The 120,925-nt window shown below is 39.4% G+C and overlaps 2 protein-coding genes across 6 annotated transcripts; one reads left to right on the plus strand and one right to left on the minus strand.

Moving 5' to 3' along the window:
- The first annotated feature begins 9,312 nt into the window (after positions 1–9,312).
- Positions 9,313–38,124, plus strand: SERPINE3 (serpin family E member 3). The gene is made up of 8 exons (XM_061133451.1): positions 9,313–9,568; positions 15,205–15,438; positions 17,353–17,556; positions 20,384–20,582; positions 25,170–25,270; positions 34,954–35,040; positions 35,538–35,621; positions 38,081–38,124. The coding sequence occupies exons 1-8, from the start codon at positions 9,313–9,315 to the stop codon at positions 38,122–38,124; spliced, it is 1,209 nt and encodes a 402-aa protein (XP_060989434.1).
- INTS6 (integrator complex subunit 6) lies at positions 24,348–117,975 on the minus strand. 5 transcript variants are annotated; one of them, XM_061133448.1, is made up of 19 exons: positions 117,339–117,975; positions 116,827–116,904; positions 115,842–115,991; positions 97,238–97,327; positions 64,439–64,622; positions 59,074–59,199; positions 57,536–57,690; positions 53,436–53,588; positions 52,463–52,595; positions 51,472–51,566; positions 49,660–49,770; positions 48,467–48,682; positions 46,311–46,437; positions 45,373–45,515; positions 44,935–45,166; positions 42,562–42,933; positions 41,372–41,465; positions 39,573–39,715; positions 24,348–24,493 (listed from the first exon to the last, which is right to left on the minus strand). In XM_061133448.1, the coding sequence occupies exons 1-18, from the start codon at positions 117,447–117,449 to the stop codon at positions 39,622–39,624; spliced, it is 2,664 nt and encodes an 887-aa protein (XP_060989431.1). In that variant the 5' UTR covers positions 117,450–117,975; the 3' UTR covers positions 24,348–24,493; positions 39,573–39,621. The 5 variants fall into 5 exon arrangements, with proteins under 5 accessions (XP_060989431.1, XP_060989430.1, XP_060989429.1 ...); XM_061133447.1 differs by lacking the exon at positions 24,348–24,493 and adding an exon at positions 35,419–35,602; XM_061133446.1 differs by lacking the exon at positions 24,348–24,493 and having other exon boundaries at positions 39,563–39,715.
- Positions 117,976–120,925: the final 2,950 nt, after the last annotated feature.

Here is a 120,925-nt window from a genome sequence, read left to right on the forward strand (position 1 = left end):
TACGTCTGAGTCCAGGCTCTGCTGACTCTCTGTTAAGAGGCTTTTTTTTTTTTTTTTTTTTTTTAATGTGGACCATTTTTAAAGTCTTTATTGAATTATTACAATATTGCTTCTGTTTTATTATGGTTTAGTTCTTTGGCCCTGAGACATGTAGGATCTTAGCTCCCCCAACCAGGGACCAAACCCGCAACCCCCTGCACAGGAAGGTGAACTCTTAACCACGAGGCTTATATCAGCAAAGTCCCTCCCTCTTAACTCTTGAGTCTAGAAATCAGACATCCATCCCTGGTCAACACGAGCCCCTCCCCCTTGACAGAATCAGTTAAGCTACAGGCCTGGTGGGTGCACGAAGGAGGCTGACTTCCCCCAAAATGACAGGCGGGACGCAGAGACCCAGGGCTGGGACAGGAAGCTGTTTCTGGCAGGCAGGCACCAGTTCACAGCTTCCCCACCTGCCACGTGGTCTAGTCGCCTGGTGCCCAGGATGAGAAGAGACCCCACTTTACTCAGGATCCACCTGGGAAACCAAGGGCAAAGCTGCTGAAGTATTTCTTTTTTCCTATTTATATAATGGCTCAAATACTACTCTTTCTCATCTCATCTGGAAGAAGTTCTGAGTGAAAAATAAGATCTGTATAGTATTTTGAATTCTTTGTTTTTTGGGGGGAATGTTAAAAGAGTCATTTTCCCTTTCATTCATTCATTCATTCACTCAGCCAACAAATGTGTATTAAGCTCCTTTTACATGCCAGACTCTGTTCTCAGGATTGGAAATACAGCTGTGAGCAAGAAAGAACATCTCCTAACCTCATGGAGCACAATGTCCAGAAAATCCAGACCCAAAGCGCCAGTACGCAATACATCATCTCACCATTATTCTCCTAGGTATTTTGGGTAGCACTTTTTCAATGAACTGCTCCCAATGAATGCAGCACTACTCTGCTTCCAGGATGAGAAACCAGGTGTACTAGAAAATGCAAACAAATCTAAATATATATTGAGGCAAACAATAGGTGGTAAAGATAATACACTGTCCAGTCTGAGGTATGTGAAATGACTTTTTGTAAATGATGCCTCATCCTATATTTTAACCGGCATGAATGAACACCCATATGCTGTGTTTAAAACTGATAAGCTTTTCGACCAAAACCATTCCTTTGCTTGTAAACATGTTTTCCTCAAAAATCACTTGGAATTGTAAACATGCTTATCCCATTACCAATAAATACATGACTACCTCTTCTAAAGGAGATAAACATCTGCTGTATGCCAAAGTCATAAACGTGTTTTGGACAGTACAGAAAAAATAAGGAACACATTGGTAAGTTGTGGCAACTTGCAAAGAATTTACATGGACAATCATGTAATGTCTCACATGGAATCAACATGGTGGATACACCTGTAAACCCATGGACCTTTTGTGAAGGGAGGCCAGGTTGCCCAGGCTCCCCAGCTGGCATCCAGTCCCAACTGCCAGACCACATGAGTGCTGACAACATCTCCCCGATGTGGCCTCAGCAGGATACAGTCTGCCGTGTCTGACCATAAGGGGCTCCTGCCTTTGAGGAAGGTGGAAAACAAGATCTCTGCCAAAGGATACCACTGGACACGCTGGCTGAGACTTGAGTGGCGGCCACAGCAGTGAGGGAGAGCTGGTCCCAGACAGGTGGGCGTGCCTTCCACCCCCACCTCTGTGCTGGCCCAAAGGGACCCCCGAGTTCAGTGAAGGAAATAAAGGCCTGAACCTCATTTAGGGTGAGTGGCGTTTGTGCCTGATGGTCCCAACTCCTTGACATCCTATACCAGAGTCTCTGTTTTGACTTGAGGTGTAATTCCTCGGGACAAATTCCCATCACATCATTACAGGCAGTGCCAAGCCGAAAAAAGCAATTGCGGGGAGCCACCACATGTGAGAGTCCCCATTTCTTCTTCAACAATCAGGTTGGGGTGCTACTGGTGTGAGGATGCTCCTGGGGATGAGGCAGGGGGCCTTTAAAGCGCAGCACTGGACTTCCCTGGTGGTCCAGTGGTTAAGAATCCACCTGCCAAAGCAGGGGACATGGGTTCGATCCCTGGTCTGGGAAGATACCACCTGCCAAGGGGCAACTAAGCCCATGCGTTGGAACCACTGAAGCCCACGCGCCCTAGAGCCGGCGCTCTGCAACAAGAGAAGCCACTGCCACAAGAAGCCCACACACCACAGCTAGAGAATAGCCCCATGCTCGCTGCAACTAGAGAAAGCCTGTGCCCAGCAACAAAGACCCAGGGCAGCCAAAAACACATTTTTTAAAAAACAGTAATTTTAAGGTGCAACATTACTCTCAAGGGGCACAACCTCGTGACAGACCCTGCCTTGTCCATGGAGACCTCCACCCCTCACAGCCTCGGCTAAAGAGCCGGCAGTACTGACGGGCCTTCATCACCCAAGAAATCAGCCCACCTGGCTCCATCAGGGGCCTCCCTGGGCTCGGCCTTGTGTCTGCCACCCAGCACCCACACTCTCTTTCCCACTTGGCTGGTTGGGCTCAGAGGATTGAGGGCCGGATCTGTGCTTGTCACTGCTATTCCTACGGGATATTGTGTCTCTGGCTTATGCATCCAGGAACATTCCAGAACTGTACCGACATCTGAGGTTTCTTTGCTGGGCCCCCTTTCCCAGCATCACTGACCCCACTGCCAATCAAACCACATCACTCTTAACCACTGTCACTAGTGTGTTGAAAAGAGAAATAATGTTTTAAACCTCACTCCCACCCACCCTCCACCTCCTCATCTCCAGTACGGGTGTGATAACAAAATGTGTGTGCTGGGAATGCTGCTTCAGCTGTTGTTTAATTTTTGGCCACTCTTCAGAGCATGTGGGATCTTAGTTCCCAGACCAGGGATTGAACCCATGCTCTGCTACAATGGAAGTGTGGATTCTCAAGCACTGGCCCTTCAGGGAAGTTCTGCCTATGTTTTTAAAATCACCTCCTCACACTGTCACTTCCCTCACTGCAATGTCTCAGCAGCAGATCAGATGGTGGGGGCACAGCTTTCCGGGGCTGCTCTGACAGCTCGGGCCCCCAAGGGCAGCACATGAACCCCGTGAAGCACTGTGCCCAGGAACACTTGCAAAGTTAGAGCGTTCCCAAAATGCCTTTAACGGTTTACTTGTTGCTATCTCCATCCCCGCCTCCAAAAACCGAGATCATTTGCTTTAATGTGCAGTGTGAACATAGAAGAACTGATTGTGTGGATGTATCCACATGCCTTCCTGCTCCCAGGCTCTTCCCTGGAGTCTTCAGGGTCTGCCCAGGGACCACAAGGCCCTTCCTTCCATCCTAACCCCTCCCTCGGGCAGAATGTGTTTAAAGCCACAACTTAAACACTCACCGGATTCCCCAGCCTTGCTGACTATGCTCCCATTCATAGCCCCCTGCACAGGTGCCTAGCGGCTCATGATTTTTTTCCCCAGACTGTGGCTTCCATGTGGCCAGCAGCAGATGTTTCTGAAGTGGCTGGCTCGGGCTACAGGGACAGTGTGTCGGAAGTGAACATCTGCACAGCCCTCACAGTGACCGCAGGAGCCAGCCCAGCCCACAAGGAGCTCCCTCTCCTGGCCTCGGTTTCAGGGCCTCCTAAGTGGGCTTGTGATCTGCCCAAGTCTCTTCTTGTGTATTCGCTGTATTTCGGCAGCTTTGCCCACACGCCTGTCCAGCCACGTTGTCCTGCAAAAGCAGGGTCCTGACTTGTTGGGTTCACAGGAGGTCACTGGAGTTTTCAGAGCTGAGTCCAGCCAGAGGTGCCTCTTGAGGCAGTTCAGGGACGACAAATACATTTCTTTGCATGGTCGATGGGGGACTGAATGTTTATCCCTCACTGCCACAAATTCATATTTTGAATTCCAAATCCTCACTGTGATGGTAATAGGAGGTGGGGCCTTTGGGAGGTAACTAGGTCACAAGGGTGGGGCCCTCATGAATGGAATGGTGCCCTTATGAGAAGAAACATTAGAGAGCTGACCTCTCTCTCTGTCTGCCACGTGAGAATACAAGGAGAAGGCAGCTGGCTGTCTGCTGACCAGGGAGCAGGCCTCCATCAGACACAGAATCTGCTTGATCTTGGACTTCCCAGGCAGAATTGTGAAAATAAATCTCTGTTGTTTAAGCCACCCAGTCTGGGTTATTCTGTCATACCAGGCTGAGTTGGCCAGGACATGAACCAACTACGATAAATCAGAAGTGGTTCCCTTGAGAATTCCCTGGTGTTCCAGTGGTTAGGACTCCATGTTCTCACTCCCAAGGGTCTAGGTTCAATCCCTGGTTGGGGAACTAAGATCCCCTAAGCCACACAGCAGCCCCCCACCAAATGTGGCTCCTACAAACCCCACTCAGAGAAGCCTTGGAGGTCAAGGCCAGGTTCTCAGGAAATACTGTTGTAATAGATCACTGATGCCCACAGTTCTGCAGTGAGAGAGAAGAGGCCCATGTCCTGGGTTGCAGCCCTTGGGTAGATTTTTCACACTGATTTTTTCCTGCCAATCCCTGACACTGGCTTAGTGAGGATTGGCCTTTCCTGTCTAGTTACCCCTGACTGAAGGCTAGAGAGTATAACATGGCATGGTCTCAAGTCTTCTTGTTTTATTATCACTTTTAAAATCCAACTGATAAAAACGGCCAAAATGCTAATCACACTGAAATGTATGAGAAAGTAACACCGAAAACAAGCTCTTCAGAACCAGAATATCCAAACACAGTTTAATGCCTTTTTTCTGCTTCCAACCTTAGTTCCTCTCTGCCTAATTTTCTCTGTTTCCAGATTATTTGGAGCCAGCTCTGAGGCCGAGTTGCTCTTCACGGTGGTTCCAGACTGCAGAGCAGCGGGGCTGAGCACCAGAGCTCATCAATGTGAATAAGCCCACGACCCACACTGCACCAAGCTTGACCTCTAACTGTACGAACCTGGGCAAGTACCTAGAGCTCTTCAAGTCTGTTTCATCATCTCCAAAACAGGGATAATAATACATTCCTCATATGACTGTTGGGAGGAATCACTACAATAGTGAATGGAAAGGATGTAACACCGTATCTGGAACATAGTAAGTGCTCAATAATGGTCACTGTTTTTGTTGCTATAATTACAGTAAATATCCTCACAAATGGAGGCTCCCTGAGCAGTGTAAACCAATATGCCAGCAAGGTCAAAACAAGCTTGATTATCTTTGCTTAAATGGTTGGAGAACACAGAGGCTTATACAGGTTCACCTCTGAGCACACTAAAGAAAAACTGCTGCCCATCTTTCATTCATTCACACCTTGAGGTATTTAACCTACACAGGAAATATTTTCTGTATGTTCAGCTCCCCAGTATTTTCTTTTAGTTTATTTTTAACTGGAAGATAATTGCTTTACAATGCTGTGTTGGTTTCTGCTCTACAACATCGAGAATCATATCACCTCCCTCCTGAGGCTCCCTCCCACCTGACTCCCAATCCTGACCCTCTAGGTCATCACAGAGCACCGGGCTGGGCTCGCTGTGTTACACGGCAAATTCCCACTAGTTATTTCACACATGGTAGCCTACATATAGGGCTTCCCACTCAGTCATTTTTTCTAGAGGATATAAAAGCACTCTAAAGTGATACATTCTTAGAGTCAGGTAGGAAGAAATGCTTGCAGAAGTCACACAGCCAACCTTCTCAAATTTGGGAAACCTTTTTATAAGCATCTTCCCAGCTCCACCATGGGCAGAGAGTGAAATAATTATTTCAGCTTCTGCTGAAATAATTGCAACCACGGGGAACTCAGCATTGGGAGACAGCCCTTGTAAGCTACCACGGTCCTCCTCGTGGAGGGCTCTTTTTCTTAACCACATCAGCATCAACATCAAAAGTCTGCACTCAGGGAACAAGACTCGAGGCCCCTGAGAGCTGGCTGAGCCTGGGTGGCTGGTCCACTGCCACCTCCACCAGATCTGGCACGGCACCTCAGGACCCGGCAGGCGAGCAAGAGCTGCTGGACGGACGGGTGGGTGGGTGGGTGGAGGGATGGATGGACGGACAGACGGGTGGGTGGACGGGTGGGTGGACGGATGGATGGATGGACGGATGGGTGGGTGGGTGGAGGGATGGATGGACGGGTGGGTGGGTGGAGGGATGGATGGACAGGTGGGTGGGTCGATGGATGGATGGGTGGATGGACGATGGATGGATGGGTGGGAGGGTGGATGGATGGGTGGGTGGGTAGGAGGGTGGGTGGATGGACGGACAGATGGACGGACGGGTGGATGGATGGGTGGGTGGGTGGACGGGTGGGTGGACGGGTGGACAGGTGGGTGGGGGGGGTGGGTGGACGGGTGGACGGGTGGGTGGATAGATGGGTGGATGGATGGATGGACGGGTGGATGGGTGGGTGGGTGGACAGACGGACGGATGGACAGACGGGTGGGTGGGTGGGTGGGTGGATGGATGGGTGGACGGGTGGGTGGATAGATGGGTGGGTGGGTGGGAGGGAGGGTGGATGGACGGGTGGGTGGGTGGATGGGAGGGTGGATGGGGGGATGGATGGATGGATAGATGGATGGGTGGGTGGGTGGACGGACGGACGGATGGATGGACGGACAGACGGGTGGGTGGGTGGACGGGTGGGTGGATGGGTGGATGGATGGATGGGTGGGTGGATGGGTGGATGGATGGGTGGATGGGATGCCTACTCTGGATGCTATAGAATAAGTTATACATATTTATTCCCCCATCATACTACAATTTAGAGTTCAAGGCATGCAAAAAATGCACAATCTCCACATTGAAGATCTGGGGAAATTTCATGTGAAATAATTCTAGAGTTGTAACTCTCCTAAGAGCTACAAACTACTCCAGGCTTGAGTGTCAGCAATTAACTCCACTTGAAAGTGAAACACCTGCTGATTATAGGGGTGTGAGAGGTGGTCAGATGAAAAAGAGTCTCATTCTTTTTCAAATATTAACTCTAACAGATGCCTGAGAGAAAATTACTGAGAACTGCATTCATTTCCAACTGTCTTCTTCTTTTCTTTAATCTCTAACGACATGTAACCTACCATGTATTTTGTACTTAATACAACACCTGCGAACCTCATAGAAATGTCTGCAACTCTGAATTAGGTCACAAGGACAGACTTTGGACAGAATCTGCTTATTCTTCCCCAAAATGTGCCTTCACTTAACTGACAACACAGTCTCTTTCTCATATTGAGTCACCAGATTTATTAACTGCTATGTCTCGAGAACAAGATTGCTTAGAGTACTTATAATATTTATTGTATTACATATAATAAATAAATGCATTCACTTTTATTAATAATAAATAAGGCAAGGCACCTTGTTCCAAACTGATTGTGCTATATTTTGCTTCTTTCCCCCCCCCTTTTTTGCAGAATGTCATTTGCTAAAAGTTTCAAGTCATGCCCAATGACTAATGTATTGTTCTCTTCCCAGGAGGGGGGGAGAAGCATGAGGTACCTGGTACCCAGCAAAAGCCCTAACGGCAGAGTTATCAGTGAAATTCCTCCAAGTGACAAAGGGCTACAAGAGGGGTTCCTCGCTGGTACAACCAGGTCACAAGCCTAAGAAGGCTTGACGGGTGTGGCTGGCTCCCTCCCCAGGGCCCGCTCTGTTTCCGATCTGGGCTTTGCTGGCCAGGCTAGGCTCCTGCCCCTGGCTCTCTGTGGGACCTCAGGCTCCAGGAATTTGGACCGAGTGGTAGAGACATCGCCGACAGAGAGGGCAACTGCCAGCTTCCTCCCTATGCTGTCTTGTGATTCAAAGCAGATTCTGCTCCACTTTTTTAAAAGGGGGAGCACGTTAACACCGGAGACCCACAAGAACAGGAGTCAGCAAGGAAACTCGGCCAGTCCCATCCAAGAGAAGGTGAGTGAACAGCTCGTCTGCAGTGAATCATGGCAGGGACGTGGTCACGGGGAGCCTAAGGGCATGAAGGGTTGATTCCTGCATCCCTGGGGGAAATGATAGGAGCATCAAGACCACTGGGACTTGGTCATTTCCAAAAGACCCTGGACTGGGGCTTCCAAACACACACAGAGAAAGACCCCCACACCTGTGCACACCCCCACCCCATGATGCCTTTGTGCTCGGCTGCAGAAGGAAAGAGCTGAGAAAAAGAGGATGCTTTTCCATGTAGGGCCTTTATCTGAAATAAACACCGTTGAGCCCAGTGGCTTTACATGCGAACTTCTCATCATCCTCAGATGACTTCTTTGGGCTGGGACCCTCTCTCACCAATCCTGCCTGATATCAAAGTCAGACAACTGAACAGAAGTTGCCACAGGCTGTCCGTGTGGCACAGTCACTGAGACCACCTTGTGTCTGCTTTTCTCTTCTTTGCATTAATTTCCAGCAAACGCACTCTCTTCCTTGAAGGGGTACATCTCTGTAGCAGTTCTATCTGTAGCATTCTACTCCCTGTGAAAGTGTCCTTTTTATGAAAATAATTCACATCACAAGCATTCTGATATCCTAGGCACAGTTAGCTCATGGATCAATATTTTAATGTGCATTTATAAGCCCAATCTTTCATGGATCACCCAGAGGAGACCAGGACTAGAGTCCCAGACCTGTTTCCATCCCCATGTTTTCTTAAATGACCCACTGAAGTCTCTAAACCTCATCATCTCTATATTTGCAATATAATAACAGCTACCTTATAAGACTGTTGTAAAGATTAACTGAGAAAATACAAAGTCCTTTTTAACAGAGTATATTATTTGTTATTACTATTATTATTACTGATAGACTTGGCCCAGCTCTGAGCTAACTAAGTACCGAGAAAAATGATTAGACGTACTTTTCATGTTTCTGAGCCAACATAATGCTTCTGGTCTGACCAGAGCTTCACCCAAGGTCATGCATGTAGTAAGTGACAGTTGCTCAGTCACCCAGTCATGTCCGACTCTTTGCAACCCCATGGACCACCAGGCTTCCCTGTCCTTCACATCTCCTGGATTTTGCTCAAACTCATGTCCATTGAGTCAGTGATACCATCCAACCATCTCATCCTCTGTTGTCCCCTTCTCCTCCTGCCTTCAATCTTTCCCAGTATCAGGGTCTTTTCCAATGCTTAGACAGAGCAGGCCTAAAATCCAGGTCTTCCAACTCACAGTTTGATTTCCAGCGAGTGTTTCTAAGGCCGATACAGAGACGCATTCCGCTGCGGGCAGAAGGGTGATGGGTAACAAGCCTGCGAAGTGATCCTCACTGACAGCCCCAGGCCCACTTCTCTGCAGGATGGAGTGGCTCCTGCCTCACTTGCATCTCTTCCCTCCCCTGCAGGAGCCATGCAGTCTCTCCTGCTGGCCCTCTTCCTCCTTCACGCCTGCCCCTCCGGAGGAGCCAGCAACCTCCATGAGGACCTGACGCTGCTGAGGACGGACCTGGCGCTTCGCCTGTACCGGAGCGTGGCCACGGCCGGCAACCAAACCAACCTGGTCCTCTCCCCCGCCGGCGCCTTCATCCCCCTGGAGCTCCTGCAGTTTGGAGCCCGGGGGAACACCGGCCGGCAGCTGGCCCAGGCCCTGGGCTACACCGTCCACGGTAAGTGGGCCGCTGCTCCTCCCACTCTGCTGCTCACGCCCACTGCCCTGCTCACACTCACGGCCCTGCTGACACTCACACCTGACCTCACGCTCAGACTGCCTTGGGTGGCAAGCAGAGAAGGCTGCCCACTGGCAAGTGTGCAATAGAAGGCGTTGACACTCTACGTCGTGGTGGTGGTTGTTTAGTCCCTCAGTCTTGTGCATGGACAGTAGCCCACCAGACTCCTCTGTCCGTGGGATTCTCCAGGCTGGAATACTAGAGTGGGTCATCATTTCCTTCTCCAGAGGATCTTCTCCACCCAGGGATCGAACCCACATCCCCTACATTGCAAGGCGAACTCCCCACCACTGAGCCACCAGGGAAGCCCACATCGTGGTTACTCTTGATAAAATTTCTAAGGTTCCCTTCTACCCTTGGGTTTGGCGGCAATTTCTCAATTGCATTTTACAAGCCCTTTTAGAATGCTTACTAGATGCCAGAAACTGCTAGAAGCACCTTACCAATACAATCTAATTCACTGTAGCAACAACCCTATTGAGGTAGGTAATTATCTCATCATCCCTATTCTAGAGATAAGTCAATTCAGGCACAGAGCGTGTAAGCAAGTTGTCCAAGGTCACACAGCTAGCAAGTGGTCAGGCTGGAACTCAAGCCCAGGCTGTCTGGTTCCAGAGCCCATCCCACTGTCACAAATGTGTGGCTTCTAGGCAGAGTCATAATTACCAACATAATTCAATATTTATGAGTTTAAGCTGGAACTCAAGCCCAGGCTGTCTGGTTCCAGAGCCCACCCCGCTTTCATAAATGTGTGACTTCTAAGCAGTCATATTTACCAACATAATTCAGAACACCTCTGCCAGTGGGGGCAAGAGTCTTGTGATGCCAGGCCAGCCACACCTGGCCCCACTTGGGACCTCTGGCATGGCCTGGCCCTGGTCCCAACCTCCCAACTCCATCCGAACACAAACACTATACACAAACCTTTTTTTCTCAATCTAAGAATAAGATGCCAGTGAAAAAGGATGAGAATTAAAATTATATAAATTAATCCTTTTTTAGAGCACCCAGAAACTAATACCGAGACAGTCATAGCAAGAGCTCCCTTGGAGTTGACATCTTGAGTTGGCAAGGTGAACACTCCAGACCGCAGGCCACAAGGCACTACCTGTGTGTCCTGTCCCCACCCCACCCCCATCCATACCCTGTCCTCTGCCAAAATAATTCTTGTGAGACTGCTGGCCGACCTGCAAATGTTTTCTCTTAGGATAAGTGAAGACAAACATAAGTTATCAAGTTGAATTTTGCCCGGCAAGTATATTATGGAAATGCACGTATCCGTGGAGTTACTCTCCAGCCACATTAGATTCAGTGCAGAGCCATCCATCAAGGATTTCTGAGCTCCTGCTTTGTGGGCTGGTGCCACGCCAGGAATTGAGCAGCCAGGTATATGAGGAACCCTTTGGACACAAGACTCTCAGTCTCGTAGGAACAATGCTCACAGAAACACATTTTTAATAAGGGGCAGTAAGTGTACTTCTGTGAAATACATTCGTACCGCGGAGGGAATGATTTATTCTACTAGCAGATCAGGAAGGCTCCCCAGATAACAAGACACCTGAGCTGGGTTATGAAGAACAAATAGGAATATGAAAGAGGGGCAGGCATTTCAGCCTTGAAACATTTTCTCACAGAAGTCAGGATTAGGGGGAAAGTGAGAAATGCAAATGGAGTTACCCTGCAGAGACAGGGAACTGATGACAGTGCCTTGCTCTCAGGTAAAGTCAGGGTACCTGCTTAAGCAAAGTATGGCGATTAACAGGGTTCCCATAGAGCCCATTCAAAAATTACCAAACATCCAGAATGCTTAATGGTCAGACTCTGGGGAACATAATCCCACTTTTTTTTTCTTACTTATAAATGGCTTCATTATCTCATGGATCCACGGTTAATTATTACAAACAGGAATGTGCTGCTTGCAGAGTTCTAGTTAATGGAATACCCCTGCCTTTGTTTGCCCCCAAATGGCTCAGAGAATCACATGGGTGCTGATTAAGTCAACCTGCTCCTGCCCACCACCTGCCCTGTCCCAGTCTTTCTTTTACAAAGGAGCACAGACCAGGAAGGTGAACCCACAGCCCAGGGGCTTGGGGCATTGGTCCCATCTGATCAACAGAGCTCTATCCACATTTGCAAGGAGACAATGGGCGCTTGTCTTCTCACTGACATCCGGCCAATAGGTGACCACCAACAGCTTGTTTTCTTTTTTTTGTTTTGTTTTTTAATATTTATTTGGCTGTACTGGATCTTAGTTGTGGCACATGGGATCTTTGATCTTTGTTTTGGCATGCAGGATCTTCTTTTTCAGCTAGGCGTGTGAGATCTAGTTCCCGGACCAGGGATTGAACCCAGGCCCCCTGCACTGGGAGCAAGGAGGCTTAGCCAGTGGACCACCAGGGAAGTGCCCAACCACCAGCAGCTTTGCCAGTATCCCCACCAGCTGGTCCTAAAGCTGGGCATGAGTTTCAGAGCAGGCACCAGTGATATCCCCAAAATATCTTTGTTTTCACCACATGAAAATATGATTTCCCAATCGTCCAAGTTCAAGGGATTTCCAATGCTTTTCCAAATCAATTAATAAAGAACACGTCTCAGCTTTCTGTCACACACAAGAAGAATGCTGGGAACAGAGGCCTCAGAGATGGGGGTGGGGAAGAATTGTTTGATGACACATGTGGACTCACTTTTACAGTTGTTATATCACTTGATCCTTATAGAAATCATATGCAATTGCCAAGCCTCCTAAAGTCCCTGTTTTACCAATGTGACAAGAGGTTAATGACTTGCTAAGACTCAGCTCACCCAAAAGGTGAGTGATAGAGCCGGGATTCCAGTTCCAGATTTTCTGACTCCAAATCCTGTGTTCTTTCCTCAACTCCTTAGCCTCCCTCTCAGCCACCGAGCAGTCATACAAATTTATCTAAGCCCCCGGCCTTCATTATTTTCCACCAGACATGGCTTCCCAGGTGGCACAGGTGGTAAAGAACCCACCTGCCAATGCAGGGGAAAAAGAGATGTGGGGTTCAATCCCTGGGTTGGGAAGATCCCCTGGAGGAGGGCATGGCAACCCACTCCAGTATTCTTGCCTGGAGAATCCCATGGGCAGAGGAGCCTGGAGGGCTACAGTCCACGGGGTTGCAAAGAGTGGGACACAACTGGGTGACTAAGCACAGCAGAGACAAGACTGGGAAGCACAGGCAACGCAGCCAAACAGGAGGCTCTGTGAGGTTCTCCCCAGCAGAGGGGCAGACTGCTCCCAGCCCACCTGTCCTTCACCTGGCAGGGAGCAGGGGGAGGGGGGCGGTGAGGGACCACCCCAACAACCAGATGACACTGAGCAACTTTATTAATCTGTCTGAACCCCCGCTCCCTCATCTATAAATGCGATCATAATTGCTCTTAATTCGCAGGGTTGTTGAGAAGATTAAAAGTGATCCTGCTTGCAGAGGGTTTAGCAGAGTCTGTCAACCTTCAGCGTTTTTTATTCTGATGATACAGATTCATTCCAGCAGCATCTAGAAAACCACTTCCAATGTGCTAATGGTAGGGACAAACCAGGCTCCAGCTGAGATAAGATTTCTCAAGCCCACTGACTCTGCACCTTGGACATGTGTATCTGGAAGGATGGCGGGTCCCCTGGGCCGGAGAGGGTGAGAGGACAGAACGGAGAGCTCTGTGACACCTCCTAAGGTCACGTGACACTGAGGACCACAGACACATCTCCGTTCACCCCTGCAGACAGTCTACATCCTACAGGAATGTGATTCGATGAGTATTTATGACCCTTCCTCAGGAAAGGACAATCTGATGAGTGCTATTTTTTCATTCACAGTTTTTCTCATTAAAACAAAAACAAGCACTTCAGTTAGGCTGTAATTCCCTAGGCTATGTGTTTATATATGCCTTGAGTTCAGTTTTTACAGCGGTAGATTCTAAGACGTGGCTTTGGTGGTGAAAGTTCTGTGGAGTAAACCTGCCCACAACCACATCCTACAGCCTAGTGGCTGGGGACCCTGGCCCGGGGTGTGTTCTGGGTGCCGTTGCCCCCAGAAGGACTTTAGCCAGGCAAGTTGGGGGCGGTGGGGGGGCTGCGTCTGCTGCTATCTCCTGGCCTGGCCTCTGTGAGGGGACATGGAATGGACAGGCACCCAAGCCAGGTAGGAGGTCATTCCACCTGGTGCTCTGGGAGAGCCGGTGGAGGTGGGGTGGGCAGATAGAGGGTGCAAAGAGCCTGGGAGTCACGGGGGAGAGTTGTGGGCAGCCAGGGGGCCGTCCCTTAGATGAAGGGGAGGCAAAAAGGAAAAGGAAGGGCCGTGTTCTACAGGCAGCCTGCCTCAAAGGGGTCCTGCTGGCTGGAAAAGCTCTGTGTGCACGGGTCAGGAGGGTACGCCACTGTGTCGTGACTCAGCAGTAGATCCACATGCCCAGGGGAGAAGAGAAGCCACAGTTGTGAACAATAGCATGAAAAAGAATTCCACCGTGAATATGCAGAGAAGGAAGCGGCCTCCTGCGTGAGCTGTAAATGACTAGAAGTCCACCATCAGGAAGGTAGAAGCTATGGACTCTTTCAAATGCCTAGTATTTCAACACTCTCGCAGGTTCCTGCTGACATGAATAATGGGCTGTCTGCTGGGGCTCAGAGAGATGGGGGGATGGGAGGAGTCCTTACCTTTCCCCTAGATTTTCCAGGTTGAAAGCAGAGTTCCACAAAAGACTGCATCCAAACGCTACTCAGACGTGCAGGCGTGGGGATGAACATGAGACCCTGTACCAGAGATATCGGCAATTCAACACCCTGGTCACTGCCCTGCACTGCTACTCGTGACGTTCCCCATAAATCCACTGGCCTTGTACATACTTGAAGCCCCTTGCCCACCAGCCCAGGCCTCTCTGCTTTAGCAGTGCTCCATATATCTGGCTCGGAGAAGGAAATGGCAACCCACTCCAGTGTTCTTGCCTGGAGAATCCTAGGGACAGAGGACCTGGTGAGCTGCCGTCTATGGGGTCGCACAGAGTCGGACATGAATGAAGCAACTTAGCAGCAGCAGCAGATATCTGGCTCAAGAAGTTTAGCAAGCACAGTCTTTGGGAGATTGGTAGTGTTTTTCTATCTGACTTAATCTCAGCTAGATTTGGGCTTCCCAGGTGGTTTAGTGGTAAAAAATCCACCTGCCAATGCAGGAGATGAGGGTTTGGTCCCTGGGTTGGGAAGATCCCCTAGAGAAGGAAATGACAACCCACTCCAGTATTCTTGCCTGGGAAATCCCATGGACAGAGGAGCCTGGTGGGCTACAGTCCATGGGGTCACAAAGAGGCAGACACAACATAGCGACTAAACAATAACAGCCTGATTTCTTTCAAATCTAGCGTGGTTTCTTCCCCCTCGACTTTTCATCTGTGGATCCAGGTTAACTCCTGAGCAACTGAGCTATGACTTTTCCAAACTGACTGTCTACGGTAGATGAACCTCGGGACTAAGAGTAGAGAGGCCGGGGTCCCATTCCCATGTACCCAGCAAGCAGAACCAGGGGTAACTCCTGTCTTACACTCACCATTTTGACTGATCTTCTTTGCAGACCCCAAGGTCAGAGAATGGCTGCGGGCTGTCTATGCCGTGCTGCCCAGCACCAGCCCGGGTGCCAAGCTGGAGCTGGCCTGCACCCTCTACGTGCAGACGGGGACACCACTCACCCCCTGCTTCGTGGATCAGGTCACCCGATGGGCAAACAGCAGCCTGCAGCTGGCTAATCTCAGGGAGCCCAACAGCACTGCCATGCTGGCCAACGGATGGGGCCCCAGGCAGACCGCAGGTAAAGGAAAAACCATCCACCTTGATGAGGTTAATGGAGGAGGGCTGGGGAGACAGGTCCCAGCTGTTACCATCAGAAGTCATGCAATGGGTACACGGGCCGCCCTCACCTGCAGCAGAGGCTTGTCCTCTTGGGAAACCTGACCCTCGAGTGAAGCAGGGCTCACTTTTGGTTCTGTTTGGTCTCTTCCCCACCCCCACCCCACCCCCAGGGACAGACACACACCACCCCCGCACACACCCCCCACGCAAAAGGGTGCTCTTCAGAATCCCAGCAGAGGGGGCCCAGCAGGCTTTGTGCCATGCAACATCCCCAGGTGTGTTTCCACTGAGCTCTATTCTCATCAACCACTAACCCTCTTCAATGCAAAATGCAGTAGGAGCCCAAAAAGTGGTTTCTTAGGGATTTCGCTGAAGGAAATAACTGTATGTAATAACAGTATAAAATGTTTAGCCCAGGGTTATCAAAGGAAAAGACTGGTAAACAACCTACCTGTTCAGCAAGTAGGGATGGTTTAATGAAAATCAGCACGTGCACTTTGCAGATGAAAATCAGCACGTGCACTTTGGCGGGCTACAGTCCATAGTGTAGCAAAAAGTCAGATAGGACTGAGCACACACACATATCATGCAGTTGTAATGACCATCAAAGATGATGAACGTCACGAACACTTACTGAGTGCTCAGTTTATTTCTTCAGCACTCTTCTAAGTATTCTGTGGTGACGAGCTCAGTTTTCCCTCACAATAATCCTGAGAGCTACGTGCCATCATTGTCCCCATTTTAGAAACAGAGAAACAGAGGCACAAAGAATCGGGCCTCTAGCCCTGTATCCACAGAGCAGGGGATTCTAACCCAGGCAGTCTGGCTCCAGCGTCCTTGATGATTACAAAGGTTACAGAGAACTAGGGAGAACACTGAAGACCCGATGTTTAAAAAGGCAGAACAGGGAACATGCAGTTGATGAATTAAGAAACAGTATGTGGGCAGGGTGCAGAGGTGAACTGTGAGCATTAAGATCTTTACTGATAAGGAGGCTTCCTCTTGCAGTTTGCTCCAACATTTCACAATGTCTTTCAATTTACTTCAAAATGCTTAACTCCCTGCTGCAGCTCGTGGAGCTGCCAAGAGGCCCAAGGCCACGGTTAGCTGCTATCAACCCCAGGGGTGAACGGCCCTCTAAGAAGGAGATGGTACCGCTGAGAAGACCGGGGCCAGGCTGCTTGGGTTCAAGTCCAAGGTCTCCATCTTGGGCAAGTGGGCAGATGGTGGCTTTGTTGCTCACAAGTATGTGACCTTGGACAAGGTTGGTGCCCCATTTTTAAAACTGGGAATAACAACAGAACTGGTAGGAGGAGTCGAGGAGGGTTTGCTAAAGCATTGAAGACAGAGCCTAGCACAAAGTTTGTGTTTATCAAGGGGATAAAGAGCTGGAGGAACACCGTCCCTTGACAGGCGGCCAGCCAGCTCCCCTCTTCGGTAAGGCAGGAGACTTAAAAGTCCCTGGAGGTCATCATGTAAACAAGGGCTCCGCCAGGGAGGAGGCCCGAGAGCACCTGGGGCGATGGGAGTGGGGGCTGGGGGTGGCACTGTGTAGCACCTCCGGGGCACAGCACCCAGTCTCACTTTTGAGTCTCACCCCCGCCCCCGCCCCAGGGGTCTGCCTGAGCAGGGCAGGCCTTCTGCTTCTGGGAAACAATCCCAGCCAGAACTAACTGGAACCAGCCCGTAGCACCCACAAGCTATACATTAAAAAAAAAAAAAAAAAAAAAATTAAAGCCTGGTCTCCAACGGCAGCTCTTTACAAACACACAGTTCCACAGTTAAGAGTACGAACAAGCAAGCCACAACCCGCCTCCGAGGATGCCTCACGCGGGCGACAGCGTCTCAGCGGCCCCCTGCTCTCTGCTCGCAGGGGACGGGCCGGTGGGCTCCACGTGGGAGCAGGGCGGCGGCGGCGCGGAGTCTGCGCAGCTGGTGCTGGTGAGCACCGTGTCCTTCCAGAGCGCCTGGCGGCATCAGTTCTCCTTCTCGGACACTCAGCTCCTGCCTTTCACCTGCGCCCAGGGCCTGGCCCTCGAGGTTCCCATGATGTACCAAATGGCCGAGGTCAACTACGGTGAGCGGGAGGAGCCCGGGAAGGGAGGGCTGGGCTCTGTTCTAAAAGGATGCGGCTGAGTGGGGCCGCGGATCCCTGTGAGATGCCAGGCGCGCCCGTGGAGTAAGGGAAGACCAGGGAGGTGGAGACTCAGGACAGTGAGGGAGCCAATGGGGAAGAGAACCCCGATTTCATGCCTGGCTTTTCCCTATGCATGGAGCAAAGCGGGGAGTCATATGACTGTTTGGGCAAACCCCTTCCCCTGACAATCACCCCCTCAAGATGAACACCTGCCTCAGTGTTTGGTGCTGAGAAATGCCGGGTGGTGGAGAGTCCAGTCTAGAAGGTTCCCTGGAGCATGTCCACCCTGAAGTGCTCATCACTTTGCCTGCCCATCCTGCTGGAAGTCACTCATCCCCCTCGTGGTGGGGTGCACCTGCAGCCCCCCTTCCCAGCAGACTGTTGTGTGTGCTGTGGATGCTCCAGGGTGGGGGGCCCAGCAGGACCAGGGAGGAAGGGCCTTGCCGCCTTGCCTGCCTCACATCTCCTCTCCTGGTCACCCCTCCAAACCCTGGTTTGCATGCTCAGCCCCCTCCAGCTTGTGGGACTAATTATGTTCCTATTCCAGAAGAAGTCAGTGAGACTTAAAACAGTGTTTTAGGACCTTTGGTGTTGGGAACACTTGCTATCATCCTGCTTTGATTCCATACAGGACCCTTGTGAGTTCCCAGTGCATTTATTCATTAGCTTATTCAACCAATAATTATTCACTGAGGTCAAGTAAGATGGGAATGGAAGAATGTCTGTTGAATAAGTAAACATACATTTACAAACGATTATATTGAAAGTGAAAGTGAAAGTTGCTAAGTCCTGTCCAGCTCTTTGTGACCCCATGGACTGTACAGTCCATCGAATTCTCCAGACCAGAATACTGGAGTGGGTAGCCTTTCCCATTTCCAGAGGATCTTTCCAACCCACAGATCGAACCCAGGTCTCCCGCATTACAGGTGGATTCTTTACCAAATGAGCCATTGAGCTGACCAAAAAGTTTGTTCAGATTTTTCCATAAGCTATTATGGAAAAACTCAAACAAACTTTTTGGCCCAGCCAATAATTCTTGCTCCTAACACTTTCCTGTCGCTGCTGTGGCCCATGCTGGTTGATCTGTCTGCTGGGTGATGCTGGCAGGCAGATTCTGAGATGTTCCTGTTCTCCCCAGCACACAGTGCAGGGTGGCTGGCACACAGTGGAGGCTGAGCAAGTATTTACTGAGCAGATACAAAAAGGAGTATGAACCATGTCCCTGTCTTTCCCTACTGACTGTAAGATTTTGCTGCAGTGGCCACTCGGCTCTGCTGTCTGTCCACCCTAAGGCCCAGGCCTCCCTGTCCTCCCAGGGAAGGGATCGAGCCTGGAGTTCTGCCCGAGACTGGGGCAGCCACAGGCTGCCAGGTCAACCCAGCTCACCTATATTGCTCCCAATTGTTTGCCCGTCTTGGTCCATCACTGGGTCTAGCCACTACATCTGCATTCACCAGAAACCCTCTCTGGGTCTCCTGATCTCTGGCCACTGTGTCTGCTGCCACCTGCCACCTGCCCCATCACATACTTCTGAAATTAGGCTGTGCCCAGTGGCCTGGACTTGTCCTTGGCCAGTCATGGCCATCACCCGCAAGCTCCCAGCTGTCCATCCTGAAGCCCACTTGTTTATGTCACAGGGTACAAATTATCAGTTCAAATCCATCCTGAACTCCTGTTTCCTTAGGTCTTTGCAATGCTTTGTGCTTCCCAGGCGGCTCAGTAGTAAAGAATTCACCTGCCAATGCAGGAGACACAGGAGACACGGGTTCAATCCCTGGGTCAGGAAGATGCCCTAGAGGAGGAAATGGCAACCCACTCCAGTATTCTTGCCTGGAAAATCCCATGGACAGAGGACCCTGGTGAGCTGCAGTCCACGGGGTTACAAAGAATCAGATGTGACTTAGCAGCTGAGCATGCTCCACGCATGCATGTGCAGTGCTTTAGACATTGGGAAATTTCATGTGACATCTAGGCTTAGAGCTCTGGTTGCATGAGTGTGTGCTAAATCACTTCAGTCAGACTCTTTGCAACCCCATGGACTGTAGCCCACCAGGCTCCTCCATCCATGGGATTCTCCAGGCAAGAGTACTGGAGTGGGTTGCCATTTCCTTCTCCGGGGGATCTTCCCGACCCAGGGATTGGACCCAGGTGTTCTGCATTACAGGCAGACACTTCAATGCAGGAGACACGGGTTCGATTCCTAGGTCAGGGACAATCCCCTGGAGGAAGGCATGGCAACCAACTCCAGTATTCTTGCCTGGAGAATCCCGTGGACAGCGGAGCCTGGAGGGCTACAGTCCATGGGGTCCCAAAGAGTCAGACATGACTGAGCAACTTCACTGGTTCACTGGTTACCACTAGCGCCACCTGGGAAGATTTTGGTTGAAAGATAGGAAAATCTGACACCAAGAGGCTGGGTCCTGATATGGTAACAACAGGCCAGGATTATAGTGGCTGTCCCTTTAAGAAGGGGTTTGGCTCTCTCCTGTGCCAGCACCCCCACCCTGCCCAGCCACTGCAGGCCCCGGGACTCAAGCCGCATGAGAATGTCTTAGAGACGTTCTAGGTCTTAGGATCAGCCAAGGTGGCCACAAGCTCCCAACAGTCTTGGTCCTCAAACAGCTCCCTGAAGGTGAGGTGGATACCTGATTGTTAATGAAATTCATTGTTTCCAGTTCTGGGAGCTGGCCCCTCCCAGTGTCTGGCACTGTCTGTTTCCTTGGGCTCCCGGGACAGAACTGATTCCCCCATCCACTGAATCCCCCAGGCCAGTTTCAGGACCCTGCGGGCCATCAGGTGGGGGTGCTGGAGCTGCCATACCTGGGAACTGCGGCCAGCCTACTCCTGGTCCTGCCTCGGGACAGAGACACACCGCTGAGCCACATTGAGCCCCACCTCACAGCCAGTCTCCTCCACGCCTGGACCACCAGCCTGAAGAGAGCCCGGATGGAGGTGTTCCTGCCCAGGTGAGCAGCTGCATCGTCCTGGCGGCGGGCTCCTCAGACTGCTCCAGTTGGCCAGACCTGGATTACAAAACCCAGACGGCTGACTCTAGGGTCTGTGCAGTTACCTTGGAGAGTGCCCCCTAAATCTTATCACATTCTAAGAGTATACAGCCATCGTTTTTCAAAACCAAACAGGCAAGATCGCTTATGCAGTTGAGCAAATATAGATATAATTCCCATCAGAAGGCAAATTGAAGCATAAAAGTTGAAGGCTTTACATCCTTGCACTGAAGGTTTCATTCTTTCTAAAGAAAGGTGAGCCTTTCTTTAAGAAAACCCAATAGGTACAAATACAAAACCCCAAGAGGTCAAAAAGTTAAATGATGGTGCTGGATTTTGCTTCTCCAAAGCAAAACCAATTTGCAAAACTCATTACTTTACAACGGGTTCCTCAAGGAGAATCTCTAAATGATAAGCTTCATTTGAAATCAGAGTAAATGCATAATTAATTTGGAGACCAGCATTTAAACAAAAAATTATCCGAGGGTTCATTTGCAGCATGTGGATTCTTCATGCTCCTCCCACTGGCCACCTCGGCCTCCTCCACTGACCAGGCTCTCTGCATTGCTGAGCCAGAGGCCTTGGCAGGGCTCCCTCGAGGAGTTAAAAATAAGTCCAGGCCCTGGAACAAAAAACAGAGAGAGAGAGAGAGAGAGAGAGAGAGAGACCCAGTGAGTGAAGGGCCAAGGTCTAAAGTGGGATCGGCCTAGCGAGGGCAGAAGGTGAATTAAACTCAGAGATAACGCCTATCTCTCCAAACCAAATATTTGGACCCCAAATCAAAGCCCAAAGACTGGCTATTTCAGCAGATCTTTCTAGCATGGAGCAGAAGCAAGCCTGATGTTTCTTTTATGTTTACGAGAAGCTCAGCAAAAGAAGAAGAGCTTTGAAGGCTAACAATAGAGAGAAAATGCAGCTGGGGTAGGACTTTGCTACAGTCTCTTTGAGTGTAGGAGACAGATGGCTGGCCTCATCCTGGAGCAGCTGATATAAGGAAGAGGCCCCAGGGAGATGCCCAGCGCCACTGAGAACTATTCACTGGTGCTGATTCTGCCTTTAGAACTTGCAATCCCTTGAGAAAAGATCCCAAAAAAACTTTGGAGGATGGGGAAGGGACAAGAAGGCAGAGGTCATAGTAACCCAAGTATTCATTCACACTTGACCTTATCTGGATTAAAAACAATTTTTTTTTTTTTAATCTCCCTAAGACTATTCAGCCTGCTATCTGAGAAGAATAGAAGTTTTTAGGGAAATAAAACTTCCCTTACCTTTTAGGGGTGTTTCACAGGCAAAACTAACCAAGTTTATTGAAAAGACTGTTCTGACTTCCACTGAATTTTCTTGACACTCTTGTCAAAGTCAATTGGCCATAAATATAGGTTTATTTCTAGACTTCCAGTTTTATTCTATAGGTACAAATGTCTGTACTTTTGCCAGTACTGCACACTCTTGATTGCTTACTGTAGTTTTTTAATGCATTTAGAAATCAGCAAGTATGAGTCCTTCAACTTTGTTTTTCTTTTTTAAGATTGTTTTGGCTATTGTGGGTTCCACATCTTTCTATGTGAGTTTTAGGATCAGCTTATCAGTTTCTGCCAAATAAATAGCCAGGTTCTTGATATGGACTTTGCCGACTCTGTAGATTAACTTGGGGAATATTGCTTTATAACAATATTAAGTATTCCAGTCCATGAACACAAGATGTCTTTGATTTTATTCAGGTTTTCTTTAAGTTTTTATCAATGGTGTTTTGTAGTTTTCAGTGTACAGGTTTTGTTAAATTTACTTCTAAGTATTTTATTCCTTTCAATGCTGTTGTAAATGGGATTTCATTTTCAGATTGTTCATTGCTAGTGTAAAGAAACAGTTAATTTTTGTATCTTGATCTTGTATCCTGCCACCTTGATGAATTCATGTATTAGCTCTAATAGTTTTTTCTCTGTGTGTATGAGTGTGTGTGTGTATTCCTTAGGATTTTCTATATACAAGACCAGGTCGTCTGTGAATAGAAAGAGATTTAGTTCCTTCTTTTGATTCTGGACACATTTGCTTTCTTTTTCTTGTGTAATTGCCCTGTACACCCTTCAGTAAAGTGTTAAATAGAAGTGGTGATCATCTTTATCTTGTTCCTGATCTAGGGGGAAAGCATTCAATCTTTCACCATTAAGGATGATGCTAGCTGTAGGGGATTGTAAATGCCCATTTTGAGGCTGAAGAAATCTCCTTCTATCCCAAGTTTGTTAAGTGGTTTTTGTTTTTATAAAAGAATGTCAAGTGCTTTTTCTGCATCTCTTGAAATGATCACGTCGCCCTTGTCCTTTATTTCATTAATATGGTTTCTTACATGGGTTGATTTTCGTATGTCAAACCCACCTTGCATTCCTGGGAGAAATCCCACTTGGTCATAGAGGGATTTATGTGTTGCTGGATTCAATTTTTTAATATTTTGTTGAGGATTTTTACATCTGTATTCATAAGGGACACTGGTCTGTCATTTTCTTGTGATATCCTTGTCTAGTTTTGGTAAAGGGTATTTTTTCTAACTCAAGATATCTTTGTAGCATCTCTTCTGGCCTAGCCTTTGTAGCCATACAAGAAACAAATCACTGTCCTCTTTCATAGTCATACCTCGTTTTTACTATTGTCTTTAGTTACTAAAAATGGTATTACCTAGCTTTATCTCCTACCATGACCACAACACGTGGCTTCAAACATACCTTAGCTCTTTCTCAATATCAATGAGAAACAATAGAACCACAGTGGTAACAATAAAGTGCTGCATGAGCGGTACTGGGCATTGTTCTGAGCACTTCACCAGGATTATTTCACTTACTATTCACAAAACTAAGAACTGAGCACTAGTATTAGGCCCATTTCCTAAGTAAAGAAACCGAGGCAAAGAGAGGCAAAGTCACTTGCCCAGGTTCCCTCCACTAGTAAGAGGCTGAGCCAGCATTCAAGCCTAGGCACTAGCTCCCAAGTTCATGTTCTTAACCACTATGTTTCAGCGTTGAGAGTTCTCAGAAAACTGTGGTTTAAGGATTTAAGAAAATTTCAGAGAAGGTAGTCTAAAAAATTTTTTTGAGGAACTTCTCTGGTGGTCCAGGGATTAAGACTCTACACTTCCAGTGCAAGGGGTGTGGGTTCAATCCCTGGTCAGGGAACTAAGATTCCACATGCTGAGAGGTGTAGCCCCCCCAAAAAAATTTTTTTAAAATTTTTGTGAAATATCAGCATACTTAGAGAAAAGTGGTACCTTTTTTGGAAACTATGGCCAAGATTCAGAACACACAGTTACGGGAAAATCTGATACCTTTGTTTAAAATATTGGGCACATTGTCTTGTATGGCAGTGAAGAACTTGGATATTTAACAGTCTGGGACAATATTTTTATTCTCCTATAAGAGTTCTGCATGATTTATAGAAAAGACCATCTAAATTCCAATTTGGAAGTTTTTTGTTCTCAAAGGAAAATTACATCATTCGTCCTTTTAAAGCCTCCTTCAATGGTAAAGTTTTGAATGCCTTGCCCTGGAAGAAACATGATAAAGTTGGTGGGCTGGTTTTTCCTGCTCTCGGGACTTAACTGGGAAAACTGAAGACCCACGCTGCACACAGCAAACATGAAAATATGTTGTATCAAACAGAAAAATGTTCAGCGAGACGCTATTAGTTGGCAGTTAGTCAGCAACTGCTTTTCTGCACCTACTGTGTGTGAGAGGCCACCCAGGGGACAGATGGCAGGTGGCAGAGTCTAGACACCAAGAGCACAGGCTCTGCACTCCATCAGCCTTGTCCAGACGCGCTCCATCGCAGACTCAGGACATCCTCTTGGGCAAGCTCCTTAAACACTTTAAGCCTCAGTGTTCTATCTGTAAAATGAGAATAATAACGCGGTTACGTGATGAAGAGATGAGATCATCCACATAAAATACTCGTTGTAGTGCCTGGCACATGGTATGCATGCATGCATGCTCAGTTGTGTCCAACTCTTTGTGACCCCATGGACTGTAGCCCACCAGGCTCCTCTGTCCATGGGATTCTCCAGGCAAGACTACTGGAGTGGGTTGCCATTTCCTACACATGGTAAGCACTCATTAAATATTAATTATTATGAAGAAATAATGAGCCTCTTCTCTCAAATAGTTTACAGTATCATAAATAACACTAATAGGAAACAGACCATTCTGTACATCAAAAGAGTGGAACAAAGTGCTTAATGGGGCTTAAAGAACCGAAGGTCACAGAACAGCCAGGGAAGAAGAGGAGTGATTGCTGAACTGAGCTTAGAGGAGAGGATAGTACAATTCAAATTCAAGGCAGACCTGGAAAGAACAGCAGAAGCAAAGGTTCAGAGGTGGGAGAGGGGGCTATGGGATTAGATTAGTCAGGGGGTCGGGGTGTGGGAAGGAGCAGTGACAGATGAAGTTGGAAATGAGCCTGGAGCTCCCTGACTTTGAAGGGAGGGGGTTGGGTTGTCATGTGATGAATATCAAAGTCCACTGAGTGAAAATCCTAAGTGAAAATGTATATCTTTTGTTGTTTTAGGTTTAGGATCCAAAATCATTTCGACTTGAAAAACATTTTATATTCCTGGGGAGTCATCGATCTTTTTGATCCACTCAGAGCTAACTTGAAAGGAATTTCAGGTAACAACAGTTCTTTTTCCAAGCTTATTGGCATTGTGTGTGTGGCGGGGGAGGAGGTGATGTTTTTAATCAGTAAGCATGCACTGATGAAGGGGTTCACACCTATGAAGCCTTTAGAGGTAAACAGCCAGAGTTGATGTGGCTTAAAAGAATAAAGAAAGTGCTTTACTGTATATAAGAACATGCTGCTTCAGATGCCAGATTTGGGTTGGACTTTGTGGGGGCGGGGGTGTTTCTTGAGATGACCTCTAAGCACCACACCTTCAGAGTGAAGTCAGTGATGAGGGGTCACTATACAGCTCCCCTCCCTCTGCCCGTCATGATAGGAGATACCAGAGATTCTGGTACAGCAGAGCCCATCATTCTGACCTCCCACCATCACTCTTCGTTTCTATCTCTCCCTTCCCTCCCTCCCTGGACCTCTCTGTCTTCTTCAAATGATCTTACCCTCATCCATCCAACTTCCTTTCTTCAAATTACTTCCACAAATTATCCATAACCTGGCCTTAAAATGTTCTCCCTCCCAGAGTCTGTATTAGATTTCATGGCTCATAGTAGACAAGCTACTACTAATCTACAGGCTCTGTATTCACCTGTGGTCTGACAGAACTGACATCTAATGTTAAAAGAGAGGGGAAGGCCAGAACCTAATGTTTCAGAATCCTCCCAGGAGACCACTGGTGAAGCTACTGCCACCTCCAAAGACTCCTCAAGTTCGTTGCTGCTCTGGATAGTAATGAATTATCTGTATGAAGATGACCCTGGGGCAGGCATTGCCTTGGTTTTGAGGCTTTCCTTGCCTGAGGAGCTTATGAAACCTCTGTTTGGAATGCTAGAACCTCATAGCTCAGACACGTTTTCTAAAGCCTTGCTCAGATTTCTTTCTTCAGCCATCGCAGGAAAAAAAAGGGAGTTTAGTCCACAACGGAGTCTCAGCTTGGGTATTAGATGTGACCAGTTAGACTCCACAACAGAGTTACTTATCAGAAAACACAGGAGGCAGGCTCTATTCTAGGTTATTTATAAACCACCAGCTCTGAACTCATTGCCTAAACATGCAAAGAGATAGTAAGCAAAGCAATAGTCAAGTTTGGGCCCAGTGCCCCCCAGCAATGCTTGGCACACAGTGGGGAGCCAGTAAATACTGTTGACTTGATGAATGACGCTACCAGAAATTTCCCCTGGTGACACAGACATAATCTGGCACTGCAAGGAAAAGAAGACTAGAGCTAAAGACTAAGAGGCAAGGAAAGAGCAAGGGATGAAGGATTTGTGTGCAGTCTATCTTTAATAACACAATCCCATCACAATCTTTTTTTGTGGCTCTGGAGCTCAGCTATGGCATTCCTGTTTTGACCAGCCTAATTCAAAATTTGGGAGCCATTCTGACCTTCTCTTCCACACTGCTACATTCCAGTAGTCACTGTGACTCACTGCTTGTTCCTTCATCATTCTCAGAAATACATCCTAAAAGGCAGTCAACCCTGTGTCCTCAAAAAGAATTGAGCTCAACCCACATGATGCAGTTCTCCTATCAGTAAAGACCTCTGAGGCTCAGAGCTCCTTTGACAAGATCTAACAAGCAGCTGAGTATTAAAAAGAACCTTTTAAAATACCTAACCTCTTGTTTTACAATGCAATTAAAGTCTACTTATTTTTACTCAAATCAGCAGAAATATAGGCTTATGGACCTGGCTTGTTAAACAAGTATCAAGCAGTTACCACACGCCAAGTGGGAAGCTTGCATGCCTATTTCCTTCAGATAAAATATATCCACCTTACAATCTTCTCCCATAAAGTTTTATTCCTCTAACACAGGGATCACCAAATGAGGGCCTACCACCTGTTTTTATAAATAAAGTTTTATTGAAACACAGCCACTCCCATTCATTTAAACTCACCCATGGCTGCTTTCCTGCTATAATGGCAGAACTGAGACTTTGCAACAGATGCCATATGCTCTGTAATGGCTAAAATATTTCATATCTGGCTTTTTACAGATAGAGTTAGCCATCTAAAACATTGCTTTCCAATGTCCTTCATTAAATATGATCAATAGACTGACTAGTCACTTCTGTGCCTAAGTAGGCTGTTGACTTAATTCTGGAGACACAGCCACTAAATCTAACAATTGTTGTGTCATCACCTAAAATGGGATAGCTGCCACCCATCTCACATCTTATTTGCAGAGATGAAATTATCATATAGCAAAGCATCAACAGAGAGCTTGACAGAGAGTAAGTGATCAGAAAACGCTGGTCTCCCGTCATACAATTAACAAGGGGCTGCAACAGTTTTGTACTACTGATGGACACTCAACAACCACTGGGAACATTTGTTTTTTTCTTTCTATTTGGTACCAAAGCCCAGAATCAAGTTCCCCTTCTCCACTTGAAAGGCACTCATTTCTTCTTTTATGGCCTCAAATCCTATTTTTGCTGCATGAAGAACTTGATTGAAATCATTTCAAGGCCCAGCTGGGGCCTTGAACATAGCACTACATGTTATGAAGCTTTTAAGAATAAAGCCAGTTTCACTTACACTAAAGTCACCAGCTAGAGATCCACTTTCTGAGCAGTCCCACTTCCTGTAGGATGAGCAGGCTTTGATACCAACCCAAGCTTCCTAATCTAAGAAATAGTCCTTGTGCACAAACTTGAAACTTTGAAGGAACTGTCTTATTAACTTTTGTGACTGGTTTCCAACCTCAGCTCGGGAAGATGCACAAGCTCCCTGTTTCTATGATGTGAATGAACAAACCAGAGTTGTTTGGTTGTGAACTAAAGTTAACTTATGCCATACCAGTTACTGGGCAGAGCTGCAGTAGGTCATCAAGATGGCAACATAGGTCATTCCGGACTTCAGTCTCTTTCCCAAGAAGACCAACTAGCAAGTCTCCATACATATGTCAACATTGTAGAAATGCCCTCACCTGGGGGGTGAGGCTGAAGCACCCCTCTGAAACACAGAGACTGAGAAGGACCACATTAGAAAGTAAGAAGAAAGGGCTTCCCTGGTGGCTCAGGGGTAAAGAATCCACCTGCCCGTGTAGGAGACATGGATTCAGCCCCTGGGCTAGGAAGATCCCACAGAGCGACTAAGCCCATGTGCACCACAGCTATTGAGCCTGTGCTCTGGTGCCCGAGAGCCACAGCTACTGAGTCCGCGCGCTGTGACTACCGAGGTCCACATGCCCCACAGCCCACGCTCCACAACGTGAGACGCCCGCACACCGCAGCTAGAGAGTAGCCCCCACTTGCTGTAACTAGAGAAAAGCCCATGCAGCAATGAAGACCCAGTGCGGCCAAAAGTAAATAAATAAAGTTATACTTTTTTAAAAAGGCATAAAAAGAAAGTAAGAGGAATGGCTCTTTTCTGACCACATCACCACCCGCTCCAGGCTGATGCAGCTCTGCACTGAGAGTGCCCCCTGGTTGGTCCTTGGTTTCTCCAATGAGAGAAGAGGCCCAAGGTGGACATCTGGCTCATCCAGCACATTGAGTGTTTCAGGACACATCCTGGCAGACCCGCTCAGGTCTTGCCTCATGGATCAGAGAGATGGAGAAAGGGGGTAAAGCCTACAGCATTCAGCACCTACACCTTAAAAGAGCATACTGCAGTGGCACCTGAGCAAAACCCCCAACGAGGAGCAATGCCCATGGGCAGAGCCAAGCCAGTGGCCCCATCTGGCCAGAGGGCTCAGTTGGCACTTCTGGGATTTGGGTCTCTGGTGAAAGGGCCACCACACTCCCAACTCACCTAGGCAGGAAAGCAAGTTCACAGCCCACCCCAACTGCCAAGCATAGTCTCATGTCCCACTCATGTAGGAAGCCTGGCCAGAGAACCCAGATTGCCAAGAAGCTGGTCCTACGGCCCTGCTTGGGCAAAGAGCTAAGTCAGACACCCTGCCCAACTGTTGAGCACAGTCCCTGACACCACATAACCAGGAAGCCTGGTCAGGGACTGTGGATGACCCTGGAGCTCAACCCATGGTACCACTAAGCCAAAGCCCAGCCTGTGGCCCCACCTGACACACAGCCCAGCCAATAGCACCACCCAGTCAGGAAACACACCCTGAGTCCCCATCTGACCAGGAATGGTTGCAGAGCGCAGCCCACAACTGCCCAATCATGGTATCCAGTCAGTAGTACCATCCTGCCAGGGAACACAGCCTGCAACCTCACTCAACCAGAGGTGATTACAGAACTAACAGCTCAACCCGACCATGCAACATAGCCAGAAGCTCCACCTGAAGAGGAAGCCCACCCAGTGGCTCCACTTGAATGCACAGTCCAGCCAGCAGTCCCACCCAACCAAAGAGCCCAGCCAGCAGCAACCCCTGTAGCCTCAGAGCATATGCAATAGCCTTTTTCAAATGGAGACCCTGATAGAAGGCCTCACCCATCCATAGCTGCTAGGAGCTGACTGTTGAAGGTCTTTATCCTGCCACAGCAAATCTGTAAAGTCTGGGACAGCAGACTGCTTACTTTAAATACATAGATGTTAATGCAAGGAATGAAGGAGCATGGATTTAAAAAACACGATACAAGCCAAAGAAACAAGTAAAACCCCAGTAACTAACTCCAGTATGCTTTGCCTGGAGAATCCCATGGACAGAGAAGCCTGGCAGGCTATAGTCCATGGGGTCGCAAAGAGTCGGACATGAATGAGCAACTAACACTCACTCACTCAACTACATAGATAAATGGAGATCTATGAACTGTCTAACAAAGAATTCTGAGTAATCCTCTTAAAGAAGTTCGGTAAACTACAAGAATGCACAGACAGACAAAATTGGGAAGACAGTACACAAATAAGTAAGTTCAAGAAAGAAACAAACTATCAAAAAACCAAAACAAAACAGAAATCCTAAAGCTTAATAATACAATGACTGCCCTGAAGATTAAGAGAGCTTCAACAGCAGAATTGATCAAGCAAAGGAAAAAACAGAAAACCTCAGTGAATTACATTTGAAATTATCTAGTAAGAGGAGCAAAAAGAATAAAGAGTGAAGAAAACCTACGGTAGTTGGCTTTCTTCAAAGCCAGCAATATATACACTAAGGGAAGGAACAACATATACACTATGGGAATCCCAGAAAGAGAAGAGAGAGGGACAGAAAGTCTATTTAAAGAAATATTGGCTGAAAACTTCCCAAAATTGTAGAAAAATGGGCATCCAGATTTATGAGGGCCATGACCCCAAATAGGTTGACCTTGAGAAGGGCTACCCTGAAAGACATTATAGTCTAAAGACAAAGAATTTGGAAAGCAGCAAGAGAGGAGGACTTTGATGGTGGCTCAGATGGTAAAAAATTCGCCTGTAATGCAGGAGATCCAGGTTCAGTCTCTGGGTTAGGAAGATCCCCTGGAGAAGGAAGTGGCAACCCATTCGAGTATTCTTGCCTGGAGAATACCCACGGACAGAGGAGCTTGGTGGGCTGAAGTCCATGGGGCTGCAAAGAGTTGGACACAACTGAGCAACTAAGCATGCACACAAGACAGAAGAAACCAGTTACATACAAGGAACCGCTGTAAGACAACCAGTGATTTCTCAACAGAAACTCTGAAAATGGCTGTTATCAAAGCGATAAGAAATAGCAAGAGTTTGGAATTCCCTGGTGGTTCAGTGGTTAGGACGCTACACTCTCACTGCTGAGGGTGCAGGTTAGATCCCTGGTCAGGGAACTAAGATCCTGGAAGCCGTGCGTGCGGCACAACCAAAAAGAAAAACAAAGAAAGAAATAACAAGTGTTGGTAAGGATGTGGATAAAAGGGATCCCTTGTACACTGTTGGTAGGAATGTAAATTGATATAGCCACTATGGAAAACAGTATCATGTTTCCTCAAAAAAGTAAAACAGAACTCCCATATAATCCAGCAATTCCATATCTGGGTATGTATCCAAAGAAAATGAAATCATTGTGTCACAGAGATATCTGCACCCTCATGTTCATGGTAGCATTGTTTATAACAGTCATGGAGAAAAGTTAAGTGTCAACATATACAATGGAATATTATTTGGCCATAAAAAGAAGAAAATCCTGCCATTTGCAACATTATAGAAAAACCCTGAGTACAATATGATAAGTGAGTTAAGTCAGAGAAAGACAGATACTATATGATCTCACATATACTATATATAATCTAAAATCTAAGTATAATCTAAAAAAAAGCTAAACTCATAGAATCAGAGTACACAATGGTGGTGGCCAGGGTGGGGAGAATGGCTGAAGGTGGTCAAAGGGTACAGATATAAAGTATATCTTATTTGCAATATACACATACATAAAACCATCATATTATACACCTGAAATTTACATTGTACATGTCAATTACACCTCAACAAAGCTGGCTGGGAGAGTGGCAAGAAAGCAAGATGTGGAGTGGGCTAGAGGAGAAGGATGGAGAGGAACTGACCACATACTTGCAGAGGCCATTTCAGGTTCTTTCCAGCACTCTGTATATTCTGGGCTGGGTGCTATGTGACATACACTCTCCATCTACAACTAAGTGACAAGAAGAGGAGAAAGAGGAGAAAGATAAACTAGAAACAGATTCTGGCAATAACTTTTTCAAAGCATTAATACTGCCAATATTAAGTAATAATATCTGGGGAGACAAAAGACACAGCCAACGATAATGTTTGTCCGACTTTTTGAGAAGCTGAGGATGGAATGTCAGATTATTGGCTTACATTTTGCAAATCTTACATTTATACAGTGTCACATTATGAAAACCCTCAAACCTTCTTAGAGTATGGCCAACCACATACAAAGGACCATGAGCTCCACTAACAAAGGGGAAGGGGGCGCCTTGTCATTCGGATGACACTTGCCAAGGACTCCTGCACTATGCCCCTGAGTCCACAGACACCAACCATTTCCTTACGAGTGAAAATCAGATGAAAGGACATTACGGTAGCTGTTTTTACGGGGGAAATGAAACAAATGTACAGTGTGTGGAGTGAGCCCCCAGTATTCATTCATTCGTCAAACATTTACTACATATCCATGTGTACCAAGCACTATTATGCTAGTTGAGTGAGGTAACAAATATTTAGGATGAATAATACAGCTTCTGTTTTCTAGGAGCTCACAATCTAAAAAGGAAGGTTCAGATGGAAACACAGAAGATGTTATGGAAGAAGAGTTTATTCATTTGCTTTGGATATTGAAATGTAATATGAGTGGGTTTATTGAGGGGAAGGCAGCTAGCGTCCCAAAGTAGGTTCTGTAGAATGCTAACCTGGTAAATTTGGGGACAGGAGATCATGTGAGTCGTTCCATGGTTAAACACTACATATGACAATGCTCCTGTAGAGCCATGAACACCATGAACATTAACAGATGAGCAACTCTAAGAAGTCTACTGTTAAAAACAAAAGCACAAGCCTATTCAATTTGCATTTCCCATGTTATTACTCATGGAACCCTTTATATAGAATAGCACCTATAAACAACCTTGGGAACAAATTTTGGGGAAACAGGTTGAATGGCCCTCAATGGCATTAGACAGTTGCCAACACTGCAGGAGAGAATAAGCCCAAAGCCAGGAGGATCCTCTAGGCTGAGTTCATTAGTTGCATAACATATCCAGAGCCACTTAACAGAAGTAAGCAAATTGGGATCTGCAATACAAGATCAAGCAAGAAGAGAAACATAGCGCACAGATGACTCCTGAATCCTTGTTTTGATGACAAATGCTGGTCTTCTGAAATGTTAACTCTTACCAGAGATTAAATGTATAGGAGACGAGGATGCCGAGGCATGCCAGGCTATGGGTCTAAGCCTGTGTCTGTGCAAACATGTAAATGTCACTTCTTGTGCCACTCCTGTCATAGGATGGAGAAAAAAGCTCCTCAGTTGCAGTTTCAAGAAACTGAAATAGCCACGTGCATCTACTGAAAAACTCACTCATACCAACCAGTTGGCACCATTTCTCACAGTCTGCCAGGGCACCTGGACTCTAACACAAACGTATTCAACTATATTCTAGCCGATAGAGAACCTCTGCTCATTTCATTAAATATTTGGATGCCACTCTGGATAGTAGTGAAGCCACAGATTAGTAAAACCTCCTCATGACCATTAACCATTCCTTATACACACAGTTCTAATTTGGGTCCCACATTTCAGTTTGCTCAGTGAGTTAGCCAGACAGGCTAGTTATTGATCATAGATTTTCTAAAAAATGCTACTGAAAAAGACCAACTGCTAAAACCAATCAGATTCTGCACTGGTGTTAGGATGAGTGATGCCAAGTGAATGTTTGCATTGATTTTTCTCTCCCTCTGGCCCTTGTCTGGTCCCCTTCACTGGCACTGAAAAAGACCTGTTCCTTACAGCAAACACATAGCCAACTCACAATTCCCTAATTTACAAGACGGATGAAATGCCACATATCCTGTACTCTGCTTGTCGTCCTCTCTCACAACATTCAGTCACCATCCCCTCATATTGTATATGAGAAATCAAAAACAATTTAGTCTAAGATAAAACAGAGAAGCCCCCTCAGAATACAGATGTCCATCACGATGTTTAAGACTCCTGACACATGCTTCCTTTCCAGGGCATGCTAGAATTGACTAGAACACACTTTTGCAAGGTGGTGGCATCCGTGTGGAAGGGTGGGGTGGGAATGGGCACAGTATCTGCTGTCAGAACACCTGCATCTGCCCAACAGGACCTCTGGTCAAGCGTGTGGCCTCAGAGGATTTCTAGTTTCTTCTCATTCTCAAGATTCTTACTTTCATTCTTTGTATCATCAAGTACCAAGCGAACTGTTTCAACATGATGGATGGCTAAATTATAAAAAACCTGTCCATTCCTCTAACGTTACCACTCAAATTCCTGTCTGCTAAGCTTATAATGCCTTTGAAATTGTTGGTATACAACTATTATAGTTCTCACCTCTTGTTTTCTTTGCAGATTGTAGCCCATGAGGCAAGGTAATTGCATAACTGATATGCTCAGTATACAGAATGCAGTCACATGGCATGAGATATTTTTAATACATTGCCTTTTAAAGCCCATGGTAGAAACCTCTGTCTGTCATTTAAAAGTGGCTCTTAAAATGCAGCCCAAGAAGGCATTCAAAGGAAGTCATCTCAGAAGCTCGCTGAATGTGCAGATTCCTGGGCTCTGGAGTTTGCATTTTAACACATATTCTGGCAATTCTTATACACCGAAATTTTAGAAATACTAAAGATTTCAACAGTAACTAGAAATTAGGTTTGAAAATTAACTTGAAAAAATGGGGATACAGCCCTGGATATTGAGTGGGATTATTTATTAGCTGGGGCTCAGACAGTAATGTATCTGCCTGCAATGTAGGAGACCCAGGTTCAGTCCCTGGGTTGGGGAGATCCCCTGGAGAGGGGAATGGCAACCCACTCCAGTATTCTTGCCTGGAGAATTCTATGGACAGAGAATCCTGGCAGGCTACAGTCCATGGGACCACAGTTGAGTTGGACATGACTGAGCAACTAGCACTTTATTAGACACTCAACCAAATTTGAGGCTTGAAAGTTGCATAAAATATTGCACCTTAAAATTTCCCAAATCTCTATTTCCACAGTAAGCAACATGCAAGACTATAACTAAGCCTGTTCTTTAAAAATGTACTCACATAAAAGTGCACTCACAAAATGCAAATAATCCCCTTTCTGTTTCCTCTGCTTAGGCCAAGATGGCTTTTATGTTTCTGAAGCGATCCACAAAGCCAAGATCGAGGTTTCAGAGGAAGGAACTAAGGCATCTGCAGCCACAGGTATGTGCCTAAGAGGACTGGGTATCAGCAACACTCAGGAATGCTACTGGCCTGTATCTCCCCCTTTGTTAGACTCATCCAGTTCAGCCTTCACACTTCTAAGCCTTCCCACTAAAACCCCATGTCCAGGTGTGATAAGAGCATTTTAAAAAAAAGTTAACAGAATCAAGTTCTTGAAAATGATGAGAGAAAAAGAGCCATTTTGAAAAGGATCTGCACCATGACCCCATAAATAAGGAATAGTCATTCTGAAAATTACCTTCAGGAAGGAATTTATTCCATGAAATATTCTGAGAATGGGACACAGTGTTGGCCAAGTGCTATCTTTTCTCTTTAATTTTCCCATTTGCACCCCATCATAACACTAAAACAATGCTGTATCATTAGGATGCTTTTATTTCTTCAAAAATCAAGTGACTTTGTATCCAATTATAATAGTGACTTTCCTCAAATGAAGAGAAAATACAATGGGATTCTACTGTTGATCTTTTCTGCAGCTCTGTTGTTACTGAAAAGGTCTCGGATTCCTATTTTCAAAGCAGATCGGCCGTTCATCTTTTTCCTGAGAGAACCGAACACAGGTATTACTATTTTTTGATAGGATTCATGTAAATATTTATCAGCACCTCGCCAGCAACAAGGGCTCATTTGCCCACCCCAGCCTAAAACAAGCACTCCTTTTAGCTGGTTTCTGTAGTGCTCCCAAAGCGCCCCAGTTGCTATGTCACATATCCTGAGAAAGGGGAATATTTCATTAACTACTGCGGAGACTAATATCCTCTGTGGCTTTTCTGCCTTCTGTTACTCTCAGCTCATTTATGACTGATGTAGGTCTTTAAAAATTTAAGTTTCTACTTCTGGGGAGGACTTAAAAAAAATCATGAAAGTAAAATAAATGATATATCTTTTTTCCCCATTGTTGCTGAACTTTCTTGGCCTTGTAGGATGAAAGAGTTCATTCAGGCCACGAGTGTCCAAGTCATCCCCTGGTACTCTCAGCACCCCCAGTATCCTAGGGAATGCACCTGCGTTTCTAGCTTTTCTGTTGATCTTTCTCAAGCTTGTTGAAATTACACAGAAATCAAATATTTGCCCTAGGCCTTGGCCTACCATACAACCTCATCTTAATCCAAAGATGGTATGGTACAGGCAGAGCCTTTAGCACCTCAGATGGACAAGCAGAAGTCCTTGAAGTCTCGACAACAGTGAACAAAGTAATCAAATGATTCCTCTTAATGTTGCCCCACCCTCTCTGGCAATTACTTATCAGCCTGGGGAAAAAAGAGAGATTCTCAGTAAAGAGTTGTTGGCAAGTCTAAACAATGTGTTAAAAATAAATAGGGTGGACCAGGACTAACAAAATCAAGCAAAAGTGGATCTACTTTAACTAAACATCAGGCATTATTTTTATTTATGGAGAGAAAAAAAGTCAAGTTAGAATAATGAAAATTATGCATAGGTTTTACACAAATCGTTAAGGAAATACTGTCAACATCATTTTATCTGAGAATCATTTGCATACTGCTGTCATTTGTGCTAGAAAGCAAAGACACTTGTGACAAAAAGGATAAAGATAATCATTCACTAGGGAATTATCTATTAAGGGATTATTGGGGGAGAGAAAGTCCATCAACAGAATATATCCTCGCAGTATTTAGGGGAGAGAAAAGTCCATCGACAGAATACATCCTCATAGTATTTCACCATGATCATCCCAACCTCAGACTGATTAGGTGAAAATGTCACTTATCACTTGGAATAGGTAACAGAGAGTCCTCTCTTAGAAAGGATACAGGTCAAAAACAGTTAAGATGAAGAACGACAGGTTCTACTCCCTCAAGAAACAAGAGACTGGACTAAACCTGAACAGAAGGGTCATTGTCAAAAGCTCATAGCCAATAAAGGTTGACAACAGTTAAGAGAGAACAGTTTCTCTTCTGGAATTCAACTGCATAAAATGATGTAAAATCTTTGAACTAACTAGTAAAGGACACATCACTGTTTCTGTGATAAAAGAGTTTTCAGAACTGCCTTAGTAAACAGAATGAAAATACAGTCCAACACCAGTTCCATGATCCGCAATAGTCCCTATGAATTTCTCTGCCTCTCCCCCTGGGAAGTACCTGCTCACATCACACAAGGCAGAGTGGCTACTCTCCTAGTGACAAGGTGATTCAAAGGACAGAAATGAGCCTCAGCCTTCAGTGCACCAAACTGACGAAGCTTACTGATAAGGGCAAAACATGACTCAATCGGTTGACAAATGGGACACATGTAAGAACATTACCGAAAATAATCTTAACCTCAAGATTAAACTGTTGGAGAACATCACTTGTCCAGCCAGCCATCCAGTGATCTAAAGGACCTAAAAGACATGATATTCCCCTCAATGTACTCCCCCTTCCCCTTTGCTGTAGTAGTTCAGTAATTTAACTAACATCCCCAGTTTCTTAATCTGTAAAAACAACAAAATAAAAAAGCCCTGCAAGAAATGGAATATTAAGCTTGAATTTTGATGGGTTTCAAAGCTTGTGACTAGATTTTGGGGTAAGAGTGTAGCGTGTGGTGGCAGAGAAATTAAGGACAAGAGGAGACAGAACAAATGCTTCTTCCCAACTCCCTCTAGGGTTCATACCCTGAAATATACTAAAGATCAAGGGTCTAAAGGATCACCTCATGATCAACCTGTGAAATGCAAGTAAGAACATTCTGATAAGGAAAAGTGGCCAAATATTGGAACAGACTGAGTTGCTTTACTAAATATTCTTGTTAAATATTAACTTTTATCTGAATGACTTGTAATCTCTTCTGTTAATCTCAGAATCTAAACATATATAATTTAAAAGCAGACAATATATTCTGGATTTTGTGTATCTCATGTTGAATTTAGCCATGTTACCGCAGCTAGCTATTAATACCTTAACAATTCCATTTACTAAGTGATATTCTGCTTAGAGGTATTTTTTTAGAGGTTAAAAAAATGTTTAAAGAACTGCATATGAAAATACTATGTAACTACATTATGTTTTTTTCTTGACAGCATTTGTCTTCAGTATTGGGAGAGTTTTGAACCCCCTACATTGAATTAACAGAGTCAAGCATGTTCTCCACTTTTATCTATGCTTTTCTTCAAAAATTACAATTTCCTATACCCCTGAAATTTTAAAAATGTTCTGCTGAAGTGTACAAAGATAAGGGTATGTGTTTTTCAAATATTATGAACCTAAAAATACTTCCATTTTACCATAATTTTATAAGTTTATTTTGCCCTCTCTTAACCTAAATGTATTTTAGCCTTCTTTTCTACTCATTATCCCCAAAGCACTACAAGGCACAGCAGTGACCTATGAATGGTGAGCGAGTCAGGCCACAGGCTCACAGTCCTCAATAAGGACACGTGAGGCCACGGTGGACTGAGGGTGGACAGTGAATAGCGTTGACTTTTCTTTATCCTGGACAACTCAGGAAGAATGCAGAATGGACAAAGTCATTTAAAATGTGTTTCCTTTCCATTTAGCTTCTAAAGGAAATGGACAGTTTAAGTGTAACAGCAGAGCAGAACAAAGAGATCCCCTGGAGCCCCCAGGCTGTTGTGGGACTTCTGCAAGCGTGGCATCAAGCTGCTAAATGCTACACATTTCAGAGTATGTGGTGTCCCCCCAAAGTTACAACTCCCTGACAGCTTCACCTTAGTGCCAGCCACAGTCCTGGTGAGAAAGGAAAAGAGAGGGGTTGAAGGAAAGGAAGTAAGGAAACCAATTGAGTTCAAAGGTGTCTGCTTTTGAAACAGCTTTAAAGAGTCTGCCTATCCGCAGATACGTTTCCATTGTCTAGGCAGAAACGGAGTGTGTCGGAGTGGCCAACAAAATCTAAGAACAGAGTAAAAAGACAATGCAGATTATGTAACATGTCATTACAGTTAGGTTTAACAAATGTGAACTTCAAGTGGTGTATTTTTCCAATGCTAAAAAGCAATGCCTTTTAAATTCCATTACCTTAAGATGGTTTTAAATGATTACTTTAAATGTGATTATTTCCTAAACCACACAGGAGTAAAATAGAGCATTTATTGATGGAATAACAAAAGTGCTTTTCTTAAATATTCTTCAAAATACATTTGTACAACTTACAATAATATATCCAAAATAACTGTATATACAAAACATTGCCTAGTTTTAATGTATGTGCTTTTTTTCCCCAAAAATTACAAAGTAACTTCTTTTTTATTTTTTTGGCAAAGTTCAACCTTAACAGAGGTGACAATTTTGAAGGTTGGTTTAAGAAAATAGAACCTGAGGGAAATTGACACGCAAGAGTCAATGACAAGCAAGAGATTTGGAGGAATTTTTTAGTTTGTTAAATAAAAATTTTTTTTAGAGTGATACTTTTCACATTACAAAAATAAACCAAAATGAAGAAAAGGTCACTGTAAAATGATGGAAAAAGGATCTGTAGACTTGCTCTTAGTATTTCAAAAAGCCAACAATGCATGTCAAAAAATGAATGCAAGATCACAACAGTCTTGTATTTACTTTGTATTTGGAGAAGGTAGTGAAATAAGTGGCCACATTCTCTTTTCTTTTAATTGCTATTAATATGGTTGATCTGATTGGCTCTTCGATGAATTTCATCCAAGAAGTTCTCCAGTTGTTCTATTAGCATTCTTTTTTTAAACCTGTATGAAGAAATAAGTATAATAGCACTCTCAATTTCTTTTTAACAAATAGTTACATATCAGTATAATTTTTTTTTAAAGAGAAAAACTGCCTTGAGAAGATTTTTCAAAGTGAAATGAAAATGAAAAATCAACAACTTTATGATATATAAAATCTCTTGGCAAATTATTTTATCAGTACAGTATTATAGTGTGTTTCTAAAACAAACAATCCAGGCCTAGGTACAATGGATAAGAGGTTATTTCTTCCACAATAAAAAAGAAAACCGGGGAGGAAAAAACCTAATAAATACAAGGGTTATAAACATTCCAGGAATCTGGGTTCCCAAAGCAATGACTCCAATAGGTTCTTATGCTCTATGAAAGTTCACTGTTGAAAGGAATATTAATAAAATACAAATATAATCCCCATAAAATGGAAGAAATGAAATTTGGGCAGTCACATTTAAACTATGATGTTCTACTATTACAATTTGAAAACCAGCAACAGGTTAAGGACAATCAGACATCAGCACTATAGGATACAGCAAACAGTTAAAAGTTCAAGTGAAAATTTTTAAATTTTTTCAGTAATAAATATAGTAGACTAAAATTGCTTTTGTACAGAAGTATGTACAGGAGTATGCAGATGCTTTTTAGACTCTCCAAAAACACGGCCCAGTTGACGCCTACTTCCTCTCTACTTGTAAACTAATAACAACTAACCACCATAATATTATACAACTCTCTAAAAGGTAACAGAAATAGAATTCAGGCACCAGGAATACAGCTAAATCTATGATGAAGTTTGAGTTGACAGAATGTTATATAAAGAGCAGAACAGGTTAAATATTCAAAATCAGTAATATGAAAAGTTATGGCCTTATCTTGAAACTTCAAAGTGGCCCATGTTCTAGCCACTCATAGAGGGGAAAAAAAAAAGGATTAATGGCTTTACTTAAAAAAATAAAAACCTTTACACGAAGCATGGAAGAAATTGGTGGGGTGCATAATTAAAGGGTCGGTATCTTGTAAGGTCAGATGAGGTAAACCTTAAGTTTTCTTATAATACTAGAATTCTAAAAAGTCTTAAAGGAGAAATTTAAAAAACGTTTTTTTACTCACTAAACTCATACAACTATGCTTTCCAGTTAATTGCACTTTGTGGTCACCGTTTATAATCTTGATCCACATTCCTTGTACTAAAGTACATAATCTTGGGCTACTGAAGCAATCAGAATAAGGCTCATTTGTCCAGCTCTTGTCCCTTAATTACATGTTTTCCCACGTACAAGTGAACTCCTGCATTCAAATATTGCCTTTCACAGTTACTTTTAATCACTAATATTAACTGTAGTTCAAATATACAGAGAAAAATGAAAGACTGTAAAATACAAAGACATCAAAAAGCCACAGAGTAGGATAAATGAGAATTATGCCAGTACCTGTCATGTGTAGAGAGAAAGGGTTCATGATTTCTAAAGAATTTGTGTGTGGCTATTTTTTAAGTTACCTTAACTTTAAATAAACCAAAAACAAGAGAGAATTACTTATTTACACATTGGTCTGTCATATACATGCATAACAACACAAGTATAAAGTAGATACTGTTAAAATACCAACTACAGAAACTGGGGACTCATTTCATCATACGATAATGTACAACAGATTACTTACCTTGATGCTTCTTTAATGACATTTTGTAAAAATATTAGTCTTGTTTGTAAACTGCCTTGCACATGCTTCAGTAAAGTGAAGATTCTTTCATATTCTTAAAATAAGAGAAGCAAAAAGAAAAGTGGTGTTACTTTGCACACTTATTCAATAGTTTTCTATTAGTTTACTACACATCAAGATATACTAAAACAAAACCAAAAATAGTTTACCTAAAAATTTCACCGTTCATTAGAGATTTTATAATACATGTATTTCATCAGACATCAACAAAGATAAAATAACTTGTCAGACACTGCCTTTTCTTGGTAAAAGTTCTCATTAGGGAACTCATGTATGTGTCAAACATACAGCTTAGAAGAATGAGTAAACAGCTTTTTGGTAGTGCCACTGAAAAATAAGAAGTGGCCTTTACAAAAATCCAACCTTATAACAAACTCTAAATTACAGCTAACATAGGGGGTGAATAAAATAGAGGAAAAAAAATAAACAAGTGTGCCGTCTCAACTTCAAGTTTTCATAAAACTTACAGTTCTCTATTTCAAGTTTTCACATAAAAACTTAATAGTCCTCTGTCAAGGACTATAAGCTCCTAAAATGACCAGTACTGAGTCTTACCCACTTCTGGACCACCCATGGGCACCATCATAGCAGGTGATCTGTCCAATCTTCTGAATGAATATCAATAAGAATATTTAAACTTTATCTCACAAAGTTCTTCTCTACTCATATAACAGGCAGCTTCATAATTTTAGTTTTTTGGCCTAAACGCCTCCCTGTCACTATTATAGTTTAAAAATCTTAAAAGTTAAGATGGTGGGTAGGTACTGTGCCAAGAACTTTACAGATATGAAGTCATTTTTGGGGGTTTTTTCTGTTGCCTTAAAATTCCAGTTGCTGGTTGGCAGAATGTTCAAGACTGTCAGTTCCTGTCACGGAGGAACCATGCGTAACTTTTATCTGTGTGTTCCCCTCCTCCACTCTTACCCCTCCTTACTTACCACACCTGACACAGTACTTTGGATATAGCAGATACTCGGTAAGTGTTGACTGAATAAAGAATGGGATCTTATATAGCTGATATGTTGTTCTCAAGACTGATCTAAAATCGGATCTATGCTTTAGTTAATTTGACTTTTTTCTTAGAGCACATACAAAAATCGAATCTGATGTCTGTCTCTAATTATACATACTTCTTCCTGGCTTTCGGATCTCTTTCATTATTTGTGCTTTTAGTTCAGTGTTGACCTCTTCATGGCTTCTGCAATGCATCAATTTCTTTCCTTTGTTGAGTGAAGATGCTGGTGTATTCTCTTCAGGACATTGTTCTTTATCTCTGGGCTCCTCGTGATTTTCTAAAAATCCACCAACAGTAAGATCATTAGTTCCTAAGTGGTCGTGACCGAGAGCCTCTGTATGATTGGTTGGTCGTTCCAGTAAGTTGGCTGGAGAAGATCCTGAAAATTCAGCTTCCATAGCATTTGGTGTAATATCTGATGAAAGTTGGTCTGCAACATGATTTTCAACCACATCATCCATTGTCGAATCATTAGTGGCTTCAGAAACTAAAAATAAGGAAAAAAGAAAGATGAGAGCCAATTTCAAAGCACACAGTAAAGAAAACGTCAAAGAAACAAGACTGTAGCAAATCACAACTGATCTCCTTGACTCTTAGAAATTAACAATGTTATATGGTTCTTAAGCTTTGCCATATATATGATGTATTTCAATGTGAAACATTCACAGTATTTACAAAATCTGTACAATTTTTGCCTGGGGCGGGGGAATTAAAGTTTAAAAAAACTTTTAGTTTTCTGCTTTTTTCTAACCTCTGCCTTATACAGTTACTATTTAGAGGCAAAAGTGAACACAGGAAGTTTAAGCTAATCAGTATTCTGCAGCAACATGGCCCCAAACCTCCAGAGTGCCTTTCCTTATAACTATCCACATGGTCTTCACTACTTGAGCAATGAAGAGTAGCTGGTGCCCACTTCAGCTCACTAGACAAGACTTAAAAGGCTTGCAAGCTTGCCACTTAATATCAGATTACTGTATTTGCTCCCCAGAGAAAGCAGCTGAATTCTGTTTCCTGATTGCTCACCAAACCACCAGGACCCAGCTGAATTCATCACCTTACTATTCAAAATTTAAACTCCCCCCCAACAAAAATTCTCTGGACTTCTGACTCCCTTCCTCCATCCTAAATCTTACTCCATGATTTGCAAACTTCAATGATATTCTCGATAGCAACTCCTGTTTGAATTGAAATCCAACTCTTGTGCAAAGAAAGCCCTCTCTCTCAAACTCTCTCCATGGAATTAAAATAAGGAGGGGGAGTCACAAGTCCCTTTTTTTTCTAATGCCACTTCAAGAGCATTTTTCCACACACTCTTGTTCTTTGTCCTGTAATTTACCACAATCTGGATTTTGCTATTTATATCCCTGTAGATACAGAGGCTTGATCATATTGATGTTCATTCAGTATTTTGGGTGGCATATACTTCAAATGTAGTACTGTGTAATCCCATCAGGAGGGATCATATTTGGTTTCTCTCCAGTTAAGATGCTCTTAGCCATGAATGAGCACCACCTATAATTAATTACTCCATTAAACATTCCCTTCACCAATTCTCATTCTTCTCCAATAATATTCCACACAACTTAGTGACTGAACAACAAAAATGACTCCACATAGTAATGTCAGCCTTTATGAAATGCTAATCAGATCAGATCACGACCTCTTTCAGTGGATTTTCACTGTCCTTAGAATAAAGTCTAGAATCTTTTACAATGGCTTCCAAGACTCTCTATGATCTAGACTCTGCATGTCTATCTTTTGGCTCTCACCTTACCTCATTCCCAGCAGCCCTTGCTATACCAGAATGCTTCAGTTCCCTTAACGCCCTGCTCCTCACAGTATGCCTCTGTGTGTACTCTTCCTGTAAGAGGACTATTACTGTAACATACGCAAATGCACAGCTTCAGTTTACTAATTTCCATTCATCGGTCAAGTGTTGGCTTAAACAGAACCTTCTCAGTGAAGTGCCTCGACCCCACAGACTAAGTTAAATCCTCTTGCCAAATACTTCCACAAGTATACTTGACTTCCCTTTTTGTAATATTCATCACACTTCTAAGGAAATGTGTGATGACTTTCTTTCCTCCTCATTATAAATGAAGGCAGAGATCACTATTGTCTGTTTACAGCTACATCTCAATGCCTAGCCCTGTCTAAATTAAGCATAGCATTTAATAATCAGTTGCTGAATTAAACAAATTGAAAGCCATCTTTCTATGGGTATTAATAATGCCCCTTTAAAAACTGTCATTTCTAAATGCTAAAGATTTGCAAATGATATTTCAAATCATGATAGCTATTAAACATAATGAATGAATATATGAAATGTTCATTAAAAAGACATAAAAAATGATTACATGCTAATTTGGAATAAACAAATATCTTCTCTAGACACTCTTGGAACTTTAATCACTTTTTCTGTATCAGAAAACTCTCTCCCATGAAGAACCAAACTAAACGCAGCAAATAATGTTTAAAAAAACCTTACTTTTATGAAGAGGAAGGGGTTTAATGAGATCTGGCTGTGCTTGCGTCATAGGTACCGGTGGTCCTTTCCCTCCAATGTGATTGTTCACAACTGGGTTCTGCTGTCGGCCTCTCAGCAGCGGAGACATGCAGCGTCGTCTCTTAGGGATGCCTTGCATATTTGGTTCTCCAGGTCGTTTATGTTTATTTTGAGGTCCAGCCACAAATTCATCTGCCTCATCTATCATCATACCCTGTAACAAAGAAGAATTTCCCTGACTTTACATAATGTTTTCAGTTGTATGACAAACTCCAATTCCCATTAAACTACATTTTAACGATGTTGACATAGTATTCTACCAAGAAAATGGTTTCAGCTTACTTTAGTTAAATTAAGAACTGTTAAATCTACTGTGCCTCCTACAAAAAAAAATTATATAATGGAACACTTCAAATTTACCTTTTTATCCAGCTTAAAGGGGTTGCCAAATGTATGCAACCTCCGAGGCTGATCAGGATCAAGTTCTCTTAATGGAGAAGGTACTTGCTTGAGGTATTCCTGGTAATTCCCCATTTGTGCTATAGGAACACTGTGCACTTGATCTTTTCAAACAGAACAAAGCAGTAATAAAAGTTAACTTCGCTAAAACTACGTTTCATTTAGTTAACAAATAATGTGTTCTTATGTATGAATGCTACCTGGTCTATTCTAGGCAACTTTTCCTTACCATATATTCTAAATTAGTTTGTTTATTGTGACATAAAATCTTGAGTGTTTTAATAAAATTTTAAATAATCAATTTTATCTTCTAAACAAAGCAAAAATATTGCAGTTAGTTTCAGTATTCTAAACAGTATGTGTAACCCTTCTACGAAAATGTCTCTTCTATTCTACTCCAAAGCAGAATTGAGTTAAAGCATAATTTACAGAAAAGAGGTATCACATAGATGATCCTTTTCATATAAAACTATAGTTGAAATGTTTACATCAGAGTTAGCAAAGGGTTAAGTTCTCATCTGACATAATTTGTAGGTGCCAAAGGTATAGTTAAGGAAATACTAGAATATGACATATATTGGCCATTCCAAGTTAAACTATCACATACTAGTAGATCACAAGAAAATGATTTTGTGTGTGCCTGTGTATGTGAATGTATGAAGAAAGCCATAAGGAAACTAAGCTATTACCAAAGGTTGTTTCCTCTGGAGAACAGAATTTGGGGCAACAGTGATGGTAGGAAGAAGTGTAGAGAATTAGAGATGACTCAACTTTCTACTTCATTTAATGAGAATGTAATATTACAGTCTCAACTCTTTAAAAGTTACAATAACACTCTCTATTTTCAATATAAAGAAAAGTTTACTGAAGAAATACCAATACTAAAACCATGATCTAACCTTCATCCTGTCCTTTAAGAAATCTGCGGGTGCTCTTCAAAAGATTAGATCTCATTCTTGTTAAGTGATCCAAAAGATTCCGTCTTGGTATGTCATATGCATTTCTAAATGTCTGTGGCTTCAAATCCTGTTTTAAAAAGATTCAAAGACAAAATGTATTTTGAAACAGAATTAAGAGAGACTAAAATCTCTAGCCTGCAGCACAACTTTGAAAATAAGATATACAAGTCAACTAATTAGCTTAAAAAAAAGAATAAAGAGATATGATACCATCGTAATGTACTGTTTTAATAACCAAAAGATAAAAACTCAGTAGTGAAGCTCAACCGAATTATCTCAAATTCACATCTGTCCAAGATTTTATTATGTATTCTGGCTAAGAGAAGTAAATAAAAGCTTTGATGTGTAATTTACATACAACCCATTTTACATAATTTGAGTGTTAATAAATGTACAGTTGTGAAACCATCACTAGTTTCAGTTTTAGAACATCCCCATCACTCCACAAGGTTCCATGTGCCCACTTGCAGTCACTCTCAATTCCTATCCCCGCAACCACCAATCTGCTTTCTGTCTACGTCCCATTTCATAAATGGAATCTTGCAATATGTACTGTTTTCTATCTGGCTTCTTTCCACAAGCATGTTTTTGAGATTCACCCATGTTGTTCCTGTACTGGTAGTCTATTCCATTTTACTCTCTTTTCCTTTTTACATGGATATACTGTATCTTTATCCATTTACCAGTTGATGAACACTTGGACTGTTTTCAGTTTGGGGCAATTACTAACACTGCTATGAATATTTGCATACAAACCCTTTATACACACATATTTTCATTTATCTCAGTAGATACCTACAAGTAGAACTGCTGGTATATAGCAACATTTACCTTTCCTAAGAAACTGCAAATTAACTGTTGATAATTTTCATCAACAATGTGTAAGAGCTCCAGCTGTTCTATAACCTCACCAATACTTCATATTTTTCAGTCTTAAACTTTAGCCATTCTAGTGGGCATAAAGTGGGATCTCACTGTGATTTTAATTTGCATTTCCCCACTTGACTAATAATGTTGAACATCTTTTCACCTGCTTTTTCAGGTTTCTATATCCTACCTGGTAAGGTGTCTATTCAAACATTTTGTGCATTTTTTTTATTGGATGCTTATCTTTTTATTATTGAGTCTTAGGATTTCTTTATGTATTTTGATACAAGTGCTTTATTCAACATATGCTTTTCTCCCAGGCTGTAGCTTGTCTGGGACAGACTTCAAAGTTTCTTCTGAAGACAAAAATTATAATTTTACTAAAGTTCAGTTTATGAAGTTGTTATATGTATGTGCTTTTTGTGTTGTATTTTAGAAATCTTCACTGACCCAAGATCCAACATCTTACAGATTTTTTTCCTGTAAAAGTTTATAGTTTCAGTTCTTACATTTATGACTATGATCATGTTAACTAATATAAGGATCAAGTTCATTATTTTGCAGATGGATAGCCAACTGTTCCTACCCTATGTGTTGAAAAGACTGTCTTCTGACCCACTGAATTATTCTGGCATCTTCATTAAAAATTAACTCTATATGAAGGTGTACTTCTGTTCCACTGACCAAAATATTTCTCCTCATGCCAGCAACACATATGTTGATCACTGCAGCTTTACAGTCACTTTTAAAATTAGTGCAAGCTTTATTCTTTCCCAAAACTGTTTCAGCTACTCTAGGACCTTTATACCTCCACACAAATTTTAGAACCAGTCTGTCAGTTTCAACAAACAGGCAAGTGGGATGAGGATCTTTTTAATAATGAGTATTCACAAAGCATTTCAGGATTACACTGTGTACCCAAGGTCAGTAGTATAAGTGCCAAACTACAGTGAACTCTACTATTAGCTATGTAACTTCAGGCAATCTCTAAGCCTGTTTTCCATCTATAAGATGAACATGATGGTTTGCTCTTCGTCAGTCCATGTGCTCATCCACTCACCATGAAGTGTCTTAAAATTCAATGATTCAATAATATTAATAGCATAATTGATCATTATTCTACAGAGGTATAGAAATTTGGACAAACTGGGTATCAGTTAAGAGAAAACTTGAAATATTCGACAATATAGACTATTACTAGAGCAGTACAAAATTCACGTAACTATTACCTTATTGAGCAAAGCAACTTGGAACCCAGTGTATTCTTTCATATTAAGGTCCAGCAGTCTGTGAGGAACATCCTCTGAAATTCCCTGGAGCAGCTGTTGAAAATCTTTCCTATAAGCCATTGATAAACCATGTGATCTGCTTCGGACTTTAATTCCAGTTTCCTGTACTACTTTTTTGCCTACAGAACCGATGACTCGATCAGATTCTATTTTGGCCTAAAGCAAAAATAAATAAAAGCTGTCTTGACATGATCTGAACTGGTAAATTAAAGGCTAAAAATAGTTTCAGTCTTTTATAAATTAAGTATTTATCACATTTTAAAAGAACACAAGAAATTAAAAACTACTTAAGTTATGTAGTCTATGTCAGTTGCTTGGTAAACTGAACACAGCTTAAACAATAACGTCTTATGATTTTAAATCATCACAATTCTTACCTTTTGGAGAAAAATCACACAAACACAACTTTGATTTATTAACACCCACTACACTGAAACCATGATATGTTAGTTAACACACCCTAAATAAAAATTCCCAATTCAGAGGTGATATAAAATTAGAAAACAATCTTATCAATATCTACTTAAAGCCATTATTACTAGCACATAACTAAATGCTCACAGATAAAGCAAACAGCAATATTTTGACTCTTCTAACCTACATTTCAATTAGCAGTTGAAGTAGAGATGGCAAAAGTACTGGAAAAATTATGCTTTATACAATTTTAATAACTTGGCAGTCAATGGGTATACTGTTGGACTAATCTGGTATCTACTAACGTGACTTATGTCCAAAATGACAAAATTCACTATTTTTATACATATTTCAAAAGAAACCCTCATTTTTAAAGAAAATGCTATAGGTTTTATAACATAAAGGAAAAGAAATTGATTTAACTAAGAAAAACAAATTTCTAACAAATTTCCCAAAAGAAAACATAAGGAATGTTCACATACAAGGCAGCTAGGATCACATTAATACAGCAATTTTCACAAACTAGAAATTATTATTTGAATTTATCATTTCAAAACATAGCATACCATGCACTTGAGAATTATGTTATATATATGTGGTTTTAAAACGTAACCTATTAATATAATTCTACTAGAACCATCAAGAACTAGTATCTGACCTATTGACCACCTTAGCCAATACCATTCAAAATACTTAATGGCTCTATTTCTTAACATTACCTGCTGACTCAGTTTTTTGAGGTATGAAATGACACTGTAACTAAGTCCATATTCCATACTGTCTGCTATTAGGTTAGGTGCTCCCATCATTCTAACAGCTTTCTTCAAAGGCTGCAGGAAATAAAGAAAATATCACACTCAATCCTAAGCTTGTCATAAATTTATAGCCATGAAAAGTGAAAGTGAAAGTCGCTCAGTCATGTCTGACTCTTTGCAGCCCCATGGACTATACATACAGTCCATGGACTCTCCAGGCCAGAATACTGGAGTGGGTAGCCATTCACTTCTCCAGGCGATCTTCCCAACCCAGGGATCAAACCCAGGTCTCCAGCATTGCAGGCCGACTCTTTACCAGTAGAGCTATGTATGTATTGTCAATTTTGAAAAATTCACCCCCGCGAAACCTCTCCTTTTCTTCAATAAGGGTCACATAATCATATCTGTACTTCATTAAAATGTTTGTCAGTGGTATAAAAGGCAGTTTGAAATACTAAACAAGGATTAGAGGCTATAATAACAACCCCCAGAGTAAGAAAGGGTGGAGTCTTGGACTTCTTAGTATCATCTGGAAGAAGAGGGCAGGAGACACATTGCAGATGTAGATTTGATAGAACTTGGGCGGTAAGTGAAAAGAGGAGTCAAGGATAATAGAAGATTCTTACCTTGAGTAAGGATAGACTAACTAAGAATAAGAAATACTTTGTGCAATGAAAAATGTCACTGCACAACAGTCTAGCATATGTGAATGGGACAGAGTCAAAAAAAGGATGACAGCCACCCACTGACATATTACAAAGTGTATAAAAGCACTGGTGTCAAACTGGAATCAAATCCCAGACCTGATATTTAATATCCATGAGGCGTTGGCTAAATCCCCTCAGATGCTATGAAACATGAGCCAAACATACGCAGTAGTTCATATTCCAGTGTTTCCTCCTTTCCCCTCTCTTACACAGCTGGTACTATCTGCTAGACACACACGGTTTTTCTCTTGCAACTATAATATATGATTTCAAAGCTTAAGAAATTAATCTTATTAGAGACCATTTAGAAAGATTACAGTCGAATACTACGCTATTCCTGCAGTAAAAGCAGAAGTAATGTTTTAATAAAATGTTCTACAAGTTATTTTTCACAAAGTCAATAAAGTAATTACTTGCCTGGAGAATCCCATGGACAGAGAAGCCTGGGAGGCTACCATCCATGGGGTTGCAAAGAGTCAGACATGACTTAGCAACTCAACAATAATGTATTTAATAATATATGTATTACTGGTCCTATTGTGATACACTAGGTTTCAGGGAATGTTTCTTGAGATTCAGAGAACAATGCAAACAAACCTTTTTTTGTACCTATAAGGAGAAATAATTATAAAACTGCAATTTAAAAAGGTTAATTGTAAAAGTTTAAATTCTAAAGCCAGCTGCCTGGGATTGAATTCCTGACCCTGTTCTTATTAGCTGTGTAGCCTTAGATGAATTGTTTAATTTTTTAGTGCCTTAGTATCCACATTTGCGAAATAAAAAGTTATTTCTGCCTCGTACAGTTTATATAAATTAAATGAGGTTAACACACGTAAAGTGCTGAGGATAGTATCAGGCAGGCCTGGATAAGCATTATATATATTCTCACCATCATCATTATTCTGCAAATCACTGAAACATTTCTTTCTCATTATATTTATATGGGTCATTTATAAATTTTTCATGATATTTATTCTGTAACAGCAATAAATAAAACCTTTAATACCTAAACTATAAGCATAATACAAAATTTTATAATAAGTTCTATTTTTAACAATAATATTCTTACCCCAAGATAGTAGGGAGGCATCGTCTTCAAATAACTTTCAAATGACTGTCTCCATTTCAATGTTGGTTTTGCCTTATGGACCTTAAACAGATCATCTATAAATGAATGCATAATGAGAACAAACTGTCATCATTCAGTGTTTTCACACATGAAAACCAAGTCAAGTAAGTTTCATTTTTAAAGTCTGCTTTATTATTTACAAGAGAGAGAGGAAACATCCATTCTATTTTTAACAAAATTAAAGGTGATAAATGTTTGGTTATGACATTTTTGAGTAGTAATACCACTTTAAAAATGAAAGGGTGCCAATTAAGGTTTCAAATTAAATGTAGTAATAAAGGTAGAATGAGAAAATACACAAAGAAAATCGAGATATGAAACAGACAGGAATACAGAAAGTATACATGAACACATACCTACTAATATTTTGTCTATTAACCTTTAAATCTGGTGCAATTCCATGAAGGAAAAGATGCCTTCTCCAATACCTCCCCTCAAAAAATTACAGCCAAAGGGTCTCCAATCAACTTTAGGCTTATCATTATTATTTAGAATATTATTTTAGAACAAATTCATTCACTAAAAAGTTTGCCAAAAGAAAATTCTTAAAAAGAAAATACTCAGCTCTAAGAAATATGCTTCTACAAAATATCTTAATTATTTACCACATACAAAATCTGCATTACTAATTCTAACTATGTAAGATATCTAATTTGCAAAAAAACTTAGAATAATTTAATTTAGAAACAAAATATAGTATCTTCAATAGTTTGTAGAATCAAAGGTGTTTGACACTGACTTTCATATATCAGAAACATGCAGAGGTTGCTATAAACCCTTAACAGCTTCAGTATTTTAGAATATTAATAAAAATCTTCATTAATTTCCAGAAGACAAGAAAACTCAGACAGGGAGGGATGTTCGCAAAGATTGCTTTTAGGAAAATTCACACGTATGCTAGGCCACAGAGAACATGACAAGAAGGACTCACCTAAAAGGGGAAGGAGGACTGGGTAATTGTAAGGCATCACGAATAAGTTGACACAGTTCAGTGCTGTACTGGCTTTCAAGTAACCAAAGGGATGGCCAAGTTCACTGTATTTTGCACTATTGCTCACATATACCTGTTAAAAAGGAGTAGTTAAAAGTTCACATTTAATAACCTTTGCAGAATGTTATATAAACCATGGATCCAATTTGACTTTTTTTAAAACATCAAATTAAAAAAAAAACATCAAATTAAATTTTTAGAGGTTCTAATACTGAGTGAAGAGCTGACTCATCTGAAAAGACCCTGATGCTGGGAAAGATTGAGGGCAGGAGGAGAAGGGGACGACAGAGGATGAGATGGCTGGATGGTATCACTGACTCAATGGACATGGGTTTGGGTGGACTCCGGGAGTTGGTGATGGACAGGGAAGCCTGGCGTGCTGCGGTTCACAGGGTCGCAAAGAGTTGGACATGACTGAGCGACTAAACTGAACTGAACTAATACTGAGTGAAATTAAGTCAGACTGAGAAAGACAAATACCATGATATTGCTTACATGTGAAATCTAAACAAAAAGGCTACTAATGAACTTATCTACAAAACAAAAAGAGTTATAGATGTGAAAAATAAATTTATGGTTACTGGGGGCTAAGGAGGCAGGGAGGGATAAACTGGGAGATTGCAACTGACACATACATACTACTGTATATAAAATAGATGGAACTTACTGAAAAAAAAAAAATAGATGGAACTAATAAGGACCTACAGTATACTATATAGCACAGGGAACATTACTCTGTAATGGTCTACCTATATGGAAAAACAATCTGAAAAGAGAGGCTATATATATATGTGTGTAACAGATAAACTTTTGCTGTACACCTCAAACTAATGCAACAACAATGTAAATCAATTATACCTCAATAAAAACTAAATAAATAAATTTTTAAAATCACTACAGTCTTTCAGCTTACCTGCCAACATGTCTGAGGAGATTTTCTTTCCAGGATAAACTGAGTCAGCGGTGAAGGTTCCAACTCGTATTTGTCAAAAGGCAATTTGTCAATAACCATCGGTTCACAGTCTGTACAAGAAAACTTCACTACAGGATGAGATGTACGAGGTGGCTAGAAGGCAAAGTCTTATTGTTACTCTTTCACAAAGTACCAGAAACAAACTTTTCGTATCCCTCACTGTCAAAGTTTACTCAGTTTCTCAGTTTCACTAGTGAGAGTTTAATTTACTATCAAAAGCACCACTAAGCTGAAAGATAATACTTAAAAATGTAATGCTTAAACTATCAATATTTACAAGAAAAAAACATAAATAAAACACTACAAAATCTGTACAGGATTAAAATTTTTTAAGTCTTAAAATCAAATTCATCAGAAAACTTAAATGCAATATTTTAAAATTAATTAAGTGCTCATTAATTTTTATATCTAATAAGTAGTTAATGTAATTAGAAACCTTCCTAAGGCCACAGTTGTAGCAGTTTAACTACCTGATTTCCAAACTGATGATGCACACTGATCAGTACAAGGTTTTATATATATACTTGTAAATTATTAATTTATAGGTTTATAATATATACCAAAATACTATTAAAAAATAGAAAAAAGAAAACAAACAGAAGTTCTACTGGTTTCCTTCCATATTCCAGTAAACTATTGGTTACCCCTATGGTAAATATGCCCCACTCTGGAGACCCTGGTTCTAGAGCTGCAAAAACTGCAATAAGTTTAAAGAAGGAAAAAAAAAAAAAAGCATGTTACTCTATTCCCCCTCTTAACAGTCTCCTTCCTAAAAATCTCACCAAAAGAAGACTGGTGAAGAAAATACGAGCTATGAGGAAATACTGTGAAATTTCATAAATATAAAGGACTCCTTTTAGCTTCAGTTACTATCTATCAATACATACACTGGTGGCTCCCAAACGACTGTCTTGGGATCATCTCTCATTTCTCTTCATGTATCCAACCACCTACTGGACATAACCTGAATTTTCTATAGGTCCCTCAAACACAGTATTACCCAATTCATTATTTCACCCCCAAACCACATAACCCGTTCTAAAAACCTAGATGTTATCCTTAATTATCTCCCCCTTACCCTCCATACTTAACTGTCACAAAGACCTAGATTCAGTGATACGACAAATTCTAAGTCACTTAGCAAACACATAAATATGGTGCAGATGCTCACTACTTTAGATACTACCCTCTGTCAATGTTAAATCCTCTTCTCTCTGAAAATTTATCTTCTATTTCTTACCACTCTAATTCATGCCTTCATTTCGTAGACTAGATTAGTACAACTGTGTATTTTTAATTAGTATCCCTAATTAGTCAGCCCCCTCCAATCAATCCCATGGCCATGAAATATAATCATATAATTTTCCTGCCTCAAATTGTTGAGTAAAAGTAGCATCAAATCACCTAAAAATAGGGCCAGACTCTTTCGGTTTTTTTTTAAACAAAGAGCCTTGACCGTATGGTCCCTATCTGCCTTTTAGCCACCACCCCACACACACCCTGCGCTGCAGCCTTAGAACAACTTGCAGTGGCCCAAGCAGATCACTGTCTTTCACGCCCCTGCGTTTCAGGTTATCCCTGCTGCTTTACTGTGTTCTCCCTTGCATAACGCAAACAAAGTTCTGAAGTCTGAACTGCCAAGTACCAACCTCTAAGAGGCCTCTTTCCTGACACACTCTTACCACGTACCCCAAACCCACACCAGGCAGCTAGGTACCACCTCATCTGGCCTCTGCTCCGCCACTCTGACAGGCGGCACACTGGACTCTATGACGTTTATACGGCTGACCTTCCTACGGAAAGTTCCAGACGGGAAGCACCATGTTTTAACTCATCTTCTGCTCCTGTGCCTGTCACGTAACTGACGTAACAACTTATTGAATCAGTCTATGAAATTTATGGGGTTTTTCTGGATGAAAATATTAAGATCCATTTAATATCCAAAATAATCCTATGAGATAGGAGTTATTATCTTTATTTAACAGATGGTAAATCGAGGCTTAAAGAAGATAATTAACCAAAGACACATGGCTAATAACTGGTAGAGCCATAATTCAAATTCAGAACCAGTCTCTAATAAATCACATTTAACTTCAGTATCAGTACCTCTTTTTTTTTTTTTTTCAGTACCTCTTATATGAAATCCTATTGTTTATAGAAATTTCATTTCCCCTCTAATATCCTTCAGTTACTAAAATTTGCCAGTTCTTTCCAGTATCTCTTTTTTAACATTCTCTCTTCCATCATCTTAATTCAAACTCTTACTAGCTCTGTATTGGGCTTCCCTGGTGGCTCAGATGGTAAAGAATCTGCTTGCAATGCCAAAGACATGGGTTCAATCCCTGAGTTGGGAAGATCCCCTGGAGAAGGAAACAGCAACCCACTCCAGTATTTTTGCCTGGAGAATTCTATGGACAGAGGAGCCTGGTGGGCTACAGTCCACGGGGTCACAAAGAGTCGGACACGACTGAGTGACTAAGCACAACAGCTCTGTGTTAAGTGAACTATAGCAATAGTCCTCTAGGGGAACAGCTTACCTGCCAATTCATCTCCTGATTCTGCTGCATATAACAATCACCAGATTAATTTTCCCAAAGGAACATTCTGTTAAAAATGTCTTCAGTTCTATGAACCCTACTGAGAAAAGCTCAAATTCTTTAACCTTGCATGTAAAGTCATGAGTAATCTAGTTTCTTTAATAACATTCTCAATGTCCTACAGACATACTATGAACCAACTATCCTCAGATACTTTCCATTCCTCTAAACTCACCTTGTTCTTTCCTACTTCCATACTTTCAACATTGTTTCCTGTTCCAACTAAAATCCTACCCACATTCCAAAATCCTCTATGGCTTGTAATAATTTGCAATAGACCACTAGAGTAATATTAATAGATAATGCTTGTGATACTGGTTTTGGATTTCTTCCTATGCGGACTCAACATGTACCATATGTACTACTGTAGGTGTTAAATATAATTGAATAAACAATAGAATATTTCATACAAAAATGTTAAGAATTCTGAAAGGCTCCAGAAGAGAAATTAAAATGACCAAAGAAATCGAGAGCTTCTCTAAGGCCAGACTAAAAAACTATGATGGTTCAATCAAAAAAAAAGGAAGACAATCTCTCACTGAAATGTATAAAACCTTTATTTCATGTACTACTTCATTAAATCCTTAATGAACAAAGGCAATATCATAGCTCTTATATAGAATAAAAGCAAAAAATTATCCTGAAGAGTTGATACAGATTTAAAGTATAAAAGATTTCAAAGAGTTTAACTTAATTCATAAATGATAGCCACATCAAACGTTATTAAAGACTACTTAACGATCTTTGACATAACAATTCTTATCTTCCAAGGATAACATCAAAAGAACCACTGTCAAGCTCTCCCACAAAATATTCCAGTGTCCTGTGAGTTACTACAAAAAATACGAATCTGGAAAATGTGTATTAACAAGACTGAATAGATATTTGTCTGAATTTACCCTATTAGTATAAAAACCATATAGTGAATACTGATAATTCACCATGATCACTCAACAAGCCACTGTTACTAAAAATAATTCCTATAAATAAGACCAGAAAATCTTTTCTATCTTAAACCTCCAGACTGAGAACACTGAATATAACTAAAACTATGCAAATCAACATCAATTTCTAAGACTAAGTCCTAAAAGGCTGCATGGAAACCATCAAAATTATTTTGTAACCCTTCATTTAAATTCTGTATTATGTCCCTGAGAACAAATCCTTATGTTATTTATATATTTAGAATATATATCTATGATTCTGTAACAAGATGCCAATAATAAAAACATAAGCATAACTTTAGATTCTAAAGGAAACCGATGCCTTTTTTCTATTATTTTATAATGAACAACACAATATACTAAAGCAAGTAACAGCTTATCATAGCACTTGAACATCTGTCTAATTCCTATACAACAGCCACACCTTTAACTGACAGTAGTACTTAAAGCTAGTATGAAAAGCAGTTACTATTATGAAGTTACAGTCTCTGGTACTTACTAGTGTTGGAGAATTTTGATCTGGCCAAAAAGATTCTGGAACAGGCCAATGACCTATAGGAACCCCAGTTTTAGGATTTGGTCTGACATAAATGAGTTTGTGACAACTATGCCAAGGCTGAGATCCAAAAGGTCTTGATATATCTGGCTGCCCATCTATAGCAAAGAAATTTTAAAAAGTAAATATCATTAAAAGAAAAAAAATATAAGAAGTTAAACTATGTCTAATATTACTTAGTAAAAATATCTTAATACTTGTTCAGTTCTGGATTTTCCTGTTTTTCTTAAATGGTAGAATACTATCATGACTAAGGCTTTAACATTTAGATTTGATCAGAATTCACGAGAGGGTAACATCAGCAAATTTCAACTCTGAGTTCCACATTTGAAAGGAAATCCCATAGCATCCTTTGCTTGCCCAATGAGAATACGTAAAACATACCTCATGGTAAATACTCGTTTAACGAATGACATGTTTTCCCCCACCAGATGATAAGGGCAAATAATCAATTTTTTCATCATCATGCTCAGCTTAGTAAATACTAGGTAACTATGGCTAAGTAAGTATTTTTTAAAAATCATTTTACCTAAAGCCTAAAAACTAGAACAAAAGTTTAATATATAAATCCAGATTTGAGGCACCTACCTTTAATCTAAAACAATCCTAGAAAATGGTTAACTCTCTTCAACAGTAAACATTTACTGAGTGCCTAATCTAGGCAAAGTCCTAAAATAATTTAAAAATAAATATATTCCATGTCTAACAATTCTTTAAGGTTTGTTTTTTTAAATCAGACACAGCAATACAATTTATATAATCTTTCCATCTTCGGCTCTCATCTCTATGACCTTTCTCTTCTCCCAGTTACCCACTCCACTGCCTTACCTCTGCCAAAGTGTCATTAACGACTTTCTAATTCTGGTTTTAAGCTATGTCGTACAAGGCAGAGGGTCCAGATGTAAGCCGTCCATTGGTTCTGGCAAAACTTCTTATACCCTCTGGCTAATATAAATAGTTCATGATCACAGAATATTAGAATAAAGCCAGGCAGGACTCAGCTAGAGTTAAAAGAATCAAGTTGAATAGCAAAGGCTGGTTTCTCATTTTTGGAACCACACCAACCATTTGGTTCTGATCAGTCTGATCTTTAGTAAAAACTATAGCTAAAGAATTAAATAAACACCTAGGGCTGAACACTCTTGTGAATCAAGGGACATGGGAGAGGCACATACACTGGAGAGAGTCAATGTTACAATACTAAAAAAAGGAAATCCACTATTCTGTTAATGTTTAAAAAGGGTTTTAGCTCTTACAAATTATCAGCCTATGAACAACCAACATAAAAAGGCAATACGACCAAACCACTATCACACAACCTTGACTTTCCTATTTAATTGTGCCACTTTACCAATAGCTCTTTTGTCATCTTAATAATCTGGCCTTGTTAATGTTAAAGCCAAATCATAGTTATTTTTCGGTTCTAGCTGAATACTTGATAAAGCAAGTTCAAAATGTCTGTAAGAAAATGACAATAATACCTTCTACAGGGGAAGGATCTGGTCCTGCTTTCTCAAAGTTTATTACTACCCCACTTTGTACTTTCTGCACCAAGGATTCTAGACACTGATTAAGCATTCTTGGAGAACATACAGAGTATGAGCGGCCTGAAACAAAAAAAATAAAGTGAACTAGTTAGTTGCAAAAATTCCTACTTTAAGCAAAAAAGAACCATAGTGGGGTTTTTGACAATACTGATTCACAAAAATTCAATGATAAAGTTTGGACTTTTCATTATCTAATGGAAGAATAACAAAACAAAAAAAGTTATTTCCAATCAACAATTCCATTTTATGAGAATATGTAAGTTTTTTCTTCTAATTAAAGGTACACGGAAAATAAAAATATTAATGGTCTGAACAAACCACAATGAAAAAAATCATTACATATATACAATGTTTATCATATGAAATGAAATTTTTTAAAAAGTATATATATAAATATAAAGAACTATTTTCCAACTGAGTTCCAATATAATTTATCTTTACTACACATATTGTGGTAAAGTATCTGGTAACTAACCCCCCAAAATCTTACTCCTGCTGAAAAAAAATATATCACTAAAAATTAATGCTAAGGACATAGAAGATACTCAATAATTATTTAAGTGATCTCTGCTGGCAGATACCACATATATTAAATATTTGCACTTTAATATAATACACAGTAGCATGTGCTTTTCTGAATTTCATTTGGCTAACATACTTAGAAATTACCTATCTTAAATGAATTTTCCTCTTGAATATTTTACTATAAAACTTTTAGTTCAGAAGCATTAAAATGATAGTGATTAAGAAAAAATACCAGTGGAAAGACTTCTTTAACAGGGATTTTCAATAAATACAGCCAGATCTGTGCTGTCCCATACTGCAGCCACTGGCTGTATATGGCTATTGAGAACCTGAAACAGAGCTAGTCCAAATTGAGATGTACAGTAACTATAAAAAACATACACTTCATTTTGTAGACATAATATGATAATATGAAATATCTCAGTAATTTTAAAACATCAATTTCACATTGAAATATTTTATATATGTTAATTTAAATAAATGATTCTATACAAATTAATTTTACCTGTTTTTAGGGTTTTTGTTGTTTTTCTTGCTTTTTTATTTTTTTTGGTCACACTACATGGCTTGAGGTCTCTTAAGTTTCCCCAACCAGGGATTGAACCCAGGCAGTGAAAATGCAGAGTCCTAAGAACTGGATCACCAGGGAGTTCCCTACCTGTTTCTTTTCAATGTGACTACTATAAAATTTATCATTATATATGTAACTTACATATTTGTATGTTCTGATCTGGACCAGTGCTTAAAATCATGACAACTAAAAATCTTTAATCAAACATTCTACGGTGTTATTTGTAATAAGCTTAACATGGAAAAATCCTATTCCTTAACAAATTCAACCAATTACTACCAAACATATTATTATACTTGATATATCAAATTACTCATATCAATTTAAACTTAACACGTGATTTGCTAAAGGCTACTCAGAAAAGAGGATATTAACATTAGGCAATAGTGTGATTCAACTCCTCAGAGTCAGCTCTACTTAGGAAAACAAGTATCATGTAACAAATGGTTTACCTGGATGCAACAATGAAAGCCGTAATTATAAAAATACCCACCAATTACCGAGTGTCTGTGCACCTGGCACTATCCTAATCACTCTGTTATATTAATTTCTCTAATCCTAGCAACAATCATATGGGTTACTTTCTCCATTTTACAAATGAGAAAACTAAGGCACAGAGGGATTAATTTATCTGTATTAGGTTAAGTTAGTACAGTAGAGCAGCCAAGATTCAAACCCTTACAAGGCATCAGAAACATTCGTCTGGATATACCACCTTCTTCCCTGAAAACCATGATGTTAATTTGAAATCAATATTTAAAATAAGAAAGTTTATATGGAACTGAAAGAATTGGCCAATTAAAAATTCTTCAAGTCAATTTAAACACACACATAAAAAGGCTGATCTTCTTAATAAATAAGGTATTTAGGAGTATCTCAGTATCTAAACACATTCCGATGATGTCAATAAAAACAAAAGTTCCTAAATATAAAATTGTGGCAATCCTCTACACTTCTCTAACATGTGTCATCAACTAACTGATTAGGAAAATATAAGTAAGTAAGTTATGATCTTAGTATGACATAAAATTACTAACAAAGATATTTTATGAAAATTAGAGAAAAAGTAAATAAACTTGAATCACTTAGAAAAATAATAAAAATTCATTAACTCTTTTCAAAGTTAAAGCAAATTTAGACATCTTTACAAAGTGAGCCCACAACCTATGTCATGTTTCTCTCATTCTTTATGTCAAAACTTACCTCTTGGAATGCTTGATAGTTTGTACTAAAGGATAAAGTGTCTAAGATCACTCATATTTGTGAGAAAAACACATACTTTCAAGCCAAGAAGCTGGTTCACTTATGTTTATGTAGGGTCCATAAAAAAAGAAAAAAAATCTAAACACAGCGATAAAGTGAAAAAAAAAAAAAAAAGAAAACAAAACTTTCTTCCTAGATTAGCATTAGGATTTTAGCTAATAAAATGGATTAAGACACAAAAGTAGTAATTCTAAGTTGGGCAACAGTCCTATTTACAGAAGTTAAGAAAGTTAAATTTATTTAATCTAGAAAAGTCTTACAATTTTTTTATAATGCTCTTTATCCTCAGTACTTCCACCAACATGTCTATATTAGGTATTTTTAAAATTTGATATCATCCTTGTGCCTTCCCCCAATCTGCTGCTCCTCCTGAGTATCCATCTCAGTACATTGCATAGCCATTCACCTCCAATTGTTCAGACCAACTGAATTACCCAGAAATCATCCTTGATTCCTTCTTCCTTCATTAACCTCAATCTTTCCTTTCCATCAGACCACCTCTCACCATCTCCGAACATAAACACTTGAGATCAAAGTACTATCATCTTTCCTGGTCTCCCTGCTTTCATTCCCACCACGTTACAGTATATTCTCATCTAGCAGTTGAAGTGGTCTTTCAGAGACAGAAATCAGATGTCATCTCCTATAAAAAGCCCTCCAATGACTTCTCATCACACTGGGAAAATAAATAATATTTACTACAGTCTAAAAGGCTATTCACTATTTGGCCTTTGCCCACCTCTTGAAACTAACCTGTTATTCTCTACTTTTCCCTACATAAGCTTCTAGCCATATCAGCCTTCCTGTTGCTCCCCAAAATACAGGGCGGGATTCTTCTCTTACTATTTCTTTTACAGAGATCTTCGTATGGTTTACTCCATTATTCAGAGTTCTGTTCAAATGCTAACTGGTCTTACTGCAGTGATTATTTCATAATTTATACAAATATCAAATCATTGTGTTGTGCCCCTGGAATTAAAATGTTGTATCAATTATACCTCAATTTTACAAAGGAGAGAGGGTTGATGAAGATGCTACAACAATCATTTTAGAGGGATTAATATTTTTAAGACACAACTAGGACTGATTTAATTCTCATTCAAACAAGTGACTTTACATCAAGGTTAGAGATATGCAAATATAATTTATAAAAGAATAATTGTTGCTTTATTTAATTCTTTAGACAAAGAGTATAATAATTTCCAAGGACATACAGTATTTTAAACTGATTCAAACTGGAGTATGCATATCCTTTAGGTTTATGGTTAAAATAAGTCACCTCCTCAGAAGACTTTCCAGGAATACTCATTCTCTGCCTCACTACCCTCTGCACCCTCACCCTGTTTCTTTATTTGATAGTAAGCAGAACTCTCTGAAATATGATTTATTCATTTTACATCATTTTATCTGTCATACAGCCCAAAAATGTAAGCCTTCTGTCTATTGCTCCTGCTGTATTCCCATGATCAAAAACAGCTAATTGGCATCAAGTGAGTATTCATTAATTACCTGATAATAAAAGAAAAATGCTTACAATGACAATTATATGATTTTTAATGTATACATTAAAAATAGAATAAAATATTAATCAATCACTTTGGCAACACATGCAAATTTCATTCCAATTTTTCCTTAATGAACATAAATTACTCTATAAAGGAAAAAATAAAATGCACACACACTACTCTTATCATTGTTTAAAAACGCACAGAATTGTTAACAATGATTGCATATTTGGACAGTACACCACCAGTGGATATTAGCTTTTTGGTTATTTTTACTTTTTTGGTGGTTTTATCCTCAAAACACTTTTTAGTCAGCATTCATTGAAAATAAAGGAGAGAGCATACTATAAGAAAACGAGTGGCATTTGAGCAGTTTCCCATTACTGCTAGCAGGAGCATGAAGAGAAGCAAAGTTAGAAGAGGTTCACGATGTATATTTGTGGAAAGCTCCCTAATTCTTTGACCAACAACTAAGGTTTCTGGGTCACTGAAAGATATCATCAATGGTGATTTCTGAATCTTTTAACTTATCTACTTCACATACCTATCTATGTAGGGTATTCTTTTTCATCTGTGAAATCTGCAGGCTTCCAAAATCCACAAAATACTAGAAGAAAGGCACCTAAAATATTAATTAGACCTTATTTTCCTTTGACTTACATAGCTGGCTATGATGGAATCTCGACAGAGCATTGACAGTGCATGTAGACTATGCCACAACCCAGGACACCAATGAAAATAGTGGTACGCCAGACCTAGACATTTTACCATTAATTAATTCCTTAAGAGAGAACTACAATGCACCATGAAAGCAAGACTACCATGCTTGTCATGTATACTATGAAGTCCTAAAGCATGGACAGTGCTTGGTACACAGTAGGCACTCGATGCTCATCGATATGAATTTAACCCACCTGTTAACCAATTCCACCATAGAGAAGTTCTGAGTCTATCACATCTTCTGTTTCAAGAGTTTTACTAATGTTCACTTAGCACAGCCGGTTAAGAGTTCACTACCTGTTTTCCTCTAACCTATCTCACTTCCTCTTTGCCTCTGGGTAAAACTGTACTTAACCAGGCATTAATCATTACATGGATAATGAGGTGATTCTAAAAACGTTTTGTCAGAGAAAATAATTCTATGGCATTTGTAAATCATTGGCAATCTTTGTAGATAATAAGTTTAACAACTTCAAATATTTGTATCTGCTATGGTTAGAAAAAAATTATCATGCATTATCAGACCCAACAGTATTTGCATCTTATTCAACAGATCAAAGACCTTCATCAATGTAGTTTTAAAACCATGTATGTCTAGTAACTTCTAATAGTAATTTGTTAAACAAAACAAACACGGAGTTTTTGAAATGCACATTTAAAAACATTCAGATAAAACCTGCTTAAGTCACTGAATTATTGCCAGTAAAAAACTTACCGCCTGTCACTTCACACATTGGTGTGATTGCAGAGTCATCTAAAGGCACACCTGTCAACTGTTCTGATTCTACGGACATCGTCCCCGGCAACCGCAACACTAATGCAAAGAGTCTCTGATCCCAACGAAAAGGTTCCTTGGTCAATTCACTTCCAGGCAAAGGAGAATTAAGAGGTAAATGGAGCTGAAAGGGGAAAAAAAAAAAAAAAGATTTCCACACACTATGTCTCCCAAAAAGGCTACATTTATTACACTTACTGTAACTACATCATGAGTCTCCTATCATTCAAATAAGCTCAAAAACAAAAGCTTTTATATATATATATATATGTGTGTGTGTGTGTGTGTGTGTGTGTATACATATGAAATAGCATGTAAGATATTATTACTTCAATTTTCTTAAGCTTTACTTTGAAGACCTTAATTGAAAATAATAAATCTATTTCTGTAATGCTTTTCAGATTTCAGTATAACTCACCACTAGGTGCTGGGACTGCTTCCAAATTAATTGTTTCATTTAATCATTAAAACAAGCCTATGATAAATATCTTAGGATTCCTATTTTCTAGATGTAAATTAAAAAACAGGTCTCAGAGAGAATAAATGATTTGGCCTCCTGAATCCAAATCAGTGTTTTTTCTATCACACCACACCTCAAATGTTTCCACAGTTAAATGATTTAAATAGGCTTCATTTCATATGAAACATAGATCTTCCCAAAGCATCTGCTAAAAGTAAATTGTGTCACTCCAGTTATACTGTAAATGTACCAAAGGTAATATAATCCATCTAAGTAATGGTAGAGGGTTTGGGGTTTCTTGCATGTGTTCTCTCCCCACCCCTCTAAGACCTGCTCAATCACAATCTAAGATTCTTAAGAAATCTAAAAAGCTTCAACGTGATTCTAATGTGTACCTCTGTACTAACAGAGTCACAAGGTACCAGGAGATCCAGACCTTAGTCTCATGCATAAGTAAGTGGGGACAACCAGACAGTATGTGCCTCATGATGGAAGGACACAACATTGAAAGGAAAGAATAAAGGAAGGAAAAGTTGGATCTGAATTTAACCAAGCCTTCAGTTCCAACCACCAGTTTACTGGTAGTCCCTCAGGGACTACTGAGGATACAGGATCGACTTATCCAGCACCACAGAGAGCAGTCAGTCAAATTCAGAATGTGGGGCACTCTACAGGACACATGACCTGGTTTCTTCAATGAAACCTGCCATTGGACAGGAAAGAGCAAAGAATGCGGGTGGGGAGGGTTGCCAGAATCATTAGAGAATAAGAGACAAAACAAGAGCAAAGATTTTTGAGACAACTGGGAAAATTCAAAATATATATTACTGGGATTATTAATAACATTTAAGTGTGATAATGATACAGTGCTAAGGAAAACAAAAATCCTTATCACTTATAAAAAAATTTTTTTAAAAGATATGAAATCCCAGATCAGTGTACTCAGGGACTGATTTATTCAAATACTGGAGTTTTCTTTAAATACAGAATACATTTTAAAATATCACTTCCAAATTAATTGCCAGAGTTTACACTGTTTTTGTCAAAAGCAAGATGACTGTATCGCTTATAGCCTTTCTAATTCTGACCTCAAAGATTTCTGAACTTGATAAATTAGGGGCTGAAGTCAGTCTACACTGACTTAAGAACTCAAGTCTCTTCACTGACTTATATCAAACCATTAAAAACAAAAATCAGATTCAGTTCTAAGAGAAGAGTTCCTAGTGAAGCTCTACTAAAATGGCACCTCTCTCCACAAGACTCATACCAAGAGAACCTCCTGCAAGATTCCTCTATCAAGTCAGCCAAGACTTCAAGCCCACGGCCAAGAGTTATGAGCTTTGCATCTGGCACTGATCCTACTTTTAAGACAGAAGTTAGAGATGCTCAAAGAAATCTGGGCCAGGATGTTCCCTGAGGAAGGTTTTCTAACCTTAAAGGTTCTGTGACACTTGCAAAACAGCTTGGGAACTCCAAGCCCTTGCTGCCATCAGCTGCCACACCCTGCCAGAAGATAAATATCAAAGCACCAGTGGCGCTGGAGGAAGAAGGTTTCAACTGTTAGTGCAGCAGCTCTGGAAAGTAACAGTATCTGGCCCTGGCTCAAGAATCCAGTGGCTAACAGCACTGTAGAGACCTCATGTATAATGGTGGATAGGACAGTAGACCCCTACCATGTACATACACTCCCACCCCTAATCAGATAATAATGAGCATTATCTGTTTATTGGCTACATAATGCTAGATCAAGAATGTATTTCAAGTAAAACAAAAAACCAAGAAGGGTCATGAGTATATTTTACACATAGCTGTATTAATTTTATAAACGTGTCAAATTTTTATTCATTTTTCTATTTCTTATTACTTCTGCCTTCTCATATCACTACCACCCTCATCACCAAAGAGGAGGGAAAAAAATTCCCCGTAACTGAAATGTACTAGTAAAATAGTAAGGAGTGATGGCAAGCAAACAGGTACAGGAAAAAGATAAAATGCTTTAGCTTAAAAAGTGAATACTCAAGAGGGCTGAATTACTCCAAACCCAAAGTCTACAGTTGAAATTCTAGCAATGTCTCATAATCACAAAGGGAGGTCTTTCTGAATATATGGAAAATCAAGGCAAAGAGCACATAAATCAAGTAGAAAAATATAAAATCAACCATTAGAAAAATGTGCAATAAATATGAATAAATAATTCCCAAAGTTAAAAAAGGGCTAAAAAGAAAGAAAAAAAAAAAAAAACCCAAAATACCCGAGGAAACCCATATGGCCTATAAATATATAAAAGAAACTCAAATACACTGATCATCAGGTAACACAACTTAAAGGCGAGATGCAAAATGAGACACCAAGATGGCATTTATACGCACTACTAAACAATTACTAAAAGAGTAGTTTTACATATATATAACATACACATAGAGTAAAAGTAAGAAAACATGAAATGGAAGGCTACACACCAAATTCATGATAATTTCTGCTTCTCAGATGGGGAACAGGGAGGGAAATAACAACTGAGTAGGGGAAGAAAAGAAACAGCACTCAGTTATCTGCAACGTTCTGTTTTATTCACTAAATTTTTAAAAATCCTCAAAAAAAAAAAAAAATCTAAACTAGCCAAATATGGCAAGAAACGTTTATATCATAGTCTTATCCAGAGTATTAGAATAAATTAATATGTAAACCCAGTAAATTATCCATTCAAGTAGTTATCTATACCTCTTTTATAGCAGTATTATTTTACAACAAAATCAAACACAAGAAAACTTCATATACACCTCTATTACATATAGATATAATCACTAGCCCCAAAGCTCAGTCATTCATAAGGACTCTACACAGAGTTCTACTTAACTGGCTATTAAAATATACTATAAGACAGAATATTTCTTGAAAATTATATTTGTTCTCCCGTTTTTCCCTACCAAATATTCGGCATGTGGGATCGGGGAACTTAAAGATACATAAAAAACATGGTTCCTCTACTCCAAGATTTCTGAGGACAGGGATCATGCTCCTAAATGAATCAGTTTTATAAATGTGTTTAAGGAGAAGCTGACAAAAAGAAGACAGAAAGTCATAGTACTGGCTACCAAAATATTTATTAGGATTTTTATTTCTGAACACTGGACAGAAAAACAGTTTTATAAAAGCTGTTTTCTCAGACTTAATTGCAGGAAACTTTAGTAAGAGAGTACTCAAATTCAAATACCTGATAATGCAAAAAAATTAACAATTATACTATAGTAACTATTATATGGCAGACATTGTTCTAAACACACACACACTCAATCATCCATTTCCGAATCAATCCAGTGATTTTGAACCACTAAATCATAAATCTTATAAACATTTTAGAATGATTTTCTTTTATAAACCACAGTCCCCCATGACTCTTTGATGGAAAGAGGCACTTTTTTCCCCTTTTGCTATTCACTTCCAGTTCTCGTACACAGGTAATAAGAACAACAAAAGTAAACAATAATAACAACTGCTTGCATAATGAGCACTCACTATGTATGTGTCAAGCATCATTCCAGGAGCTTTTCGTATTTATAACCTGTTTATAACAAACCAGTGGGGTAGGTACTATTATTATGCCCAGTTTATAGACAAGCTACAATGTAAGATTGTGTGTCAGAAGGTATCTGTTTGGAAAACACAGGATTAAATAAACCCTGCTATATAATCAAGTTCAGAGCATCAAAGAAGGACTGCAAATTTTAAAAACTGGATAAATCATGTGAAATTCAATAATATAATAGCTTACCCATAATCATGACATCACTGGTCTTTACTAGGGTCTTCATAAAATTGTACTTTGCAAAGTTTCAGTCTAATGGACTAATAAGCAAAGAAAACTATTTATACTAACCAAGTTTTATTTTTTTTTTCAAGTTTTATTTTTACTTGAATACAATTGAGGTTTTCTGTATTACTATTTTAACTGATTAATTTTACTGATCTCACCATTCCAGGTTTCTTACATTACCTTAGTAGCCGACAGAAAAGGAAATGTAACTTCAATTTAAACTAAGGAAGACTGTCCTACATTTCCTCCTTTCCTTTGGAGAACTATCTCTTACTGTCCTTTCACCTTTTAGTCTTTCCTGAATTTCTTAAAAATATATATACCATTTATTTCTCCACAGGTATAAAAAACAAAAGGGCAGATTAGGATGGTGAGAGAGTCTATCACTGAGCATACTCAAAACTTTAGGTACTTAAAAATGTGCAACTTTCTCTTAACTTGTTTTGTATCTGTTTATGGTTCAGTCGCTAATTATTTATAATTTTGCTAAGGCTGGACTACGGAACAACTTAAATTTTATTTAGTTATTCACTGAGTGCCTACCACAAGCAGGGCATTATTTTAGGATTTAATAAGGACAATACCAAGCCAAATAAATAAGATTTAGAGAAAGTTTTAGCTAGCTCACTTGATGATAGCCAATTAAAAAATTTAAAAACTTCAATATCAGGATTCTCATATGCTAATACTTATTTTTTAAACTTGCAGAATGTAAAAAACAAATAAATTGAAGGCAGCAAACAGTAAAAGAAGATAAATTTCTTTTAAAAACATTTTAAATTCAGGACCCAAAGAGATTTTTTCCTGGTACACAACCTAACTGACTCCTGGATGATGATCACACCTGAGCCCATCGTGAGAGTCAGGTGACTGATGTCATCTGTACTAACTCTTAGCAAGTTTCCCCTTGCTTTTGGATGTTCTGCCAGCTGGTTCTACTACTGAAGTAATTCAAACTATAAACCCTTTAATAATAATCATACTTCCCATCTTAAGTTTTAGTGACCCATTTCCCTGGCTGCCTACCCCTGTCCAGTTTAAGAGAAGGCAGGCAGAGGGGTCTGGTTCTGTGCGTCCCCCCAGCATGTGCCCACTGCAGACACATGGCGCCCCTCCCACCCCCACTGCCCAAGGCCCGCACTCGGCCCGAGCAGGACGAGCGCCGCCGAGCACAACCACAGGGCCCCGCCAGCGAGAGCCGTGCCCCTGCCCTCACACGCAGGGCCCACTGCCGGCCTGTGGTGGGTCTCAGAACCAGCTAGGCCTGTCTCCCAGAGCTAAAGTACTGTTCTGCCCCACTGTATGAAACCAGCTGATCTCTATGTCCCCTGTATGTACCCACACACACATGGAGACATGAGCTGCAGCACTGACCTGACACCTAGAGCAAGGAGAACCACGCTGTGCAGGGAAGCCATCACAACTCCTCCATCAAGCTCCGTGTACAATACTCGTAATGAGGATTTACACATGACGTACTTCTACTGAGGCCACACAATACAACCTCATAAATCCTAGTCTTAGAATTTAGAGATACAAACAGTGTGGCCAAATATTTTTCTCTCATAAACATTTTTTACCTCACACACCAAACAATTACCCCTCTTTATAGTTTAATGCACTGGCCTAATACCAATGAACTTGGCACAGTAACAAAGAAGTAATTAGGTCATTACTAACAAAAAATTTTTAATTGTTACCATGCAGGGCATTTCCTTAAAAATTAAGAATGGGGATCACAAATCAAGCTGTAACTCAGAAATTATTTAATGAAAGGCAACACAGCAGACACTGTAATTTTCTACCTTCAAAAACAATAAATAATAGTAGTATGTTATGATATGTGCAACAGTAAAAGCATGCATGAGGTACAGAGGAATAACTGATTATAGATAATTGATTATTTGGGGGATGAACCAACAAAGGCGCTCCAAGGAAACAGCATTTGAGTTATTTTGAAGAATAAAAATTTTACTGAAACTCTAGAACCTTTTGCAGATTACAGGGCATATGCAGAGTGAAGGTTAAGATAAAAGACGTAAAAGGCAAGAAATAACAAATACTTGGATAAAAAACTAAACTAAAATTCAGAACTGCTGGAGAGCAACATTCAAAGAAAAACTGAAGACTGTAAGGATGGGTAAGATTTTCCTATATTAAAAATAGATAACTAATAAAGACCTGCTGCATAGCTCAGGGAATTCGTTTCAAAGCTCTGTGACGAACTACATACATGGGAGAACAATCTAAAAAGGGAGTGAATACGTAAAACTGATTCACTTTGCTGCATAGCAAAAACACATTATAAATCAATACTCCAATTAAAATTGGGAAAAATAAGAATAGTAGGATTTTAATAATGGGGAGAGAGAGGAATAATATTCAGAGGAAATGAGCATATGAGGAGAGAAACAGGAAGCATTCAGGAAATTAGTAGCCTATTTCAGGTCAAGTTTAGAGAAAATACTGGAGAAGGAAAAAGCAACCCACTCCAGCATTCTTGCCTAGAGAACTCCATGGACAGAGGACAGAGAGGACAGTCAGACACAACTGAGTGACTAACACACACTTTAAAGAAAATACAGGGGCACAATAAGGAATTTTTCTTCATCTGCTAATCATTTCCTAGTCTTTCCGTTCTACTAAAACAACTCCCACACTAAGTCATCGGTGATCATGTTCTGGCCATGGTGGTAGATGACAGTATTCCAGGTCTACATCTTAACAGGCCTCAAAGCTTCCCTGTCAAGGCACTGAGATCCAGCTACTGGGAAAAGCAGCATGAACTAGACCCTTGCACGATGATATACCTTATGGAGTGACAGACGTGACAGAAACAAGAAGCTAGTGCCCCGGCCACGGTGAGCACCAAAGCTCCAGACATGTAAACAAGGCCGCCAGCCCCAGCTAAGCCCCCAGCTCAATAAAGCCAACTCAAAATATTTTGAGAAACAAACTGTTACTGTTTCAAGTCACTAAGATTTAGCATGATTTGTTATGCTTCCCAGCAGCATTCAAAACTATTTACCACTCTTTAGAAAGACACTCTCCATTGGCTTTCACCGTGAAATATTCTCATGGTTTTCTCTGCTGCTTCTGCTGCTCCTCGGTCTTCCACCCCACGACTCCCCTCCACCTCTAACACCTAGCCATTCCACACTGCAATCTCTCAAGGCTCAGCATTAAGCTTTGGTCAGTTTATAGTCTAAACACACAATCCACTTACTCACAGCTTCAAATACTACCTACACTCAGTATTTTAAAATTGTACATGTCCAGCCTAGATCTTTCTTTTGAGTACCAAATATTCTTCTGTCTACTTGCCATTCCCTTCCAAATGGCTCAAAGGTACTTCAAACCCAGTTTGCTCAAAACTGAACTCATGATTTTCCTCCAACCAAAATGGAACTACTCTCTCAAGATCTCTTAGCTCAGTGAAAGGCACCACAATCCATCCAGTTTTGCAAGAAGCCATCTCCCTCTTCCGTATACCCCCAAAAGCACTATACGTCAGCAAATTTGGTTGATTTAACTCTCTAAATATTTCTTGCAACTGTTGCTTCTTTCTGCTTTATTATCACTAACCTCCATGATCAAGTTGCTGTCAGAACTAATGTAACAATGCCTAACTTGGTCTCCCAACGTCCGTTTGTCTTCCACTCCTCCACCCCCTCTCTCCAGATTAAACCCTTGGAAGACATTCTATTACAGTCATACTAATAACATTACTTGGCATGGTCTCAAAACTCCTTGTGTGGTCAAGCCCAACCTTCTTTCCCATTTTGTACAATGATCCTTCTTCTTTTATGCTGCAAATGGCATTAGCCTTCTTCTAGTCCCTCAGTCTCAAAACACTCCCCTTGGGAAAGAGCCTTTGTACAGTGCCTCTACCTGGTATGATCCTTCCCACTTTATGTGTAGTAAATGCCCCTCACCTCTTCAAATCTCAGCTTTCAGTGACCTTCTTGACTAGATCTAGTATGCCCTTATTATAAGTTCTCACAGTACATACTCCTCCCTTTTGTAGGATACATGATCACTGCACTTTACTGTTATCACATGATACTTTTATTAAATGTTTGTCTTCTCAACTAAACCCAAGGGGCAGAGCTCCTGCTTGTTTTACCACTTGATCCTTAGAGCCTAGCAGTGTCCAGTTCACAGAAGAAACTCAATAAATATGGCTGCATGAATAAAATGGATAGATGGATAGATAAATAAGGTAACTGGCTTAACTGTGACAGGTACTGAGAAATCGAGTGGACAATAAAAAGAAATATTTTGAACAAGTGGAATAATACACCTAAATTGTGTGCTTTAGAGTAATTATAGCCAGAGAAAGACAGACTGAAGGAAACCAAGACAAGTTAAGGAGTTGAATAATAGTTTAAGAATAACACCAAGGCAAAAGGAATAAGAAAGAAAGCAAGAAACAAATTAATGAAAACAAAAAGCAAGGGACCAAGACCAAAGACAATTAGAGGAAAAAATACAGATTATGATATGACCCCCAAGGCTCTGACAATTCTCCACCTCCACTAATACAGTAATGATTTAACATGTTCAAATGAGAACAAGTTACTATAACATACAAAACATGACTTTTCAAAATATGAGAAACTAAAGTTCCAAAAGGACATACACACTCTGAAAAAGAGCACTTTTCTTAAAAGATGCACAATAATGTTACCAACTCTACCATATAACCACATACAACTGTTAAATAGTATTCTAAGTTCTTCGGAATCTAACATTTAAAATGAAATAAATTATAAAATATTAGATCAGAAGGCTAACTTAAAGTACATTGGTAAAGAAACTTAAAACACAAAGATACAGTAAAAGCTTGGCAAGTCAGTTTGAGAATCATTATTTCCTAGGTAACTGAGAGCATTTAATGCTTCAAGCATAAACACTTATCAACCAAACTTTCTTCAGTATGCTATATACATCCTTATCATCTGGAAATACACTGTGCCCCCTAAAAATAACAATAACCTTTTCTTCATAAATCAAAGATGGAGTGAGAGATAAAAAGTTAAAGATCTCTTTTGTTCATACCAAATATCGCCCCAAATCACACAGCAAGTTAACAGGCTGACAATCTGTCATTTACTGAAAGGTGTGCCAGGGTTTTAATTTGACACACTGCTTAAATCATCACATTCAATCCTCCAACATACTTGTCACCTATAACTTATAGAGTCTAAGGTATATCAGCAGTTTAATGTATCTCCTTGCTTCCCCAAACTTTAACATGAAACAAATGAAACTTCTTCCATCAGCAGCACATAATTGCCCCTCAAGCTGCATAAACCCCCTTCTTCTTCTTCCATACCACAGAAGTTCGTACCATCTTGAGTATCACAGAGTGTGCATCTAAGTCTTCTCCATACTGTATCTGAAGGTTCTTGTGAATCCCTTCTGGCCATCAGAAGTTAAGCAGAACACCAGAGTTTATAGTTTATAGCCTGTGCTTATGATCTTGACCTCTTTATGGCACCTTTAGTTTGAAGAGTGTCATTTCAAGTCTACATCAAAGACTACTAGAATTTCATTTGCAGTTCCTATTTGATTAACCTTAGAATATATTCTCTTCATTTCAAAGATAAATTACTAGATGACAAAAACGCTTCTCCTTTTTAAAAAGCTGCTTTAAACAGGTGTTGGATTCATCAGTAATAGTTATTCATAATTGGTAAGAGTCATAATACCATATCATAGTTTTGAAAGTTTTACCTCTCTTCTCAGAAATTTCACAATTTGAACTGCCTATATATTGCACTGCCTGTTTTACCATAGGTACATATGTGTGTATCATATTTTTTGTTTCAATGCTAATTCACTGTAAAGAAATAATTTCCTTAAAGTTTTTTTTACAGAACAATTAGGGACACAAATTTATGTTCTTGGAACTTCTATGAGAGGGACTCCCTGGTCCAGTGGCTAAGACTCCACATTCCCAATGCAAGGGTCCAGGGTTTGATCCCCTGGGCAGGGAATACGATCCCACATGCTGCAACTAAAAGATCCTTGATGCTGGAATGAAGATCAAAGATCCCATGTGCTGCAACTAAGACCCAGCGCAACCAAATAAATAAACATTAAAAAAAAAAAAAACCAACTATGAGACTTCTGGATAAAACATAATAACCAGATGTCAGGGGAAGCAAGTTTGGATTGTGATTCAAACAAAACAATTGTCAACATTTGTGAGACAAGTAGCGAAACCCGGATATAAATTGGATATTGTATTATTCATTGAACCCCTTAAATTTTTTGCTAAGATCTAAAGAGAAATTAAATTTAAACTAATTCAATTAAGAGTAAGTACACTGTAAATTAAACTTAATAAAATCTATTAAAATAACTTTTTGCTGAGCCACAGAACACTGCAGGTAAGAGTGTGTGTGTGTGTGTGTGTGTGTGTGTGTGTATATGCACATGCGCTTACATGTTAAAAATGCATACAGAAGTACTTAGGGTAAAATGAAATGTTTGGAATTTGCTTTAAAATAATCCCCCTAAAAAATGCATATTGTGTATTTAACTGTATAAATGTGTATGGGGCAGGGGCAGAGCAGATGAAACAAGACCAGCAAAATGTGGCTAATGACTGAAGCTAGGGAAGGGTTCCTGAGGTTAATCTCTACTTCTGTGTATGTTTAAAAGTTCAAAAATAATTTTTTTTTAATTTGGACATATGTGAATAACACAATTAAAAACGCAAGCAATTAAAAGCTTCTGTGGAAAGGGAATGCGAAGTCTTGCTTTTACTACTAGCTCTTGTATAAATGTCGTCATTAGTCAAATATTCATGTTACTTAAACCAAAACATTTTAACTCTTTTAAATAGAATATAAAAATTTACCCCGACATGAAATGCTAAGAAGGCAAACAGTTCAGCCCAAGTGAGAGCAGAATGATCCACACATGGGTGTCAATATGCGCAGATACAAGTCTGTAGAGTCCAGCTGAAAGCTAACAAACGTCTCCTGATTTCAAAATGCAGAGAAGGTAGGGAAAGGGTGGATAACATTTCTTAAAACAAAACAAATACAGAATTATCCTTTAGGGGTAGGAGGAGGGTAAGGAAACCTTGACACAAAAGGATTGAAAAACTTGTCTAAGTAACTGCAGGTTCTGGAAAAAGCAAGATTTACACCCACATTCTCCCACTTTGCTACATCCTTGTTACATATCTGGATTTTTACCTGACGTTTATACTGTGTTTAATAGTGTTACACTACTAAAAATTTGTTTTCCTCTTTGACTTAAAGTAATTTCAGATTGCTGCTTTCTTAGTTCCTATGTCTGTTTATATATATTTATAAACAAGGCTAGTAGTGTTAGTCACTAGTCATATCCAACTCTTTGCAATCCCACGGACGGCAGCCTGCCAAGGTTCTCTGTCCATGGGATTTTCCAGGCGAGAATACTGGAGTGGGTTGCCGTTCCCTTCTCCAGAGGATCTTCCTGACCCAGGATCAAACCCTGGTCTCCCGCATTGCAGGCAGATTCTTTACCGTATGAGCTACAGAGAAATCCTTATAAACAAGGTTGACTTAACATTAAAAACTAATCAATGTAATTCACTATATTAAAAAAACTAAAAAAGAAAAATCATATAACCTCAACATGTGCATAAAAACTGACAAAACTGCATACTCATAATTAAAAAAAAAAAAGCAAACTGGGAACAAAGGAGAACTTCCACAATCTGATACAAGGAATAAAAAAAAACTACAGTTAAAATCACACTTACATGGTGAAAGGTTTCACTCCCACCCCATTCCCCAAGACTGGGAACAGGCAAATATGTCTACTCTCACCACTTCTACCAGTACATTTAGTCAAGAAAAAGAAACAAAAAATGGACAAATACTGGGAAGAAGTAAAACAGTCTATGTTCACAGTTCACATTAAAAAAAAAAAAAAATCAAGAAATGTGGATAAAACTACTAGATAATAAGTGATTTTAGGAAGGTCACAGAATTCACAGTCAAAATATAAAAGTAAAATATATTTCTATGTAATAGCAACAAATAATCAAAATTTGAAGGTAAAACTAGGAATTTACAAAAGTATCAAGATATATGTGCAAAACTTACAAAAGGAAAACCCACAAACATTCCTGAGAAAAATCAAGACTTAAAAAATCTAAGCAAGGGACTTCCCAGTGGCTGACTCCACACTCACAATGCAGTGGGCCTAGGTTCCACCTCTGGTGAGGGAATTAGATCTCACATTTTGCAACTAAAGATCTTGAGTGCCACAACTAAGAACCAGCACAGCCAAATAAAAAAATTTTTTTTTAATAATAATGAAAAAATTTTTAATCTGAGATACATACTTTGCTCATTTATCAGAATAATCAATAATGCAAAATGTGCATTTTCCCCAAATTAACTTAGATATTCAATGTAATTACAATCAAAATTGCAGTAGTGTTTCCTGTAAAACTTAACAAGCTGATTCTAAATTTACATGGAAATTCAAAGACCTAGAACAGACAAAACAAGTCTAAAAAAGAAAAAGCTGGAGACAAACTGACTTCAAGGTTTACAAAGCTACAGTGGTAGACAGAGTTGTACTGGCAAAAGACAGAAACAGAGATCAACAAAACAGAATAGAAAATCCAAAAACAGACACTAAAATAAGTGGCCAGTTGACAAAGATGCCACAGCAATTCAATGCGTAAAGGATAATCTTTTCAAAAAGTGACACTGATACAATTAGTTAACAGGGTCAAAAAAGTGAACCTCAACACTTTCTTCCTATCATACAATAAAATTTCTAAATGAATCACGACCCTAAAAGTAAAAGCTCATACTATAAAACTCCTTAAAGACAAGACAGCAGAAAGTTAGTAACATTGAGTTTGGCAAAGATTTCTGAAATAGTTCACAGAAAGCACAAACCATAAAATAAAAAAACAAAAATATCTGCTCTTTAAACAGACAAGATTGGGAGAAAATATTTGAGACATGTATCCAATAAAAGACTTGTATCCAGAATATGTGAAAAATTCTTATAGCTCAATAACAAGACAAACAATCCAGTTTTTTAAAAATGGCAAGAGAATCAGAACACTCACTCCACTAAAGATATACAGGTGACATATAAGACATGAAAAGATGTGCAACATCATCAGTCATTAAGGAATGCAAACTAACCAAAATGAGATACCACTACAAACCCACTATACTGCCTAAAATTTAAGACTGAAAAAAATCAAGTTTATAAGGATGTTGAGCATCTAGAACTCTCATACACTTCCTGGTAGGAATGCAAAAACAGTATAGCCACTTTAGCTGTTTGGCAGTTTCTTATGAAGGTAGATACACACTTTGGTAATATTACCTACCAATTGCACTCCTAGGTATATACCCAAGAGAAATGAAAATATACGCCCACAAAACGATTCTCATGCCAATGTACACAATGACTTTATTATAATAGTACGCGGGGGAAAAAATGAAAAAAACCCAACTATTCTACCTTGGTGAGTGGCTAAACAAATCATAATACAGCAATACAGTGAAACACTACTCAGTAAGAAGGACTGAGTACTGGTAGATGCAAAAACATGAATGAGGACTTCTCCGGCAGTCCAGTGGTTAAGACTCCATGCTTCCACTGCAGTGGGCGTGGGTTCGATCCCTGGCTGGGGACCAAATGCCAAGCTATGTGGCAAAAACAAACAAACAAGTAAACAACAACAAAAAATGATGTGGATGAGCCTCAAAACCATTATGCTAACTGAAAGCCAGACACAGACTACATACTAAATGATTCCACTTATATGAAATTCTAGAAAAGGCAAAACTACATACACACACACACAGTGACACAAAGCCTATCAGTGTTTTCCAGGGGACAGTGATAGAAATTAACTGCAAAGGCATTAAGACAATTTTTTCAGAATGATAGCTATAGTATTTTATAGCATTGAAATGAAGTGCAGTCGCTCAGTCGTGTCCAACTCTTTGCGACCCCATGGACTGTAGCCTACCAGGCTCCTTAGTCCATGGGATTTTTCAGGCAAGAGTACTGGAATGGGTTGCCATCCCCTTCTCCAGGGATTTATAGCATTACAGTGCTATTAATAAGTGTTTATATTTGTCAAAACTCATCAAGTTTTATACTTGAAATTGCTGTATTTTATTACATATAGATTGCAGTTAGACACAAAGGGGACAATAACAACAAAAGAAATATAAGCGAATACAAATTGTGACTACCATATATTTAGTGGCAAAAAAGGCAAAGAAAGAAAAGTCCCTGGAATACATATGCCATTTAATTTGAAGTCTGGTGCCTTTCACTATTACCACGCTGCCTCCTCTCTAAGAACACCTCTCTAAATATCCAGGGCAGAATATTCATTCTCAATCTTTCCCATGGGACACAGAAGATGTGCATGCAAGCACACACGTACACACGCACACGTGTACATACACACTCTCTTTTTTCCCCTCCATGGGAGCAGCAGACTCAATTCTTAGGAGGCTAATTTAACTATATACACCCTGCTCTCTCCCACATAAGGCAACATAACAAAACGAAAGCAACCCAGTGGCTTCAATGTAAGGGATAGCTGAAGTACTTTAAACTCTTTAACAGTAAATTACTTGGCACACATTCCACAACATTCTGAGATCCAAATGGGAGTCACCAACAATTTCATTCATTAATTCACTCTGAATAAAAATCTACAAAGAACTAATGCTGTCAGATAATGGCTAAATAAATGGCAAAAATCTGCAGAGTATTAACGCATTATATATCATTGAACTTAAAGAAATTAGGTCAATAGCTATAGCTGTGCTAGGGACAAGGCAGCATTAATGAAATAACTACAGAATGATAATATAGGTAAATAATCAAATGTTAAATTTTGCGGTAGTTATAAATGCTGGAAAAGTTCACTTAGGGTATGAATACCAACTGAGAGACTACTCTGTGCAGTGACTACTCGTAAATAAAAGGAAGATAGGCGAGTCCTTGCCCTTGTGGGGCATGGAGGCAGGCTGACACTAATCAAATAAGCACACAGATTACTATGTAATTACACATTATACTAAATGCTATAAGGGAAAAAAGCTTTTTACTTTCTCTTTTTAAACATCAAAACAGAATCCTATGCTCCAGTCTTAACTAATGCAGATCACTCTCCCCAGGCGAGTCTCTTGCCCTGATATTTTTCTAAAAATCTCTACATCCCATTAACACCAGATTTTTCCTGATTGCACCAGTGTTACCTTCATGGGCAAGCCTTCTCTAACCCCTACAAAAATTAGAAGTCTCTCCTTTTTGTAGTTTGACAGAGAATAGTAAAGCTAGAATTTCTTGAGCACTCATTTTCTCATTTCATCATTACAATAACCATGAGATAGTTATTATCCCCATTTTAAAGATGAGGAAACTGAAGCTTAAAAAAAGAGTTAAGATTACATTTCTAATTAGCTGCAGAGCGAGGACTCAAACCTGGATCTTTATAACAGAGATCCTGAAGCTGTACACAGTAAATGAATGTATAAGTAAAGTATTCTTTAGATTAAACCTACTTAAATTGGAAAGACTGGTATGAATGGATGCCATATTTTCTTTCAGGGAAAAAAAAAGTATCTATTTCCTAACTCTGTCTTCTGCAAAGGCATGAGGACAATCACCAACTCAACAGTAAATATCATCTCTGAAAGTGAAGTGAAAGTGAAAGCCACTCAGTTGTATCCAACTCTTTGCAACCCCAGGGACTATAGTCCATGGAATTCTCCAGGCCAGAATACTGGAGTGGGTAGCCTTTCCCTTCTCCAGGGGATCTTCCCAACCCAGGGATCGAACCCAGGTCTCCCACATTGCAGGCAGACTATTGATCAGCTGAGTCACAAGGGAAGCCCAATATCACCTCTAACACCCCCCTTTTATGGAGTCAGAGGTTAGTTTTCTTTTTGGTATTTAGTAAGGAGGAGAAGGAGAAACTGAAAGACAACTGGAATGCCTGTATTTCTAAAAAGTTAGGTGAGGGTGGAGGAAGGAAATTAAGACATCTTTTATAAGAGAGCCTGAAGCTGTACACAGTAAATGAATGTATAAGTAAAGGTGGTTGTGGCTCAGTGGTAAAGAATTCACCTGCCAATGCAGGTGACACTTAGGCTTGGGTTCCATCCCTGGGTCGGGAAGACCCCCTGGAGAAGGAAGTGGCAGCCCACTCCAGTATTCCTGCCTGGAAAATCCCATGGACTGAGGAGCCTGGTGGGCTACAGTCCACGGGGTCGCAATGAGCTGGACATGACTTAGCAACTAAACAAAACAACACCCAGGTTATGGTTTCTTATATCATTTCCAAGTACACAGAATCTGGTATGATTCCAGGTCTGGGGCAAAATGTACAAGATAAACTTAGAACAAGCTGTCAAACTACAAGATAAGGATATTCCCAAAGTTTTTAAGGCATAATTAATTCTTTACCACCCCTTTTATTTCAGAAACCAAAAACTGGCCCTCGAAAGCCTAATCTTTCTTCCTTCTTTCCAAAACCCCTCAAGTTCTGCTGGACACATGGCCGCCCAAGTAAAGATCCCATTTTCTACTCTGCCAGCTTCTAGTTGATGGACTCTGACAGGAACTGCCATATACAAGGCTTAGGTCATCTCCGTACTAGGAAGCTGCCTGCCCTCCATATCCTTCACTCCTTCCCACAAGCTGAAAGTCAGCGTAAGTACTGAACTAGGATGTGTGTTAAAACCAGTATCAACCATTCAGATAAAAGCAACAAAGGAGCCCGGCTCCCGGCTCCCGGCGGGGCCGGACCTCGCCGCTTGCCGTAGCGGGGCCGGGATATTTAGGAAAAAAAAAAAAAAAAAAAAAGCAACAAAGGAGATGGAACTCAGGGCCTAAACAATAGGCTGGAGCAGAACCACAGTACCTCCAGGACACTAACCAGAGAAAAAGAAACTTCGTATTTTAAGCCACTAATACTTCTGTCCCAATTAGAGCAGCTAAACCAATATCCTAAAAAAATCAGTATCTTTCCAGAAGCTTTTCTGAATCCTTGAAAGTTGAAGTGGATGTTTGTCAATTCTTTTGCTTTGTGGCAGAAAATATGCATTCAAAGAGACACTGCATTAAAGGCAGGGAAACACCCATTCTAATCAAACCAATGCTAAACGTCTCTTTGTGATGTAATAAACAGGAAGCTGGCTCCTCCAGGATCAAGTACGATTCTAGTCCCATTACTCAGATCTGCTTGGATGATGTAGATGAGGAAAAAAGCTTCAAATAAAATGAGGACTTCTTAAATCTACTTCCTCAAATATAATACAGCCTTAGCACTTACCCATAATGAACAACAACAAAAATCCATATAACTAGTTATCAGGCCCTTAGAGATTCATTTACATTTCCTCCTTCCCAATATGTGTAGAAGATTTAGTCCTTCACCATTCTTTCCCTTAGATTTTACCCTTCTACAATCATAATCCTCAGTTATTTTTCTGTTTATATGCAAGGAGAGCTTAAAATCCAAGGATACCCAAGATGAAATTATCTGATGGAGAAAAGGTATGTGAAAGAAATCTGCCTATCCTAGAACCTGCTTCTTAGGATTAGAGAGAACAACACATTGTTACAGCACCTTTATATGTCTGCCTAGTATGAGAGTGTTATTAAAAAGGATGTACTAAATGTCACTGAATTTTTCACTTGAGAATGATTATGTTATACGTATTTCAGTCCAACAAAAAAAGATATAAAACTTAGCAAAAAGCCAAGCCCTTTACCAACTTCGTTAAAATGAATAAAGACAAAGATGAAAGTGGGAGAGAAAAAAATAAATGATGATGATGAGAAAAAAATAAATGATGATGATGACTGTACAAATCTGACATCCAAAAAGAAAGAACAGAGACAAAGGAAGGAAAAAATCATTAAAGAAATAAGAACATTTCTGAAACTTAAAAGATAAGAGTTTCTAAATTAAAGGGGCCTGCCAGGAGCTAAAAACAAAGTCTAGTAGCAGTAAGATAAGTAACCAAGTGAAATGATGAACATAAACTGGGAGAACAGCGACAAGAAAGCCCTAAAAGTGCAGAGAAGAAAGCACAACTCAAGGCCTGAAAGCGTTACAGGAGGGAGCATTTGACCCGTGCCTCAACAAATACTGAGTAGGTTTTGGACAAAGAAAGGTGGAAAGAAACAGGAAACATTTCAAAATTATGGAACAGGCTCTGACAAATAAAGAGTGTCATGTACTCAAGGAACAATGGGGTCAATTCAGTGTTGAAGCACTTACAGGTAGTAAAAACCAAATAAATCAAGGAAAAAGTTAGAATAAATTTATCAAGGACTTTCATGCCCAATTAGGGAATACAAATATTCCAAGGTAGGAAATAAGGGGAAAAGGAAGAACACCTAAGTGGCACCAAAACTCAATCAGAAAAATAAAGGCAAGTGAAAGTCGCTTAGTTGTGTCCAACTCTGGGAGACCCCATGGACTATACAGTTCATGAAATTCTCTAGGCCAGAATACTGCAGTGAGTAGCCATTCCTTCTCCAAGGGATCTTTCCAACTCAGGGACTGAACCCAGGTCTCCCACACTGCAGGCAGATTCTTTACCAGCTGAGCCACAAGGTAAGTCCAAGAATACTGGAGTGGGTAGCCTATCCCTTCTCCAGGGGATCTTCCCGACACAGGAATTGAACCGGGGTCTGCTGCATTGCAGGCAGATTCTTAACCAACTAAGCTATGAGGGAAGCTCCTTATTTTAAAGTGAAAGTCGCTCAGTTGTATACAGTCCATAGAATTCTCCAGGCCAGAATACCAGAGTTGGTAGCCTTTCCCTTCTCCAGGGGATCTTCCCAACCCAAGGATCAAATCCAGGTCTTCTGCATTGCAGGTGAATTCTTCACCAACTGAGCCACAAGGGAAGCAGGTGGGGGTGGGCAAATGGGTAAAGGTGATCAAAAAGTACAAACTTCCAGTTATAAAATAGATAAGTCACGGGGATGTTATACAGCATAGTGACTACAGTTAACAATATTGTATTGTATACTTGAAAGTTGTTAAGAGAATAGATCTTAAAAGTTCCTATCACCAAAAAAATTTTTTTCTATGTATAGTGGTCAGTGTTCACTTAAGTTATTTTAGTGATTGTTTCACAAGACATAAATATAGAATCACTGTGTTATATACCCGAAGCTAATACAGTGTTATGTCAATTATCTCAGTTTTTCAAAAAATACATGTGTGAGTGTATATATATTTCAGAACATATTCATCACCCAAAAAAGAAACCGCATACCCACTAGCATCTCCTCTTATCCCTAAATCCTAGCAACCATTATTTCTGTTTGTATGGTACTGATTATTCAGTCATTTCATTTAAATGGAATCTTTTATGTCTGACTCCTTTCACTTAGCATATTTTCAAGGTTCATCCACATTGTAGTGTATGTTAGAATTTCATTCCTTCTTACGGCTGCATAATATCCATTGTATGGATATACCACACTTCTTTATCCATTCAACAGTTGATGAACGTTGTACTGTTTCTACTTTTTGGCTATTATAAATAACACTGATGAGACATTTTATGTGGAAATCTTCTCACTTCTCTTGGGTACACACCAAGCAGCAGCACTCTGGGATCACAGGGTACTGTGGCAAACTTCTTAACCATCAAACTACCTTCCACAGCAGCTGTATCACTTTATATTCCTACCAGCAATGGGGGTTCCAGTTTCTCTACATTTTCATCAACATTTCCTTCATCCATTTTTTAAAGTTTTAGCCACTGCAGTAGGTATAAAGTAGTATCTCATTATGGTTCTGGTTTGCATTTCCTTAACGGCTAATAATGATGGTGAACATCTTTTCACATGCTATTGGCCATTTGTGTGTCTTCTTTGGAAAAATGTTTCAAATCTGTGGCCCATTTTTTTTAAATTGGGTGTCTTTTTATTTCTGTGTCTTAAGAGTTCCTTTTATATTCTGGATACTAGGCCCTTATCAGATATATGATTTGCAAATATTTTCTTCTGTTCTGTTACTGTCTTTTCCTCACAGTATCCTTTGAAGCACAAATGCTTTTAATTTTGATGAAGTCAAATTTATCTAATTTTTTTTTTGGTTGTGTTTCTGGTGTTATGTCTAAGAAACCACTGTCTAATTAATCCAAGGTCATGAAAATTTATGCCTAGGTTTTTTTTTTCAAGGGTTTTAGCTCTCACATTTAGGCTGCCCACTCGTTTTGACTTCATTTTTGTAATATGGTGTCAGGTAAGAGTCCAACTTCACTCTCTTGCATGCGGATATTCAGCTGTCCACTACCACTGCTTGAAAAGACTACTCTTGGCCCATTAAAATGTCTTATCTCCCGTTTCAAAAATCAACTGACCAAAAATGTATGGGTTTGTTTGTTGATCTATATGCCTATCCTTAAATACTACTGCACTGTTGTTGGTGGTTTTGTTTTTTCAATCCCACACTAGAGTATGAAGAGTAATGGACTTCAAGTAAAAATAAGACCCAACAGTCAAGTCCCACCTCTGCCTCTTACTTGGGAATCGGCTATAATAAGACTCATTTTCCTCACTAGTAAGATGTGAAATTATCTTGTAAACAATAAAAGGTAATATAACTAATTTTGTACATGTTTTCTTAATTACTACAATCAATCTCATAAATTTTGGCAGCCAGGAATAAAAGCACTTAATAAGAATCTTTCACTACTTATTTCTTAAGAAACAGTACCTAGCACATATTGACTGAGTGAGTGAAGTCGCTCAGTTGTGTCCGACTCTTTGCGACCCCATGGACTGTAGCCCACCAAGCTCCTCTGTCCATGGGATTCTCCAGGCAAGAATACTGGAGTGGGTTGCCATTTCCTTCTCCAGGGAATCTTCCCGACCCCTCAATAAATATTTATTGAGTGAAATTAACTATTTTTCCAATTGCTCTGTATTCTTTCTATTTATTTCCTATGTTAAGACTGAAGAAAAAACTTGAAATTTTAAATCATCAGGTTCTTTCTTTAGCAATTATTTCCTTGGGGGAAAAAAGGAAGTAAATTTCCCTTAGGCTACTTCTAGCTTTTGAGAATTATCCAATACTGCATTTAAGACGGTTCTCCTCATATGACATTTAATAAGGAAAGGAAAAATTTAAATATAAAAGTCAAAGTGTATTAGATAAGATTTAGTAACAACCTGATTTATTTAGTTGGTAGTTTCTACAGTTACACTCTACAGTTGCAGTGTATACTCTTAAAGAGGAAAAAACACCTTTTTATTTTTTTGTTCCAGCAGTATAAGATCAATAATTTGTTCAGAGGAAAGAGCAATTACTTGGGAATCAACAATATGTTTTACTCCAACAATTTCAAAAGTGAGGTCTAATTTTTTAGTATTATTGCTATAATTACCTACCATAAAATGCAACCAGTTTTAAAAGTGTCCAATCCAAACTATATCCAATCTCTTGAGATAAATCATAATGAAGAAGAGTATTTTAAAAATAATGTATATACACATAAAACTGAGTCACTTTGCTATACAGCAGAGATTGGCACAACACTGTAAATCAACTATACTTCAAGTTAAAGAAAGGAAAAGTGGCATCCAATCCAATTATTTTTAGTAAATTTACAAAGTGGTGTAAATTTTTAGATCATTTTTAGACCATCCAGTTTTAGACCATTTCCAACACCATGAAAAGATCCCTCATTTCCATCTGTAGTCAACCCCCAGTCCATTCCCAGGCAACCACTAACCTATTTTATGGACATTCCATAAAAAACAGAATCATACAACATGTGGTCTTTCACACCTAGGATACTGTTTTGGAGGTTCATCCACCCTGTAGCATGTCAACAGTTCGTTTATTTTCATTGCTAAATAGTATTCCAAGTTTATTTTGTGCCTGATTATAAAACAACCCACAAACAATGTGTTCTCTTTTACAAGGAGGTTTAAAAAAAAGGCTATCCAAAATAGTTACTCCTCGTATACTCCACACCACTGCCACTGTCTTTCTAAAATCCAAATCTGACCATTTCTTCCTCACACACTATGGGCCATGCTGACCTGTCCAGTCTCATTCCCTGCTGCTTCTTTCTTGAACACTCTGCCAACAATCAGTTACTAAGGTATACATGGTTCTCCAAGGCTCTCTTCTATCACCTTTTATTTTCTTGTACTCATCTACTTTACAAACTTTCATTAAGTTTTCAAAGTCCAACTTAACACATAATTTCCCAGTTCCAGCCTCACTTTCTCAGCAATAATCAAACTATTTCTAATCAAAATAATCAAATTGTGCTATCATCAAATTTCTTCTGACACCATGCCTTCAACTGTTTACCTCTCTCTCTTACCAAACTCATCCCAGCACCTAACCTCGTGTCTGAACATCACTGGTATTCAGTTAAGTATCTGTCCAATTAAACAATATGTTCTGATTGCTAATATTCTTCTGCTCACTTCAATAATGAAGACCCACTGCACTCTAAAACTGAAGGTCAAAGGACCCAGCAGACACAATGTAACACAACTGCAAGGTCTAGGGCAGCGGTCTACAAAACAGGGTATACTCCAGGGGTCAGCGAACCATGCTCCTCCAGCCAAACCCAGCCCACAGCTTGTTTCAGGAATAAAAATTTAATTGAAAACAGCCACATTCATTCATTTAACGTATTATCTGTGGCTGCTTTTACCCTACAACAGCAGAGTTGAGCAGTTCCAACAGAGACCATATGGGCTGAAAAGTCTAAAATATTTACTATCTGGCCTTAAAAACAATTTGCCAACCAGAATTACATCACGATGCATGGTGAAGGGAAAGAAAATATCACAACTGCCTTTATGTAAGTTTTTTCATCTCATCTTTCAAAACTTCTATTTTTGTTTATGCTTTCTAATATTAATACATCAGTGATATATAATTACTAAATATAAAAATGCACATACATTAGGGATGGTGCATGTCCATAGTATTATTAACTATTACAGGTGACTCAATTAAAAAAAATGTTTTTAAACAAAAAACCTAGTAAGTCTCACTAGGACAGACAAGTTTTAGAGTTTACTTGAAAATTTAGCAATCACAATTATTATATGAACAATTGGGTTCTGTATGTGCTTCAAAGCACAGGGAAAGAGGCCAAGCATGAAATATTTTTCAAACCTAAATGCTCAAAACATCTCTAAGGAACCTTCTATGAGGTTAAAAATGTAATTCAAACGTTGCAGATAGTACTGATTTTTCAAGTTGAACGCAATAAAATATGTGTTACATATATCTGAACTGCTTCAAAAGTGCCTATGGTTTTTAAAAAATCAGTGTAACAGACAAATCAAATTCCAATTTGCCCTTCTGAGTCCTGAAGCCAAATTGCCTGATATATAATTGAAAGATGATAAACATATAAGCTAATAGAATACTTCACTACATTCTTTTTTAAATCCACGGGTACTTAACATAAAGTGCTTTTGTAAAATAAGTGTTCCTCAGCTGTGATTGTAGGCTGCTTCCATTTAAGACAACAGATACTAACCTAAGATTCTGAAGGACCCAGGAAATATCACATTCCTCCTTTTATAGGTCCTTAAGGTTAGGAAGGTGGTTTCTTATAACTCAAAAGTTGAGGTCCGATTGCCATGCTCAACAAATTTATAAACTGAATTTACCAACTGAACCTGAATTTGTCAGGTTAGGGTTGTCATTCTGTGTTGAATCACGTTCTCCGACAAATAGTCACAGCCCCCAGAGAGAACTACACTCTACTCTGCTCACCTTTAAGGCTCTTTCTGAGGCCTTCCGAGATGACTAGCATCAGACTTTTGAGGAAGGCTAGCCATTAGACAAGGCTTTTCCCCACGATCTGACTGCTTGAAGTGACATCCAGGACCAGGTCGATCCTGTACCCAGGAATCACGACCCTCCCTGAGGCACCAGTCATCGTGAGACAGTCAGTGCACTTTGGCACTTCTTGAAAACCACTGGACTGCTCCTTTAGCTGAAAGGAAAAAAAACATCAAAACCACAACAAACAAAACAAAGGGGGAAAAATCAGTAATTCAACCTGAAAAGACAGAACGTGGGGAAAAATATACCAAAACAGCCTTGTCTAAGACAAAATGTAGCCTTCCCTTGAAGTAGATCAGTTTCAGTATCGTTCCAATCACTGCACAACATTTATTCCTAATATACAAGCCTAAAAAACTGTAAATCTATTCTATTACACCTGAAAACAAAGCTTCAAAGTGGAAGTTATGAATAATAACTATTTATGGAACACACCTAAATAATGTAATGAAGGTATTTACAAAAAAACTAACAGCCTCAGGCTTAGGCAAATGTGTCCCAACAGGAGTCCAAGTTTTCAGCTTTTTCACACTCTTAAATTGTAATCTGACTTAGAGAGGCATGAAATACACCTAACAGGCAGACCTGAATTGAGTTTAATTGGCAGAAAACTGTCAGTGCCATCAAAGCCAATCTACTAGTACTCTTAAATTACATACTGTTGAACAGAAAAGGAATTAAGTTTCCATCCTCTTTATAAATGACTTGACACTACTACAAGGAATACCCCTCACACACATACAATGCTCTTGTCCTAGCATTAAGAATATCAATCTTCACACGTGTTTAAAATAAGCACTTAAAAGATGCTTACATTATGGCTTTAAACAAAACAACTCAAAGATCTGATAAATAATAAAATGACTTAATGTTTATTTAATCTGCTTCAAAACAAAAATTCTATCAGAATCCAAAGATAAAATTCTGCTTATTTCTGGTTTTAAATACAAATTACTTTTCCTAAGACATAACATTGAAAGGCAAGAAAAAGTCTTTATGTTTACTGTGTTAGAAGTTGCTCATAACTCCTTTAATACATCTGTACCCTAAAAATAATGATACTTTATCAAACAATTATTTTATATTCTTTTCTACTACTTATCCCATATACCCATTTCAGTTACCACTACCAAATCCACACAGATTCCCATGTTGGAAACCTCAAAATATTACTAAACTATTATATTTTGTTTTCACTTGTCTGAAAATATAGTTAAAGCTTGACCTGTATCCCCCACAAAAATATGCATATACATCTAAATAATACCTGGATAAAGATTTCAGGTAATACACAGAACCCTCTGAAATCCAAGCAAGGACCCTTGGTTCAAAACCCTGTCAAATACTTTGCTTTGCTCTAGGTCCTGCCTAGCATACCTGACTCAGATTTCTGCCTTCCTACGCAGGCACTGGCTTCGTTTCAGCACATCCCATGTTTTTCCTGGCTTATTGTGTGTATTGATAGTTTGCTAATTCTTCCCAGTTTACCATCTGTCAACTCTATCTTCTTTCACATTCCAGCAAAGTACACTTACTAAAATGCACAACTGCTCATGTGACTTACCTGCTTAATATCTTCAGTACCTCCTCAGCATATGTTAAGAAAATAACCTCCTTAAGGTGGTTATCTGGCCTCTACCTGCATTTCAAGCACACACTCCTCCTCCCTACACTGACCACACTCCCATTATATAATTTACCGCCTCCCAATACAGTTTTCATACTTTTATATACACTGTTCCCTCTTCCTGCAGTGTCATGACTCAATTCCTTACTCATTTCTCAAAACTTAGCTTCTTTCTTTATTTCTGTCATGAGACTTATCTCAGAGTACTAAAAATGCTTATTTACTTTCCTATCTTCAAAGATAATGTTGTCTAGGGGCAAAAGTCTTGCTTAATTCCATCTTTGTGTCCTCAGTACCCAGACTAAATATAAATGTATGGTATGCCACTATTCTTGTACACAAACCAAAGTCACTATGCAGCACAAGAAAAATCATTGCTTAATTAATCTAAAATATACTTTAAGCATTCAAAATTGGAACAATTCATTATAGAAGGGTATTTTAGCAGCAACTCTCTAGTAAGTAAAAATTAAGTCTAACTATCACTAGTTCTATATACATATCACTTTTTAAAATAATGCTAGTTACAAACATCCAAATCAGGAATTAAGGAATAACAAAGATAACAGAAAACTATATAGTCCTTCAGATAAAAGCTCCTAAGCCAAATAACCAATAGTATGAAATATGAACTAATACTCCCCTCGTTTCCACTGTCCTCCCCCCATCTCAGTCTCAGGGTCTGGGCGTCCTCTTCAATAGAGCACACCATATGCAGCAACTATAAAGACTGACTACAGTCAGTAGAGGTTACTTCACAGCTATCCAATAATGATTCTAAGTTATACCAAACACAATAAAGAACGTATTCACAGAAGACCTATTCCATACCCTTCAGACACCCAATTCCCAAGTTTAACAATTCTAAAGGTCAAGAGTCAATTTTTAAACAAAACACTGCTAGTCAAAGTTGCTCAGTCGTGTCCAACTCTTTGCGACCCCCATGAACTATACAGTCCATGGAATTCTCCAGGCCAGAATACTGGAGTGGGTAGCCCTTCCCTTCTCCAGGGGACCTTCCCAACCCAGGGATCAAACCCAGGTCTCCCACATAGCAGGTGGGTCTTTATCAGCTGAGTCACAAGGGAAGTCACATGTATTTCGAGACATGTACATGAAAAACAGTTTTATCTTGCTTTGTTAAAGTGGTTTATTTTCACTTTTTTTTTTTTTTTATAGTTTAAAAATGTATGTATTTGTAGTTTCAGTTATGTTTTGAAACCATGGTTTCCAAACCAGACTGCATCAGAACCAACTTGGCCAAACCGAAACAAGTGCCAATTCCCAGGTCACCGCCCAGACCAATGGAACCAAAAGTTCCAGAACTAGAGCTGAAGCATGCACATTTTATAAAACACTCAGGTGGCTTTGATGCAGCCAGTTGAGAACTACTTTTCTAAGTAACAGTCATTTATATATGGAAGAGTCAGAATCAGAAGAACAGAAACATCTGCAAATGAAATTTTCCTTACATGTATGGGATCGCTTTTGCTTATTGGTTCTGACAGGCTAATAAATGCAGGCTGAAGTTGTCTCACACTCTGAATAAAAACTATTTTGATATAGCTTAATACAAAATTCTAGATAACACATTAGTAACTGCAGCCATACAACTTCACTAAAGAGTGATCAGCCAGCATTTCTTTTTAATTATTCTATCATAGTGTTTGTCTAGAGGCAATCCTTAAAGAGTTTTTTTTTTTGCTGATTTCAAACTCAAATCCTTAAGAGTCTGACTTTGAAAAAAGATATATTTTAAGAGTATTGCAAATATGAATTACTGAAAATTCATTACAGTATTAAAATATATCACCAACCCTTTTAATTGTGCATTTTTATAATTACATATTTTAAAATATTAATAATTGTTGATATATATATACATTTCTATAGCATACCAGAAGTAAGGGGTTGAGAGAACAGGGCCAAAAATATGGGTACAAAAGAAAATGTGAATGATCTACATCTAACAAATTCTTATTAAATGTTCCGGAAAGTTGAATTAATAGAGACTAACATACATGGTCATGTTATACATATGTTCAGAACATCTGAATCAGAAGCTAATCTTGATAATGAAAACTCAGAAACGCACTTATACACAGATCTGTTTAATACATTCTACCATATTACAATAACATCCTTCAAGATTCCTTAGAAGTCTTTTTGAAAAAGAAAAAATAAAAACAAAAGTCTCCCAAATTCTAAGTGTACTGGGAAACAACAATTTAAAATATGTGTCTAAAAATCTTTGCATGATTAAAATAGTTTCAACAGCTTCTGGCACATATTTTGGTAACTTTAGTGAAACAAAATACTTTACGGAGGGATGGAGATGCAGTTTCTGATTTCAGATAGTAGAAACATTTTAAAATTCTGGATTGTCTTTTGAACATTACACAACATGAAGAGTTAAATGCAAACTGCAATTATAGATCCTAACTATAGATTATCCTTGTAAAAGGTAAATTCATTCTATATTGCCCAGAATGATCCAAAAAAATCACTAATACCAGTCCACAACTCAAAGACTGATGGGACTTCTGCATCAGCTTTTGAGAACTGAAAAACTGAAAGGTAAGATCACAAAGGACAGCCACTTTAATACACAGTTGAGCTTACTCAGACATTTCTCTTTCTACAAACAAGTACTCTTTCAAGAAGTCAGGAAAGTAGCAGTCCTAGTTTGTCTTAAAAAGCTGGAAAACTCGTAAGGAGGCAAAACTTTTCATGTCAAAAGCCAACAGGTTTTTTTGACTGCAAATATCTTCTCTAAAACATTAGCCTCTAGGGCAATCACAACATTGATAAAGACATGCAAAGAGTCTTCAGCAAATCTCAATATCTGAAAGGTAACACTACTATTAGCACTTTCAAGGAAGAGAAAAATAACTGCTACATGATCCTGGAATGTCATTCATCACCAAGAAGGGACTGGCAAGATTTCTTCTGGCTACTTTATTGAGCAATATAGTTAGCCACGTGTTCCTGGAATCATAGCACAGAAGTTTTCCATTGCAAAAGAGTATTAAAAAAGAAGATCTTCTCAAGCAATAAAAACCAGAAAATTTTTTTCAGTAACTCTTAATTATAATTTGGTGAATCTACCAAAACATCTGATACATTAGTAACATAACATGATGAATGATACTAGAAGTATTTGACCACAAGTATGCTTATCAACACCAAAGATGACTATGGCAATAAGAAATACACAGATTTCTCATGTATCAGAATTCAAGGTCCCATCTAACTCCTACCTCATAAATGAAAACACTGCAAAAAAAAATTTTTTATCAAACAGCTATATTTAAAAAGAAAAAAAGTCAAAAGATAACACACATATTCTTCTACCATAGGCCATCATCAAAATTTCCAGAGTTATCCGAAAACACTACACTAGAAACACACTCATGAACAACTCAGACAATGGCCTGGATTTTCATTAAATAAGGCCAAAAAAATAATTAAAATCATAAATTAAGGTAAAATGATGTTACACAGCTCAGGAGTTTCGTCCATAATACATGCTGTTTCTCTTCTAACTCCTAACACACTGCTAAATGATGACCTGTCATAGGGGAAATAGTATCCCTGTTATTATTTTGATAAACAAGTTGTAAGTAATTAGATCATTCTGGCCTGTACAAATTTAGCCAGGTCAGGAGGCAATATGGCACCAAGTTTTTCCATAAACTATTTTCTAGGCTCAAAACAACTTTGTACCAAGTTTCTCTATAACTTTCACAGACATAATCTATGAGCCACATCCTATATGAAATCACAAGATCCTTGAATTAAATCAAAATTAAAATGACTATAAAAATTTACATCACACAGGATTTGATACATGCACAGGATAGGTAATATTAACCCTCCTCTCCTCCTTTAGTGCTTCCATACACCTAGTATGTATCTCTATTCTATCACTCATAAAACCATTTAACAGACAATCCTCCCCCATAAGACTGTGAACTTAAGAACCAGAAACCCACCCTATTCATCTTTGTTATCTTCTCTACCTAGAAATGCCCTGGTCATAATGGTCATTCAAGGGACACTTACAGAACAGGAACATAATACCCATGTCACAAACGCACAGAGAGGGGAAGCAAACAACAGTAAATCAGGTAAGTAGAATGCAAATTTCAAGAACATACAGTAATAGATTTAAACAGAAAGACAGCGGATAGCATCAGGGAAAAAGCATTGGGTCTGGCGGGGCTAGGATGTCTTTGGAATTTAGATCAATTCTAATCCAGAGTTTGTCAATAATAAATGTTATAACCTTGAGCAAATTACTTTGCCTCCCCAGATGTCAATTTCCTCATTTGTAAAATAAAAAGTAATACGCCATAAGGATGATCAAAGCAGCAGGAACACTTATCACTGGAAAATAGCACTAGCAGAACAGACCATATACACTATGTGAGGTAACAGAACTTTGAGCAAAGGGCACTGTATGGGTGGGATGCACAACTCTATAAATAGTAACAGGTCACATCAACAGCAGTCACAGCTACTCAAGAATTATACACACATATCTAATGTGGAAATTATCAACACTGACTCATTCAATAAATCTTTAAAAAGAATCAAGTTTTGCCAAAGGTAAAGGTTAACAGAACTGAAGAAAAAGAGGCAAAAGCAATATTCTGCTTGTTATTTCCTAGTAAAAGTTACAATACAGATCATATAACACACACACACTCACAAAAAAACAAACAAATCGAAAAGCATCTTTATGCCTTTTATAAATTGATAATTGTCCTCAAAATGAATCACATTATTTAATTATTAAGACTAGAAGAGACAAGTATTTCACATCTCAGCGAAAAATAAACCTTCCACAATAAACACATACAGGATACTTTTCTGGCCCTCAAAGTGAGTCTTGTTGGAATATGAAGAACCCAATATGGAGATGACCAAAGAAACTCGTAAACTTGAAACCCAAAATAACTCACAGACCAATGTTCCAACAGCATATCCAAAATAAATCTTTGCCTCATAACGAGTCATCTATCTCAGATAAAAAGTTGTGATCAATTTTGATTGTGACTATCAGACTCAATATAGCAGTATCTATAATCAATACTTTTTTAATGTAAGCCTTGTTCTCAGTACTATGCTAAATATTGTAGAAGATACAACAGCACTAAAAGGTAATATCCTGGTCCACAGGAAAATCTTCCCAACCTTACTAGGAATGAGTTTTAGGTTACTATAAACACATAGTTCTACTTTTCCAGTATCTCTCCCAAGGACCTAGGACAAAAGGTGAGCGATTCCAATATCCATATATATTTTTCAAGATATTTTGTAAAGCTAAAACAAATTATCACCAACAAAGCAGATCCAGATATACAGGAACAAAATATACTGAACCCCAAAGGGAATTTCTACAAAGGTGGTTAAGATAGAGTACCCTGAATAGATAACCTCACATGGAGAAATACTTCATATAAATGTAAAACATAAATAAAAAAGAAAAATACCTTTGCAGCCATCATAACTACAAAACAAAATCAATAGTGCTTCTGACCTGATTACTCATACCTCAATCTTTCTCTCAAATTTTTCAAAAGGAAGGCAAAGTGGGAAAAAATTTGAAATTTTCAAATTTGAAGTTAAACAACCTATTCACTCTTAACGTATACAATCAATGTCTATATGTTTCTGAAAAATGGCAGAATATAATTGGCTACACAGATCAACTAAGTTTAAGAAAGCCCCAAAATCCATTAATGTCAGCTATGGAGCATCCCATAGCTATGTCTATAAATTATTTAATTACAAATTTTAATCTACCTAATTTTTCAACTGTTTTTCTGTGAATTATATCCTAAATTCCCCTTCAACATCAACTGTTCAAACAAAATAAATCTGGCTCTCTTCCCCCCAAGTCAAGATCAGGAAATAACGATTCTTTACTAGTTCCAAAGCTTCATGGTAGAATTCTACAGTGTTATGAAGAGCATACCAAGTACTTTCATCCACATTATTTCATTTCAGTCTTTCAACAACCCTATGAGGTAAGGCAAGAATTTATTTATGGACGAGTACAGAGATTTAGGGATGCTAGGTACAAACTTCATTGCTAGAAAAGTAGTTGAACAAAGACTAGATAACCACGGGTCTGGACTGTATATCCAATTTGCATTTCACAATGTCACACAAATCAAAGTATTTCTAAAAATTACTGAACTTAAAAACTACACTTTTCCTACTTAAACCCTTTGTAAATACAGTGAGAATTATAATTAAGATTCTAAATCAACTGTAAGCAGTAAAGAGAATAGCCTAAACCACCTCCTTTCTATATCAATCTATTTTAATAAACAAACATAATATTCAATAGTGGTTCAAATATTACAGTAAAAACATCTTGAAGTCAAGATGAATCCCTTGCACTGAACCTATCACACAACACACACCCAACTCTGCACAATGCATGCTAGCAGAGAAAGGTGAGGCTAGCTCTAACTTATTTATATAGTATTTGACTAAGAATTAAAATGTCCAAAAACCTTCACTTTTCCTAGACTTAACCACCTCTTGGCTTTGCTGTACTCTAGTCTAGGAGTCTCCATAGTGGAGTACACACGACAATCCACTGAAATAAGAAGCAATTATTAAAATGCTGCATCCATTTTTTGAGCCTCAAAATAAGAACTCATTTTACTAAATATGCTGTAACTGACACTGTGACCCTCACATAAACTCAAAAATACACATACAATTGAGATGGGTGGTAGATCCAAAATTTTTCACAGAAGGGATTCTTATTCAAGAAAAATTAGAGGCCAGTGCTACCAACAACAGAGAAGGTAAATGAGTTCTAGAAGCCAGATGAGTCTAGACTGCATCAAATAGAGAACCTATTTAAGGTTTCACTATCCTACAATGCATATACAAATGAAGATTTTTTCAAATGCTTTTGCATAATCCATGCTGATATAAACATAACTTACCTCATCCTGGACTCCACTGGTAGTAGTCAACTTGCTCCCATCAGTAATTGTAATAATTATTGCTGGCTCCAAAAAAAAGGGGTTTCTTCCCTAAAGTCAAAAAAACATATTGATCATATTAAGATCTAAAAATGAGCTTAATTTTTCTGAGTAAAAAGTCAATTTTCAGAACAATATATAAATCTTCTTTTGTTGTTTTTAAATTTTATTTACAACTATACCTTTTGTACACTTTCAAAAAAGGTTTAGAAGGAAACATAAACTAAACGGGTTCACCTTCAAGGGCTGGAATTAGAGGAAAAAACGGATTTTTCACTTCTTTCTACATTTTTGTATTGTATTAATTTTTAAAGTGAGCATCTATACTTAAGTAACTAAAAGTATTTAACTTCTTAAAAGGGACCCTACAGTTCAATTCTAATGATTTGACATATTTAGATATTACAAATTAAAATAATTTTTAACTTCCTCAACATTTACCAAGTAATCTATGCCTATAATCAAAGTATCTAGCCAAGTGATCCAGTACAGAGATGGAAGGGCTCCATGAGCTGGCTCCAAAGAAACACTAGGCCTGCCCTGAGCTTAGCAAAACAGTCCAATATGAAAAGTCAAAATTAAGAAGGATGGCAATTTAAAGAAATTGCTTGGCCAGAGAAGTAAAAAAAAACAGCAGCAGCATAGGCAAGAAACAATGGTACAGAGCTCTTAAATGCTCTACAGTTAAGGTGAATCAACTTCACTAACTTCCATTCAAATCTCTGGCCAAGTCACTAATGCTATGATTAATTCTAAGTGACAGATTTTGTTAGGGACTCAGATAAACATAAGCTTATCTTTTACACATAAATGACTCTCATTTGCAATACTGAAGCACATTTTGTATAACTCTTTAAGAGAAAACCATGACCAAACATAGACGTTACAGAGGGTAAACACTATGTTTGAAATCAAAAGTATCAAATTCTCTGCTACTAACAGTGTTCAAGAAAGGTCAGAAAGAAGTTTTGTTGGACATGATATAAAACAGCATGTGACACATGCACATTTTAACATGCATATGAATCACTAGGAGATCTTAACAAAATGCAGGCTCTGGTTCAGTAGATCTGGGACAAAGACTAAGATTTCACATTTCCAACAAGATAGTAGGCTAGGAGATAGGAGACATTAAAGTCCACTGACCACACACAGAATAGCAAGGATGTAGCATGTAATATTTTATAGTTCTGTAACATTTCCCTTACATTTATATAACTCAATTATTAGCAGATTACAGCACATACTCATTTGTTGACTGGGTTTACAAACACTCTCCACATACAGTCATTTGTGATTATAACCTAATCATAAAGAGGGAGCAGGGGGTATTTGGTATATTAAATTTCTTGATCAAGTCAAGAAGTGTAAATATATGTAAGTGACATAAACATTTTTCAAACTAGTGTCCAAGAAACAATGGTTCCAAGTAGAGAAAACGTCCTCTGGTCAGATCAAATTAAAATATGTTGGAATAACCTCTGAAGGCTTTCAAATGCAGTTCCATTCACATGTTCCTAGAACCTGGCAGAAGGATGTGATTTCCCTCCCTTCTTCCTCTGTAACAGTCATGGGAGATGGAACACATTTTGGAAAACATTACTATGCTGCCTCTCACACCATTCACCCCCAACATACACAATAAATTCTCATAACACCATCTCCTCTTCAATCTAGAAACAGGCAATGTTCATTCCCAATCTCTGAGCTTTGACTGGTTCCCTCATCAAGAATGCTTTTCCTTTATCCTGCCCACAACCCATCTAATTCCTCATCATTTTTTAAGGCCCAGTTTAAGCCTTCCTCTCCTGCCTTAAAACTTTCCCTGATTACTCTGGCCTTGACTAATTCACCCCCTCTTTCCCTCTCCAAATTTTAATAGTGGTAGTTTTCAAACTTAAATAAAAATATAAACATAACATTTTCCCAAATAAAACTAGACCTGGAGTGCTTTCATGGAGTACATTTTGAATATACTTCCCTACAACATGCATCTGTTCCTTACGTTCACTTTAAATATATTACATCTCACACAATAATGTGAATATACTGAACACCACTGAACTTAACACGAGTTTACAGAGCCAATCAGAATTACTCAAACTTCAACAAGCTTCAAAAAATATAGATGTCACCTTTACTGCAATATAAATGAATGCTTCCCAAACTTATTAGGCAGTAAGAGGATTCCACCTCCTTCCTCCTTATGTCCATCCAGTCATCCACCTTCTATTCATTCATGTTTGCTACTCATTGAGTGACTACTCTACGTCAAGAACTGTTATTCTCATACATAATAAAAGTATGTACCAATGGACATACAATAACTCTCCTCGTCTCTACAAATATATTTGGCTACAAATATAATTTGGCAAAAGGAGATAAAATCAAGACATCCTCGTCTGTATCTCACTTTCATCCTTAAGCTAAAACTACTTTGACTGACTTGCTTCCTTTAAGAAACAGATCAGCGAATCTATTAATGCTGCTAGGGCATGGGCTAAATACTTGCACAGGTATCTCTGCTTCACCTTTATATTTTAACCTAAATCAAAGTCAGATTTTCTGTTCAAAAGTTTGAAAACCATCCACTCTTATTTCTGTGTAAGCACACTCATAATTATCCTCCAAAAGCCAAAGGATTTGACATATTTACAATTAAACAACTATGTACAGTTATTAAAAACTTCATGGATGATGTTGTCTACCCAAAGACTCAAACACATACTTACTTAAGTACCATAATGTCTAAAAATCAAGTTCAAATGTATTAAAACTTAGCAAAAAGTCTTTTAAGTTATAAAAATTTAAGCCAAATTTAAACATTAAAATCAAAGTTACTTTTTCTTGACAACAAAGCTCTTAATTGATACTTTACTGGAGACTTGTACACATAATACTCTTCAGATTCTACGCTTAAAATTACTGTAATAACCAGGCACTTGATAATAGCAATAAGCACTTATATTTATCTCATCTGATCCTAAAAACTTGGTGAAATAAAAATATTTAAAAAAAAAAAATGTTTAATCACGGAGATAGATTAAATGATATAACCCTAAGTCACACATCTGGTTTTGGAAAAAGCCAGAAAGTGATTCCAGCTCTAAATTACGTGGTCTTTCTGAAGCATCTGAATGTCCTAATAGCAGCAGCTAAATTCTCTTGAATACAATTCTACACCAACCTGGACTGTGCCATTTTCATGGAGCAAAGAATGGTATTATAATTGCAGTTGTTGTCGTTTAGTTACCAAGTCCTATCTGATTCTTTTGCGACCCCGTAGACCCCACCAGGCTCCTCTGTCCATAGGCTTTCCCAGGCAAGAACACTGGAGCAGACTGTCATTTCCCTCTCCAGGAGATCTTTCCAACCCACGGACGGAACCTGCATCTCCTGCAATAACAGGCGAGTTCTTTTCCAGGGAAGCTCCCAGTATTATAGTATTAGAATTAGTCACCAGGGAATCCCCCAGTATTACAGAATTATAATCAATTTGGTTTCATTTAGTATACTCTACCTGCAGTAAAATTAACTATGTACGGCAGGACTATTCCATTATTTGGTTTCCTGTTGATCTGTGATGTCTTATTTCCTGCAGTTCTGTGATGCCTTATCAATTTTTCTATATATAAATCAATATACCACTCCCCCAAGAAAAACACAGTAAAACAAAATGTTGTACATATTACTTTTGAAAACTCTATAACTTCAATCAACTTTCAGACACGATATATACAAACGAAAAAATAAAATAATATTAAAAGCTTTTAATGACTTTTAAATTTTGGAAAATACAAGTAAAGATCAAAGGCAGAAAAAAGTAAAGAAAAATCTGGCCATCCTCATTCAGCTCTTTACTCATTTAACTCTGCTGTGCCTAAGACCCCTTCCTGTCTCAGGTGAGACAGTTTAGTCAAGAATCACACTAAGAAAAGGAACAGTATTAGTTATGATAAAAATCAGAATAATGACTTAATGAATGTAATTTACACACAAAGAGAGGTTTATTTCCCCAGGGAAAAATTATCCCAACTTCCATATAAAAAGTATTCTATTAACATTTATCTAAGCATAAATTTCTAAATAACCTGCAGGAAATGACCAGACCATGTTGTGCCAATAAAGATAGTTTTAGGCTGTTCCTCCTCTGCCTTTTCTAGTTTGGCAAAAGCATGTAAACAATTGGAATCTTTCTCTGATATTATCTTTTAGCCAGCAAACTAAAACACATTTTTGGTTGTCTGCCAGTATCACAAGATTATTTTTTTCATGTTTTACAAAAATCTGCAAAGTTTAATCGGAGAAGGCAACGGCAACCAACTCCAGTACTCTTGCCTGGAAAATCCCATGGACGGAGGAGCCTGGTAGGCTGCGGTCCATGGGGTCGCTACGAGTCGGACACAACTGAGCGTCTTCACTTTCACTTTTCACTTTCACACATTGGAGAAGGAAATGGCAACCCACTCCAGTGTTCTTGCCTGGAGAATCCCAGGGACGGGGGAGCCTGGTGGGCTGCTATCTGTGGGGTCGCACAGAGTTGGATACGACTGAAGCGACTTAGCAGCAGCAGCAGCAAAGCTTAATAATTCTCAAAACTTGAGTCACTATTTTACATTTTTATTCTTAATAAGGATATCTATGAAGTCACTCAATTTGGAGACAGTTCATATTAGAATTTACCTCAAAATTCACCTCAGTCATAAAGCTAGTCTTTATCTTAAGAGTTGAAAAGAAAAAAAAATAAATTAAAGGTCTGCTACGACCAAGGCAGCCAGTAGAGGGACTAAAAGTTTACTTATGCCATTAGCAGAATTAAACTCAGATGTTTTCCTCTCAGAACCCTGGTTCTTGGCATAAAGAATCTAGACATGTAACTAAAAAAAAAAAAAATACGGTGCAAAGTATAACTCTACCTCTAGAGATATTTACTGATGGAAATCTTGTCATTTAGAAAATTTAAATTCAATATCAGCCAAAAGTCTCAGGTAAGAGTTCTGCTAAAGATAAATACAAAAACTTTCACTTCACATATATCTCTCAATAATTTAACATTATTGTGATGTTAAAGTAAGGCGTAAAAGCTTAATATGAAAATTTTAAAAATAAAATTAAAGTAGATTTATCCAACTAAAACCTATTGCAATTTTGCAGAAAATTGCTTTGGAAATATTAAAACAAGTTATTAGCATTCAGCAAAAAGAGTTTTTAAAATGTAAAAATAAGCCTAATTTTCCTTCAAATAAAAACTAATCTGGTTCTCAGATTCAAAATTTTTAGTTTTACCCAAGAAATTTAAAATGGGGGGGAGGGGGTGGTGGGGACCGGGGCAGGGCACAGGAGTTTTACTGTACCCTTAAGCTTCTCTTAGATATTATGTTTTGAATTGACAGTGAAAGGAAGGCAGCTCTAATATTCAGCAGATCTTTTAGTGGCTACCTCTGCTGCAGGACCAGAGGGCTCAAGTTTTCCCTCCATGCCACCATGCTCCACCATATCGGTGCTTTAGACAAATCCCAGGACAGCAAGTGCTTATCTATGTTACACTTTTCCCAGGACAGGGAAAGTGGGCACCAGAGATCTACTCTCTGACTCTATCCTGTGACAGTATCTTCAGCTTACCAACATCTATCACCAGTGAGCTATTTTGCTATATATCAAGACAGCTATGGCCAATGGAAATCAACAAAAAAGATGTTCAGATGTATAACATTATATGTCTAGGCTAAAAGTATATTACCTAGCAGAAAATAAAAAACTTTCAGAAATAACCCGTGCTTTCTTCCTATTTAAAACTTCCTTTTCAAGCAAATTACAGTGACAACAAGTAAAAATGTAAAGTAATGGAAAGGGCAGCTTTTAGAAATAACTACTACATCACTAAAGGTTCTCATGCATATACTGGACAAGTACCTAGCAGGACAGCAGCTAAGTAAGTTCAGTTCAAGACTAGAAGCTTTAAGTTCCCTTTATTTACATCTCTGTGGAATCTGCATAAATAAATCTTTCATAAAAATATGAAATGAAGCCTGCATTCATTATCTACCCTATTTTCCTCTAATACCATAGATAATAAAGAAGTAACAATATATGGTCTCCTAAAATGATAAACCAACCACTTCATGTTCATTTAGAAACTTTCTAACACTTCCCTTTATACTGTCAAAAATCAAATTCTATAAAAAATATAGAAACAATATTAAAAATATTCTACTTTAAACATATTTCTAAAAGAAAGGCATCTAATGCAATTCACATCCAAAGTCTTATTAATCATAATACTAATAAACACTTTTACAACTATACAGAATTGAGAAAAGGTTTTAATACATACTGTGCAAAACAAGTCAACCAGAATCAATAACATTCTTTAGTTCAATATTGCTCAAACTTCAGACATTTGAAAATCACAACCAGAATTTTTTCAATATCTATTTACAACACTTACATACTTAATATTTTTAACTATCATTTTTTTAGCTTCAAACTCTAGCAATAAGACCTATGAAATCATAGTTTTGATGTGCAAATTATATTTTCTATTCAATACTCACTGTCAGTAATACTGTTTAGCTTTTGTTTATTAAAGGATGAGAAGGTTCATTATATTACAGGGATGAATACACAACTGCTTAATTACACATTCCAAAGAAAATATAATAATTATTTAAGCCACTAACAGCCCAACAGGCTTACATTAAAATCAATACTCCAAGGCCAGAAATACAAGTTTTATGTTTGTTTTTGAATTCAGCAAGATTATTACTTTTACAGTCAAGATCCCAAGTGGTGTGGCATAAATAAGTCTTTGATGTAAAAATTCAGATATTCATCTTAAGAAATTAGTGCAAATTAGTGCTTTTAAATTAATACTTTTGATTATGTAGAAGAGATTTCAGAAGGATACACACTATAAACTGATTTACCATGGCAGCCTCTGAAGAACTGAGTTGAGCAACTATATAACTTTCTCTAATGCTTAAACTTTTTAACCATGCACATTTATTACATATTCAAAATAAGTACTCTCCAAAATTAAAATATGCTTAATATTCAAAAATAAAACTTAAAAAAATCTGCTAATGCATAAAAATCTAGTACTTAGAATACACTAAAGCATAAACTTTAAAAACATGTTAAAATTCCCCATTAAAAGAAGTACACTTTTAGTTTCAAGTAACTCCATTATACAATTGTATACTAAAACAGTTCCTCTATCTAATTCCTTATTTTTAAAAAATAGAATTAGAAAGAGATGGAATAATAAGACTTTAGCAAAAGTAGGAGGGAATCTTAAATATTAATTTTAGCATAATGACTGAGGGGCAATACCCTAGGATTTGATTGAAATAATAAACTAAATACAGGTGACCCTTGCATGCAAGGTTTAGGGGCGCTAACCCCTGCAGAGTCAAAAATCTACATATAACTTTACAGTCAGCCCTTTATATCTGCAATTTCACAAGCTCAGATTCAACCAACCCCCAATGGTTGTAGTATGTAAGACATTCCACATGATAAGTGAACCTGCACAGTTCAAACTTGTGTCATTTAAGGGTCAACCATACTAGTAAGTAAAAAATATTCACTATCAGAACTGAAAAATTACAAGCTTGACTTTGTGGAAAGAAGTGTTAGAAACTCAATAAATGGTAAGACTAAGTACTAGTGTATCAAAGGAAAGTAATATAAATTCAATATATCTGAAATATTAAATGGATTGCATAGCATTAATTTAATTTCAGCAAAATATGTAATAATAACAGGTTAGGGAATTCCCTGGTGGTCCAGTGGGTAGGGCTCCACACCCTCACTACTGATGGCCTAGTTTGATCCCTGGTTGGGGAACCAAGATCCCACAAGCCGCTGTGGTGCAGCCAAAATACAAATAAAATTTAAAATTAAAAAAATGTCAGAAACATAACAGAAAAAGTAAAAAAATAAACAGCAAGATGAAATGAAAACACATTTTCAAAGATGGGGAAAGTTTTACAGCAATAATGCTGGAAATCTGACCTCCAAAAAAAACACACATCTGCCTATTCTATCAAAAATAATCATCTCCTTGGGTGTTGATTACCACCAAACCTACAGATATCACGTTTGCAAAAGTCTGATTAAACCATATCTTTAACCATTATCATTACTTCCTTCTAAATATCCACATTATGAATATACTGTCAAAAGTATCAAATATAACAGCTGTCCTACAAAACAGATGGACTTCAACCTCAGCATTCTATTATACAAGTATCTTCAAGACCACAACTGAAAATGAAGAACCGCCTAATAAACAGTACATATCAGTCAAGTTAGCCATTAAAGTATCAAACTTAATGAAGGAAAATAATTCATGATAAGCACTTGGAAAAACTAATACTCTGTTGTTTTTCGTTTGCTACGGCTTAAGGTCAACCTCAAAATAATTTAACTGGATAAACCAAAATGCGAGATTAGTTTTAAGAGGCCCTACTCTGTTAAAAAAAAGAAAGTATGGAATTTTTGTTTTCTGGGAAAGAATTTGTGGTAACCCAATTTCAGTAAGATATTTTTAGGAGGAAATATTTAAATTTCTCCGAATTCATCATTTAGGTATATGAACTTGAGTAAGAGTTTCTAGAAATGCACCCTGGCTAAATTCTGATCCAAACATTTATAGATGCTTGTACTAAACACCTTCCCAAGTGTTTATAGATTTAAATTTTTCAAAATAGATGACATACTTGGGAAACAAAAAACCAACCACATAATATATGGATCTATTGTTAAAAACAAATTTTTACAAGACTTCCTAACTATACATACGAATCCACCAAGGTTTTACATTGGAAATTAACCTCATGAAAAAGCAGATGTCACATATGGACGGGTGGGTGCCTACAGAGACTGCTACCTGTTTTTGCTTGATACTGTAGCACACTGAAATGGAAGCTCTAAAAACATAATATAACTTTTCTATACAAGGATTTACATTCAATATAATCTTGTTTGGGATTAGACATTATCCATTCTGGATTAACAAAATTTAGATGTAAAGATCCTTTTCTCTTTCTACTACCTGACTTAGGCCCAATGTCCTGGATGCAATTACTTGGGTTTTCCTTCTAACTCACTATTTTGAAAAATGAGATTGACAAAAAAATTTTACATTAATGTCTTCCACAGTACATAAATGATCAGAAACCATCAAAACTCAGGCATTACATCAGGAGTCACAAAAACATCACTTTGCTTATTCCTTATAATCCAAAAGTACTATAATCTGTCATTATCTTATGGACCCAGACTTTTTAACAATCACCACTGTGGTTCAGTCTAACCTTCCACAAAGTTTACTTAACCATCTTCAATTTCTATGATTAAAAAGAATTGCTTTTAATCCTCTCAGAGGAGTTGTTTGGATGCTTCTCGTGTTTATAAACTCCGAAATAACCAGAAGACTTTCTTGATGTTTCCTGATTCCTAACTAGCTTCACCAGCTTTAAAACACAGGGAGAGTTTTCCTTCAACACTGATGCCAGCACAAAACCTGTCAATGACTAATCAAATTACATTACCTAATAGCTAAGGCTACATTACTTTTTCTCAAATATTCAGAACTGTTTTCCTTTCTAGAACAAAGTTTTTTAGAAGATATAATCCCTCCAAGGACCTTCACATGTTCCCCAGCTTATCTGAGCAAAACTAATAAATGGAAAATGTTAAAATGTCATTTCCTTTTAAGAAAAGATTAAAAAAAGTATGTAGGACCTAGAATAAGTTTTGATAAATCACCACTAGGCTGGGAAAGCCTACCCACTCCAGTATTCTGTCCTAGAGAATTGACAGTCCATGGGGTCACAAAAAGTTGGACACGACTGAGCAACTTTCACTCACTCAAGCTAATGTAAATTTGTCCTCCGATTACAACTAATTTTCTATCATAAGATTTTTAAGTTAAAATACTTTTTAGGTTGATACAGAGCCTGTTTGAGTTTCCTGACATATACAGCAACCAGAGGGGTGGGATGGGGAGAGATGGGAGGGAGGTTCAAAAGGGAGGGGATATATGTATACCTATGGTTGACTCATGTTGAGGTTTGACAGAAAACAAAGTTCTGTAAAGCAATTATCCTTCAATTAAAAAAAATTAAAAAATACTTTTTAGGTGCAATACTCTCTCAATACATCAAATTTCAAACCACACAAGGCCCTAACAGAAACATCACCACATAAAATAATCCTTCCCAGGCTCATCCCGAATAAACCTACATTACAAACAATAAAAGAGATCATTTTCCATTCGACTTTTCTTCTGCACAAGAACATCCTTCATCTCATCCTAACCACTACTCACCTGAATTTTAAAATACACTACTAACAAAGCCCTAAAAATGGTCTAAGATCGAAAATTCCTCAGAGAAGCTTAAACCTTTCTTGCTTTGAAAATCAAAAACATTTGTTTGAAGTAGTTATCCAAACATTTCTGAACAAGAATTAGAGGTCTGGGGGGGAAGACTTTCATAACACTCAGGGGAAAGTATTTTGGAGAAATCTAGAAAGCTTCAATTCAATGCCAAAACCCACTATGTCCCCAGAGGCAAGGAATTTCACTTGAGCTGCAACTGCTGGACAGCTAATTCGAGCTTCTTGTGCTGTATGCATGTTGGGTTATAAAAAAACATTTACTGTTTTTTCTCAAAGGCTGCAGATTAGCCAAGTTTCTTCTAAGCAGGCACTTTGCTAGATGATTAACAAATGTTCTTCTCAATCCTTAAAAACGTTTTCAATTGGTATTATCACCATTTTGCGGATGACAAAAGTGAGGCAAAGTTAAGGGACTTGTCAGTCAATACAACACCAGCTGATAGCAGCAGGGCCTGGCACAGCCAGTTCTAACAAAGCAGTTCATTCTTTCCCTATCACATTTCTTGTTCTTAAAAATCTGGATGAAATACTCCATGTACCTACAATCCCTGTTTTTTTTTTTAATTCAAATAAAAGGAAAATTCACAGAAATGGTAATAGGTGTTATTATACTAACAAACTACAGTGTTTATCAATCTTCACCACAATCCTACAAGATTCCTCCATTCTATTTTCCTAATGGGGAAACTGAGGTTCAGAGATTACATGACTTGGGTGAAGAGCCAAACAGATTTTTCTGAACAGAAAACAGAACAATGCCTAGAGATTTTCAAAAGTATATTATATATCAAAGGAAACTAACTGGTAGTTAACAAATTACAAACTGTCCTGGTAAAAACTTATAATTACAATAGTAATACTGGCCAGCACATGAAACTGGAGAAACCAACTGACTGACTGACGAGGCTAACAGTACTGTATTAACTATACCAGAAACTCAGTAAACTAGGAGTACAAAATCAAAAAGTGCCATCAAATATACATATACACATACACCCCTACACAAAATCCTGTCAACTATCCCCCACATTCACATTATTTTTCAGGGAGTGCTGAGGGACAAGGGACTCTGAAGGAAATCCAACTGAATATAACAAACAGTATTTTAACAGGGTGTTACAAGAAAAGCTAAATGCAACACAATGACAAAATGAAATGCCTGCTTTTCAGAGGACCTGAAAGAAGGGAGAGTCCTCTAGAGAGCTCCAGATATAACCTGCACCACCCAAAGGGATTCCCATCTATAGGTTATACCTTTAAACAAAATTTGTTCTTAAATAAAATACAAATTACTAATAAACTCTGCATGACTGTTTCATAACCAATTGCTCTCTTTCTCATAATGTGAAATATTTCATAATGTGACAAAATTAAGCATTTAACTTTACTGGGTCTTACCTTCTACACTTATAAAATAAGGATGAAGTCTAACATCACTTTCAATTCTAAAGCCCTAAAAAGCAATAACTATAGTAATATTTACAGGAAGTCTAATGAAAAGTTCTGTTGATAGATGCAAAAAGTTCAATTTGTTTTTCTAACAGTGTATATAAAAATTCACGAAGCTTCACACATACTATATATATTTAAGGCGTATCTCAACAAAAAAGGATGGAGGAAAGAAGAGGGATCAGGGAATAAAGACAAAATCCAAAATACCCAGTATTCTATGGTCTGTGACCATGCTTAAATTAAGCAAATTAATAATAAGACTAAACAAAAATGAAATTTGTATAAAGAAATTACTTCTTTAAAATGAAAGAAAACAGGGAATTCCATGCCAGTCCAGAGGTTAAAACCTGATACTTTAACAGCTGTGGGCTAGGGTTCAATTACTGGTCAGGGAACTAAGATCCTGCAAGCCACATGGCTAAAAAAAGAAAATTAAAAAATAAAATGGAAAAAAAAAAAAAAAAAACAGTGCTGATAATACGTTAGTGTTGATCAACCAAAGGAAAAAATCCACCAAAAAAATTTATAAAAATATAAATTTGAGTGGAGTATGATTAAAAATAACTTTAAATATTTAAGAAAATTAACTTATAAAATATTATAGTCTCCTTGCAGAAATCTGTAACACGAACATGGCTAAACAATACTTTTAGTTAATTCAGACCATAAATGACCTTAAATCAATTGAAAATAACTGAGTGATAGTCTTTCATTCAAATATTTGTTCCTGGTCTTTTAATTTTCAAACATAATTTAATGTATATAATTTTTCATACATAGCTTAATACTACATTATTGACGTTCTTTTGCATAAAGGGAAAATATTCTCTTTGAAGAAATGGATCATATTACTTTCACCTTTTGTACTTTTATTTTCAATAATTTCTAATTAAGAATGCAATGTCTTTAGGATGTTCTTTTTTATTTTCTTTTAAAATCATCACACCAAGGTGGTTTTTTTATCTTTTAGAAAATAGATTTAGCGTGTAAAATTATGAAGACAAATTATAGTGAGTGTTTTCAAAGAAAATAAAACCTGGGTCTTGAAATCTGTCGTAAATTACCACCTTCAAAATTATTGCTCAATAGGAAACAAATCATAGCCATATTATACTACTTTGAGCTCAGTCAAACCTTATTAAAATATCCCTTGATTTACCCAATAGATGTGCTCCTCAAAAGTTCCTTGCAAATCAAATGTGTGTAAGTATCATCTTAAACGCACTAGGGGGAGCTCCCTATTTGAAAGAATCCTAAAATATGTGCTTTTGTCTTCTGAGGGTTCCTTTTCTAATTTACATTCCTATAAAAGAATGACTTTCTGACTTATCTACTGAACTATATTCATCCAGTTTTCATTTAACACTTAAAAAATCCTATCCTTTATCCCATGCTTATCAACTATCATTAAGACAACTTTGATCAAGTTATATTTACTTTCCACACTGCTTCCCCTAGGAAGCAATACAAAGCTCACTCTCCCAAAAAACAAATATATTTAATACGTTACAGATTTCAAAGCATATAATATCAGCTTTAAATATCACTAGATTTTTATCACTGTACTTTCCAATTCAACAGGGAAAAATAATAGAAAACTAGAGGTAAATAATTTATTCAGGGGAGAAAAGTATGTCTTCTATCTACCGAGCACTTCGTAACTTTTGCAGTACATTGTACCACATCATCCCCTTTCAGCCCCTAACTGGCTCTCTAAGGGTGAAAACGGCTTCATGACTGGCAGTCTGGGAAACGGAGCAGCAGAGGCACAGGGTAGTAGCGACTGTCCAGTGTGACAGAGTGACTCAATGTCAGGGTCAGATTTTAAATTCCCTTTTCACATTCCTAGCCACTGCTCTTCCTTTACACAATTAAAGATGGAGAAAAAAACACTTAAGCCAGTTTGATTATAGAGGGCCCTATCCATCAGTAATTATTGAAAATAATTTCAGGGACTTTTCAAGACCCTTCAAAAGGGAGGACAGTCTCTTCAATAAATCGTGTTGGAAATACTGGATGTCCACATGCGAAAGAATGAAGCTGGACCCTTACTCTCTATTCCGTATACAAAAATTAATTCCAAATGGATTAAAAACACAAATGTTAAGATGTAAAAGTAAACCTCCTGAAAGAAAATACAGGGGGAAAGCATGTATACATAGGATTTGGCAATGATTTCTTGGAAATGACACCAAAAGCAAAGGCAGCAAAACATAAATAGGAATACATCAAAAATAAACATCAACAGGACAATCAACAGAGTAAAAAGGCAACTCATGGAAGGGGAGAAAATATCTGCAAATTGCACATCTGATAAGAGGGTAATATCCAGAATATTTAAAGAACTCCCACAAATCAACAGGAAAAAGCAACAATTAAAAAATAAGCAAAGGACTTGAACAGACATTTCTCCAAAACCAATATACAAATGTCCACCCAGCATATAAAGAGATGTACAATATAAATAATATTAAATAATTAGGCAAATGCAAATAAACCAATGAGATAACATCTCAAATCCATTAAAAGGGCTAATATTAGAAAAAAGGAAAATAGTGTTATCAAGGATGTGGAGAAACTCAAATCCTTGTGCACTACTGGTGGGAACAGTAAATAGTGCAACCTTCATGTAGAACAATATGGCTTTTTCTTAAATTTTTAAAAAAGAGAATTATCAAACAATCTAGCAATTCTACTTCAGGGTGTAAAGAACTGAAAGCAGGATCTCAAGAGAACTTGCACACCATGTTCACAGCAGCATTACTCACAATGGTCAAAAGGTGGAAGCAGCCAAAGTGTTCATCACTAATGGACAGGCAAAATGTGGCATACATAGAAAAAAACTTTTTAAATGTGGTATATACATACAATGGAATATTATTTAGTAATAAAAAAAATGATACCCTGATACATGCTACAATGTGGAATCCTCTGATTCCATTTACAGGAGGTATCTCTAGAGCAGTCAAATTTAAAGGAACAGAAAGTAGAATGGTTCTATTCTTTGATTGCCAGTGGCTGGGGTTAGGGGGAAATAAGGAGTTATTGTTTTGAAACGAGTTTCAGTTTTGAAAGATGGAAATGTTCTGGAGACTGGCTGCACAATAACCTGAACACTACTGAACTGTTCATTTAAAAATAATTAGGATGGTATATGTGCTATTACATGTTTAAATTTAAAAAGTAGGAAAAAAAAAAAAAAAGGTTCAGGGACTTCAGCACAGGATGTTCAAAGATAATAATCCACCTTCTTTTGACAAGATTATCTATAGGTCAATACCAAACTACTGTTTATACATTTCTTGGTAGCCTAAAGGAAACCAAAAACCCAAATGGGAATCAAGCTTTCATTACTTCACCTACCAGCGTTAAAAGAGAAGCCTTTATTACATACTACCCGAGAACTAAATGCATATGCTTTGGTGAAGAGAAAAAAGCAGTATTACTAGAAATCTACCTGAATTATCTGCTTCGTTCACAAATAGCTCTTTATGCTGAAGAATAAAATTCGCTGCCATTATTCTCCAAGATTCACTCAATTTGATCTTGTCTAAAAGCCACCATTTTTCAATGAGGTAAACACTTGGAATAGAAATCCCTCAAAAAATTAAACATATCTCCTTTTATGTTATTACTCAAGATTGTCTTCACCAAAGATATAGAGTAGAAGGTACCATTCTAAGTCCTAGAACAATTGAATCAGTACTAGTATATTGAGTAGCAGGAGTGTGGAATTCAGTCCAGTGACAAAAATGATGAACTGGAGGTCAGAGTAATAAACCTAACTGGAACCTAACTTTTAACAATGTTGAAAATATTGACAGAACAACTTGCTAAAGTATGAAAAATCAACCAATCTACATATGAAATTTTAATCAGATATACATGTCCAACAGATATTAAGGCAGGATCAAATTTTTAGTGGCTCTTAAAAAATCAGCATTATTTGAAACCCCGGTGAACATATGTAAAAAAAAAATTTATCTGATTTAGCTGCAATGATAAGCAATTGACTAAGTTACTAAAATTTGTAAGACTGACTACACATCATGAGTGTAGAAATATCAGCAAATGATACTAATTGTCAAAATTATTTATAAGGACTTCAACATGCAAGGAATTTATTAGTGAGATATCCAACGTGCTTGAGAAAACATTCACGAAGAACCATTTTTTTCTCAGCCACTTTAACCTTGCTGATGCCCTGCAAGTTCTTAGGATACTAGCTAATAGCTCAAACATGTTTTATTTTTAAGTATGTTAATAAAACTTATGCAATAAATAGATATTAAAAACTCTTGGAATTGATTCTGGAAACCCGTATGTGCACGTATGTGAGTGGGAGGAACGTGTGGAGGTATCTGCATAAATATGCAGATATATATAAACTCCATTTAAGTGTTTTAGGAAAACTTTTTCAGAAGCTTATATAAAGGTTTTTAGATGCTTTATAAACTCAATATGCCCTTTCATCTAGCTCACCTTTTCTCATTTCCTTCAACTACTGAGATTATACAGAAGTATTTAGTACTATGGGCTCCACAGATCCTAGGACAGAGCATGAGAGGGGAAGTACTAATGTAGAAACACTGAGGTTACAGAAAATAGTTATTCCACAAAAAATAGGCAGACAATCTCACAAAGAAAACATATGAACTATTCACTAATAAATGAAACATTCAAAATTCTTGATCATTTGTCTTTTTTAACAAGAAAATATGTATATAAATCAGCAAGAAAAAAACCTCATGATGAAAAATGGCTTCTGAAAAGACATTTTCTTCTAATTAAGACTACTCAATCGTCATTTTCATTTGGAAAATTATGGCTTCCAAAGTTACTTTAATGCTAGTATCATTTTTATGTGCCAACTCAGGATATTACTCCTTGCCTCTTCACTCATTCATCAAAATAACTAAAAGGCATAATCTCTACACCTTGTTGAATCAATAAATCCTGACATTCAAAAACATCCTCATCTCCAGGCTCTTCTCTTGGTGCGAGTGGTAAGAGCACAGCGGGACCACATTCAACCTCAAACTTTCGTGAACTTTAGAGACAAGAACTTAAGTGTTCCCTGGTGGAAGACGGCAATTGTGAAAAAGAAAATAGAGGTTTAAGTTACAAATGTCCTCAGTCTCTCCATTGACAGTTCTTTCTAAGGAAACATCTAAGAAATATTTTTAATAGGAGGTAGGAAGTAAATATGTCTAAAAGTCTTTCCCACTTACAAAATGTGATGCAGAAAAACAGAAAATTAATACTTCCGCTATACACTGACAATCTAACAACCAAATAAATATACCTAATAATAAGGAAATAAGGATAACTGAGTAAGGGCAAGTTTCTTATCTGACTTTGAACTCAAAGTTTAGATCAAGACCTTAAGCACTAAGACTGCATAGTACTATAGATAACAAAGGAATCTGAAAGGGAAATAAAACCATTATTTTAAAGAAAGAAACTGAAAAGTTCATGGCAAATCTGCCTAAATTACTAATAGCTGAAACATAAAGCAGCATAGAAAGAGAAAACAGAAAGATTACTGTAAAGAAAATACACATTTACTAATTAAACAATGGAAGTACAATTCCATAAAAACAGAAACAAACTGACTCCAAGTTGAAATGTATACTTTAACAACAATAGGACTACATTCAACCATTTCCAAAAATGTTCAGGCAGTGAATAGTTATCCCTAAGAACTGAAGTATAAACATTTCTAAAACAGGAAAACAATTCTGCTCCTATATAGAAAAGAAACCAAAGGCTGTAGTTGTGGGAAGAATTTCCCTGAAACTTGTGAAACTAATGAAAAGTGTGGCTCATGGAATTTGTGAAAAGAATAAAATGTATACCAAAACATGTCACTGTGGTTAATGGTGCTCTGCACAACATAGAAACTGTCATCCTTTACTTCCTGGGCCAGTTACCTCAAAAGTGTCATAATGGACCACCTTGCATTATCCCATAGTGACTCATCATGTGATTTAAATATCTTGTCTCATCTTCAGACAGCTAAGAGCAAGAGCATTAGAGGAACTGGGGGAATTCAGGGAGAAAGAATGGGTTCTTTCAAATTTTCCAACAGCCTCTTTTCCAAGGGTTGGGAGTTTAAAAAATTCTGGACCTGCCATTTAATTCAAGAATGGTTTCAGAATTCTTCCTGCAGTGGCTAACTGGACACACTTCACAAGCTGAAAAATCTTAATGTACTCAGCCAGTACACTGAAATTCTTTTTACCTTTCAGAGTTGTTATACAACACGGTTAAACTAAGCCCTTTTACAACAAATAGGATAATTTCCTCTAACATTTTAAGATCACTTTAATTAACTAGTGTCCCTCAGTCATTGCAAGGGTTGCAGTTGCCAGTGGGTAGGCCATCAGAGAAACAGTGTGGTGAAACAGGATGTTTTCCTTTTATTTCCTGAGTGAACTTTAAGGGATTAAAACTAAATTTATGTCAACTTTATAGCATTCAGATTCAAATTCTGAACCCAAATACATTTTAAGAAACAAAAAAAAACTTGACGGCTATAAAACCATATACAGTGTGGTCAGAATTCCACTTTTGTATTATGTGCATACTGTATTTTAATCTGCAATGTTTCATATTTGTATTTCACGGTATATAGCTTTTGGACTGGGCTGCTTGTCCACAGAAAGAAAAATCAACTGTGTTTCCACCTTAATATTCAACCTACCTGCCCATAGTTGTCTATGCCAGTTACTAATCTATTTAAATTTAATAAATCAAAAGCTGTCCTTAGGGATTGGCCAAGAGTCGTAAGTCCTTCAGCTTGAAGGTTTTTCAGTTCATTCATAAACGTTGCATGGTTTTCTTTCCATCCGGCCTGAAAAGAAAAATGTGAGAATTTCTTTTTTTCATCTTTTAAAGCCAGGTACACAGGGACGGCTGTTAATCTGCCGAGTTCACCAAGCGGCTGCTCGACTTTACTGTACGGTTTGGGGTAGTGTCAATGCCGTCTCTCTGCTAAGGAAACTCTCTTCCAGAGGTGGCCGAGAATAAACCTGCTGGCTCTACAGCTTTCCGTAGCTACCAGCCTTAATACTTCATAACTTCCCGGGGAGATGCACTCCCCAACCTCATGCCCAAAAATCCGGGGATGCAGAGGTAGTGCTGGAAAGCAGAAGTGAGCAGCACTTCCGAAGTTCACCCGGAGCTGTCCCACCGGCCCCGCAGCCCTATCGGGGAGAATCCGGAGACCCGGCCCCGCTGCACCCCACCCCACCCCACCCCACCCCCCACCGTAAGCCCCCCGCCCGCCGGCCCGCCCGGGCCTCGGGCCGATTCCCCTTTAATGCAAACCCGGGCTCTGCGCGGCCGGGCCCGGCTGTCACTCGGGCTAACTTGAATAAATATCCCCCACAGTTCATTGCTGCCGCTCACGCCGCGGAGGGGAAATGTCGGCCATGTTGATCGCCGCGCCGCCGCCGCCGCCGCCGCCGGGCCGGGCTGGGGAGGGGACGGCGGTGGCCCGGCGACTCCGCGCCGCGCCGGGACGCTCCGGAGCGGGGGGAGGGGGTGGGAGCCCGCAGGGGAAAAGACCTCAGCGCCTGGAGCACAGCGGGTGGGGGAGGGGAGCATAAGGAAGGGTGAATGGGGGGGGCGGGGAGGGCGAGAGAGGAAGGGACGGGGACGGGGAGGGGGAGGGCGAGGGCTGTTACCTTGATAGCATAGGGCGGCTCTTCGAAAGTGACCAGCATATACCTGTCTCCTCGGCTGGCAGGGTCCCGGGCACGGAGCTGCGGGAGAACGGGTGGAAAACGGGAGCAGAACAGGGCGGGCGAGAGGGAAGCACACAGGCGAGGTTAGCAGGCGGAGAAGGGGCGCCCAGCGGCCCCGCCGCCCCCCCCCACCACAGTTACCGCACACGCCGCGGCCGCCCCCCCCCCCGACACACTCAAACACACACACACACACACACACACACACACACATACACACCGGCCCCACAAACACATACACACCGCCCGGGGCCGGAGCCCGGGCCCTTGCCGAGCCCGGCTCGCAGCGCCCGGCCGCCCGCGCGGTGGGGGAGGGGGTCCCCGAGCCCGGCAGCTCCCGCAGTCAGGTCCCCGACACCTCCGCCTCGCCGCCCCCGGCCGCCCTCCCCCCAACCCCTGCCGCCCTCGGGCCGCCGGGCTGGGGTCGCCCCCCGGGCTCGGTCGGTCGGTACCTTCATGAAGGTCTCTACCGCGCCTTTGGCCGTGTCCAGGTAGGTGGTGCCCAGATGGCTGCGCTGGTTCATAGAGGCAGACGTGTCTATCAGGAACAGTAAGATGGGCATAGTGCTGGCCGGGGACACCGGGGCCCGAGGTGGTGGAGAAAGAGATGGAAGAGGTGGAGGCGCCGGTGGCGGCGGCGGCGGCGGCAACCGCCGCTAACGCGGGGCGGGGGAGCGCGGCCCCCGGGAGGAAAACACCGTCTGGGTCTTTCCTCCGGCTGCGGGGAGTTTCTCCCCCGATAGTTGAGAGGAAACTCCCCGGACCCAGTCCTCCCCGTCGTACCCCCGCCTCCTCCGCCTCCTCCTGCCTGCCTGCCCGCTAGGGCGGGCGCCCGGCCGTCTGTCGGTCGGTCCGTTCCCCCCCCGCCTCGGGGGTCCCGTCCCCGCTCCCGGCCCCTGTGTGTGTCCCAGCGGGAGACGGGCCTGGCTCCCTACCCCACCCCCGGCGCAGGGAGTGGGGACCTGGGAGCTGGCGAAGAGGGGAGTGGGCTGAGGGGAGATTGGCCCTGGGGCTGTTGGGAGAAGTTTCAGGGACTCCCTCCGCACCCCGGCGGTGTCACCACTTTCTCAGCCCCTCTCGCTACTGAAGCGCTTTTCTCTCTCACACTCCGGTTTTAACTCGGGCAGGGGCCGCAGAGGCTCCGCCCTCTGACACGTCCTCGGGCCACGTGACGCACCGCCCCGCTAGTCTATTGGCTGGCCCCTGGCCTCTTATTAGCATATTCAAACAGCTCAGGGGCGGGGGAAGCTTGGAGGCCGGCTCCGGGAACAGTTAAGGAGCACGCGCAGAGGCGGGGCGTCGGGTGCGCGCGAGGGGCGAGCAGGCCGGCCGGCCGACGCGGAGGCGGGCTCCGGGAAGGGGCGGGGACTGGCCACGGAAGGTCCGTGGGGCGGGGGCCGCGTCGGCGCGCCCAGGGCCGGCGCGGCTGTGAGTCTGCGCGTCAGGCACGGCGGCCTTTCCTTGGCTGTCGGAGCTGGTGGGGGTCGGGGGAAGGGAAATGGAGGTTGGCCTCAGCTCCTCTTCCGAGGTCTCAGTAGCGAACCCCTTCCCTGTGGGCCAGTGAGGAGGGATGAGTAGCGTGATCAAAAGCCCGGGTAGGAGTCAGCGGCAGGCCCGCGGTCGCCCCCCAGAGGAGGGCTCCGCACCGGCGGTCGTCGGAGGAGGTTCCTTGGCCCTAAGAGGGCCGGCCCCGGCGCGGGCAGGCCCGGGGCGGGGGAGGGGAAGTGAGAGGTTGTTTATGACCAGGGACTAATCTCCTCCGCGAGTCACACCGCTCCCGCTGGGGAGTGGGGACCAGGGGCAACCCTAGCCCGCAGCCGCGCTTGGCCCTGGGCAGCGACCGAGGGCGAGGGCTGGACCTGGCCAGTACCTATCTCGTTGCAGGAAACCACTGAAAAGCATACAAACCCTTCCCCCCCCCCCCCCCCCAATTCAGCCCTAAAAGGACAGTGGGGAAAGATTCAAATATCGATAAACTGTTTACTGCCCTTTTTATACTGGGAGGGAAATAACCCGTCTTACCCAAAGAAGTAACCTCTGTCAAGCCATATTTACTTAGAACCATCGAATGTTAATTTTCAGAGCTAAAAGGGACCCTGGCAAATCATAATCCATTACTCTTTATTTAAACAAACTGACCTGGCTGCCCAGGTGACACATAAGATTGGTTCTCCATAACCCTTCCAGTGCTGTTTCACATACACTGTATCAGGCTCGATCCAGATACTGCATGAGGGAAGACATTATCGGTTAAAAACCAGCCCCTGTCATCAAGCCGGATGACATAATGAATCTTAAATGTCCGAGGAAAAGTTTCCTCAAATATGCTAATCGACTTAGGGACATACAACCCATATAAGACAAGACTCCCCTACTAGCCTTACATTCCTGTGGTTTATTCTGAAATTCTTAATTATTTGCCTACTGGTCATTGAAAGAAATTGTTCCTATTACTGTTAACATAAAACATGTTTTGTGGCATTTTTTTTAAATTTTGAATTTTTTAACTTGGACTTTTACTAACATTTAAGATAGTCTCTGAACTTTTGTTACAGTAGGGCTAGTTCAGCAATAAGCTGTTCTGTGAGTAGGTTCCATAGAAGAGTAAAGTATTTTTAAGAGATTTAGACTACAAAATAAGGTGGAGTAGAGAGATTACTAAGTGGAGTTAAAAAATGATTATTGTCCCTGCCTTAAAGAACTTAAGGTTTTTCTAGAAAAATATTGCCCATATATTATTAGCTACTACAGAACAAAAAGTGATTAGATACTAAATAAGAAAAGAGAAAATGTTATTTCCCTGGGGAAATAACATTTTCTAGGGTCAGTAAGTTTAAGTGGTCCCTTAAAGCAGTGTTTCTCAAAATGGAATCCTAGACCTGGACATAAGAATTAAGAGTTCCTTGATACTTTAAAATTTTTGTTTTTATTTTAATGACAATATTCAAATTGTTTTATAAGTTACAAAGACAAAAATTTTTTTTCAAAGTGATAATTTGCAACTGAAAGAACTCTTCATAGAATTTGTCCCCAGTTTTCTCTGTCAATGCTTTTCAAACTGTGGTCTATGGACTCCTGCCTGTCAGAAAATGTATTCTCTAGAATCATAAGAATTTCTTTTACATTTCTCAGATTTGAGAAACACTGCTTACACTGCTTTAAAAGATTGATAGGATTTGAATATGTGGGTAAAAGAAAAGAAGCTTCTGGTGAAAATCCGTTCTAGACATTAAAAATGTAGTAAAGAAAGGAAGTTAGCACAGCACTGGCAGTGGCTTCTTGGGGAGCAATCAAGTTCAGCTTAGGCTGGAGCACCAGATACAGGAAGAACAGTATAAGATCCAGAAAGGTGGGTCAGGTCCAGAGGGTCTTTATGCCAGGCTAGGAATTTTTTTTTCCACATAAATTGGAGTTTTTAGTTAGTACAAAGTAGTTTGAAAGGAATCAAACGACAGTGAAGTAAATGAGCATGCGTTAACACTGACCTTAGTTAGCTATTACTGTAACTTGAAATCATTTCCAATGGAGCCAGCATGGTCTTTCTTCCCCAACTCCATGGAGTTGGTAGATGGTTGCACTGGGGTCATAAGTGGAGGTATAAGATAGACCGGGGATTAAATACAAAGATCAGGAGAGCCAAGTCCAAGGAGCCAACCTGTGGCATATAACCAGAAACTACCCTTAGAGTGGCACCTGAGATCAAAGACCAGGATTCCAGTTGAGATGCCCAGAAGTATTGGGCGGCAAAGCCCCGAGGCAAAACAGGAAAGAAATCAGGACATACATAGACAGCAAATCAAAAGGCCATCTGAAACCAGGAAACATTGACGAGTAGTCCCTAGACAAAACTGTGAAGTAGGCCAAGTTTATTCTTAGTGACTCTGGTTGACAATTAAACTGTTGGTTGATGGTGTCTGGGCCAGAAGATGTGCATCAGCTTTATCAATAGAGCTTAGTAATGAAGGTACCAAACCCCCAAGCCCAGAGGACAGTGATACAGGAAAACTTCGATGAGCCTTCAACACCTCATTTTTTAAAA

This window comes from Dama dama, chromosome 30 (genome assembly GCF_033118175.1).
Source record: "Dama dama isolate Ldn47 chromosome 30, ASM3311817v1, whole genome shotgun sequence".
NCBI classification, from domain to species: Eukaryota; Metazoa; Chordata; class Mammalia; order Artiodactyla; family Cervidae; genus Dama; species Dama dama.

What these genes read in the sequence shown, in the direction of transcription:
- SERPINE3 (XM_061133451.1), top strand. Translation starts at nt 9,313, where the DNA reads ATGCAGTCTCTCCTGCTGGCCCTCTTCCTCCTTCACGCCTGCCCCTCC. An exon ending in CCTGGGCTACACCGTCCACG is followed by an intron (nt 9,569 to 15,204) that starts GTAAGTGGGCCG and finishes TCTTCTTTGCAG; the next exon opens with ACCCCAAGGTCAGAGAATGG. An exon ending in AATGGCCGAGGTCAACTACG is followed by an intron (nt 17,557 to 20,383) that starts GTGAGCGGGAGG and finishes TGAATCCCCCAG; the next exon opens with GCCAGTTTCAGGACCCTGCG.
- INTS6 (XM_061133448.1), bottom strand. Translation starts at nt 117,449, where the DNA reads ATGCCCATCTTACTGTTCCTGATAGACACGTCTGCCTCTATGAACCAG. An exon ending in GCATAGACAACTATGGGCAG is followed by an intron (nt 97,328 to 115,841) that starts GTAGGTTGAATA and finishes TTTTGACTTTAG; the next exon opens with GGAAGAAACCCCTTTTTTTT. An exon ending in TCAAAAAACTGAGTCAGCAG is followed by an intron (nt 48,683 to 49,659) that starts GTAATGTTAAGA and finishes TTTTTGCTTTAG; the next exon opens with GCCAAAATAGAATCTGATCG.